This window comes from Odocoileus virginianus, chromosome 12, assembly GCF_023699985.2.
Source record: "Odocoileus virginianus isolate 20LAN1187 ecotype Illinois chromosome 12, Ovbor_1.2, whole genome shotgun sequence".
Taxonomy (NCBI): Eukaryota; Metazoa; Chordata; class Mammalia; order Artiodactyla; family Cervidae; genus Odocoileus; species Odocoileus virginianus.
Genome location: NC_069685.1, coordinates 60,492,312 through 60,635,454, shown reverse-complemented (window position 1 = coordinate 60,635,454; position 143,143 = coordinate 60,492,312). Strand labels below are relative to the sequence as shown.

The 143,143-nt window shown below is 49.7% G+C and overlaps 1 protein-coding gene across 4 annotated transcripts; it reads left to right on the top strand.

Annotated features, from left to right (window-relative positions):
- Nucleotides 1–29,621: 29,621 nt before the first annotated feature.
- Nucleotides 29,622–141,987, top strand: WSCD2 (WSC domain containing 2). 4 transcript variants are annotated; one of them, XM_070475457.1, is made up of 10 exons: nucleotides 29,628–30,509; nucleotides 84,726–84,935; nucleotides 88,233–89,165; nucleotides 102,032–102,146; nucleotides 106,651–106,835; nucleotides 121,783–121,904; nucleotides 125,270–125,444; nucleotides 130,508–130,672; nucleotides 132,969–133,169; nucleotides 139,992–141,987. In XM_070475457.1, the coding sequence occupies exons 3-10, from the start codon at nucleotides 88,787–88,789 to the stop codon at nucleotides 140,342–140,344; spliced, it is 1,695 nt and encodes a 564-aa protein (XP_070331558.1). In that variant the 5' UTR covers nucleotides 29,628–30,509; nucleotides 84,726–84,935; nucleotides 88,233–88,786; the 3' UTR covers nucleotides 140,345–141,987. The 4 variants fall into 4 exon arrangements, with proteins under 4 accessions (XP_070331560.1, XP_070331558.1, XP_070331557.1 ...); XM_070475456.1 differs by lacking the exon at nucleotides 84,726–84,935; XM_070475458.1 differs by lacking the exons at nucleotides 29,628–30,509; nucleotides 84,726–84,935 and adding an exon at nucleotides 32,342–32,547.
- Nucleotides 141,988–143,143: the final 1,156 nt, after the last annotated feature.

Below are 143,143 nucleotides of genomic sequence, written 5' to 3'. Positions count from 1 at the left end.
CACCTGCTCATCTCCTGAATCCAGTGCACTGTGAGGATACAGCAGATGCTCCCCGAGGATGCCTTCGCTGCCCCTGTTTGAGTGTCCACCGCCTGACACTCAATGGACACCACCACTGTCGCTGCCTCACAACTCTCCATTAAAGCATCCTCTCTTCCACCTGACTTTGACCTTCTAGTGACCTTTTCATCTCCATGTCCCCAGTGCCTGGCACTGGGAAGCCCTTCAGAAACAGAAAGGAAGGAAACAAAGAAAGAATGAAGCGGGAGAAAGGTTTTCTCTCCCATTCTGGCCACCCTTATTAATAGTGCCGGGGCTTGCCATGGGGCATAAGTGACTGAGCATGTTGACACTGTGTAATTTATTAGCCTGAACTATACAAATTATTTCTTCCCCCCAGGACTCACCCACGACGAGAAGCAGCTTTTCGTGAGTTTATCCTGGGGACCCAAATAAATAAGCAGTGAAACAAAAACCTCATGAATTTTTTAAAGAGCTTATCGGAACTGGGGGGAAAACCTGGTGCTCTGCATACAGAAGTATTCAATAGATCAGCCTTCTTTTCTCTTTACCCTCTTAAATCCTTTTTTAATCCTCTTGCTTGCCTGTGTCAATCTGGGCTTTCCCCCCCCACATTTCCCTCCACTTCGGATCGTCAGAAGAAAAATAGCCACCCATGAGCCTTCCACCTGCCTCTCCCACCACTCTGGGGGGTTGGGGTGCCCAGACCCCGGTGAAGGCTGGACTCTGGGCCCCAGAGGTGCCACGTGCCATCCTCCGCCTGCATCTGTTAGGAGGGGTTACAGGTGTGGGGTCGCCACGCTGAGGCCCAGAGTGTCCTCTTTAAAAGAAGTTCCTTGGCTGTAAACAACGCCTAAGCTTATCATTCCCCAAATGTCAGCCTTGCTGAAAGTTAAGCGGTTTACAAGGTCTTGCTGAGAAAGTCCATGTACTGGAAGCTAATAGAAGGTCAGCATTTTCCATTTCAATTTTTCCCTTCCTGCTGCCCAGGGTTTAGGTAATACTCCCTTTGGCATTTTGAAGACATTCTTACAGACTCTGGCAAGATAGCTGAGCAAGCACTTGATGTGATGAGTCCTCCCCAAAGCCTGTGAAATGAGGGTTGTTATGATTTCCATTTTATAAATGAGGAAACTGAGGCTTGAACAGAGAGGGAATCTGTTGCCCAGTCATACACAGCAAATGATGAGCTTGGTTCTGGACTCATGTCTATCTGCATCCAAAACCCAGACTTCGATGCATTATGACTTCTTTCTCCACTTGTGGAGTCAAGAATGTTCCCGTCATTGCTCCCAGATCTTCCTTTGCAGTGAGAAGCCTAAAATTCATTATACAGTCTGAGATCCAAGCTGAAGAACTGTAGCCCTGAACACATTCGGTGGACGTTCTCTCTCATTTTCGTAGGGCAGAGGTCAGCAAACTACAGCATACAGTCCAAATCTGGCCCACTGCTAGTTCGTGCAAATAAAGTTTTATTCGTATAAAACCACGCACACTCATTCGCATATTGTCTATGGCTGCTTTCACGTTACAAAAACACAGCTGAGTAATACAGCAGAGACCATGGCCCACGCGGGCTATAGTAGTTACTTTCTGGCCCTTAGAGAAAAGGTTTCTGACTCCTGGTCTCTGGAGTAATCATCATCTATTTCCCCAGAATCTAGGGTGAGAGCAACAGTCCTCTGACTAGATTGCGTTTCTTGGGTGCTGGGCAAGACCCAGGCGCTCTACTAGCTGCTTTCTGTGGACGATCTCCTGGAATCTTCCAACAATTCTATTAGGCAGGTGCTCAGAGAAGTGAGCGACTTCCCACAGTCACAGCGCAGCAAAGGATGGGGTCTAAGGCTCAGCCCTGGGGCTGACTGGCAAGCCCTTTATAAACTAAAAGTGCTTTATTACTTATAAGTCATGAACAATATTAAAAGCATAATCTCCAAATAGGTGGGAACCATCTCAGCACCTGGCATCATTCGGCATGCTGGGCTAGGAAGTGGTAGAAAAAGAGCAAATCTTTGTCCATGGGAAACTCGTGGGCTTTCGAGAAAGACAGACCTCTATCTAGATCAGCCATCAGGATAGGCTGCCATAGAAGACAAAGACCTGGAGACGGGAGTAGGGGAAGGGGCCACAGAGAAGGTGACCCCTGAGTTGGGTCTATAATGATGAACAGAAACTTGATAAATAAATGCTCCCTGGGAAGCAGGAACAACTTAAGCAAAGGCTTGGATTAAAGCAGTTTCCATGGGCCTGAGTCTAGGATGAGTGAAGTGTTGACGGGAGGGGAGGGTGCCCACAGATACAATAGGGTTTGTTTGAAGTCAGAGAAGAGTTTGGGATATGATGCTTAGGGCTTTGAAAATGTATTTCCTTCCTTTATCTAGAAAGATTCTCAGGATTTTCATGCCATCCCATTTCCATCTGATAGGCAGTAGGTGCTCAATAAATGTTTCCGAGAACTAAGTGCTGACCCCAGCCCTAGGAAGCAAGCCTGCTCTTAGCTGCCCCGCAGGGTGCTCATGTGGCAGCAAGACCTGTCCAGGTGATGATGCTGCATCCACCTGGAATGGCTCCAGACCTTCCACAGACTTTCAACTTTTGGGTCAGCTCCCGTGGGTCTCTGAAGAGGGCCTTTCCAAAACAAGGTGCCCATTTTCCCACCTGTGCTCAGATGGCAGAACAGTGGTCTTGTGCCCTGAAAGAACTACACTTGCCTGGTTGCTCATTCACTTAGGAGGGCAGAGAAGATGGGGAGAGTCTAGCCTTTGGGGTCATTCAAATCCCAGCTCTGCAGCTTTCTCGTTATGTGACCTTGGGCAAATTCCTTAAATTCTCAGAGCCTCAGTATTCTCATCTATAAAATGGGGATGATGATTCCTGTTGTTATTATGGCAAGTAAACTGTCATATAGTAAATGCTCAATGTCTATTACTGGCAACTATTTTTATTATTAATAATAATCATTTGTATATGAATCATCTTTTGCTGTAATAATGATGCAACAATGCCAACACATTGTGTGATTTATAAAGGAGTTAATTTTTTTTATTCTTACAGTTCCATAGATCAGATGGGGATGGCTCTTGGCTTTAAGCCTGCACCCTTTGTCTCTCATTTTGGGACCTGCTGGCCAGCCAGGACATGCCCTTCTAAAGGCAGGGAGCAGAAATTTCAAGAGGAGGATTTGAAAACACAGGCACCACTTAAGTCTTGAGCTCAGAACTGGCCATAGTTACTTCAACGTATCCCATTGGCCAAAGCACATCACCTGGTCCAGCCCAATAGTAAAGGCAGTAGGCAGGGGTAGGAAGAGACACTCCACCCACCATGAAGTATAGTGAGGGTGGAAAAGGGAAAAGGGTTTTGAGCAAATTGTACCACTCCCACAATTGCCAAAACTCATAGCAGGACTGTGGGCCATATGAGCCCGTAATCCACCTAGCATTGCCTCCTGTGTTTCTTAAGGTTGAGCCACGTCTTCCAAATTCTCAGCCTCACCGATGAAGAAGCTAAGGTTTAAGCTCTTCCTATAGTTGTCTCTGGTCAAAGAAGGTCCTAAGAAGGTCACTGAATGCCTTTTCCCAGTGGGGTTCTGATAGGCAGCCTCCAGCATGAATTCCCTGAGGAAGCCTGACTTACTACTGGAATGTGAACGCACTGTGCATCCAACATGAGAGAGAACAACAAAACAGCCTCCTTGTTACATGGTGACCACTGAAATTCCAATGATCAGTGGCCAACACTGCCCATTTGATTTCCTCTGGCTGAAATTTTTGGTTGTTCTACTGCCAGAACCAGGTTGGCTATTTATTCTGGACACCAATGTCTATTATTAATCATGTTCATAAACAAGGCTTCCAAAATGCCACCTCCACGCCGGGAAGAATTAATTTAAAACAATAGGAGCAACAATAAAAAGATCAAGTCAATATGGTGTCATATGGTGTCCACCCTAACTCAGGGGAGCCTGGTGATGAGTTGATGAATATTCCTGGATAAAGAAGACTTGGACTTGGCCCAGATCAACTCATTGCTTCAGTAGTGTCTTCCAGAGAGAGTTCAAATTATTTCCTAATCCAGTCCCAGTTGCACCATCTTTTGTAACTTCATTTATTTGGACATTAAGACCGTCAAGAGATAATCCAGTTGGGCAATGGGGAAAGCAGAGAGAGGAAAGCAATGCCTCATTCTTTCAGTCTCTCACTCACTCTTACACTCACTCACCAGGTGCTGAGTGTCTGCCGTGTCCAGAGGGCTGGGGGCATTAGCGTTGAAAGAAGCAGAAGATCTTCATTGTACACCAGCTCCTCATTTAAGGTATCTTTTTGAGGTCAGCAGTTGCTTTCCCATCGGGCACTGCACTGCAGATGACGGGTTTAAGCGAAACTCTATCGCCCTGTCACTAACTGCTCTGGGGTTAGCATGGGACCCAGGTCTGCCCAGTGAAAAATGAGAAAGTCTGTTTATGACTCTTGGAAAGCTTCCCCCTGCCCTTACTAAGAAGGAGCTGGCGGAAGGGATGGAACGCTCTTCTCTGTCACCTGTAATCTGCGCAGATGTGACGATGACAGTTTCACGGCTGTCTTGCCATGCTCCAGAAGACAGAAGATAAAGGCAACTCTGACAATGGGAGATGAGAGGAACTGCATCCTCGCTGACATCGTGAGCCACTAAGTCTCTAACCCCAAAGGCCACTCTACCCTTAGACTTTCTGTTCTGAGGATAAGCTCTTTCCTCAGTCTTTTCTCCACTGTAGGTAGAGGTTTCTGTTATCTGCATCCCAAAGCTTCCTAGTCAGTGTAGCATTATTATTATAGCACCTTGAGTTAGCTACTGTAGCACCTTGATTAGTCCCTGGTGGCTTAGACGGTAAGGCGTCTGCCTGCAATGCGGGAGACCTGGGTTCAATCCCTGGGTTGGGAAGATCCCCTGGAGAAGGAAATGGCAACCCACTCCAGTACTCTTGCCTGGAGAATCCCATGGACGGAGGAACCTGGTGGGCTACAGTCCATAGGGTCGCAGAGTCGGACACGACTGAGCGACTTCACTTTCACTCTGATTTAGCTATCAAGGAGCAGGCACAGAGAAGTGGGCTAACTTGTCTAGGGTCACACAGCTAGGAAATATCTGAATTAGACTGGGAACCTAAGGCTCTCTGACCTCAGCCTACTCTCCCCAAAGGTGACTTATAGCTGACCTCTGAGAATGAGTGGTCAGCAAACAGATGTTGAATATCCACTGTGTGCAGTGGTGGGTGCTGAGAGGGTAGGGAGCTGATACCCAAAGAAACAGAAGATGGTAAAGATTCTGCCGGAGGAGTATAACGTGATGGGAAGAGAGGGGATACCATCCATGTTGGTGGCAAGCTAAACCCGCCCTGCCCCCATCCCCCACACTCTCCATAGCCATCAATGGCTGGGACAGTCTGGCATGGTGGAAAGCCCTCCTGTTTTTAATTCAGAGAGGCCTGGGCTTAAATCTTGTCCCTGCCTCGTCCTCGCTACGTGACGTGGGGTATGACCTGTCTCAGTTACCTTGTGTTGGCTGTTGAGGAGTGGCCATGATGTACGCATATTGCTGACACTTAGGAGATGCTCAGAGAGTGGTAACTCTGAAGAAGGTGATGATGGCAGGATTGTTAAGAACTTTTGAGAGTCACATAGCTGAAAGAGCCCTGTTCTGATGGCAAGAAGACCCAGGTTCTAGTCCCAGCTCTGCCAGGACGAGTCGTGTGACCGCAAGCAATCCCTGCCCTCTCTGGACCATTCAAATGCCCCATCTGTACATTGGTGGGTCTGGGCTGGGACCAACTGTTTCCAGACTCTGCTCCATGGAGCTCTAGAGGTTCTGACTCTGAAATGAGAAAGGGACAGAATCAGGGACTGGAACCCTCGCCCCCAGCTCCGAGCATGGCAGCTGTTTTGTTATTTCTTTCATGGGATTGGGGTTTTCGGTAAGAAATTCTTGGAAGAGATGTTTCTGCTCCTTTAATTTAAAAAAAAAAAAGATGGCTTGAAAGCCTCTAGATTAGATCACTAAGTTCCTTCCATTTATTCATTGGTTGGTAGCATAAGCTTTGGGGCTCAGATACTCAGACTTTAATGATGACTCTGACATTAACGATCTTGGTTAAACCAGGGAAGCATATCACTTCCTGGACCAGTTTCTAGTCATGCACCAGCCATTCGTGAGAGTTCCCTTTCCCCTCATCTCTGCCAGCAGGAGGTGTTATAACTCTTTTAGATTTTTGCCAGTTCAGGGAACTAGTCAGTGAAAGCAACGCTTAATGGAGGGGTTCCAGGCACTGTGACAAGCAGTAGGAGAGACAAACCACATCACCCAAGGAAGTCTGCCTTGACCAGAGTGAGGATCCCGCCTTTTGGCCACAATTTGTCATCTGCCCCGATCACACGTGTGTGCACTCAGTCTCTCGTGTCCGACTCTCTGGGACTCCGTGGACTGTAGCCCACCAGGCTCCTCTGTCCATGGGGTTTCCCAGGCAAGAATACTGCAGTGAGCTCCATCTCCTACTCCAGCCGATCCTCCTGACCCAGGGATCAAACCCGAGTTTCCTGCATTGCCAGGTGGATTCTTTACCACTGCGCCACCTGCGAAGCCTCTGCCCAGGTATGGACCAAGTAACAATTCCCTGGGTTCTGGAACTTCCTAGCGGTGTGTCTTTGGGTGAGCGACTGCCTCTCAGAGCCTCAGTCAGCTCATCTGTAACATGGGACTCGCACCATCCGCATGGCAGGGCTGTTAAGAGGAACAAGGGGTTTGCACATACGAGACACCCGCTCTAGTTTTGAATTCACAGTAGGTCTTCCGCAAACATAGCCTCCCTTCCCGGTGAGATGAGGCGATCAGGGACTCACTGGGCTGTTTGGGAGGACGCCAGAGAGTCCCTGCAGAGAGAAGCAGCCACACCAGGTGTCTTGATGAATTAATTATGGAAAATTAGGGCAAGTCAGGTTTCCGCCTCCAGGAATCGCATATTAAGGTCTGGACGGGAGTGTGGGATTTTAATCATTCTCCAGGGGCCAGAGACAAGAAAGACTTCCTGCTGGGACAGATGAGAAGTAGGGGAGCCACTCACATTATGCATATACAGCTGAGGAAGAGGCGGACGCCTTGAGCGAGGGCCAGGGCCTTTCCTGGATGTTTGCTGGCTGGGGCACAGGCTGAGGGATTATTCGTAACTCCTGACTTCAGGGCTGTGCATCACAGATGGATGCCAAAACGACTGCATCTCTCTGCCCTTCCCTCTGTCCGCTCTCTTCCCAGTGTGACTTTGCAGCCGCTCCCTGAAAGCCCTTGAATCTGGGCTGGCCCTGTCTCTCATTTCAGCCTAGAGAATACAGTGGAGGTGACTGTGATGGTTTTCAACTTGGGGGTCAAGAGGACTGGACCACTTCTGCTCTCTGTATTGGAATCTTGCTCAGCCACCGTGAGCATGGAAATTCCACTGGTGAGAGAGATAACAAACGGAATGTACAAATCCATGATAAAGCCAGGAATGAAAATGAAAAGTGTCATGGGAGACGTGATGTCTAACAAGACGGGGAAGGAAGGTCTCTTGGAGGAGGCAGCATCTGAACAAAGACCTGGAAAAGATGAGTGTGAGTGTCAAGGGAATGTGTGGGGGAAGGTCGTCCAGACAGAATAAGAATTATGAATCCATTTCATGGGTGAAGAAAGGAACTTGAAGAGATTCAATTGCTTGCCTGTTAGATGACAATTAGGGCTTCCCAGGTGACTCAGTGGTAAAGAATCCGCCTGCCAACGTAGGAGATGTGGGTTCAGTCCCTGGGTTGGGAAGATCCCCTGGAGGAGGAAATGGCAGCCCCCTCCAGTATTCTTGCCGGGACAGAGGAGCCTGGTGGACCGCAGTCCATAGGATCACAGAGAGGCCGACAGGATTGAGCCGCTGAGCACACGCAGAGCAGAGCTGGAACCTGGGCCGGTTTTTTTGACTCAGGCGACCTGACCTCCGCACTGGCGCCCTGCACTACTTCGCAGATGGCCTCATGTGCCCTGACTCAGCCATCCATCTGGACATCTGCGCACCGATCCCGGGACCTCCATCCGGGGCCCTGAGCTGTATTGTCATCCGGATTTCAGCTGATGACAGTAGGAAGCCACTTTGGTCCCTAATGGATTCAGCACTCTTCAAATGCTCTGTCGTATTAGCTGTGGAAACGGACTTCGTCTCACCCAGGGAGTCATCTCTTGATGAAACGAGCAGGCACTCAACCTCCCTAAGCCAAAGGTGATTTAAAAATATTGCGAGAGCCAGCCTTGGATGAGGCTTATACAAACTGTCTCTTTGATTTGGCTGGGGGGTAAGGGGGTTTGTGGCCCTCCTGGGGACCTTGAGTTCCCGCTGCAAGCAGCCGGTGGAGAGCAAGCTCCCCGAGCTTGGGTGGTCATCGTCCACCACCCTTGAGCCTGCTTGGAAGCCAGGTTAACTTGGAGAACATGGACGGCATCCAGATGCTGTCTCCTGCCTCCCAGCAGAGGACAGGGCTCCAGACCCTTTTTTGGAGATGCTTGTATGTTCTGGAAGATTCCCTTCCTGTTTCTCATCTTCTTTCTCTCCCAGCCAGACCTGTTCATCACCAAGCATCAGACCTGTTCATCACCAAGCATCTGTGAGGTGGAAAAGTCTTAGCCTCACATGAGCGTTGTGCAGCACAGAAGCCCCAAATCACAAGACACTTGCATCTAAGGAGCATTTGAAATGTGGCAAGTCCACTTTGAGATGGTAGACATTAACCCATCTCAAAGTAGAAATTAACACAGCATTGCAAATCAACTATACATCAATAAAACAGACCTTTTTTTGAAAAGCGTCTGTAGACATTGCCAAATGTTTCCTGGGGGCAAAATCAGCCTGACTCAGGGAAAACCCTCAGGAAGTGAAACCTCCAGGTTTACGCTGAGAAGCTGTGTGCTGCGTGGAGATAATGACTGTGTGTGAATGTGAGCAGGGTGCTGTTAGCACCCATCCTGGAGGGCCCAAGGCTGTCTCCTCCCTGCCTCAAGGACGCATTCCTAGTGGAAAACAGCTCCGATCTCCAGAGAGGTACCCTGGAGGTCCCACATGGGTGGTATCCCCCCAAAGCAGCAAGAGAATGTGCTCTGGATTCACCCAAACCAGGATTTAAACGCCAGCTCTTGGGCTCACTGTCTTCTACCTCTCCCACCATAGAGGGTTTAATCTGAGCAAAGGGGGAGCTCAGAAGAGGCTGCAGCCTGCGTGGAAGGCTTGTGGGGGGCAGAGCCTGGTTATTCTTAGCAGTGAGTCTGGGGAGGAGGAAGTTCCTTTGAGCTGCAGGGCTGCACAGCACCTTCCAGAGGGAGCCGCTCAACCACAGCCCTTCCTGGCCTGCCAAGTTTGGTCGGAAATTCCTTCCACCCCAGGCGGTGGGGAATGTGGGGAATGCAGGGTGGGCCTACCCAGGGCCTTCAGAGCCCCCCAGCTGAAGTTTCTCATCTCTGCTGTCAGATCAGTGGGCTGGCGTAATGGGAGCTGTTCAGACAGCCAGGCCTGGCAAGCAGGACCCCTGCGTCTGGGCGCCTGGCCCCGACTGTAGTTTTCCTTTGCCTGCCCAAATGCTTTGATTCATGCAGGGCCCAGCCCAAGGAGGGTGAGAGGAGCTGAAAGGTGGTGTCCTCCACAGCAGGGCAGGAGAGACAAAACACTGCAGCAGCCTTGCTGAAGCTCTGGCTTTCAAAGGTTCAGGAAGGGCTAAACGCAACTGGGAAACTTGGCATTTTGATCCAAGTTGTCGCCATATGCCACTGAACAAAGACCCTTTTCTAGGATAACAGAGAGAGTAAGAACTCAGGCTCCGGACTTGGAGTCCTGGGTTCAAATCCTGACTCAGTCACTAACAAGCTGTGTGGGCACTGGAGAGATTATTTAACATTTCTGTGCCTCAGTTTCCTCAGCTGAGTTTTTCTCATCAGTAATCTGTTGCTCTGAGGTTGCTCTGAGGGTTAAATGAGTAGACACAGTTCTTAGGACAGAACTTAGCATACAGAAAGTGCTCAATAAATAGTGACCCATGGGCCTGACATACCGAAGGTATCCCATACATAAAGAGTGACCATCATGGATATGGGCTGATTTTCCTTCCGATAGGGACAGAGTAAAGGTCCAAAGTACATGATTAAATAGTTAATACCACGAGGCTTCCCTTGTAGCTCAGTCAGTAAAGAATCTGCCTGCAATGCAGGAGACCCGGATTTGATTGCTGGGTCGGGAAGATCCCCTGGAGAAGGAAATGGCAACCCACTCCAGTATTCCTGCCTGGAGAATCCCAGGGACAGAGGAGCCTGGAGGGCTGTAGTCCACGGGGTCGCAAGAGTCGGGCACGACTGAGTGACTAAACCACCAGCGCCAGGGGACAGTGAGTAGACAAAGCACGGGACACCCCGTAAGCTAAGGGTCACTCGAGAAAGCAGGTTTCTTGTTGCTCACTCGCTCAGTCGTGTCCACCTTTTTGCGACCCCATGGACTGCAGCACGCCAGGCTTCCCTCTCCATCACCAGCTCCTGGAGCTTGCTCAAACTCGTGTCCATCGAGTCGGTGATTCCATCCAACCATCTCATCCTCTGTCACCCCCTTCTCCTCCTACCCTCAATTTTCCCCAGCATCAGGGTCCTTTCCAACGAGCTGGCTCTTTGCATCAGGTGGACCTGCCAGGGGCCTTCAGAGCCCCTCATGCCAAAGTATTGGAGCTTCAGCTGCAGCATCTTGGGAGACCCCTGTAGGTTAAGGCTCATTCAGGAAAGTAGGTTTTCTGCACCACAGAACCAAGCAGGCTTGCTTAGCAACAAACTACAGGACAGAAGCAGGAGACATGCCCCAAATCAATGAGACAATGGTGGCATGAGACCCATATCCTGCCCAGGAAACTCAGTAAGTCAGGACATGCTCTCTACACACATGAAAAAAACAGCCATTTGTGGACCTAACTTGACTACGCAGAAACAAGAAAACTCCCCGGCTCATCCTGGAGGAAGAACTGATGATGGGAGCGTGACGCCTACTCAAGAAAGATAAAAGAAGTTCTCCCCTCCCCACTTTTCCTTTGATTATAAAACCGTAGCCCAGGAAGTTCTCAGGACGTGGCACTCCCTCACCTGCATGCATGCTTATAAGTCTCACAAGGATCCTATTCTGGTAAATCACTTCCTATCTACCACTTTGCGTCTCTCTGTATTTTTTCTGTGCTAAGACATGAAGGACTAGAGCTCTCCAGAACCCCTCCCCCACCCTCCTGAAACGTCACCTAAGGGTCTCACTGCCATTTGTCCTGTTTTAGACTGTGTGTCAGGATGCCAGATGTGAAGGAAGACACATCCGGCCTGGAATCTCTGATTCACTCCTTATCGCATGCATGCTCAGTTGCTTCCGTCGTGTCCAACTCCTTGTGACCCCGTGGACTGCAGCCCACCAGGCTCCTCTGTCCATGGGGTTCTCCAGGCAAGAATACTGGAGTGGGTTGCCATGCCCTTCTCCAGGGGATCTTCCGGACCCAAGGATGGAACCTAGGTCTCCATTCGCATTGGCAGGCAGATTCTTTACCATCTGAGCCACCAGGGAAGCCCTTAGGGTTAAATGAGTAAGTGCGTCACTCGCTGAATGATGCAATGCCAAGTATACCATTAGCACACAATGCTTATTTATTGTATTATTTGTTATTAATTTTTGCAAGAATTATTCATCAGTCATCAAACCATTCTGCTTCAGGCATCAGCTCTCAAAGAGGAATCAAATGCACTATTACTCTCAGGAGGTTAATTCTAACCTCTCGGGGAAGGGGGAATTGTTTCCAGAAGGAAGGGGAAAGAAGAAGAATGATGCTGATAAAATAATGTCCACTCTGACTTCTAAGTCTTTGGGTACAGTTGTAGGCAGGGTGGCAGGTAAGTTGGTACTTAAAATGGGTGTGCTAAGGACGCCAGAAGCAGAGCACACATGGTTTTCTTTCTGGCAAGGTGGCAGATTGAAGCAACCACACATGTTAGTAAGCGTGCATGCCTAGTCACGTCTGTCTCCTTGCGATCCCATGGACTGTAGCCAGCCAGGCTCCTCTGTCCGTGGAATTTTCCAGGCAAGAATACTGGAGTGGATTGCCGTTTTCTCCTCCCGAGCACCTTAGTAAGAGGCAGAGGCTATTTCCTGTTCTGTGAATCTGGGCCATGGTGAGTCTCTCAACCAATAGAATGTGGCAGACGTGATGTCCTGGGCCACCTGGGGCCTAGGTTGTAAGGAGCCTTGCTGAAGTAGTAACCAGAACAAGCAGCAGCTCTCAGGAGGGCTGTGGACCACTTTTTATGAGACTATCCTGGAAGATAGGTGCACTCTGATTAAACAAGCTTGGCCCAGTAGACCTGACTTCTCACCTCATATCAAAGGGAGTTCCCCACCATGCATGTTAGCATTGGATAGCCCTGCAAAGTCTTGCGTTAAAGAATCCTTTCATCTCCAATGGACCCAGAGTCACCTTGTGACACCTTCTAACATCCTCACTTGTAACTAACACTTTAGGGAATGCTAACCTAGACCCGTGGATTTAAGATCTTCAGGGCAGATTTACAGCCTGGAAAAAAGGCCCCCTGTTTCTCCCCCTGACACCCTACACACTCCTAGTCTTTTTAAAACCTCCATCCATCCATGAGTGGGTGGGGCCAAGTTTGGCAATCCAGCTTCTGCAGCTGGTTCAGCTCAACAGAATTCAATGGTGACATTACAGAGAAGGAGTCATGCTGCAGGCATCTTCAGATTACCTAGACTCTCAGGAGACACCAGCTGGAGGGGAGGCCCAGAAATTGAGGGAAATACAATGCATAGTAACAATCATTCCAAAAAAAAAATGGAGAAAATAACTTGGAGATTATTGAGTGCCTGAACCCCAAAGCTATAAACAGGATGTTTGAAACCCTTTCAAGCATAAAGGTCACAATCTGCAATTTAAATGGACAGCTTGTTGCCTTTTTTCTTGGTTATGGTTGGGTGCCACCAATTAGTTGAAGTGTGTGTTGGGGGGGGCACGCATGCATGTGCACGTGTAAAGGTTTTTCAAAGAGCGCATTGGGAATCAGGCTGGGTTGTTGACGGCCCCTAAGCCTGAGCCCACACAGGGGTGGGCAAATCCTTTGCTGCAGGAGAACATGCAGGACTCATACTTACACAGTGAGCGCTTTCTTACTCATGCTGGAAAAGGAAAAACATAACACAGCCTACACCCTGGATCACTCCAGCTCTCTGCAGGGGTTTTACCCTGAAGAATTAAATCATTGTAAAATCGTCTCTGGGGTGGTATTGCCGCCAAGGTCCAATCCAGCCCGATGGTAGTTATTAACTCGCACCCTATTTATCGACGCAGCAAGGGCGTTGTTGGGGGGGGCGCGGGGGGGGGGGCGCGGTGGAGTCTGTTCAGCTGAAGGTTGGCGCCAGTCCTTCGAGCCTTCGCTCTGTGGACAGACACGGATAGAGATCATTTCGTGGCTTGGGAAGAGGTCAGTGGGCTGACAGCCGGGAGAACCTACATGTCCTTCTCGAGGTTGGGACCCTTTCTGCCGTTCACAGGACGGGGCTGTGACAGAGCTGGGTGAAGTGGGGCTGAATTAGGAGGATCTGTCGGGACAGGGTCTCAAACTATCAGGTGCTTGGACGTTTTTGATGCTTAGGTGAACTACTAGGAGTATCACTGCCTCAACATCCACTCTGCGTGGCCAAGTGAGCTGCAGGGACACTGAACTCACGCTAGCCCCTTCAACAAGCGCGTGTCCTAGACAACAATCTCTAGGGTCATGAGTCAGTGTAAGTTTCTGACATGACTCCTCCAAAGGCCCTCGTGATGAACATTTTCCCCTGCCTCCCAGGACCATTGAGGTTCACCCAAACCTCACTCTTTCTGGTTTGAATTGACAAGTCTGGCTTTAGTCTGGGAACCCCAAAGCACTCTATCTGTGGTCCTTAATAAAGTCATGTGCCCCTTACACTCTGCCCTGACCTCCCCTCATCGCCCCTTGAGTGGCTGCCTGTGATCTCCAGGACCCATGAGAAACAAATGCCTCTTTCCCTAGTGGTCCTTTCTTTTTTTCCCCTAAACTGTGTCTCAACATCCAACCCCCCAGGGGTCTATGCAGAACAAAAGTTAACTTAATAAAGTCTTATTGAAATGCAGATTATGACTTAGTAGGTCTTGGATAGAACTTGAGATTCTGCATTTCCAAGGAGCCCCCGGTGAGGCTGATGCTGTTGGTTTTAGGAATAACACTTACCAGTAAAACTCTGGACCAGCACTGTGTGATAGAATGTTCTGGGCCAATGGCAATGTTTTCTGTCTGTGCTGTTCAATATGGTAGCCAACAGCCACCTGTGGCTACTGAGTATTTGAAATATTCAAAAAAATCAATTTTAAATTTTACTTAATTTTAATTATTTTAAATTTAAATAGTCACAGGTGACTAGTACAGTGAACTCTGTATCAGCAGGGACCATATTTTTATTTCACTTTTGTGTCCTCATCACTTAGGGGAATGCCTGGTCCACACTTTATATATATACTTATTGGCTACATTATTACATAAGTGGAGAAGGCATTTTTAGACCATGTTTGTTACAATATTATAGTTGTTCAGTGACAAAAACTCACCTTGAACTTGAACCTACTGAAGACTTTATTGGCTGTTATGACATAATGACTGATTTGGGGGAGGATTAGAGCCAGAAACTAATTTAACATCATATTTTTCTCTAGCCTTTTGTCTGCATGCTAGTTCACTCCTTCAAGCTAGTCATCCTCACTGGGCTCAAACCAATTTCACCGGTAGCTCTGGACCTCTAAAGTTAGAGCCTCTGACCACATGAAATAGAGTTATTTCCCATCAATATCAATTAGAAACTCCCAAGAAAGTTTTCTGATTGGCTGAGCTTGGGTCACATGTAAATTACTGGGCTAATCACTGTGGCCAGGGCAATGGGATTCTAAGACTGGCCCAGCTAGACTCAAAGATGCCCCTCCACATCCAGGAATGGTTTCTTCTAGACACATAAGGTTGGAGTGAGGAGAAGCAGTCCTGACAAAGATGGGGAATGGTCTTATGGGCAAAGTGTTGGTGTTAGTCACCTAGTTGTGTCTGACTCTTTGCGACCCCATGGACTATAGCCTGCCAGGCTTCTCTGTCCATGGAATTCTCCAGGCAAGAAGAATACTATTCCTTCTCCAGGGGATCTTCCTGACCCAGAGATGGAACCCAGGTCTACCGCGTTGCAGGAAATTCTTTACTGTCTGAGCTACTGAGGGAAGCCCCAATACCTACTCTTCGTGACCACATGGCCTATAACCCACCAGGCTCCTCTGTCCATGGAATTCTCTGGGCAAGAGTACTTACGGGGAAATAGAACAGTGAATGTGGGGAGAGGGGGTGGAGGAGGGGCTTGTACCTTCCGTAAATGGTTGTTGAAAGGTATTTCTTTGAGCTAGACTGAGGCAATGGAATTGCCTCCTTGGATTCTGGCAAAAGGCATAACGAGAATAATAAGATTCTGTTAGCCAAACTGGTGGCCCTCTGCTCTCCCTGACCATGCTACATAAGTGAGAAATGAAGGCATCGCAAGGAAAGGCACCATTTGAAATTGAAAGATACACAGAAGTTTGTTGGATGGAGAAGAGGAAGGAAGGAGATACGTTTTCAGGGAGGAGAAGCAGCACTTACAAAGGTGAAGCGGGGAATGAGCAGGGTTTTAGGGGGAGGGATGAAGAGTCTGCAGTGGAGGGTGGACGGAAGCAGAGGGAAGGGCTGGGGAAGTGGACCTGAGGCCATTCTGCCGGAGGCCTTGCGTGCTGGGTGAAGGAGTCTGGGCTCTCGGCTGTGGGAAACGGGGAGCTATTTGGAGGTCTTAAGCAGGGGAGTGGTGTAGTTAAGAGCCGTGTGTGGGATAAGATATTGCCATGGCTGGGTTTGGAAGATGGACAAGCTGGTGATGCAAGGCAGGGTGCCAAGGACGAGGCCATCCCAATACGTGTTTAAGGAACAGCTGCCTCAGAGGTGGGTGGCAGAACTCCAGGCTCCATCCTGCCTGCTGGCATTTCTTCTCCCCGTCTCATGCTCAGGCCTTGACCAGGCTGGATCCAGCCATGCCACTTCCCAGCTCTGTGATGTTGGGCAGCTTACCTTTTTCCTGAGCCTCAGTTTCCCCATTTGGAAAATGGGAATGGGAATACCCACCTTGTATGGTAGTTGAGAAGTTGCAGACTTGAAATGGATGTGATGGGGGACTTCCGTAGTGGTCTAGTGGTTAAGACTCCAGTGCAGGGGCCAGGGTTCGATCCCTGGTTCGGGGAACTAGATCCTACATGCTGCAATTAAAAGATCCCACGTGCTGCAAATAAGACCTGGCACAGCCAAATAAACAAATAAGAACAAAGTATTTTTTTAAATGAACGTGCTGGCCCCAGACCATTAGACCTCAGACCTGCACGTAGCAGGAGCCCTGCACATGTTGTCATTGTTATTAATGGATGGTTGTTCCTGAGTGTGTTTGCATGGGAAAAGTTCAAACAGTGAAGACATCAGGAGAAAAACAACCTTCAAATTATGGAAACTTCTTAGGGCAACTCTGTAACCAGGTCACACTGGCTTCTCCTGAACCCCAAGGTAAAAAAATCCACCAACCCACAAGCCCATGGCTCACTCTCTTCCCAGGAGACTCATGTGTCTAAACTGGAAGATGCCGGAGAGGCTGGCTTCCAAGAACACTTCCCTAGAGGCCAGGCTGGAGTCTCCGGGGACAGTGAGGGCATCGTACTGCCCTGTAGACTGCATCTCGGATTGACCTGTTTGCCAGGCTGACTGCCATGTGTCCCAGTGGAAAAACCCCAGTGTGGAGCCAGGCCATCCCAGGCCTGAAACCTGGAAGTTCTGCAAGTTTAGGAAAGTAGCTTTGCCTCCCTGGGACTCAAGTTTCCCTGTTTGGAAGATGGGAACAATACTGTCCACGGCCAGTGGGGATGCGACTGTTATGAGGATTAAATCAGCTGATATGGGTGGCGTGTGGTCCCATGGCTGTGCCTCCACATTGGAATCAAGAATGTGCATTTACTGAGTCTCTTTGATATATAAGCTCCTTGCCGAGTGTTGGCAATACACAGACAAGCAAGACATGGATCCTGCCTGCAAGAGCAGGCTTGAGATACAGATAAGTGAACAGATCACAAATGATGACAGTCTCTGTTTGGCACTGTTCCTCTCTATAAAAGATATGTCAGTGTATGATGAATATGATTTTCCGTGGAAATAATGATATCAGTCAGTTCAGTCTCTCAGCTGTGTCCGACCCTTTGCGACCCCGTGGACTGCAGCACACCAGGCTTCCCTGTCCATCACCAACTTTCGGAGCTTGCTCAAATTCATGTCAAATAATGATCTACTATGAGATAATATTCATGTCTTGGAAGCTGAGGCCCTCTAATTTATTTGAATAAGCATAGAGACTAAAAGTAACTGTCTATAAACATCTCCTTGGAGTAACGATAATGGTGAAAAATACTGTGATAGCAGTATCTCATTTAATCTTTTTAAAAATTTATTTTTAATTGGAGGATAATTGCTTTACAATACTGTGTTGGTTTCTGCCACACATCAACATGAATCAGCCATGGTATACACATGTCTCCTCCCTCGTGAACCTCCCTCCCACCTCCCATCCACCCCACCCGTCTAGGTTGTCGCAGAGCACCAGGTTTGAGCTCCCTGCAAATCCCTACTGGTTATCTATTCTACATATGATAACACATAAGTTTCAATGCTATTCCATCAATCTGTCCCACCCTCTATGTCCTCCCACTGTGTCCACAAGCCTGTCCTCCATGTCCGCATCTCATCTGTTGCCCTGCAAATAGGTTCATTGGTCCCATCTTTCTAGATTCCATATATATGTGCTAATATATGATATTTGTTTTTCTCTTTCTGACTTACTTCACTCTGTTTAACAGGTCTAAGTTCATCCACCTCATGAGAACTGATTCAAATACATTCCTTTTTATGACTGAGTAATATTCCATTGTATATATGTGCCACAACTTCTTTATCCATTCATTCTCATTTGATCTTTGAAACAGACAAATAATCTAGTGTGTATATATTATTTCCCCCACTCTATTGTTGAATAAATATAAGCTTAAAGAATGAAAAAGAAAGATGACTTGCCTAAGGTCATATAGATCAGAAGATCTGGCTCTAAAACTTAAACCCAGATCCAATCTCTTATCCCTCATCTTTATCACAAAATGCTGCGAGGACCACCCTCTGGAAACGTGTGGCAATCAACAGGCCCAGAGGAGCTAGTCAGAAGGGCCTGTCAGTCCACAGATATTAAGAGCATCTGTGACATGCCAGGCTTGCTCTCTGCACAGGATAATTCCTGCTCTTGTGGAGCTTACAGCCCAGTGGGTAAGACAGCCATGCAATAAATAGTACAATGGATGCTCTTAAGAGATTCTCTGTACTCCGGCTTATAACCAATACACTGAGTATAGCGATGCTTGTTCTGCCTTCTGCAGAATGTCCTGACTGACCCAAGGGTCTGCTGTCCTGAAGGCCTGAGACATCCCTACCCAGCCTGGACTCCACCAGTGGGTAGTCTTCGCTCTGGGCTCCTGTTGGCTGCCCCAGCCTTTCTCACAGTTATGCTGTGTCTGAGGTTCTTCCTGGACATCCCCTCTCCTTCCCTCTCTCCTTTCCTGGTGTCAAACTTGCATCACAGTCTGAAGCCTCTTTCTGCTTAATCCCATTCCCTCTCTCTTTAACCTCTGTGGAAGTTTCCTCCAGTAAATCCCGTGTATGTCCATTTCCATCTCCATACCTGCTCCGCAGAGGACTTGAACTCACTGACCATCCCGCCGAAGTGGGTTCTCCCTGAGGCCTGCTGCATGAGTGGCTAGAAGACGAGAGGCGGGGCAGAGCATCCTTGGAGGAAGGAATGGTGGGAGAAGGCATGGCTGGTGAGAGAATCAGTAAAAAAGAAAAAAAAGTGATTCTGTTCCTTTCTGGCGTTCGCTACGGGGTGACTCATTTCACCTCCCTATGCCTCAGTTTCATCCCTTGCAAACTGGAAATAATAATACGACTATTACCACCTTCCTAGGGCTGTCAGATTAAATGAGCTCATCCGTGCTCAGGGGCCCAGAGCTGTGTTCTGGGGAGGCCGTGGGAGAGCCTCAATGTAGGACCACAAATGGGGCCTGCCTGGAGCCCCACAAGGGTCCAGACTGCCTCAGCTTCCTGTGGCCTCTCAAACTTCAAGAGCCCCCATAACCCCTCTTGAAGAAATTAGACCCGGGCGGTGGGGGCGGGGTGGCACAGCACTCTGCCCACAGATATGGCCCCAGAGAAAGCATCCACCTTGTGGGTGTTTTGGCTGGGATGTGTGGTGTCACCCTGGCAGTCTGACCATTATTTGGGTCATTCGAGCCCAGGAAACTGCCAAATCAGATAATTTGGGTGGTTTGCCTGTCTCTCTGGATCGGGTGTCCTGAGTAATGGCCCTTGTCTCCACCTGGCCAGGTCTGAGGTAGACAATCCCCCCTTTCAGTGAGCCTGAAATGAAAGCTGGTTTCAGCTGGTATGATCAAGGTCAAGGCTTAAGAGAGGATGCTAATTTAGAGGCTGACGTTTATCCGCTTTATTGCGTGGCCTGATCCATGTCGGAACATAGTCTTCAGCAACTAATAAAGGTTGCAAGGATGGAACTGGCAAGTTTTTACAGTAAGGAGCATTTTAGTTGAAGTGTAATATATGTCCAGAAGTGTACAGGTATTAAGTGTACAGCTCACGGCTTTCACAAGGAAAACACCCATGTCACCAGCACCCAGCTCAACCAAAGGACTGATCACCCCCCAAAGCACCTCTCAGCCCACTTCCACCAACAGCCTCTCCCACCCAAGTGTAACCACTATTCTGACTTCTAGCAGCCTGGTTAGTTTTGCAGTTTTTGAACTTTATATAAATGGCGGCAGATGACATCCCTGGGTTCTGGCTTCTTCTGTTCACATTATGCTTGTAACATTCATCCGTGTGGCCGTAGCAACCATAGTTTGTTCATTCTCATTGCTGGATCGTATTCCTTTGAACGAAGACAACAATATTTGTCCATTCTTCATTGAGGGACATTTGACTTGTTTCCAGTTTAGGGCTGTTACAAACAGCTGATCTAGGTGCAGTTTTAAGTGTGTTTTTGTGGAGGGTGATACAAGCTTGTGTTAGGTATCCTATTTTGTACTGTTTTAAAAAACAGATATTAGAAAGGATGAGCTTGTAGACATTCTTCACAATCTGTTTCATGATGATATCAATATGCTTAGGGATTGGGAGAGGAAGGGGTGAAGCCACATTAGGAGGGGTCCTGCTGCCTCTGGGGTCTGTGTCTTAGTTTTAGCAGGTTTCCCCGTGTCATCATCATTGGTCCCTTGGAAGGAAGTGAGGGTTTCTACAGGTTTTGCAGGAAGAGCTTTGGAGCAGAGGCTGTATACCTACCCCAGAGGGGACCTTCCTCATACAGATGCTCCCCAGGTCCTCAAATCTGCCTCCCAAGCACCCCACCACTTCAGGTGACTGGCTCAGCCTCTCCAGTCTCAACCATCATATCTTCAAAGACAGGCTAGAAATGGGTGATCTTGTTAGATTCTTCCAGTTCTCAAATGATTTGAAATTGACTGCTGTTGACAATGATGATATGAACAGTTATTTGCTGAGTGCTTTACCCAGCTTTCAGTGGTTTATATACATTATCTCATGTAATACTCCCAAGAGGTATTATCCTCATTGTAATATTGAGGAAACTGAAGTCCAGAGAGGCTGCTGCCCCTACTCAAGACACACACCAAATATCAGAACAGAGGGTAGGAAGTAAACCAGTTCTAGTCTGGCCTTCACTTTCAACTGCTGCTTCAGTTTTTCTTTTTTTTCTTTTCTTTAAGGAAATATATCAGACACACCAAAAAATGCAGAGAACGATGTGACTTCTACACATGAACCAAGCAGTCTGAGCAATTTTAATAGAGCATTAAAAACACAATTAAAACACTCTGGAACCTCCCCTGCTCCACTCCCTCAGCAGTGGTAGCTTGTCTCTTGAATTAAAAAAAAAAAAAAAGATATCTAATGCAATTCTCTGTTCTATACAGTAAATCCTTATTTCTTATCCATTGTATTTGAGGTTTTTATTTTTGGGCCATGCCACAAGGCATTGGGATCTTAGTTCCCCAACCAGGGATTGAACACATGCCCCCTGCATTGGAAGCTCAGAGTCCTAACCCCTGGACCACTGGGGACATCCCCAACTCCTGGATTTGATGTTCATCACCCCACAGAGGTTTCTATGCTTTCACTATACATGAGTAAAAGCACAGAAATGTACTGTGCTTTTACTCTACATGTATGTACTCATAGAAATATTCTGGATTGTTTTATAGATTTTTGAACTTTATTAAATAGTATTATTCTGTCTGTGTCCTTTTGCAACTAGTTTTTTCTTTTTGCTCAGCACTAATTTTTGAAGTTTATCCGTGATGATACATAGAGTTCTAGTTCATTAATTTTTACTGCTGCACAGTCCCCCTGCTTCAAGAATATACCAGAATCGATCCATCCATTCTCCTGCTAATGGGCATTCAGATTCTTTCCACTGCTCTGACATTGAAAGGTGCCCCAGTATCCACCCCTCTACATTTATGCCCCTTTCCCTCTTTTACTAAAATATTAATATTATGAAATATTAAATAATAATAGAAATATTAATATTGTGAAATATTAAATAATAATAGAAATATTAATATTATGAAATATTAATGGGCGAATTCTCTTAATCATACCAGGTTTTCTTGTAATCAGTATATATTTGTGGAAATACTGGACAGTTTTATTCAGTCATCTACTTTTTCCTGAGCACCTATACTATAGATTGAAAATGTTTTTGTTGCTCCAGAATTGATGTGTTGAAAGCTAATCTCCAGTGTAATAGTATCAAGAGGTAGGACCCTTTGCAAAGTGACTCGGTTATGAGAATTGAGCCCTCATGAATGAGATTAGTGCACTTAACAAATAGATCCCCCCTCCCCCCAAAAAAACCCTTGCCCCCTCCCATCATGTGAGGACACAGCAAGAAGATAGCATCTATAAACCAGGACATGAGCTCTCATTAGACACTGAATCTGCCAGTGCCTTGATATTGGACTTCCCAACCTCCAGAACTGTGACAAATTTCTGTTGTTGATAAGCTACCCAGTCTATATTTTTACTGTAAAGGCCCCGATGACTAAGATAGCTACCGTGTGCCAAGCACCGTGTTGGGTGCTAGGCAAAAAGAAGTAGTTAAATGACACAGCTCTTGATCTCTGGGAGTTTTCATGGTTGAGCAAGCACCAACTGCTATCAGATGGGAGAGGAGAGGCTGGGGACTCACAGTAGGGCTCTGAATGGAGGGCCCAGGGAGTGGAGAGAGATTCCACACAGGAAGCAGAAATGTACAGTGCTCAATGTTTATAGCGGCACTGTTTGTAATAGCTAGGGCATGGAAGCAACCTAGATGTCCATAGCCAGATAAATGAAAAAAGCAGCTGTGATACCAATACGCATGGGAATATTACTCAGCCATAAAAAGGAACACATTCGAGTCACCTCTGTTGAGTTGGATGAACCAAGAGCCTGTTATACAGAGTGAAGTAAGTGAGAAAGAGAAAAACAAATATTGTATATTAATGGGTGTATACGGAGTCTAGAAAAACGACACTGATGAACCTGTTTTCAGGGCAGGAATAGAGACACAGACATAGAGAGCAGACTTTGGACACAGCAGGGGAAAGAGAGGGAGGGACAAATTGAGAGAGCAGCACTGACATATATATACGTGTGTGTGTGCGTGTGTACGTGTATGCGTGTGCGTGTGTGTGTGTGTGTGCGTGTGCGTGTGTGTGCGTGTGTGTGCTGCTAAATCATGTCTGACTCTTTGTGACCCCATGGACTGTAGCCCACCAGACTCATCTGTCCATGGAATTCTCCAGGCAAGAACACTGGAGTGGATAGCCATTCCCTTCTCCAGGGGGTCTTCCCAACCCGGGGCCTGAACCCAGGTCTCCTGCGCTGCAGGCAGATTCTTCCCCATCTGAGGCCCCAGGGAAGCCCCACATACGCACACTGCCAGGTGTGAAATGGATAGGCGGTGGGAATCCACTGCATAGCACCTACAGGGTTGGGATGGGGCAGGGGATGGGGGAGAGGTTCAGGAGGAAGAAGACACATGTGTACTTGTTGTGGCTGATTCACGTTGTTGTATGGCAGAATATTGTAAAGCAGTTATCCTCCAATTCAAAAGAAACTTAAGAAATAAGTAAAAATCTTTTAAAAAAAGAAAGAAATGCTAGAGGGAGTGGCCAGTCCACCCCGGGCATCCTGCCCCCAATCCCTGCAGTTAGAAGACCTCCTCTATTGCGTGTCTGCACCAGGACAAAGTCACAGCGACCTTTGCAATCCCCTCTTCTCAACCTTAGTCTTTTTTCTGCACATTAACAGTGATGTGTGAGTCAGTTGCTTAATGTCCGAGAGAAAAAAAAAATCTGACTCTGGGAAACCCACACGTGCTTAAATTCTGGGATTGGAATTCTGTTCAGAGCCCTAAATGAATGGCATCCTCACGTTGCCTTCGATTTGTCCTCTCCATCTGGAATCATTGTAATAATGGCTCACAGCGCATGTGTGTAATGCATGTACTGTGGGAAACAGTCTATATACGCCCATCATTTAATCCACACAAAATCCTCAGTCTCTGTTTTTTAAAAGAGGAAGCCCAGAGATGTTAATTAACTTACCTAAGGCCACCCAGCTGGGAGGTGGCAGAGTCAGGGCTCCACCCCAGGTCAGGCTAACTCCCACATCCTTCATCCTAACCCTCTGACCTCTGCCAGGATTTGCCTAGCATTTCTGGAGGCAAGCTCTCCTCCTCTCGGCTTTAGAAAAATGCCATCAAGTGGGGGAGTTACTTGTCACCTGACTCAGCCCACTCACCACTCTCACATTCTCTCTATTTGCATCAGCTACTCAGGAAATTAGAGCAAATCCTATTTTTAGATGCTGGGGTTCAAATGACAGTGATGTATGGGTTAGTGGCTCATTTTTATGAAAGTAGCTCAGAGGTGTTACCTGATCTGATGCTCGGAAACTCTCTTACATCACCGTTTTGATCTTTAATAGAGTTTATTTCAAAGGTCGCTTTGTTTCTTGCCGCTCCTCTGTGAGTCCTGCAACAGACTTTGGCCAGAAACAATAACACTCTGAGCTGAAGTAGATGGCGTGGAGAGAGGATGAGGCTTTTCTCAGAGACCTGGAGCGCAAAGAATGGCAGGGATAAGCGGAGCTCAGGGCAAGTCCTCAAAGTCGGCTTGGCCCAATGGCTGAGCCTACAGGCAGCAGACAGGCCCTTCCTGCCAAGACTGACCGTGTGTGCATGTTAGACAGAAACTCTACAGCTTCACTGCTTACTTTTTGCAGCTAATCGCACTCTCTTAGTTTTGAAGATTCCACCAGCAGGGAGGCTGTACTATGTTTGTGGGGCACTCTGGCAACCCTAAGACTTAGGCAAGGGAAGAAAAGTACAGGAGAGGGATGGAGATGATGGCAAGGGAAAGGAACAAATACAAAGTGTTTGATATATCCCAGGAGAAAATCTGATTTAATCAGCTGCATCTTCTTGTCAGTACTGGAAAAGGCCTTTATTCCCATTTTATAGGTTAGGCAACTTGAGGCCAGAGTGGTCAAGCAACTTATGACTTGCAGGGCACATGGCTGATGACTATGAGGTTAGGATGGCAAGATGTGGAAAAGAAAAATACAGGACACCCAGTTGAATCTGAATTCCAGATAAACAATTTTATTTTATTTTTTTTTTCCATTTATTTTTATTAGTTGGAGGCTAATTACTTTACATCATTGCAGTGGTTTTTGTCATACATTGAAATGAATTAGCCATGGATTTACATGTATTCCCCATCCCAGTCCCCCCTCCCACCTCCCTCTCCACCCGATCCCTCTGGGTCTTCCCAGTGCATCAGGCCCGAGCACTTGTCTCATGCACCCAACCTGGGCTGGTGATCTGTTTCACCCTAGATAATATACATGTTTCGATGCTGTTCTCTTGAAACATCCCACCCTCGCCTTCTCCCACAGAGTCCACAAGTCTGTTCTATACATCTGAGTCTCTTTTTCTGTTTTGCATATAGGGTTATCGTTACCATCTTTCTAAATTCCATATATATGTGTTAGTATACAGATAAACAATTTTAAAAGATTTAGTTTAAGTTTGTCTCATGTAAAATTACAGACTTATCTTAAAAATTTAACTGGACATCCTGTCTTTTATTAATACCTCGCAACCGTTGCTGAGATTCAAACAGTTCTGTCCATTATTTCTCAGATACGCCTTTACTTTATATATAACACTTCATGTATATTATACTTTTATATATAATACAGCAGAAGATAAGTGATTATGACCATCAGCCGATGCCAAAGCAGTGCTTTGCCCCTCCTATTTCACTTGAAACCCTATCATCCTCACACCACCCCATCCAACAGGTGCAATTACTGTTTCCATATTCTGGATGAGGAAACTAAGTCTCAGTGAGATGCAATAACTTGACCACAGTCCACGGCCAGAAAGTACCAGAGCTCAGATTTGAAATTGTTACTGTCTTGCCTGAGAATAGTCACTTAAGAAACAGCCTTTTCAAAAGTTGAGTTAATACACATGTGGAAAAGGGCTCAATATAGAAACATAAGTTTCAATGACATGTTGCAAACACCTGTGTAGATACCAACCAGGTCCAGGAAGAAAAGATGTCCAGCACTTCAGAAGTCCCATGTGCTCCCTCCCAGTTGCAATGCTCATCCTCCTCCTCAGAGATTCTGTCACTCTGGCCTCCAGCCTCCAGCTGAGTTTGCCTGCCTCCTAACGTGATGTAAGGGAAATCTTTACAGCAAGTTCCCCCTGGTGTTTCACTTCTATTGTTCAACAGCGTGCTTGTTGGATTTACCCTGTGGTGGTGTGTATCTGGAATCTGGTCCTTTTCATTGCTGTATAGTGTTTCACCAGCTGATTATACATAGTGAACCCATGCTATTGTTGGTAAATTTTACGTTGTTTGAGATTAGTTTAAAATGTGATTTTTTTTTTGTATTGAAGTACAGTCCATTTACAATGCTGTTATTTTCTGATGTATAGCAAAATAGTTCAGTTATGCATATATAATATATATATATATTCTTTTTCATATTTTTTCCATTATAATTTATCACAGGATATTGAACATAGTTCTCCGTGCTGTCCAATAGGACCTTGCTGTTTATCCATTCTATTTATAATAGTTTGCATCTGCTAATCCCAAACTCTCAACCCTTCCCTCCCCACAGCTGCCTTGGCAACTACAAGTCTGTTCTCTATGTCTGTGAGTCTGTTTGTGTTTTGTAGGTATGTTCATTGGTGTAGTTAAAATGTGCTGTTATAAGCAACAAGAATGTCTGCTGTGAACATTCTCATGCACGCCTCTTGGTGGACACAAACATTCATTTCTGTTGGATATGTACCTAAAAGAGGAAATCCTAGCCAGAAAGGGATGTATATTCAGATTGCGTAGATATACCACACAGTTTTTCAAAATGCTTATACCAATTTACACTCCTGACAGCAGCACATTCAATTTTCAGTTGCTCCACATTCTCACCAGCACTTGGGATTGTCAATTTTTGTAATTTTGGTGTAATGGTATCTCCTTGCAGTTTTAATAGGCATGCCCCTGATTTCTAATTAGGTTGAGCACCTTTTAATGAGTTTATTGGCTCTCTGAACATTTTCTTTTGTGAAGCCTCTGTCCCAGTTTCTTGAGCATTTGATTTGGCTGTCTGTCTTTTACTTATTGATTTGTGGGAAGATTTTTAATAAGTTCTAGATAGGAGCCCATAGTTCTGGGTGTTGGAAATATCTGTTCCCATTCTATGCCTTGACTCACGCACTTAAATGGTGTTTATTAGTGGAGTTCTTATGATTTTAATATATGAAATGTATCAGTATTTTCCTTTTTGAATAGTGCTTCTTAAAGAAGATTTCTTAAACAAGAAGTCTTCTCCTACCCCCAAGGTTATAAAGGTTGCTATAGGCTTCTGGAAGCTTTGTTATTTTGCCTTTCACACTTAGATCTACAGCTCAGCTGGCATTTATTTCTGCATATGGTGTGAGGTAGACAGATTGGAAAAGTCAACACTGTGATGATGGCAAATCTCTTCAGATTGATCTGTAGACTCTATGTCATCTCAGTTCAAACCCAGCAAGTATTTGTCACTGTCGTATGAGAGACCTGATAAACTAATTCTAAAATTGATAGGTAAATTCAAAAGGCCAAGAATATCCAAGATGATATTGCAGAGATAATGATAAAAGAATGTGTTTTATTGATATCAAGATTATTATAAAGCGATAGTAACTGAGACCATGCAATACTGACATAAACACAACCAAATTGACCAATGGAACCAAATGAAAAGCCCTGAACCGGCCTACACGCATGTGGGGAACATATGTTTTGCGACTCTGGACCCACAGGGCAGTGAGGGAAAGACAGTTCTTTCAATACATTGTGAGGGGTTATCCATATGGGGAAAAACACACTTGTCTCCAGGGCTCCCACTTTTCAACACTGCACAAGGCCAGGGGACTCTGTTCTTATATGCTTGTATGATGATGGCAGTGACGGTTGTAACATCACCGTTATATATTACAATTTTGCCACTCTTAAAGTGCTTCCAATCTGTTATTTTCCCCAAACCCCAAGAAGCCGGCAGGGAAGACATTATTAGTCCTTTATGGATGATGAGGCGGTGACTCCAAGGGACGAGTGACCAACCCAAGGACACTTGCCTAACCCTTGAGCTTTGCCTGCGGCTCCTTCCACTTTGTGAGAAGCCCAATGCTCCTTCCCGAGGGGCATGACAAGGGGCAGGGAGAAGTGGGCTTTGGTGGAGGTGGACTGGAAATGGCTAGAGGTCAGTCGCACACTTCTCAGACCCTGCAGTGGGCTCCTTGACCAGGTGGCAGTCCCCGGATCGCTCCCTGGAGGACAGTTGTCCCCGGGAGAGAGCAAGAGGGCTGTGAGTTGTGTTGGGAAGAGGGTGGCCTGGGAAAGGCATGGAGGGTCTGTCATTTGTAATCATGCTGGAGACTGGGGTGGGGTGGGCGGATGAGCTGGGGTTCTAATTCCAGCTCTGCCATGAATTTGCTGTGTGCCTCTGAACAACTGACCTCACGTTTCTGGGCCTCAGTTTTCTGAGTCTCCATTGTTAAATGAACCATCTTTCCAGTCTTTCATCTTTAAATGAACCAACTCCAAGATGTATCCCTTAAGGTGATTGTAAAGAATTAACAGAAATGGTGCCTACTGCTTAGTAAGGACTCAGTGATTCTCAGCAATCGGTGTTGGTGTTATTCAGATCACTTCTTTCTAATAAAAAGCAGCAGCCGCCACTGATCGAGCATTTACATGTCTTTTTCTCTTGTGAAACTGGGGGCTCAGCCTTAGCAAAGGATTTATGAGTTGCATTTGCCAAGCCCTTCCCCATCTCCTGATACAGAATGGATGATTCTACATGCTTTTACATGTAGGTATAGAAAAAAGACTGGAAGGAACTACATCACGATGTTAAAAATCATCATCTCTGGGTGATAAGAATGGTATTGATTTGCTTTTTTTCTTCTTAATTAGTATTTTCTGAATTACGTACATTAGATGAGAATTAATTTTATAGTTGGGAAAACAATTGCTCTGATATAGATGAAATGCAGATATGAATTCTTCTTGTTAGTTTAAATGAAGAAGAGTCTGCAAAGGGCCACTTTAAAGCCTCTCCTTGAGTTCCAAGCTTAAACAGACAATGGTTTTGGAGTCAGAAATTCCAGGGTACCAACCCCCAGCTCTGCTCCTTTCTAGCTGTGCTAAGCTAGCTGAGTCTCTTAACCTCTATTGGCCCCAGTTCTCTCATCTGAAAAATGAAAATGAAACTAGCAGCCTTTGAGGCTTGTTTTCAAGGACTTGATAAGATATGTTTGAAACTACATGGCCACGCTTCTGGCACTTAGGAGGCACTCACTCAGTGGTGACCCTTCCATTAGGAGGGCTCCTTTCCCAGAGTTTCACTGGAGATCCTTTGAAGATGGGCATTACCTACCATCTCACTTTACGGAGGAGGATACAGAGGTTCAGGGTGGAAACTTGTCCAAGGTCACAGAGCTGTGAAGGGAAATTCTGAAACAGGCTCAGAGAGGGTGAGTGATCAGACAAAGGTCGCACAGCTTAAACTTGCTGCCTGCGTAGTTTGTAAAACAACAAACTAAACACCCTCCCCCACCCCCCAAAACCCCAGAGTGCCCTTTATTGGGGGGTTACCATTACTGAGGCACCGTGGCAAGCCTCCTGAACAAAACCAGCGGCAGCAACAACAAATCCGCTGCCATTTATCAGTGCTTACGCAATGCCAGGGATCTTGGCACTCCCCACAATCATCTCAGTTAATTCTCCAGAGAATTCTATGACGTGCGTCTTTCGAGCCCATTTTACGGATGGGGAAACTGAGGCTTAGAGGCCGAGGCCCTTCCCCAGGGCTCCAGCAGGCCTGGCACCGGGTCCGCCCGGCTCCCCGGCAGGCTGCGGGAGGGCCAGGTGGCATGCAAGGAGTTAAGCGGTAGGCAGTGCTGTGGCTCCGCGCGAGGAGCGCGCCGGGCTGAGGCGTGCTGCTGGCGGCGGCGGCGGCGGCGGCGGCGCTGGGAGCTCGGGCTCCAGAGACGTGAAGTCCGGGGAGCGAGCAAGGCAGGAAGGGAGGCAGCGAGAGAGAGGGAGGCGAGGCGGCCGGAGCCCGCGCCCAGCCGCAGCCCGCGCCCGGCGCGCAGCGGGCCTGGGCATCCCGGGGCGGGTGCCTGCGCGGGGCCTCGCCGTGGCGCGGGGCACCCGCAGTGCCGCCCGCCCGCCGGCCCGCCCGAGCGCCAGGCTCGCAGGAGCCCGGTTTGCACTTCCTCTCGCCTCCGCCCGCCTCTCCGGCTCACCGGCTGGCGTCGCCACCGCCTCCTTGTCCCCGGCCACCGCTGTCGCCGCTGCTGCAATCCAGGACGCACACTCTTCCACTTTCCCGCTGGAGGTGCGGAGGATGCCCCTTGCACCAGACCCGGAGAAATAGCCCCCCGGGCCCGCCGGGAGGAGACTGGGCGGAGAGAAAGAAAATCCAGTCTCCCTTTCCTGGATGCCACTGCAGCAGCTGGCAGCTGGGAAGGCGCCCACAGAGCGGGTGCGCCAAGCTGGGACGCCAGAGTCGCAGAGAGGGAGACCCCGGGCGCTGGCTGGGCACCGCTGGCAGAGTTTGCAAGTGACTGAGACCCTCAGGTAAGGGCTAAGGGGCCTGGTCCTGCTAGCAGGGGGGGGCCTTAGGGAGAGGGCGCAGAGCTGCTGCAAAGGACAGCTGTCCCCCAGCTGGGCTGCCGACTCCAGATGCTGCCTGGAGCCTGGGGTTCAGTGTCCAGAGCCAGGTGAGTAAAGAACCCCGAGTGGTGACAGCCCGGTTCTGGGTGGATGACAAACTTTCTCTCCTCCCGCAGAGGGGTGGACGTGCCGGCTTATCCCGCGTCCTTCCTCCAGCCATCCCCTGGGGTTCCCAAGGCAGGACGTCCAGGGCTTCTCAGATGACCTGGGCCGGGGGAAAGGCAGTGGGCCCCTTTCATTTGATTCATGAATCACCCCTCTTCTTGGCCAGTTAGAGTTCTGAGGGAAGAGGAGCTGGACGTATTTTCAAGTTGACTTTACAGGGTTCTTGTTGGGGGTGATACTCTGGTAAACGAGATTCCCCATCATCTGGAGAAGCCAGGGCTGCCCCAGTGATGGATTCTGTGTAGAGTGCTTTGCAGTCTTGCTTATGTCTGTTCTGGTGCGTGCGTGCGTGCGTGCGTGCGTGTGTGTGTGTGTGTGTGTGTGTAGAGGGAAGCAGGGGGACCCTTCCAGCCAGATCGCCCCTATCCAAGCCCTTCCAGCAGCCCCAAGTGTCATCGCCAGAGCCGAATCACCTCACTGGCAGAGACGCTAGAAACAGTGGGGATTAGCTCCTGTCCCTTGCAGCTCCTTAGATGAGCTAAAGATTTGGGAGAAGTTTCCTGAGCTGCTTAGTGAGACCATTCAGATTGGAGCCTGGTGAGGTGCAAACTTCAGTAGAAAAGAGGTTGGAATGGACATTTGGATGGGGACTCTTGGCACTGTCATCCTCAGCTCTGAGGCTGTGGGTGGTCTGTCACACCCTAGGCCCCTCGAGGCTCTGCAGAGCCCAGCATGTAGCTCATGAGTTTGGCCAGATCATTTTTTTCCTCTTAAGGAAAAACATGCTCCAAAGAGGCCACCTGGTCTCCAGGAGTCATTTTGGAGCCATCCCTGTTGTCACAGCCCCAAAATGGAGTCTTGCTTCCCTCCCTGGGGTTCCAGCCTAGGGCCAGGGTCATCTCCATGAACTAGTTGGTCTGTGAGGCAGGCAGTGGAGGTGCTTCTGTTCGTGACCTAACGGATGTATTCCTCTGGCCCTGTGGTCAGACCTGGTGTCTGCCTCTAGGGAACGACATTGCTGCATGGTTCCTGGACAGTGCTTGAGATACGAGGTGGGAGTCTGAGAACCTCCTGCCGTTGCTTGGGATTCTGACCTGGGGCCAGGCAGGCTCCGAGCTGTTTCTCTAGGCTGCCAGGACCCGGGGATGCTTTGAGGGTGTCAGAGGCTGGCATTTGATGTCCTGGGGAAACCTCGTCTTCAGGTCAAGAGGTTGAATGTCAAGTTGGCTGTCAATTTGCTGTGTGAGTTTGGGCAAATCACTCAGCCTCTCTGAGCTCCAGTTGCTGCTTCTGTAAAAAGGAAGAGATTTCCTGTATCCTCAGAGGTCCCCGTTCAGACATTCTTATAGCCCTGAGTAATTGTCAGAGATGAAATCCTCCAAATCCCAGGAGGCGGTGTAACATAGTGTGTAAGAGGTCTAGGACTGAGACACATCTGAGTCTGACCAGTCACTTCACCCTCTGAACCTCGGTCCCTCCACAGTCAAATGAGGAGCTGATAACGGAGATGGTGCGTGGGAAGTGCTTGGTGTACCTGGTGAGGCTGGAGCTGCCCGAATGCAGCAGCAGGGCTGTCTGTTTTGAGTCTTGTGCATGGGCATCAGGGTGCTGTTGTCCCCGGGGAGGCTGGCCCTGAGCACCAGGTGATTGCTCCTTGGCTGGGGAGCAGGGCCCTTGTTCTCTCAGATCATCTGACACCTGCAGTTCCTCTCCCCGCCCCTCGCTCCTTCCTCATAAAAGCACTTCTGGACCAGCAGCTCCTAGTGGGGAGCCCCAGGCGGTCTGGGAGCACTGGATGCATCCAGCTGCTGCGTCGCCATGACAACAGGAGGTAGAGGTAAGCTGTCTCCATGGCTTCAACTTTGCAGCTGTGGAGGGATCCAGGGCAGAGAAGTTCAGTATGTCTGGGCAGCCTTCCATCTGCTGAGGCTGTCTGATCAGGCAAGGGTGCTGTTCCCTACAGGAACAGCCACGCCGGGAAAGTGTCTTGCATGTGTGTGTGTGTGTGTGTGTGTGTGCGGGCAGGTGGCTGAGATTGTGGAGGAAGGCTGCCGATTAGTCAGTCTTATTTCTTTCTGAATGGTTCCAAGGCTTGGGATATCTACATCCTTCTCTGTACTAGGTAACCCCTGTGCTCTGCTTAGTCGCTCAGTCCTGTCCGACCCCCTGGACTGCAGCCCGCCAGGCTTCTGTCCATGGGGATTCTCCAGGCAAGTATACTGGAGTGGGTTGCCATGCCCTCCTCCAGAAGGTCTCCCCAACCTAGGGATCGACCCGTACTGCAGGCGGATTCTTCATTGTCTGAGCCACTGGGAAGCCCTGGGTTCATGCTAAAACCTCCACGGGGAAGACAGACCTCATCTTGGCCAACACGGAGTGAGTTAACAGGCATGCAGTCGGGCCTGGAGTGGGAGCAGCTCCACCGTGTGTTAGCTCTTATCTGCGGGCTCCACTTTCAGGATTCAGAAAACGAACAGTTTGCTTTCCTGGTGGAATAGGATGTGTGTGTCTGTGTAGACACATGTGTGTGAATGTGTGCCTATGTATACATTCTCATGTAGGATGCGTACGTGTGCTCATGTGAGTATGAGTTACATAAAACCCTGAAGTGTGTGTGGGCACATGTGAGACTAGTGTCAGTATGAGTGTGTACTCATGAGACTGCCTGTCCACGGACTTAGGCATATGTGTGTGTGCACGTGCCTGTGTGAGGCAGTGTGAGTGTGGGTATGCATAAGCAATTGTAGTGTTAAGCAGTGGTGTGTGTGTGATCAGATGCACACGTGTGTCGTGACGGTCTGTGTGCCGATCTCTGTGTTTGAGGAGCTATGCGGGGTGGCCAGGGCACATGTGTGTGTTGCCTGTGTGGGCCTCTGTGGGTGCCTGCGTATGTGTGCAGGTACGCACCTGTGTGCAGTGATACGAGCGTAAACTTACAGTTGTATCTATTACATGTTTTTCAATGAAGCTTTGTGTCTCTGCGCGCTTGTGTGTGTACAGCGCTGCACACGGCTCATCCTTTGTGTGCATTTGCCTGCTTGCTGTGGTCCACCTCCGTGTCTCTATGTGTGTGTGTGAGGTTCTGAACGTGTGTGTCTGTGCGTGAGAGAGGGTACATTTGGCTGTGTCTCTGTGGATGTGTGTGTGTCTATGGATGTGTGCCTGTGTGTTTTGCAGTGTAAACTTAGTCGCCTGTGTGTGTACACGTGTGTTTCTGAGCGTGTGCACCTGTGTGAAGCATTGCATGCCTGGTTGTATCTCTGTGTATAGGTATGTGTTTCCTGGTGTTGCTGTTGGGTCTGTTGGTTGCTGTGTCCATTTGAGTGTGTCTCGGTGTGCACGTGAGGTGTTTCTGGATGTTGCAGTGTGACATTTGTGCATGTCTCCTGTGTGTGCGTGAGTTTCCGGATGCGTGTACCGAGGATGGGGCCTTGCATCTTTTTGCGTGTCCCTGGGTGTATGATGTGTGTTTCGTGTGTTTGCCTGTCTGTGGGGCAAAGTAACTTCTGTGTGTGCCGCCTGTGTATGTGTGTGTTTCTGAGCACATGCATCTGCGCGGGTGTGATGAGGTGTTGGCGGGTGGGGGGGCTGTAAACACTGCTGAGAGCGTCCAAACAGAACACATTTCTGAACCTTTAAAAGCTCCTCTTCTGTCTGCTCTGCACGTCTGCGCTGTGCTCGTGTGTGTACCTTCCGAGTGTTGACTCAGCGATCGCTGGTGCCAGCTCTGAGCAGAGTGTTGGGGTGTCGGATGTTCATTTTCCCGAGTGCCTTTGCTCTGAAGCCTTGTCTTCCTCTGCCCCCCCCGGCTCCCTCAGCCCCACAACAACCCACGTCTTCCCCGCCAGAAGCCTGCACTTAGGCCAGTCACTGAACAGACTCACAGATGTTCAGAGCACAGGTATAATTTTAGGCAGAAGGTCTGAACATAGGCAGCCTAGGATGCACTGAACATTTCGACAGCAGTGTTTCTAATTAAGAGCAACTTGTTTTCCTTAAATAAACAAATCAAGTGAGGAAAGAAATTGCCCGAGATTAATGGCTCCCCGGAGCAGGCCCAGATGTTGGGAAGGTGAGGATGGGGGTCCCCACAGACTGCCAGTGTGGCTGCTGGAATCTTCCAGATTTTGACCAGGAGTTGACGAGGCAGCGGCTGCAGAAACTGGTGAGGTGAGCAGGCCAGGGCAGCGGGAGAACCCTTTCTAAGGTTGGCCTAGTGTTTGGTTGTTGGGGGAAACACATCACTGGCCCCAGTTCCTCCCTGGATCCACGCCCTTAGCCATGAGACGTGGCTGTTCTTCCCACTCAAGAGGCAGGCAGGGTCTGTGCTCCGCATCCTTCACTTTGGGTTTGGCCTTGGGTCTTCCTCTGGCCATTGGTGGAAGTGATGGTGTGTCCTTTCCAAGCCTGGGTGTCCAGGGGCCTTGCATGTTTCTGCCAAGGCTGGGAGAAGGGCTCCACCAAGGTAACTGCCCCCCTCCCCCCAGCCTGGCCCCGGGAACAAACACATGTTGAACAACCCTTAGCCCAGACCTCAGTGAAGAGTCTAGCTCAGCCACACTCCAGCTGGCCACAAACAGGTCAGGTAATTAAATGCTCCTATTACATGTTACTGGGGCTTTGTGGTTGGTTGTTACGTACCATTATCATGATTGTAGCTAACTGATGCAGTTACCAATGGTCTGTATTTTCTGCTCCTGTGGGACTCCTAGTACTCATCCAGAGATGTACCATGTACTTCTCACCACGGATACCCCATTCCTACCTGGATCTCTGCTCATCCCAACATCAGCAGCTTTAATAATAATAATAGTTAATACTTATGGAGCATTTATATACATACTTACCATACTCACAACTACTCTCTGAGATATTTCTATTTTGACTTCTGTTTTAACCTGTGAGGCTCAGAGAGATGAATTGACAACTCAGGAGAGGCATCACTGGGATTTGCACTCAGATCACCAGATGTCAGAGACCATGCCTTTAACCACAATGTCATCTTGCCTCCCCAGTGCTAGCAGGCATGTTTGCCATTCTTGGGAAGCAAGCGCACTTTTGACCTTCACGTGGGCTCACCTGGAGGTCAGGTAGGCAGGAATGAACCAGGTCAAAGTGTCTCTTTGGTTGAGGGGAGATTTCTTCATTCTCTCATTCACGTATTCGTTCTATATTAAAAGTCAGGATTTGCTGATGCTCAGCATTTGCTCAGAGTCTTCTAAGAGTCATCCTTTGTCCCGGGCCCTGATGATACAGAAATAGCAGACCCCAATTCTGTCCTTGAGGACCTTACAGTTTGGGGAGGAAGCAGGAGACCCTGGGCTCTGGAGGCAGATTAGGAGTGGAGTCCAGCCCAGCTTCCCTATTACTATCTGAGCCCCACATTTCTTGAGTCTCAGGGTGAGGACAGAAGCTTCAGTTTACCGCCTTAGGAAATAACAGAAGGAAGGCTTGCGCCTCCGTTTGCTCATCTGTAACATGGCAGTGATAATGACAGTGCCTTCTCGCAGAATTGTTAGGCATGTTTACTAAGTCAGCTCAGCCCGTCAGCCCTGCCACCCATCCCCTGGGCATTGTGAGAGGGGACTTTGGCCGAGGGTGCAGAGGGCTGGTGACAGAGCTGAGGTTAGAACCTGGGCCTTCTGCATCCTGAATGGCGACAGGTCCGCAGTCTCTTAGATCCCACGCTGCTCTCACATGTGAGTGTATTAGTTTCTTGCTGCTATAACAAATGACCACAAGTACAGGACTTAGAACAATGTAAACTTATTCTCATTGCTAGGGATTAAAAATCTAGACTGGGTCAGCAGAGCTCTGTTCCTACTGAACTCTCAAGAGGAGGATCAATTCCATGCCTTTTCTATGGCCTGGAGGCTGCCCACATGCCGAGGCTGGTAGCCCCACGTCACTCTGACCTCCGCCTCCACGGTCATATCTCCACCTCTGACTTCTGAATTCCCTGCTTCCCTTATTAGATGGGCTTCCCTTGTAGCTCAGTCAGTAAAGAATCTGCCTGCAATGCAGGAGACCCGGGTTTGATTCCTGGGTCAGGAAGTTACCCTGGAGAAGGAAATAGCAACCCACTCCAGTGTTCTTGCCTGGAAAATCCCATAGACAGAGGAGCCTGGCAGGCTACAGTCCATGCGATCTCAAGAGTAGGACACGACTTAGCGGCTAAACCACCACTACCACCTTACTAGATGGCATTGGGCCCCCTCAGATAATCCAAGATAATCTCCCCATCTCAAGATCTTTAACTTACTCGTATCTGCAAAGCCTCTTTTAGTATGTGGGGTGACGTCACCATAGGTTCAGGGAATTAGGACACGGATATCTTTGGAGAGTAGTTATTTGGCTACCCGGCCTCCCTGATGGCTGAGATGGTAGAGAATCTGCGTGGTTCGATCCCTGGGTCAGGAAGATCCCCTGGAGAAGGGCATGGCAACCCACTCCAGCCTTCCTGCCTGGAGAATCCCACGGACAGAGGAGCCTGGCAGGCTACAGTCCACGGGGTCGAAGAGTCAGCCACAACTGAGCAACCAACATTTTCACTTCTTTTTCTTTATCTGGCTACCACGGTGGAAAAAAAACAAATGAATCATTCCACATGCATTGATTCAACACGCATTTATTGAGTACACGGGGCTTGAGTATTTCCTGGGCGCCTACCATGCACCTAGGTCTGCCTAGGTCCTGAAGATGAAGTGTTGAGCAGACAGACGGAGGCCCTGCTGTCCTGGGGGGTGATTCCAGGAATGCGAGTCCGAACAGAAATGCATAAATAAGTAACTGAACAGCTTAAATGTAAATAGTGATGAGTTCAGTGAGGAAAGCACAGCAGGTGATGGAGGTGGCGTCTTCTAACCGCCCCTGTCGGGATCCTCTGCGTCGAGGACGCTTCCTCCCGCGCCCCTCTGGTCTGGGGGTGGGCATGGTCCTCCCTAGCTGCCAGGCCATGGGTGCGGCACTTCCCACGCCTAGTTGTAACTTCCCACTCTGCCCTCCGTTGTGACTGTCCTTGGTCACCCCACTGGGGTGGGCTGTCTGCCACCGCTGGTCCCTGACCGAGATGGGTGCTTTCGACGTGCCAGGAAATGTGCCCTGCTCTTCTTGTGTTTTCACTCACTGATCCTTACAACGTCCCTCCAAGGAAGATGCTCTTTTACCCCCTTTCTCAGGTAAGGAGGATAGCCATGTTCACAACACCTTTATTCACCATGGCGGACAAGTGGAAGCCACCCAAGTGTCCATCGACTTGGGATAAAGTATGCTCCATCCATGCCGTGGAATAGTATTTAGCTTAGAGAGGAGCAAAAGTCTAACACACGCTACAAGGATGAACCTCAAGGATGTTTGGCTAAGTGAAATAAGCCAGACACAACAGGACAAATACTGTATCGTTCCACTTTGACTTTCTTAAAGTAGTCAGATTCGTAGAGACAGGAAATAGAATGGTGGTCTCCGGGGGCTGGGGGAGGGGGAAATGGGGAGTTAGTGTTTAACGGAATCGAGTTTCCGTTTGGGAACATGACTGTTCTAGAGATGGACAGTGGTGATGGCTGCACGACGATGTGAATGTACTTAACACCACTAAACTGTACGCTTAAAAATGGTTAATGTAGGAAATTTTATGTTGTGTATGACTTCACCGACTTAATGGTTATGAATCTGAGCAAACTCCGGGAGATGGTGAAGGACAGGGAAGCCTGGCGTGCTGCAGTCTGTGGGGTAGCTAAGAGTCAGACACAACTGAGCAACTGAACAACAACAGATTTTGGCAGGATGAAAACAAAGTGAATAAGTTAAAAGTCTAGACAGGACTTCCCTGGTGGTCCAATGGTTAGGAATCCACCTGCCGATGCAGGGGACACGGGTTCAGTCCCTGGTCTGGAAAGATTCCTCATGCAGGAGGGCAGTTAAGCCCATGGGCCACAGCTACTGAGTCCATGCACTCTAAAGCCCATGCTTCACAGCAGGAGAAGCCACTGCAAAGAGCAGTCTGCGCCCTGAGACTCCAGGAGGCCTGTGCGTAGCAGTGAAGACCCAGTGCAGCCAAAAATGAATAAATAAATTCTTAAAAAATTATTTTTCCTAAAGTCTGGAGAGGCTAAGATTGAAACCAAGATCTGACCCTAGAGCCCATGTTCTCTTCCCCATACAACATGGTCTCACCCTCTGAGCACTCTGCACTCCCAGCAGTGCGTGTGCAAGCAGATTGTGAAAACAAGCTGGGAGAATGTGGACTGGGGCTTTGGACGCAGCAGAGGGAAGAAGACCTGAGGCGTTGAGGAACCCATGGCATGCTGGCACCATGCACTGCCTTTCATCAGGGTTCACCCACTGGTCTAGTCAACAGATTTTTATTGAGCACCTACTATATGCCAGACCCTGTGGAGAAAGTGAAGAGAAAAACAAGACCCCAATCTGCATATAATTACAACTTGAAGTAACTGCCAGAATTTAGGGCCTCTGAAATGAAGACTTCCTTGAGAGAGGAAAAAAAAAAGAGCCTGGCTCTGAATGATGAAGAGGATTGACCAGGTGAAAAAGGCTGGGAAGATAGCAGAACCAGCATGTGCAAAGGCCCTGAGGTGAGGAAAGTGGCATGAATCAAAGACACGGACACACTTCCAGAGTGGGGAAGAGCTGGTACAAAGTGGACAATTCTCAGGGCCTCACCAGCCCCGTGAGTGCTTAGCCCTTTATCCTTCCAGCAGTGGGAGGCCTCATACAGATTTTCAGTACAAGGAGTGAAATGATGCTATTAAACCCCAGCCAGAGCAGTAAGAAGAAACTGCACCCCCATGTGAGGTGGGAGCCCATTGAAATGCCCACAAAGAGGGAGCTGGGCGGACTGCAGCGATTTCAGGATTTCAGCTTCATTATGCAAAACACACAGCTTTCCAGGGGAGAGGTAGGCTTGGCAAAAAAGACTCAACAAATTAGTTTTTAAATCTGCTTTAAGTTGCTAAAACGCCCTGTCTCCCTTCCATTGTCACCTGATGGCCTGTGGGCTATTTTCACTTTTATCAGAGAATTTTTTTTTTTTAATTAAAGGAGTTTTTCCTTTTGAAAAACAAATCCCAGCTGTGTTCTGATAAGATAGAATTAAAAACGGGCATTGGGGGTGGGGGGAATGCCACAGAAAGCTCTGACTTTTCTCCTTCTGTATCTGAACTGATTTAAATAATAATTATGTTTCATTTTGATGCAGCCTCTCCTCAGCCCTTCCTGGTCTCCCCCAAATCACCAGGGTATACCAGCAGCTCCAAACATAGGATGCTTCTAAAATTCCCAACTCTTGGCCCCTAGAGAGAGAGGGAGAGACAGCCCTATAAAAGACGGAGCTGCTGCTGCTGCTAAGTCACTTCAGTCGTGTCCGACTCTGTGTGACCCCACAGGCTACAGCCCACCAGGCTCCCCCGTCCCTGGGATTCTCCAGGCAAGAACACTGGAGTGGGCTGCCATTTCCTTCTCCAATGCATGAAAGTGAAAAATGAAAGTGAAGTCGCTCAGTCGTGTCCGACTCTTTGCGACCCCATAGACTGCAGCCTACCAGGCTCCTCCGTCCCTGGAATTTTCCAGGCAAGAATACTGGAGTGGGTTCCCTTTGCCTTCTCAGGATAAAAGACCGAGAGTTCTGACCTAACAGCTTCAGGTTCAGGGCAAAAGTTGCTGGAATCCAAGTGCTGCCAATTCACAGCTGTGTGACCTCAGGTAATTTATTTTAATCCCCTTAGCTTCTAACTGCATGCATGCATTCTAAGTAGCTTCAGTCGTGTCTGATTCTGGGACCCGTTAGACTGTAGCCCACCAGGCTCCTCTGTCCATAGGATTCTCCAGGCAAGAATACTGAAGTGGGTCGCCATGCCCTCCTCCAGGGGATCTTCCTGACCCAGGGACTGAACCTGTGTTCTTATGACTACTGCACTGGAAGGTAGATTCTTTACCATTAGCACCACCTGGGAAGCCCTAGCTTCCCACTACTCATATGTAAAATGGAAATAATGATAGTATTTATATTCGTTGGATCCTTCTGGTTGTAACTGGCAGAAAGTCCAACTTAAATATCATTACACTCTTTTATTCTCAGGCTAATAAGCACTGTGTAGGTTCATGTAACAGGCAAGTAGCTTCAGGTTCGGTTGATTCAGGAGTTTGATGGTGTCACAGGACGTTCTCTCACTTTCTCTCTCTCCCTCGCTCCCAGTGTGTCTCTTTATTTTTCCCTCCCAATCCCTTGACTCTCCTTTTCCTCGGTGGTGGGCTTTCCTTCATCAGTGGGCTCTGGCTATCTTCATCTCTGCACAAATGCCTACCAGTAACCCCATTATTACATAGTGTCAGCCGCCAGCCCTCCTCCCACTAGTACTGGAATTGAGAGTTTGTAGGCGATGGCAACGGCAGCCCACTCCAGCACTCTTGCCTGGAAAATCCCATGGACAGAGGAGCCTGGTAGGCTGCAGTCCATGGGGTCGCTAAGAGTCGGGCACGACTGAGCGACTTCACTTTCACTTTTCACTTTCATGCATTGGAGAAGGAAATGGCAGCCCACTCCAGTGTTCTTGCCTGGAGAATCCCAGGGACGGGGGAGCCTGGTGGGCTGCCGTCTATGGGGTCGCAGAGAGTCGGACACGACTGAAGTGACTTAGCAGCGGCAGGTTTCCTGAAATCAGAGAAATAGACTGTACTGTTCAGTCGGATTGAGGTCATGTGGACGCCTTGGTCCCTCCTCGGGTGGGGAGAGTGTGAATCAGCTCTTGTGGTTTCCTGAATCACAAAGACCCAAAGCGGAAGCGGATCCCTGAGGGAAAATCGGGACCCAGTTAACCTGAGCAGCAGAAGTAAATGCTGGTCACACTGAAATGACCTTTCTACTGTCGTCACCTCAGAGGGTTGCTGTGAGGCGAAGATCAAATGGTATTGATCATGCAAGATGCTTAGCGCTGAGCCCAGCATGCAGTGTACACAGTGAGCTGTTCCTACTACTTCTATGCTATCATCGATCTGTGATAATATGGGCCGGGGAGGGGTCCTGTGAGTACTGAGGGTGATGGGAGACGCCCATGACCAGATGGCTCAGCCTGGGCACCCCGCTGGCCCCTGAGAGTCTTGGATCTGTCCATGCCCCTCCAGTTTTGGTTGCCAAAAGCCATCATTCCCTAACAAACCACATCTCATGGATCGCTTCACCAGCTAAAAGCTGGTGATGGCTCAAAGGATGCAGGGGGCGGGTGACAGATGCTGCTAGGGGCAGGCGGGTCCCCTAGGAGGGGCAGTGATGAACCAGAAACCTGGGGAGCCAGCTATAGGGAGCACCCACCCCCACCCAGCTGTCTCCCCACATCTCTCAATGGTCTTTAAGGTGTTATGCATAACCTCTACCTGGTTGTAAATGTTGGTCCCCAGTTCAGGCAATTTTGAAACACAAGACGGAGCAAACAGGCGTGTCTGTGGGCCCAGCTGGACCTTTGCTGTAGATCCAGGTCTCCCCGACACGGGAGACACAGAGCCTGTTCTGTCTGAACCACAGAGAGCGGGCGTTGGGGATGCCCTCGGAAGACGCGCCAGCCCGTTGTTCCAGAATCGGGCCGTGTGCCGCCTGCCTTCAGTGTCCCCCTGGATGTCCCCACAGGAGTTCCTTTTCATTCTGAGCCGCACCATTTGTAACAGCCTCCGTGGATGGCTTCAGTGCGGACGGCCGCTTAGAAGCAGTTCATTTTGCTGCCTGAGATTATTAATGTTCTCTCTGATTTCCTGCTTCACTCTATTGATTTCCCGGGATAAAACTTTCTCTGCAGAGGCTGTGAAGGTAATTCAGCCGCCATCCCTCCATGTGAGGGAGGGCTGGATCCTGGCTCTCCCATCCCACTTCCTGCTGTGTGACAGAGGGCAAATCACTTCACCTGTCTGAGCTTTGATTTTCTCTTCTGCAGCCTGGGGGGGTCCTCAGAGCTCCCGCGTCCTAAGGAGGTGTCGGTCACACGGCAGGTACTCACCAACCTCAGCTCCTCCTGTGAAACTCCAGCCCCAGTGACCCGGGGAAAGGGAGAGACCTGCTCATGCTTCTTGTATAGATTTAACACCGTCTCTATGGAAGGCTCTTTCCAAGCCTTGGTTCAGTTACTCAGTCGTGTCACTCTTTGCGACCCCATGGACTGCAGCACATCAGGCTTCCCTGTGCTTCACTATCTCCCTGAGTTTGCTCAAACTAATGTCCGTTGAGTTGGTGATGCCACCCAACCATCTCATCCTCAGTTGCCCCCTTCTCCTCCTGCCTTCCGTCTTTCCCAGCATCAGGGTCTTTTCCAGTGAGTCGGCTCTTTGCATCATGTGGCCCAAGTATTGGAGCTTCAGCTGCAGCATCAGTCCTTCCAATGAATATTCAGGGTTGATTTCCTTTAGGATGGACTGGTTTGATCTCCTTGCTGTGTCCAAGGGACTCTCAAGAGTCTTCTCCAGCAGCACAGTCTGAAAGCATCAGTTCTTTGGCACTCAGCCTTCTTTCTGGTACAACTGTTACATTCGTACTGGAAAATGGAAATTTTCTACTGGAAAAATGATAGCTTTGACTGTATGGACCTTTTTGGCTCACAGCAGCCCTGAAGCTTGTGGCCTTATATCATTCTCCTTATTTACAAATGAGGAAACTGAGGCTCTGAGAGGAGAAGGGATCTGCCCAAGGTCACGCAGCCAGAGCTGAGACTTGAACTCTAGCGTGCCTGCATCTGGCAGCCCTGGCTCTTGAGAGGGGTGCTACCTTCTAAGGGAATCAGCTGCACTCACAGAAACCCCTAGGCGTCAAGGACCCCTCAGCAACGGGCTCTAGTTAGCTCTGCTGCTAACTTGCTGTGCCACCTCAGGAGAGTTTCTGGATCTCTCTGGGCCTTTGTTTTCTCAGCTCCTTAGGCTCATGTTCCTCCCCTCCAACCTCAGGGCCTTTGCACATGCTGTGCTATCTGCCCGGCATGGGCCCCTCTCCACCTCCACCCTTCTCTAGCTGGTTAACTGCAACTCCATCTTCAGGTCTTGGGTGAAACATGGCTTCTGAGAATTCCCGTGGAGCTCCCCTGGACCAGATCAGACCTCCCCTACTGTGTGCTTCCCCAGATTTGTCTCTTTCCTTCAGGGTTTGTGATTCCAGTGCTGTGTGATGATTTAACTAACCTGTGTCACCTCTGCCAGAATCGCCCACTTGAGGGGGACTGGGGTGTCAGTTAGAACTCTTCCCCCACCCACACTCCAGGCCTGCCACATATTTACAGTGAAAGGCTGTGGTTATTAACTGAAACTTAAAAAGAGCTCTTAGAGCCCTCAGATGCTGCTGGTAGGAGTATGAATTAGTACAACTGCTTTGAAAAACTTCTGGACTGTATTTACTTACATGGCATAATACATCCTCTAATCTGCTATTCTACTTTGGGATATAGACTCAATAGAAATGAGAATATATGTTCTTTTTATACATGTAGTAGTCGTAAGCATGAGAAATCAGAAACTACCCAAGTGTCCATTATGGTAGAACAGACAAGTAAAATGAGGTCCCGTCATAGCATGGAACAGTGCACAGCAGTGAAAATGGATTGGCTACAGCTTCATGCCACAAATAATGCCTAGCAAAAAAATCCAGACACAAAAGGGCATATGTGTGTATGTGCCTGCCAAGTTGCTCAGTCATGTCCGACTGTTCATGACCCCTATGGACTGCAGCCTGCAAGGCTCCTCTGTCCATGGGATATACCAGGCAAGAACACTGGAGTGGGTTGCCATGCCCTCCTCCAGGGAATCTTCCCAACCCAGGCATTGAACTCACTTCGTTTACATCTCCTGCATTGGCAGGCAGATTCTTTACCACTTGCCCCACCTGGGAAGCCCAAAAGGGCATATACTATACAATATTAATTACACAAAGCTCAAAATAGAAGCTAAGCTATAGAGTTTAGGAATGCATGCATGCTTAGGTGAAAACATTATAAAGAAAGTAAGGAAGAAGTCGTCAGGACGGTCATGACCTTGGGTGAGGAAGGGGGAAGGGGTGATTAGAAAGGCGCACAGAGGGGGCTTTGGGGAACTGGCTTTGGTTTCTGGCCCTGGAAGGTGGTTACATGGGTGTGTGTTCACTTTGCAATAACTCATCAAATTGTATACCTTTGTTTTGTGTTTTCATTTGTCTGTGGGTCACAGGTCTCATGGAAAGACCCCCTATACCCACCGCAGATAATTACCTCTCGGGGGGGAAAATGCCACCTAGGCCACACTGCCTTGGTTCATATACAGAGAACATCTCTGTCGTCCTGTTTAAGCAAAGGTTCCTCTACTTTCAGTGGCGTGGGGTGTGCCTCTCTATCCTATAAGCCCCCAGGACTCCAAATTTACATGTGTAAAAACAACCCAGTAGCTTTCTGTTTTGGCACGGAGGCCACCTGGCCAGAGAACACAATTATCCCCTTTTTCTCAGACCATGATAAGCACGGGGTGAGGGTTTATAGCCCCAGAAGGAAAAAAAAAAAAGAAACTAGGAAAGAAAGAGAAAAACAAAACCTGAGAAGCATTTTCAAGTTTCTAGTTTTGCAGGCCACTGAAAGACAGGGAGTCAGCTGTCCTGGCTGGAGGGTCAGATAACACAGCTGGGGCAGGGCTCAGAGTGAGGACCGGGGCTCCGAGGTGGGGCAGTGAGTGCCCGGCCCCTGGCGGAGGGGGGCAGGTTGGCCCCCTGTCCAGGAGAACCAGGTCAGTGGACTTACTGCCCCAGATCTTTTCCGGCCACCCTGACCTCCGTTTCTGTGCAGATAGGAGGGGGGCCCTGGGCCCTGCTCTTGAACCTGAACCTTAGCTGGAGAGCAGAAATACTGTGATTTGTGTTTATCCTTGGAGCTTGAGGGGGCTCCCCTGGTGGCTGAGATGGTAAAGATCCCACCTGCAATGCAGGAGACCCCAGCTCAATCTCTGGTTTGGGAAGATCCCCTAGAGAAGGGAATGGCAACCCACTCCAGCACTCTTGTCTGGAAGATTCCACGGACAGAGGAGTCTGGGTGGGCTACAGTCCATGCAGTCATAAAGAGTCGGACATGACTGAGTGACTTTCCCTTTTAGAGCTCAACACAGGATGTATCAGGTCTTCCAGATGCTTCCAGAAGCCTGGCTGATGGTTTGGGGTTATTAACTCCCTTGATGATGAACTTCATCCATCCATTTAGAAAACATTCATGAATCTCCTACTTACCATTCATTCAGCAAACATGAATTGCTCTTACCTTGGTCTGGACTCTGCTAAGCATCAGGGATACGATGAGAGTGACTAGCTGGTTTTGGTTTGCCAGGGATTTTCCCAGTTTAAGCACTTAACATCTAAGTGTCTCGGGAACCCCTCAGTCCCCTGCAAACCTAGACGGTTGACCCATGGTGAGCAGGATGCTTCTGATGACCAGCCTCGTAGAGCTCTCAGTCCAGTGGAGGAGGCAGGCAAATACAAACCAGTGCATCAGGGTTTCAGTGGAGGAGGCGTGGGCTCCAAAGGAGGTCTTTCGTACCAGTGGAGGGTTTCCAGGAAGGCTTCCTGCAGGAGGTGGCATCTGAACCAAGTCATTCAAGAGGAGTAGGGCCAAGCAGGGCTGGAGAGTGGGTGAGGGAGAAAGACAGTATTCCTGACGGGAAAGAGAGCTAGAGGCTTGTTTTCAGAGGTGGATCAGGTGGACTGTGGCTGATGGTAGAGAAGAGTAGGGTTGGGGAGAGGGCCAAGGGAGGGGTAGGTCATGGATGACCTTTTGAGTTGGGGGGCACTCACCTGGCATTTGGGAAACCTGGGTGGGAAGGGAAGGGAGAAGGGAAATGAGAGAAGGGAAGTGAAGGCTCCAAATTTCTATTTCAAGATTGCCTGGGCTGCTGTATAAAGCGTGGAGGGGGAATTGACTGTGGAGGTGGGGATGGGAAAGGGTTGAGAATGGCTGAAAAGAGACTATTGGGCAGGGCTCTTCATTAAAGCGTCCACATGCTCAGGCCAAGAGCCTCAGAGTCATGTTGGACTCGCGCGCTTCATTGGCCTCCCCGCAGGCGACTCTGAGTAAATCCAGCCCCTTCTCGCCACTGCCACCCCCCGTTCCTGGCATCCCACACCCTTTTCCTCCACAGCTCTTATCGTCTTCTAATCTACCACGTGATTGGCATGTTTATTTTGTTTACTCTCTGCTTCTTCCCTCAAGAACAAGGTTTCCTCAACCTCGAAGCTATTGACATTTTGGACCACGTAATTGTTTGTTGCTGGGAGCTGTCCTGGGCGTTCTGGGATGTTTCAGCAGCATCCCCAGCCTCTCCACCCACTAGATGCCAGTCGTACCCCCTTCCTGGGAGGAGACGACCTAGAAAAAACCTCTCCAGACCTTGACCAATGTCCCTGGCAGGGCGAGGGGGCCACATCGCCCCTGAGTCAAGACCTATCGCACAAGGATTTACGTTCTGTGAGGACTGAGATTTTTGTGTCTTTGACCGTTGTTCCTCCGGCACCTACAGTGTGAAGCTGGACTCACTCATAGTGCTGCTCACTGAATGTTTGTTGAATGAATGAGTGTGAAATGATAGGGTCGGGGACGGGCTTGGAAAATTGTGAGGGGTTTGGGAGACAGTAAAGTGATTGGATCAATAAGTAGAACTACCTTTATATTTATTATGGTGGTGATTGCAGCCTTCTTCATTACCCTTTCTGGGACTCATGGTCCTTTCATCATATGACAGAGGAGGGTCAGAGAGGTTAAGTGATGTGAGGGAGAAAAAAAAAAAAAACATAGGAAATGAGTAGTGGAATCAAGCTTGAACCCAGATCTTCAGGAACCAAGTTGAAGGTCTTTTCAGGTGTCAGGTACTGTCATATAATAACAACTATTTATTGAGCTCTTGTTACACACCAGGTTCTGTGCTTTGGATAGATCGCCTCGTTAAAGCCTCTGACAACATTGTGAGATTACTGCTGTCGTCCCGTTTTTACAAGTGGAGACTGTGAGGATCAGAGAGATGAAGAGAGTTGCCCAGAGTCACACAGCCAGGAGTGGAACAGAGCTGTCTGCCTCAGGAATCTGAGGCTGACTCCCCTTCCCCCTATTAGTAATGACTTCACCCCAGAGTGCTTTTCCTTTCCCTCTAGTCTGCAAAGGAGAAATGATCAAAGGATTCCCACTGACATGTTAATTTTCAAGGCTGCATTTTGAAGTGTCCTGCAAGGAGATTCTGTAAATTTCACAAGGCCCCCTGGCCATGGAAAACCTCTTCCTTTCACTGATGCGGAAGGCTGTTGCTCTTAACCACTCTGCTCTCCTTCCGCTCCCATCAGACAGATCTTAAATAAGTAATTTCAGGGATGTGTCTTGAGCTTATCCAAGGGGAAAGACTGGCACATTGTGGGAACCTACAGGAAGGAGACTCAGTTTATTTCAGGAGGTCAAGAGGGGCTCTCCAAGGAAGGGATGTGGAGACAGGGATGAGAAGGATGGGTGGGAATTGACCGAGCAAAGGAACGGGATAGAGAATATTTGCGGGCCAGGGGGAGCTCAGCTCGGGGAGATGGCATGTTGCAGAGGTGCATCGTGCATTTGTCCAGCTGCGGCTCAGAAGCAGAAGAGGGAGGAGGTGCTGCAGAGAGAGATGGGCGGACTCCAGATGCCGTAGTGCATGCTTGGGAGTGTGTCCCGGTCCTCAGTTTGGCCTTCCCTTTGGCGGGCTCTCTGCCAATCCTGTCCTGACCCTGGATCCAGAAGCAACACAGACAGCCCCCTCTCGGAAGTCAGGCCCCAAGCCCGCTGTGGCTCGCCGTGGCCAGGTGGAGCAGACACGCTGGGCAGACCTCCGTGAGAGGCTCTTAAAAAAAAGAGCCTATTGTTGGAGCCATGGACCAGCCTCCCTCTGCAGCCAGTGGTCTGGCCCTGGGTCTCTGCCTCATAAAGCCTCCTCTGACCTGAGTCTGTCTCCCGAGATGGGGCTCCGGGCCCCTCTGTGGCTGCCTGTCCTCCCCACCCCGTCCCCGGGGCTCAGCCTCTGCCCTGTGGGGGCCCGGTGTTGTCACGCTTCGAGGCTCCTCGGACTGTTCCTCACCCTGTCACACGCTGTCTTCTAGGGTTCTTGCTCCGATGAGGTCCTGCTGATTGGTTTACTGGCCTAGCTACTGACGTGCCATCTACAGCAGGAGCGTTTGGGGCTGGACAACTCTTGGTTGTGGGGGGCTGTCCTGTGTGTCTTTAGGATGTTGAGCTGCGTCCAATGCCAGGAACACCACCCCCTTCCCTTGTGACAACCACAAATGTCTCTGGGCATTGCCACATGCCCCCTGGGGGACAAAATCGCCTCCAGTTAAGACCACTGGTTTAGATCAATGATAACACGTTCCTTGAGAATTGGCAAATCGCTACCTCCTTCCAAAGACAGGGGTTCTGTTATCCAGGTAGAGGGAAGGATATATACACACAAGATGTGTAATAGTGTGTGCCAGGCTTATTGCTGCAGAGAGTTTTTCCTTTTCCTTCCTTCCTCCCTTTGCCCCTCTGTCCCTCCCTTCCTCTGTCTTTTTCTTCCTTCTTTCTTCCTCCTTCCTTTTTCTTTCTTATTCCAACAGAACGTCCTGTATATTATTTACAAACACAGGCAGCCGGATCTGGCATTTGACCCTTTGGATATAGTTTACAGACGCTTGGAATTTATTTTAAAATGATGACAACCACAAGAGGAAACCAAAAGCCTCTCTTCCTTGAGGGAAAGTGGCCCCTCGTAAGGCAGGCACTGCCGCATCACCACCTTCTTTGTAGAGTGTGATCCGTGCAACAGACAGTAAATCCATTCTTTTAAAATTGTTTACCCTTTCCTCCCAATTTTGAAATCGCAGTAGAATAGACATAAGATCTGCCGTCTTAACACTTGGTGTATTCAGTACGCTCATACCTTTGGGCTACCCTCACTGTCGTCCAGCTTCAGCATCTTTGGAGAAATTCTCAAGTCGCTTGGCCAGAGGTGGAAGAGCCAGGATCGCCTGGACACACCCTCTCAGTTTATTTCTGGGGAAATTGACACCCGGGGCGAGGAAGGGACTTGCCAGGAGACGTCGCCAGTCAGAATCAAAGTCACAATTAGAACCTAGGGCTCACTCTGCCCAGGGTCCCCTTTCATGTGGCCGCCTCCCCCACCCCCCACCCCCAGGCAGGGGGGACCAGAATGCCTCGCACACAAAGACGCCACATAAATATTTAGTGGCGGGGGCCTCTACTGAGGTGCTCCCTGGGGCTAATTCAGTTCCCTCTCTAATCTTGAGAGGTTGGGAGATGAAAACCTACTCCAGAGGCTAATGGCCAATTAATTACTTTCTTTGGCCAGGTAACACATCTCATCTTTTTTTCTAGAAATTCCTTCCACCCTCGCCCCACACCACCACCAAGGTCTGATCCCTTCTTTGCATCAGCTCTCTTTGCTCTCTCTGCACCCTCCCCTGTCCACACTGGGACACCAGACGTCGGGACGGCTGCTCTGCGATAAGAGAGCCATCGATCCCCTTTCCGCCCTCTTGGACGGGTCTCAGGGTGTCTGGGGAGCTTCAGTTACCCTCACAACAACGGCAGTTAGCCAGACCCTCCTCCTCCGGGATGCGCAGAGGCAGAAACTGCAGGGAGAGTAAGAGAAAGGGGGGAAACAAAACCCAGCAAGACTGCCCATTCCGAAGGTGATGCAGTGGGAGAAGGAGGCCTGGCCAGCTCTGATTTCTGAGTTGGTTTTTTTTGTTTGTTTTTTTTTTTTTAGAAAGTGCCTCTGCATGGCTTCTTTTCTCCACTGGCAGGCTGATAGGGGACAGTGCCCAAGGCAGGACCAAGTTAGAGGCTCCGTTCAGACAAGCGAGGCAAGGGTCCAACCTGTGCTGGGAAGGGCAGGGGCCAGGAGAACAAGGGCTCCGTGTGTTCATGGGCACAGGGATGGGAACCACAGGCCCCAGCCAGGTGCCGGATGCCCTAAGAAATTTGCGAGGCTTGAGAAATACTGGGTTGGGTGGCATCGGTGCGGGGTAATCGAGATAGCCATGAGCAGAGCTTTTTTAAGTGAGCTGCATTTGGGATGATGACAGATCCCCCCTCTTGGTGGCCAAGTCTGCTAGGGATGAAGATGGGACTCACAGGAATAAGCTAAGCCCACCAGGAGACTGAGGGGAGGGCTGGATCTTCCTGCCCTGGAAACATCGAAGAGCCCAGGGAAGGAGTGGCAAGCTCAGATGTCCTCGGGGGCCAGGCAGGTGGCCTGACGCAGGCCCCATGGGGCTCCGTTTACCATGGTTGATCACTGAGCTAGGTTCAGCTCCCACTCTTCGGCTTGCTTAGCTGAGTCACCTCGGACCAGTGATTTTAATCTTCATGCCTCAGTTTACCCATATAGGAAATTGAGTCAGTGCTAGTACTTACCTCATTGAGGTCATTGCAAGGGTGACATACCACACAAAAGCACTTAGAACCAGCAATGCTGGTTTATCTTTCAAGAGAAGCAGGACCTCTGGGCTTGCACTCCAGAGCACCAAATCATTAACTGTTGGCCATGAACTCAAATTGGAAAATGAACAAGTACAGCCTGTCCTCTGGCTCTCTGCGGCCCACAGCCCACGGGCTGCCCTGGCACCCTCTAGCCAGGGGTTTTGGACAGACCTGGGCTCCAGTGCTGTCTCTCCCACTGCCTGGTTCTTGACCCTGGACAAGTGGCTTTACTTGTCTGTGTCATGTTTGCAACATCTATGGTATCAGTAGGAGCCTGGAGGAGGCGATGACTCATTCAGATTGGGCAGCAGACGAGAGTCTATGAAGGGGGACGGTGTGTGAAGTGGGGAAACCATAGTGGATGGTGCGGCACTCCAGGGTTAGTGCCCGAGAGGAGCTGTTACCGCCTCTAGTCCTGAAAAGGCAAAGTGCAAGAGAGGTGGCAGAAGCCCAGAGCAAAGTGTGTGGACAGGGATCGGGTCTTTGGTGGAGGGGCTCAGCCAACCCTGGTGACTCCACAGAGAGAGAGGGACTGGGGGAAGGAATGCTCTGCCCATTTTATACCCACCTTCTCCCCGCCTGCCCTCACATTGGCCAAACTCAATGTGGAAGCCAGAGAACCAGAGAGCCTGTGGGTGTGGTCCATGAAGACCACCCTAACTAAGGCAGAGAATGGGGTGGAGAAGCGGAGGAGACGACATGGGGGTGGGGGCAAGTGAATGACAGGTGATGCTACCACCCTCCTGGATTCTGGAAGGGTTTCCTTAGCCAGCTAAAAGGTGATGCTAACACACAGTTGTAGTGACAGGCTGAAGGTATTCTCATTGTTTTCGCAGGAGGGAAGGCAGGGGCGCTGGAAGGGAGGGTGGAGAGTCCTTCTGTGTATCCTCGGAGTATGTGATCGGCTCCTTAGACATGATAAAGGGTGTGTGTGCTTCCTATTGCTGTTGTAACAACACCAACTCAATGGCTTAAAACAGCACACATTTATTCTCTTATGGTTCTGAAGCTCAGATATCCAAAATAGGTCTCCTTAGGATAAAACCAAGATATGGGCAGTGCTGTGTTCCTTCCGGGGGCACTAGAAGAATTGTTTCCTTGCCTTTTCCAGCTTCTAGAGGTTGCTCACAGTCCTTGGCTCATGAACCCTTTCTGTTGTCAAAGCCAGCAATCATATCACTCTGATCTCAACTTCTGATGTTGCATTTCCTTGTCTGACTTCTGACCTCTTGCCTCCCTCTACTAAAGACCCACATGATAGTGTTGTGCCCACTGGATAATCCCCATCTCACGACCCTTAACTGCCAAGTTGGTTTTGCATGTAGAGTAACAGGTTGTAGGTTCCGGCGATTAGGATATGGACATCTTTGGGAGGCTCTTCATTGTGCCCATGACAAAAGGGTTCTAGGAAGCTTCTCGGAGGGGAGGTATGTTCCCACCCCCACGCCCAGGAATTCAAAATCCCCTCCATTAACGTATCTTTTTTAGAGGAATGATGTCCCCAAACTCCAGCACTTCTCGATCTACCTTCCGAGAACTCCCCAGAGCTGCATGTTCCTCTTTAAGTGGCTCTTCTATCAACTCACTATTTTATTCAGCTTCATCCTAAGTGATAATACATGTAAAATCAAGGTTCGATGTGCACTTATAAATTTTCTAAGTATTCCCATTTAAATAATTACATAACTATTGACATTTTAGGGGAAGTTGATGTGTGAAGCACCTAAAAGTGCCTCGTGGAATACTACGAGCGTGTGTATACCACACGGCAGAGGACTCTGGATTGCCACAGGAAAAGGCGACTAGGTCTCCTCGATGGAAATGTGCCCCGATTCCCAGCCTGCTACCTGCAGCGTCCTTGCATTAGTCAAGGTTCTCCAGAGAAACAGAACCGAAGAGAGAGACAGATGTATTATAAGAGATCGACTTAATTCAGCAGCTTTGAATCTCAAGGTCTGCAGTCAGCGAGCTGGACACCCAAGGCAGCTGGTGGTATACGGTCCAGTCTGAGGCTGAAGGCAGGAGACAGGCATGGTGTCCTAGCTGGAAGACAGTCAGACAGAGAGTGACTTCTCCCTTAGGCCACCTTCTCATGTCACATCGCCTTCTCTGACTCTGACCCTCCCACCTCCCTCTTCTAAGGACCTTTGTGATAATGTTGTGCCCACTAGCTAACCCCAGGTAATCTCCCCACGCCCAGACCTCTAACTTAATCATATCTGCACAGTCCCTTTTGCCTGTAAGGTGACAGAGTCACTGGTTCTAGGGATTAGAATGTGGGCATCTTTAGGGGATCTTCATTCTGCCCACGACAACGTGGTTCTAGAAAGCTTCTCAGAAGGAAAGTATCTTCCCATTGCCATGCCCAAGACTGAGGGCCACAAGTATTGAGGAGCGCAATCTGCTTTCCTCAGCTATGGGTTCATATGTTAATCTCATCCAGAGACACCCTTTCAGGTACACCCAGAGTCACGTTTGACCAAATGTGTGGGCACCCAGTCACTGTCAAGTGGACACATAAAATCAGCCATCACACTGATGTTGTGAAAAGAAGGCTGAGAGGAGAGTGAAGAGACCCAGGTTTTGGTTCTGGACCTGCTGTGTGACGTTAGCCAAGACTCATTCTTTCCTGGGGCCTCAGTTTCCAAATCTGTGTGATGCGGATGATCCCCAAGGTTCCCTCTCACTCAGACATGATGTGGTTTTGCTCTTAGCCCACTGGTGTGTTAATGATCAGACACTGGAAGATGAGACAGGCTAGTTTTGACAGGGATGCCGGAGTATGCGGTACAGTAGGAGGCATCAGAGGACTCTGTCCAACCCCAGGACTAGCATGACTCATTCTTCCTGGACCTCACCTGGCACCGTATGCACACATAGATTATGGCTGTTAGTAGGGAGATTGTTTTATTTGGGCTCGTAGCCATCTCACCAGGCCTAGAATAAGGACTCGGTATATTATCTGGCTGCTGAAGACTAATTGACTGGTAGAAGAAAAGTCAGCATGATGAGTGAGATGATGCCAAGAAGTCAACATACCCTGAAAGGTCCTTCATAGGACTGGAAACCCTCATAAATGAGTGGTGAGTATACAGACCTGGGTAAATCCTAGAGCCGCTGCATAGGAGGAGCTCCACGACCTTGAGCAAGGTACAGCCCCTGTCTGAGCCTCAGCATTCTCATCCATGCAATGGGGATGACAATAGAACTGAATCATAAGTTTGAAAGGAAATTCCCTGGTGTCTCAGTGGTAAAGAGTCCACCTGCCAATGTAGGAGACTCAGGAGATACAGGATCAATTCCTGGGTCAGGAAGATCCCCTGGAGAAGGAAACGGCAACCTCCAGTATCCTTGCCTGAGAAATCCCACGGACAGAGGAGCCCAGCAGGCTCCAATTCATCAAGTCACAAGAGCTGGACATCACTTAGTGGCTGAACAACAACAATCTATGCAAAAGGCACAGCCCAGTGCCTGGCACATAGTTAGTGCTCTATAAATATTAGCAACAACTGGTTTATTTTTTTATTTTATATTGGAGTCTAGCCGATTAACAATGTTATGAGTTTCAGGTGAACAGAAGGGACTCAGCCCTACATATACATGGATACATTCTCCCCCAAACCCTGCCTCCCACCCAGGCTTCCATGTAACATTAAGAGTTCCACCGTACTATACAATAGATCCTTGTTGGTTATCCATTTTAAATATAGCAGTGTGTCTAAATAAAAACGATACAAATGAACGTACAAAACAGAAAGAGACTCACAGACATATAAAACAAACTTACGACTGCCCAGGGAAGGGATAGTCAGGGAGTTTGGGATGGTCATGTACGACTGTTCTTATTGCTCTCATTCTGCCTCCCGTGCTGGTTGTCTGGGGGAAGATGTAGATGATCCAGTAAAAGCCCATACCTTTCCTGGGCCATTCAGGGGATGTAGGGAACTGTTGTTGACCCCATGTACAAGGAGGCATGTTAGGTTCTTTGAAATCGACATTGAGCACCCTCCCCGATGCAGCATTCCCTTCCCCATCATTCTGCATCAGCAAGCCATCTGTGCCGTTCAAATATTGTTCAAATGTAATATTTCTGAAACTATTTTTAAGATGCTTCCTAAATGCTTGCCAAAACTCTTCACGGTCCCACGTGAACAAAAAATAAAATCGTTCTTCAGCTTTGCATTGTGGAAATAGACTGTCAGATGGAAAGAATATGAAGGCAGTTGATTCAGTGCGCCCCAAAGAGGAGGTGGAGGTGCTGGGTGCACACCTGACTGTCCCTGGTCGCCCAGGTAGCCTCAGAAGTTCCCTCGGCATCTCAGAGATGCTTCCTCCCCTGAGCGATGCATTATTCACAGATTAACCAATCGGGACCGCTCAGCGCCTATGAATGGCAGCTGTTAAAACTGTCTGAAAGGATACCTGTGAAATGGCCTTCCCAGAGGTTAGTTTTCCCGTAAGCTGGACTCAGTAGTAGAGGCACCAGTGGGTGAATTTTGGATGGATTTGAGCAGAGCCTTTCTAAGAATGGGTTGAAATCCAGCCCTGTCTGTCTATTTGAGGAGCCAGCGCATTTAAGAATCTGGTTCAACAGATTGCTGAATTCCTTTGAAGCGGGCAGCTGTGGGCGGTGGGTATCAAGGAATCTATTTAAGGCCACAAATTCAGGTGTACCAGAAGCATCCACTTTCTTATATCTCTTTGAGTGAACTCAGATTAGACTTGGAGTCTCTACTGGGTTGCAGAAGACTTAATTTTCATCATCACTGGGTCTACCTAGTCACCATCAAAATCCATTCATTGATCTTGTCTGTCTCCTCCAAGTCTGCAAATGTGCTGCTTCTGGGCCAAGCTAGGAATGTGTGCCTAGGTCAGTATTTCTGGCATGAAGAATCCACTCACTCCTCTTGGGCCTCTGCCAAGTCCTGTTTTCCATCTCTGGTCTGGTTCCCTGTCACAGAAAAATTGTTTCCGCTCCCCCAACCTCCTCTCCAAGACCCCCCTGCAGGCCCATCAATGAGCTTTCAACCGGGTTTGCTAATAAGCAGTTCTAAGATTGAACGAGGCTCCCAGATGTTTCACTCTGGCTTGCTATATTTGTTTATTTAATTAATAGGCTTAATTGGGGGAGCATTTTTATTTACTTGGCTGTACTGGGTCTTAGTTTCGGCATGTGGGATCCTTAGCTGGGGCAGGTGGGGTCAAGTTCCCTGACCAGGGGTGGAACCCGGGCCCCCTGCACCCGGGAGCATGGAGTCCCAGCCACTGAGCCCCCCAGGAAAGTCTCTGGGCGGGGAGCACTTTTAAACTTACAGAAAGATTGAACAGAAAGTACAAACAGTTTCTATACACCCTTTCAACACACCCCACACCCCCTCCGCTCAGTTGCCCTGGTGAGGGCACTAACATCTTGTGTTAGTGGGGTTTATTTGTACAACTGGTGAGCCCATACTGGTACGTTATTATGACCTAAAATCCATAGCTCACGCCAGAGTTCACTAGGTGTTGTGCATCCTGTGGCTTTTGACAAACGTATAATGACATGTAGTTACCATTACTGAATCACGCCGAATAACGTCACTGCCCTAGAAAACCCCCTCTGCTCCATCCCTCTCTCCCTCCAACCCCTGGCTAACCACTGACCTTCTTACAGTGTCCATAATTTTGACTTTTCTGTGTTTTTCAAATGAATAATTTAGCTTCCAAGATTTAAAAAGTGGAATATTTTGTATAAAAATCCGGATGTCCGATGCATGCTTAGTCACACGGTCGTATCTGACTCTTTGCGACCCCATGGACTGTAGCCCGCCAGGCTCCTCTGTCCATGGGATTTTTCAGGTGAGAATACTGGAAGAGTCAGACTTCCCTGTAGCTCAAATGGTTAAGAATCCACCTGCAATGAAGGAGATCAGGGTTCGATCCCTGGGTCTGGAAGATCCTCTGGAGAAGGGGATGGCAACCCTCTCCAGTATTCTTGCCTGGAGAATCCCATGGACAGAGAAGCCTGGCGGGCTACAGTCCATGGGGTCGCAAAGAATCGGACATTACTGAGTGACTAGCGCACCCAGACTGGAACAGGTTGCCATTTCCTCCTCCAGGGGATCTTCCTGACCAGGGGATGGAGCCCACATCTGTGTCTCCTGCACTGCAGGTGGATTCTTTACCCACTGAGCCATTCAGGAAGCCACTAGATGCCTAGTATCTCTGAGAAAATTGGTAATGCCCAAGTGCAGGTTCAGTCCCTGAGTCAGAAAGATCTCCTGGAGAAGGAAATGGTAACCCACTCCAGTGTTCTTGCCTGGAAAACCCCATGGACAGAGGAGCCTGGTGGGCTACAGTCTAAAAGGTCACAAAGAGTCGGGCAGGGCTGAGTGAGTAAGCACACAAAAACAGGTAACCGTGGCCTGGAGCTGAGCACCCAGAGCTGCCCTCTCCGAGGCCTCTGGTGCCTCTTATTCTTGTTTCTACACCAACTTATATGTGGCCCCCGACTCCCTTCCTTGGCCCCTGTGGGCATTTGAGTTTGCAGCCCCGCTGTGGCTTCCTACAAACATCAGAACAGCCTTTGACTCGTGGGCTGCTTCTATTTCCCGCCCTGCAAATATATCCCAGAGACCAGGTGTCACAACAAGACCAGATACCTGCATGAGGTGGGGAAGAGAGAACCATGTTAGGGAAATCATGCCCAAATTAAATCCTCTGAAAACTGTCCTGTCGCCTGTGGGAGGCTCATCCGAGATCCGCAGACACCCAGCTGGAGGCATGTCTGAGGTTGGAACGGGGTCAGCCAACATCCTACACTTGGCAGATTTCTTCTGCCTTCTCCGCACAGCCTGAACGTCCCAGTGATCTGAGGCTGGGGGCCCCGGCGTGGGTTACGTACAATGTCCTTCAGTGGCCGCCACGGCGCTGGGTCAATAATTTATGCTAATGCTGCAATTCACCCTACTGACCTCCTTCCTGGAGCGTGTCAGGGAACTGGACACCCAGAGATTAAATTGCGCCTGGAGGCGGAGGGGTGGGGGTGCGGGCGGATGGAGTAGGTGGTGACAAGTGCAGAGAGAGACAGGAGGAGGTTCAAGGCCAGAGAATCACTTGCCAAGACACAGGCAGAAATGAAGGCAGCCTTTTAACTTGACTTCAGGGTCTCTCTTTAGGGAAGGACCTGAGTCTCTAAGCCGGGAAATGCGAACCAGATTGATGTGAGAGTGCCTCCTCCCTTCTGCCTACAGCAAGCCCTTGAACGGTCCTTCCGATTAGGGCATCTGGGACAGACTGAGGAGTGGTCAAGAGAGCAATAGAAGCAGACTCCAGTAGCTCCCCTTCCGTGCCGAGCAATCTTGGGCAACTTGCTTTGTCTTCTGAGTCTTCATTTCCATCTCTGGCATGGAGACTCACATACACAATGAAGGTGGTAATAATGCTTATCTCTCGGGAGAATAAATGGGCCCATAGGGTCCTCTGTAGCTCCTCCCCACACAGCACCAATATCTGTCATCTGCCCAAGTCATCATACACGAGTCCTTCCTCTCTTTCACCCTCTCTATATTTATTCAGTCCACAGCAGTTCATTTCCTTTTGTTTCATTTTCACCCACTGTCCAGTTGAAGGACACGTGAGTTGTTTCTCCAGCTTGGGGCCATAGGGAACAGAGCTGCTAGGAACATCCTCGTACAAGTCTCTCAGTAGACAGAACACTCATTGCTTTTAGGCGTGCGCCTGGGATTGGAATTGCAGGGTCATGGGCTAGGTGGATGCTAAGCTTTAACAGACCCTACTGGTCCTCCCACCTGGAGCTCATCTTAGAAACACCTTCCCTGCCCACATAAGCTTTCTCTCCAGAAGATCCATCTTCCAGCTCCACACTGCACGGGTAACAGGAATTATGAGACAGCCTGGCTCAGGACACCTAACCTTCTGACTCGGAGGTTTGAGACAGGCGGGACATGGAGAGGATGGAGAGGAAAGGGGGACCCGCTCTCCTTTTCACTCAGGCCTCGTTCTTTATCTGTTGGATTCTCCCATTTGCTAAGTTAATGAGACAAAACTTTGGGGTTCATTTGAGGGGGTGGGGGAGACATCTCCCAGACTTAACTCATCAGCATACCACCTTTGTGATTTTTGCCACATTTGCTTATTTTTCTTTGACTTGAATTGCTTTTTTTTTTTAAAAAAATGAAAACCGTTTACTTAAGGTAACTTACCTGAGACTCTGAGTCAATATGTGCCATGTGCTCAGTCGTGTCCAACTTTGCAACCCCATGGACTGTGGCCCACCAGACTCCTCTTTCCATGGGATTCTCCAGGCAAGAATACTGGAGTGGGTTGCCATTTCCTCCTCCAGGGGATCTTCCCCACCCAGAGGTCAAACCTGAATCTCTTGTGTCCCCTGCGCTGACTGGCAGGCGGATTCTTCACCCTCTAAGCCATTGTAAGCCTCTGAAACCAATACGACTCTCCCTAAAGAGAGGTTGATGACTATAAATACTAAAAAAAAACAAACCAAAGTTGATCAGTTCCAGCCAAATACAGTTAATGTCCAGGGACTATGAGCCTGAGCCTCCTTCCATGCCTGTAAGGTACCCATTCCACGATTCTGGTCTTGGTATTATGGCGATGGGGACATCTCATGAATCTTATGGGTGGTACCCACAGGGACATTCCTGCATTGTGATTCTGCTCGAGCTTCCACTCCTAAGTGAAGTCATCTGTTAGGTTCAGCAAAGTCCTCAGGCTTTCTGGGGAAGTGTTTATTGCCCTTGGGATCCTGCCAAGGTTAAGTGGAGAAAATGGTCCTGGTGAAATTCACTCGCTGTGTCATTTGCTTCCAGGCACTGATGTGAAACCCTGTCTCCCGGAGGGTAAGCAGGCTCTCCCCAGGGCAGCTGCTGTTAGGGAGGTGGTGATGTGTTGGGATCGGGGGTTTCCACGGCGGACCCACCTGGGTTCCAAGCTCAGCTCTCCACTCACTGTGTGCCTCGAGTGTCCGACTTCTCCTCTTTGGGTCTCAATTTGCTCGATTGTAAATAGGAGTCCTCACTCCGACCTCCTTAGGTGGTGAGATTGATCAGAATAGATAATGCACGAAATACAATAGGTAGATATTTAATAGACAAAAAGCATTATTGTGGTTCTTCTTTCTTGAGGAAGCCATGGGCCGCATTTAAATTTCTGCAGAGTGGATTGTTCCTCTCAGAGACTTACAAGCATCTCAAATCTTCATCTCAGAAAGAAGCCCTTTCACTGTCCAACTTCAGTTCCATCCCAGATATCTGCTTTCCCCACAGTCCAGACCATAGGTGTTCACAAACCTGGATGGGAATCCTGCAATAGCTCTAACACAGGTAAAACTTTTTTAAATTTAAAGTTGTTGTTGTTTAGTTGTTAAGTCATGCCTTATTCCTTGCGACCCCAGGGACTGTAGCCCACCAGGCTCCTCTGTCCATGGGATTTCCCAGGCAAGAATACTGGAGTGGGTTGCATTTCCTTCTCCAGGGGATCTTCCCGACCTCAGGATCAAACCTGCGTGTCCTGCTTGGCAGAAGGACTCTACCACTGAGCCATCTGGGGAATTGGAAGTGGCAACAGCCTAACTCAAATGGACTTTCAAAAAAAAGAATCTTTTATTTTGGCTCACAGCCATCTAAATCTGCAAGCACTTGCTTCAGTTGTGGTTTGATCCAGGCTGAAACAAAAAGCATCAGACCTTAGTTTCTCTGCATCTCTGCCTTACCCTGTCTTTGGCTGCCTGACGTTACTAAGACTTCCCCAAGAGCCCAGTCTCATTTCTCCTACTTGTCCTAATCCACAAGAAACCAGGACCTCCCTCTCCCAGCCAGTCTCGTTGCTTCTCATTAGATTGTCTGCCTGCTCCTGAACCAGTCACTGTGGTGGGCGAGGGAGACAGCTATGCTGATCAGCTTAGTCTAGTGAGGGCTGGTCTTTGGAGCTGAATGTGGGGTTAACCCTACTCACACCACACTGGCTGGAGGAGATGTGGGTTCTGCAGGGTGTTGAAGCCAGAGGAAGTGGGCAGGGGTCAAAGGATGCTGTAGTTGCATGGACCAATGTCTTAAAAACTTTCTTCAAGAAACAACAGATTTTCCATTAGAAACCTGGTGATATAACAGAACTGTAGGAGTCTCCTTCTCTCCCCGTCTCGCTCTCTCTAACTTGTTCCTAGTGCCGTGTTGCCTGAAAATAACAAGGTTGGAGTCAGAGTGATGAATGGGGCAGGATTGACTCGGCACTAATTTCGCCTGGAAGCCGTAGCTATTTTGGGCCCCTGCTGAGCCCTGGTTTAGCTTAGCTGGTTAGAGAGCAGGGCTCCTGAGGTCAAGGGTATAAAAAGGAACAGAAACAGAGGCCTGGATGCAGAAGTCCTGGGGCCAGACCAGGCTCTACCGCTTTCGACCCGGAATCTTCAAGTAGGTCACTCACCCTGCCACAGGCTGCTGTCTCCCCATCCCCCACGAGGCGTCCTTTCCTCCTGCCCTCATCTTCTTCACCAGGCACCCCCTACACATCTCTCAGGTCGCAGCCTGATTTCTCACTTCAAAACTAGGTTGTGAGTCTCTCCATGTACTTCGGTAGCCCTGTGAATGACTTGGGCCAAGTTTGTCAGCCCCACTGCACCTCAGTTTTGTCACTAGTCAAATGGGGATGATGTGAATAGTGCCTGTCTCATGGGGTTGTTGTGGTAATTACCTGGGGTAATTTTTGCAAGAGGCTTCCCTGGTGGCTCAGTGGTAAAGAATCCACCTGGTCAATGCAGGAAACACAGGCTCGATCCTTGATCCAGGAAGATCCCCTGGAGAAAGAAATGCCAATCCACTCCAGTGTTCTTGCCTGGAAATCCACATGGACAGAGGGGCCTGGTGGGGTACAGTCCATGGGGTCACAGAATCGGATACAACTTGGCAACTGAGCAACAACAATTTTTGTAAGCATTTAACACATGGCCAGCCTCCGTAAACGCTAGCTTAAAGAATGATGGTTCTGAAAATCACACAGAATATCAAGCTAGCAAAATCAAGCTTCTGCTCCCCATCATTTAAAATACACAGAACCAGAGTTTCATTTCATCCTCTCCTCTACCTCACCATCTAGAAGTGTGCCTGGCTTAAGTCAGATGCTCAATAGACTATGTTGAATAAATGTCCCAGTTCAGTGTGTTCTGGGGAATTCCCCTAGTTCTGTTGAGAGCCCAGAATTGCACAATTAAGTTATCCACAGGTCTCAAGAGAAATGTCAAGTTTGCAAGGCCAGTGTGAACTGGGAGTGGAAGGCTTCCTTGTGCAACAGTTTGAGCAGTGCTAAAAATTACTTCCCTTCTTTGAAATTCCATTTTCTCCTCTCTCCAGTTCCCACCCACCCAGAGCCTTGAAATTCCGGAAGACCCTCCACTAACATGCAAATATGTGTGCATAAATTCATTATCACCCTGGTGTCACTGGCTTTGAAGAATTAATTAGAAGAGCAGTCTGGGGAGGGAAGCTAGACAGTGGGCTGATAGACTTTGTGGAGTCGGGGATGAAGGAATGGAAAAGCTGTCAAGAGGCAACCTCCCTGGGCGAGAGGAGAGTCAGCCCAGACCTTAGGTTCTGCCGAGACCTTGACCTGTAGCAACTCTGTACAAACTGGGTTGGCAGCAGTGCCAGCAGTAAATAAATAAAATGCCCCAAAACAAGACCCCTTCTGTTTGAGTGGCCCATCAAAGACCCGAGGGGGTTGTTTCACTTGGCAGCTTCCCCCGTGGGTGGCCAAGAAGCCAAACATGGAGGCTGTTCTCCTTGAGCCTTCTTGTGCTAGGAGGAGAGAATAAATTCCACAGGATCTGTGGTGGGTGACTTACTTTTCTCTCCCCAAAGACATTCTCAAAGTTGTGTGGTACAGCATTCTTTGGCCAAAGAAAATGTCCTGGGGGGGGGTGGGGGGGCGGGGTGTGTGTGTGTGTGTGCGCGCACGCGCTTAACCTGGTTAAAAAACTTGCTCAGGAAAAAAAAAAGAAATTTGCTCAGGGTAGGCCTGGCAAGTCTGAGCCCAACACTGTGCTCTGTGCTCATAACACACATGGGGAGGCAGAAGATGAGGCTGATGGTGATAACATAGACGATATGATAATGACAGAGATGATGGCCGCCGTGATGATGATGGTGTAAATGTTGATGATGATGACCATGATGGTGATGATGATGGTGATGGTGATGGGAGCAAAAAGTCTGTGTACCCAGCCCTCTTTGAAGTGCTTTCATTTATTTTACTAAGTCAGGCCATCCTCACAACCTCCTTATGAGAAAGGGTCTATAATCATTGAATCCATCATCACTGGCTAGTTGTGTGATGCTGGGCAAGGTTTTCATCTTTCAGAGCCTCAGTTTCTGCATCTGTAAAATGGGGAGAAAAATAGCATTTCTCTGTAATGTAGTCAATGTAGTTTGACATAAGTAGATAGGAGATAAAAAGTGACTCTTATAGTTCCTCATTTTGAAACCACTGGGTGTCATTTTGAGGGACTCTGAAGAACTCTGGTACCACAGTCCTTCATGTCCCGGTGCAGAAAGAATTCAGCGAGAGGCAAAGTGATAGATAAGAAGTGATTTATTAGAATAGGACACTTGTGAGGCTTACAAGCAGGTGGGTGATGGGGTGCTGTGCCCCAAGAACTTACTGGGCTATGGTTTTGTAGTCAAAGGAAAAGTGGGGAGGAAGAGAAGAGCTTCTTTATCTTTCTTGAGCAGACGTCATGCTTCCATCATCAGTTCCTCTTCCAGGTTGAGGAGGTGAGTTTCCTTGTCCCTACCATGGCTATCTAATTATTGTTTTTTATGTGTGTCCTGAGGGGTTTCCCAGGTGGCACAGTGGTAAAGAATCGGCCTGCCAATGCAGGAGATGCCAGAGACACGGGTTCGATCCCTGGGTTGGGAAGATCCCCTGGAGGAGGCGATGGCAACCCACTCTAGTATTCTTGCCTGGAGAATCCCATGGACAGAGAAACCTGGCAGGCTACAGTCCATGGGGTCACAAGAGTCAGACACAACTTAGCAACTCAGCAACAGCCGATATGTGCAGAGAGCGTGTCCTAACTTACTGAGCTCACTGGGAGGATGTGGGTCTCATGCCACCGTTGTTTTATCGTCTGGAGGCACGTCTCGGGCTTCTCAAGGTTTTGTCACTCAGCAAGCCTGCTTGGCTTTGCAGTTAAGCAAACCTGTTTTCCTGAGTAATCATTAACTCACAGGGGTCTCCCATGTTTTTTTCTACTTACAACCCCCTAGTGAGATTAACTATTTAATCACCTATTCTGTCCCTTTACTCTCTCTGTATCAATTTGACCCTCCTGCCAACTCTGTGAAGAAGGAGCTATTAGGATGACACCAGCGTTACAGTGGGCAACTTCTCCCAGTTAGGAGTGGCTGATCTGGGGTTCAAAGCCAAGCATAGACTCTCAGTCCCGTTGGCCTGCAGAAGCTGTTTTAGTTGCTTCTGCAGGGCCGCTTATGATCCACCAGATTCCCGGGCATAGGCTGGGCTCGGGGGCCCACAGGAGCCCAGATTGCCTCCAGAACAAGCCGGGCTCAGTCAGCTCCCAGTGAGGCCACAGTTGGGGTGGCCTGGGACTGCCCACAGAGTGGGGATCGTATGAAGAGGCTGGAGCTCTCGGGTCCATGGAATGAGTCGTCTGGTACCTACACTAGTCTGGATGCCAGAGGAACAAACTGTTCACCTCTCTTCCCTCCCACACGAGGAGGCCACCGAACTGCAGTGGTGATGCTTCTTGGTTTGGAAACGGATGAATCTCGATATTTTTCCAGCTCTGCAAATCCACAGCAGATATTCAGCTCTCCTGAGCTACACCATCGGCTATGGTGGCCACCGAACTGAGATGTGCTGTATGTGCAAAATGCACACCAGATTTTGAAGTCTTCGTGTGAAAAAAACCCCAAAAAACCAGAATATAAAATATCTCATTGATAAATTATTTTATACTTATTTTATACTGTATATATATTGTATATTTTATACAATATACAATATAAAATAAAATTTTTTATACAATATTTTAGACATATTGGGTTAAATTAAGTATTCTGTTGAACTAATTTCACCTGTTTCTCTTTACCTTTTTTATTGTGGTTTCTAGGACATTTTAAGTTACGCATACGGCTCACATTGTATTTCTCTGCTCTAGAGCCTGTAGTCCACCAGGACTACTTAACAGCTCGGCTAAGAGCTTCAGCCCTCGAGTCAAAGAGACCTGAATTCAACTCCCACTTAGCCTCTGAGCAGCTGTGTGACCTTGAGCAAGTCACTGCCCCTCTCTGGGCCTCAGTTTCCTCACCTGTAAAGTTAATCAGAGTCCCTGCCTCATAGGGTTGTTGTGTGGGTAAATGTGAGGTGATGTGGACAACGGTGAATAAAATGCCTGGTATGAAGTGAGTATTTCATAACTAAGAGCTGTTGACATTGTTCGCTTTAGCTGGTGTCAGCTAACCCCGTGGAGCCCAGACCTCCCCAGACCCAGGAACTATGTTGTTATTTGTGTCTGTGTTTCGTTTCTTGAACAAGCTTCACAATTTTAAATAATTTTTTCACTAAAAGTAAGTATTAGAGCAATAATTGTTGATGAAAACTTCTACTTGTCTTGAGAATGAATGGACTCTGAGATTGAGTCAATCCAATTCCAGTCAAAACAAAAAGCACAGAGTTGTACCATTTTTTGTGGATTAAAGTATAATTTGGGGGCTTTGGAAATCCTAAGCAATCCCATGGACCCCTGTAGTGCCTTTGGGGAGCTTTAAGAACTTTGAGAGGGAGGGAAGGACCATAGTATCCTTCAATCTCCTCACCCTTATGGACAGGGGGACAGATGATCAGAGAGTTTAGGCAACCTGTTCAGTGTCACACAGCAAGTAGGTAGCAGGTCATCTGGCTCCAGGGTCTGTGCCTGGAGCTGCTTGCTTTACGCATCAATAATCACAATAATCCTGTCATTATTCCTTTTTAAAGATGAGGAAAGAGGACCAGAGAGGTTAAGTCACTTGTCTACCATCATGCAGCTGCAAGTGGCAGAAGTGAAATTCAATACCTGCTAAGTTGAACAGTGTCCTCCCCCAAATTCACCTCCATCTAGAACCTCAGGACCTTATTTGGAAATGTGTCATTGATTAAGATGAGGCCACACTGGATTCAAGTGGGGCCCTAATTTGATAACCAATGTCCTTAAAAAAGAGAAAACTGGGCTTCCCTGAGTGGCTCCGTGGTAAAGAATCTGCCTGCCAATGCAAGAGACACGGGTTCGATCCCTGATCCAGGAAGATCCCACATGCCGTGGAGCAACTAAGCCCGTGCACCGCAGTGGTGCACCAACAGCTCTGAGTCTGCACTCGAGCTCTCAGGAGCCGCAACTGTGGAGCCCGCGTGCCGAGAGCCCACCACGCTCAGCAGCAAAGAAGCCACCGCCATGAGAAGCTCTTGCACCGTAACTGGAGAGTAGTCCCCGCTCACCCCATCCAGAGAAAAACCCGTACAGCAGCGAAGACCCAGCACAGCCAAAAATAAAAAAGTAAAATAATAATAATTAAAAAAAAAAAAAGAAGAAAATACAGACACACACAGAAAGAATGAATGCATTTCAAGATGGCAACAGAGATTGGAGTATTGCCTCTACCATATAAAGAATGCCAGAGAGGGCCAGCAATCACCAGGAGCTAGGAGAAAGGCATGGAACTCATTCTTCCTCAGAACCTCCACCAGGAACTAAGCCTGCCTCCTGCTGGCTCCTTGATTTGGACCGTCTGGTCTCCAGAACTCTGAGAGCCTAAATTCCTATTGTTTTAAGCACCCCCCACCCCAGTTTTGGCAATTTGTTATAGCCGCCCTCGGAAACAAACGCACCAGCCATGACATGCTTGTTGCCCCTTGGCTGTGAAAACCCTGGCTTGTCCTGGGGAGCCGTGGAGACGGGCCCTTCTCCTTGTCCCCAGACCCTCCCACCGGCCCGCAGGGCTGCGGCTCCTCCAAGTGGCTCCACAGGCTCTGGGCTGTGAGAAAGGCTGGCTGCGCTGCAACTGTGCTCTTCCGTCTGCTCCTTGCATCGTGAGCTCTTGCAAATGACTGTTTTCAGTCGAAAAGAGGCTCCAGAGAGCTCTTCAGCCGCTCAGCAGGAGCCGTGGATGCTCTTGAATTAACACGGAGGAGCAGAACCTTCTATGGCTGATGGCCCGGAGCCCCCCTTCGTCCTGTCCTGCGGTCAGACCTGGGAGGGACCGTGGTGCCTCTCGGTAGCTCCCACAAGGGCAGTCACAGTCGAGGTCAGGTCAGAGTTGCCTGCGTTCAGCACGTCTGCTGAGAAAGGGGTCAAGGGATGCTGAATTAGGCTCCAGTTTCCAGGGGTCAGCAGCCTCCTGACTCCTGTGGTCCAGAGACCTGCAGGGGCCTCTTACCCAACCGGGCAGCCTGTCACTGGCCAGCACACGCACAGTGGACCTCGGTTTGGTCCAATCAGAAGGGCAGGAGGCCGTTGAGGAGTAGCCAGCTGTGTCTCACTCTATGTGTGTGTGTGTGTGTGTGATGGGGACTCTCTGGGATTCAAACACGCTTGCCTTGCTGGGTGATTTGATGTAAAGTCACCTCTCCTGATTTACACCTTATCTGGGGCTGTTCTCCCCAAAACCTATTGAATGTATCTATCCAACCAATATTTATTGAGCTCGGGCTATTTTCTATGGACTTCCCAGGTGAAGCTAGTGGTAAAGAATCTGCCTGCCAATTCAGGAGGCGCAGGACACTTGGGTTCGATCCCTGGGTCCAGAAGATCCCCTGGAGGGATCTCAAATGGCAGCCCACTCCAGTATTCTTGCCTGGAAAATCCCATGGACAGAGGAGCCTGGCGAGCTGCAGTCCCTGGAGTCCCTAAGAGCTGGACATGACTGAGCACATGCGGGATAGCAAGCGCTTTAGAGCATTACCTCATTTAACCTTTACAAAGATCCTGTCCTGTATTATTGTCATGGTTCCCATTTGCCACTTGCCTGGGTTCACAGAGCTGGTAAGTGGCCAAACAGGATTTGGATGTTGGTAGGTCCTGCACCTAAATCCACACTCCTTACCATGTTAATCCTGGCTGACTTAATGCTTTTCAACCACATTCCCTTCCCCATGTGTGTAGATACATGTGTCTGGATCTATTGTTAAAGAAAAATCAGAGCTGGAGAGTAGCTGGAGTGGAAAAAGCAGATTTTATTCAGGGCTATTGCAATAGGAGAAAAGAGGCCTCTGGAAAGAACTAGCAATTCCAAATATAGCGTGGGCAAGTGGGCATATACAATTAAGCAAGAAGGTTGGCCAGACATAGGGAGATGGTCAATGGATGGAAAATTACAAGATTATAGAAAGGAAAAGAATTGGGGAGGATTCTGACTGAGCCAACCTAACAGGATTGGTGCTGAAGGCAGGTCAGGTGATCTGCTATTACCTGGGGAATGGTGGAGGGTGAGAAACCCAATTAGAGCAGATATGGAGGATGGGAATTCTGCCAAACTGACTTTGCAGGAGTCTCACTAAAACTGGTCAATGCAGAGATACCTCCCCTTCGTGGGTCACGGGGTGATCAGCCTCCATGGATCAAATGTGGTCCACTGGAGAAGGAAATGCAACCCACTCCAGTACTCTTGCCTGGAGAACCCCACGGACAGTGTGAAAAGGCAAAAAGATGTGACAGCAGAAGATGAGCTCCCCCTGGGTTGGAAGGTGTCCAGTGTGCTCCTGGGGAAGAGCAGACGGCAACTGCTAGTAGCTCCTGTAAGAATGAAGCGGCTGGGCCAAAGCAGAAATGATGTTCAGCTGTGGATGTGTCTGGTGGTGAGAGGAAAGTCTGATGTTGTAAAGAACAATACTGCTTAGGAACCTGGAATGTTTGGTCCATAAATCAAGGTAAATTGGATGGATGTGAAAGTTGGTCCAGAAAGAAGACTGAACACTGAAGAACTGATGCTTTTGAACTGTGGTGCTGGAGAAGACTCTTGAGAGTCCCTTGTGCTACAAGATCAAATCAGTCCATCCTAAGGGAAATCAACCCTGAATATTCACTGGAAGAGCTGTTGCTGAAGCTGAAGCTCCAATACTTCAGCCACCTGATGCAAAAAGCCAACTCACTGGAAAAGTCCCTGACGCTGGGGAAAGATTGAAGGCAAAAGGAGAAGGGGGTGGCAGAGGATGAGATGGTTAGATAGCATCGCCAACTCACTGGATATGAATTTGAGCAAACTCCCCGAGATAGCAGAGAACAGAGGAGCCTGGCGTGCTGCAGTCCATGGAGTCACAAAGTCAGACACGAATTAGCGACTAAACAACAATAATAAGAGACATCTACGTGGAAAAGAGTTCAGGGGAGCCTGTGCAGAGTTTGGTTAAGGAGAGAATCATTATCACTATTCCCCATCCCATCCTTAAAGAATATTTAAGGCTGCAAGTGCCTTAAATGGAGTGTGATAATTAAGAGAGTGGGGCCTGGCAACAGACATTTCTAGGCTTAAATCCCAGCTCAGCGTGCATGCGTGCTTTGTTGCTCAGTAACGTCCTACTCCTTGCAATCTCATGGACTGTAGCCTGCCAGGCTCCTCTGTCCATGGGGTTCTCCAGGCAAGAATACTGGAATGGGTAGTCATTTCCTTCTCCAGGGAATCTTCTCGATCCAGGGATCAAACCTGGGTCTCTTGCATTGCAGGTGGATTCTTTACAGACTGAGCCACCAGGGAAGCCCATAATTCCTAGTTCTAGCACACGCTAGCCAAGTGTTTTAGTTTCCTTACATGGAGAATGGAGACAGTCATGGACCCCGATCTCTGGGCCATGAGGTGATGTGGGAACAGCCTGACACATGGTGCAAACCCGCATGGTCGCCAGAGCCCGATTGCCGGACAGTGTCCTCCGAGCCACGGAAGTCGGTGGCCGTCGGTATCAATTGTGCTGCCGTGGTTTGCTCATCCCACAAAACGCCTTTGAGCCTCTCACACATTGCATGCCAGGCGCTGGGGAAAGCGCCAGGGATGCAGAGGTGCGGGAGACAGCGTCAGCGCTCATTTTAGGTGGGTGTTGAAAGGCAGAGAGTTCCTGAGCGGAGCTTGCGTGTGGATCTTCGTGTGTGTGTGCCGGTGGTTCTCAAGCGGGGGCGGTTTTGCCCTGCAGGAGACATTTGGCAAGCTCCGGGAGCTGGTGATGGACAGGGAAGCCTGGCGTGCTGCAGTCCATGGGGTCGCAAAGACATGACTGAGCGGCTGAACTGGAGGTGTTTTTGATCATCTCGACTGGTGGAAGGATGCTGGTAGGCAGAAGCCAGGGATGCTTCTGAACATTCTGCGATGTACAGAGCAGCCCCCCTCAACAACAAATCACCCAGCCCCAAATGTCAGTAGGGCTGAGGTTGAGAAATGCCGGGCGCATGCACAAGTGAGTTCAGTGAGCCCTTTTATCACCTCTGCGCAGAGACCCAGGGCTCCCTGGGACAGGGAGGAAATGCAGGCCTAGAGCATCCTCCTTCAGCCTGCCCTCTCCCATCAGCTGCTTCCAGCCAGATCATCAGGCCTCCCTACATTTAATAGACTCCAGGCCTCTGAGGCAAATGTAAAAACAAAACCCTGTGCAAATGTGTTTTTATGTAAACACAGCAGGGGGTGGCAGCTGCCTGCAGAGAAAGTACCCTGTGGCTGGTACTTCTCAGAGCAAAAATAACCCCGAATGTTCTTGCTCTCAGAGCAGAGCAGGCAATGGGATGAGGGTCACATGTGAGCCCAGGTGCTCATGGGAGCTGTCCTGCCCTGACTGAGCTATCCCTTCCCTCCAGGTGAGCATCCCAGGGGCCCAGGATGAGCAGTGAGCAGGTGTTGATTCTCTGGGAAGCATCTCTTCCCTTCAGAGCTCAACTGGCATTGCAGGAAAAAGCTCAGTGGGTTGGGTTTTTTTTCCCCCTAATGTCTCTTATTGAGTATCTTTTGCCTACAGTTAACTTCACCCATTGTAGTTTGTAGCTCTGGGACTTTTTAACAAATGCATTCAAGGGCTTGCCTAGAGATCCAGGGGTTAAGACTCTGTGCTTCCGCTGCAGGAGGCCTGGGTTCAATCCCTGGTTGGGGAACTAAGATCTCATATGCCACTCGGTGAGGCAAAAAAAACCCAAATGAAACAAAAACAAACAAACAAACATGCAAATGCATTCAGCAATGCAGCCACCGGCAGAGTCAAGATATACACGTTTCTGTTACCCTCAAAAATTCCTCTGTGCCCCTTTGTAGTCATTTCCTTCCCTGATTCTAGCCCTTGGCCACCACCAATGTGTTTTCCCTTGTCCTTTTCTAGAATGCCATGTATATGAACCATATATCCTTTTGAGTCTGGCTTCTTGCTCTCAGCATAATGTCTGGGAGAGTCATCAGTACCGTCCCAAACGTCTTTTGTCCCTCTTTATGACTGAGTAGTACTCCGTTGTATAAATGTGCCAGACTGGAGCTGGGGGAGAATCCTGGGCTCCTGTGGATCAGAGCAATGTTGTTTTGAGGTGAGGAAGGAGACATTTCCCCCAGAGATGATGCATTTGTGAAGTTTTTGTGGGATAAACCCACCCCATGGATAGATCTGCTGATTTGGACAGATCCGTGTGGCAAACCTTGGTTTGGCAGGTGGTTGGCATGCAGCGAATGTTTGTTGAATGAATGCATGAATGAATGAGTTTGTTGTAGTACGAATGGCCAGGGGAAAGGGTTGGGGGAACACTAAGTGGAGCCAGAGAAAATTTAAGTCCATTTTTGTTTTTGTGTTTTACAAAGGAGAAACTGAAGGCGCAGAGAGGGTAAGCCACTTGCCCTGGGCCACACAGTCATAGAATGAGCTTGGAAGATGGAGCAGGAAGATGAAGGGAAGGGAGAGACCAGGCCTGCATCTCCACCAGTGCCCTGCACTGGGCTAGGAATTTCAGTCATGCGTCTCCTTCAACAACCACCCCAAATCAGCGACATACTTTGCAGAGAGCCCAGTACAAAATGAAAATGTCCCTTGTTCAAAATTATTACGAAATTCAAGACAGTGACAGCAGACAGTTAAACCTGGTGCAGAGCCCTGCGGGGCCACACAGGCCACCTGCCCTTGAAGACAACCCCACAACAATTTCATTTACAGATGAGGAAACTCCAGCTCAGAGAGGCTGCCCATCTCACCCAGGGCACCCAGCCTGCCTGCAGGGATGTCCAGATTCAAGCCCACAGACCATAGTGGCTAACTAGTCCACCCCTTCCTTCCCTGGCCCGGCCTTGCTGGTGGGCCCCATGAGGTGAGCATCCGAGCACCCTGACCTCCCATCCAGCACTCGGGGCAGGGAGGAGGGGAGCTTCCCTACCCCGAGACCCTGGCTGCTGCAGCCTCCGGCATCAAACTGCCTCCCTCTTCCTCCTGTAATGAGGAAGGTCTGTAGTGAGACAGACCTTCCTCTCTCCCACCCTGGCAGACTTATTCCTGGGGGTGTGTGGGTGGATGCGTGTTTGTGTGTGTGGGGGGGTGTTCTAAATTTAAAGACATCATGACAGCAGCGACCTATTAATGTTGGGGCTGGTGGGGTGGAGGGGAGGCTGTGCTGTAGAAGAACCAGAAATAAGTTGAGAGATAAGATGCCGCCTCCAGTTCCAGCTTCTGCCCCAGTCCCACCCTGCCTGGCTCTGTCCCACTCCGCCAGCCCTCCAGAATGGGGCATTAATAGCCGGGCATGCCTGTTGGCACCAGATGCCTGAGAGAGACCTTGAGAAGTGGCATGTTTCTGTCCATGTTATACATCAGGAAAAGAAACATGTAAAGAGGGCTCGGAGAGGGGATGTGCCCTCCCCGGGACAGAGCAGAACTACTAACATAGTGCAGAACCCACGTGCCTTCTGCCATGCCGTAGCTGCCTGGGCTGGGTCAAAAATGAAGTTAGCAGTCATTGTGATTGTGTTGGGCTTCCCTTGTGGCTCCGCTGGTAACGAATCTGCCTGCAATATGGGAGACCTCAGTTTGATCCACCCTCAGGTGCACCTGACCCCCAGCTAGGTGTTTTACATGCATCATGTGAACTAACCCCCTAAACAACTCCAGTAGTGGATAGCGTCATCCTCATCCCATTTTATGAGTGAGGAACCCACAGCTTAGAAAAGGTAAGTGGCTTCCTCACCTTCTCAGTGCTAGTAAGTGATGAAGCCAAGATTCCAGCCCGTCTGTGTGTGTGTGTGTGTGTGTGTGTGTGTGTGTGTGACTCAGTCATGTCCAATTCTTTGCAATGCCATGGACTGTAGCCAGCCAAGCCCCTCTGTCCATGGGATTTACCGAAATCAAAGCGCATGCATTCTCCATCTCTTTCTCTGAACCCCAACCGACCATGGAGAAAGAAAATACAGATAAACAAAATGAAGAAAACAAAACCAAACCACTCCTCAGCCTACCCTGTGAGAGGTAACGTCTTTATGTTCATTGGTGAGTTTCCACCCAGCTGTTTTTCCTCTGCTGAAGGGGAGGTTCTTGCTCCGGGCACATGACCCTTGGTGGTCTGTAATTGCCAAGCAATTAAGGGATGACAGGAAATATATAATTCATGGGCGCATCTTTCATCCTGGTCTCTGGAAGGCAGTGAGGCATGGCTGTCTCCCAGGGAGAGTTTCAGCCTTGACACGGGAGGAGACAGGATCTCAGGGGCTTAGAAAAGAATTTCAGAATCAGAGAACCTGCCAGCGTTGAATCTGACCCTGGAATCCCAGCACAGAATGCTGGAGGTCAGGGATCCTAGCATGGGGCCTTCTCTATAGAGTCTTATGAAAGAGCACTAGGATAAAATCTAGAATTAAGCCTTAGAAGTGGAGACGACAACTTTGTGAAGCTGGAGTCAGATGGGTCTAAGGGTGGTGTTCTGATCCACACTTCTCTTTACTCCCACGGGCGAAGTCTAGAACACCGTCTCGAGACATTCTCCATTGTCATAACTTGGGGGGCAGGGCGGGGTGGAGCTGTTGGGGGGACAATGCTGGCATCTAATGGGTGGAGGCCAGAGACACCAACACCCTACAATACACAGGATGACTTCCATCCTGTGGAAGGAATTGTCTACAATGTCGGTGGTGCTGAACTTGAGAAACTCTGGCTTAGACTTTTGAAGACATGTGCTGGTTTATGCTCTTGACCATCCCAGGGGCTAAGAAACTGTCTTTGGGCTAAATGGGAAGCTTCTGTTTCTTGTTTTACCTGCAACACTGAACCCAGTTCTTGGGCAAGTAACTGAGCGCCCTCTGGGTCTCACTTGGGAAGCGGGTTGAAGGATGCCTGGCCTGTGCTGTGGATGAGGATGGGCCGACAGGGATGGGCACCTGTGTGTACATGCTGGGGCGGGGTGGGGGGCGCGCCGTGGGGAATGCACATGTTCACGCATGGGCACGTCTGTATTGGCGCTTGCACATGTATGGCCGTGTGCCATCTTCTCAGAGGTGGAAAGAAGATTTCAAGAGGCTGAAGTATTGGTCAGTTTCAGGCAGTGGTTTTCTGCGTGGGACGCCAGAACTCCTTGGGCACTGAAGGATGTGGTGAAGATACCCCCGGGGGCTGGGGACACCTGGGCCTCCTGAAAGGGGCTCCCTTCCCTCATTCCCAGCTGAGCAGCCTCAGGAAGGGTTGCCAGGTGACTGAGCAGACTCCCTGGAGAAAGGCCCTTGGGCAGTGAGGGCTTCCGAATCAAGCCACTCTCCCTGCCGGGGGCAGAGGCGGGCCCTGCTGCAGGAAGTTATGATTGACATGCCAGAGTGGGGCGGGCTGGGGTTCGAGTCTCACACTGCCGCTCCCCCGCTCTGCCTTCTGAAGAGGGGGCTGACCCTCCCCACCTCGACTGCCTCATCTGTAGTGAGAATAAAGCCAACCTGCCGAGCAGAGCCCCTAGAGAGAGTCAATGATGCGGTTTAGATGGAGGGGCCTGCAATAAATAGTAGTCTACCCACTTTCCTTCCTTCCCAGGGAAGGTGCCAAGGCTTAAGGTCTGGGTCTGGGTAAGTCACTGGATGACTCTGGGGAGTCCCTCCGCTTTCCCTCTGAGCTTCAGTTTCCCCATCTGTCAATAAGGAAGCCGGCCTGGGGCTTGTGAAGGGTCCTCCCTCCAGCTCTGATGGACTCTGAGCCCACCTATTAATCCTGCTCTGAGCCAGCTGCAGGCGCCGCTGGTCCCTCCAAGAGCACGGAGTGGAAGAGAACTTGAACCCATACAGGTGGGCCGTGGGCAGAGACCCGTCACTCCAACACACACACACACACACACACACACCCCTGCACACCGGCTTAGACAGAAAAACTAGGCTTGCTTGACTGGAGGGTGGGGATGGTGGTTCTTGCCGGGGAAACCCCTGGCAGAAAATTCCCCTGAGAAGAGCTGCTAGTGGGAGCCATCATTGTTTCTAAATTAGAGCTTAAACCTCCATGGCCAGCATGGAGCCTGCAAACATCAAGTCACTAGTCATGGCCTGGCAGGGGGTGATGGGGACTGGCAGGGAGCAGCGTGGGCACACGGGGAAGAAACTGGAGCCAACACAGCCCTGGCCTGGCCGTGTGACTCTGGGCAGCCCTTTCAGCCTCCCTGAGCCACAGAGACATGGCCATCCCCCACTGGGGCAGGGAGGGTCCTTAGGGGACTCCTTCACCTCCACCCCCATGTTGTAAACCAGAGGAAACAGGGATGGGTCACACTGCAGTTCGGAAACAGTCCTGAGCAGAATCCACGGCCCCTGCAGGATGGAGGCTTGCCGCCCAGTGCCTGCTCTCTCCACGCTGACCTGCCCCAGTGCAGGTCCCTGGGTGTTCAGGGCCCCTTCCCACCTCTGTTTCACCACTTGCTCTCTGTCTGGGAGAGCCTTGCCCTAGATCGTCTATGGCTGCCTCCTCATTTTCCAGGTCTCAGCTCAAATGCCTTCTGCTCAGTAGATTCTTCTGCAACCACTCTACCCAAAGAAGCTCTCCCTAGCTATTCTCCTTCAAATGATTTTTATGAACCTACAGGGAGAAATGCATTTTGCCTTAGGAGCCAGTATTCACACACACATACACAAAAACTAAAGCAAAAGATTCACAGAATCCTACCCCTTACTGCACCTGAGTCGGTGATAATTCCCTCAGTTCACTCCCTTCCATCCCATCCCGCCCCTCCCCTTCCTCTCAGTTCTCTGCCACCCCCTGGAGGTCGGCCCCTCTGGGTAAACATTCTGCCCAGAACGGGCAGAGCCATCTATTTTCTCCCCTAGACAATTAGCAGCCTATTAAGGACCTCTATGCAAATGCGCACTAATTGACCCACCACACAGCAGCTCCTGGAGGGAGAAGGATGACTCCAGATGGCTTAATGATAGGGATTTGGGCCTTTCTTTCGAAGTCCCTCTTGGCGAAGAAAGTGATCTGGGCTCAGAGAAGAGCTGCCAGCCGCCTGACAGGGAAGACCGTAGGACTGGGTGGCACTTCATCTAAGCACTGGGAAAGGGGAACTGTCATCTTATATACATATGTATTATTGATTGATTGATTGACCATGCTGGGTCTTTGTTGCGATGCAGGCTTCTCTCTAGTTGCGGCGAGCAGGGTCTACTTTCTAGTTGCGGTGCACGAGCTTCTCACCGCGGCTTCTCTTGTGGAACGAAGCCGGAGCAGGGGCTCCAGGGTCCCGGGCTGCAGTAATCACAGGGCTTGGGCTCAGCAGTTGTGATGCATGAGCTTAGTTGTCCTGTGGCATGTGGCATCCTTCCGGATCCAGAATCGAACCTGTGTCTCTTGCATTGGCCGAGGATTCTTCACCACTGAGCCACCAGGGGCGCCCAGAACTGTCATTTCATCATGACCTTTATCTCCCCACCACACCTTTGTCCCTTCCTGCAACTCTTTCCCTTCTCCCCAGCTCAGAGTTTAAATGGTTCGCTGACATCTACTCCAATGGGTCCATGCCTTTTCAAGCATGTGACTACCTCCCCCTTAAAAAAAAAAAAAATTGACTTTTGCTTTTTACAGAAGTTGTACTTTTACAGCAAGATTGGGCAGAAAACTGGGAGATTTCCTGTGTATCCCCTGCCCCCCACCTCAGACAGTCTCCCCCACCAAGGACATCCCCCAGAAGAGTGGGACATTGGTTATAATCGATTAACCTGCCTTGACACATTGTTTTTGCCCAAAGTTGATAGTTTACCTTAGGGTTCATTACTGGAGTTGCACATTCTGTAGATTTTGGCAAATGTGTAATGTGTATCTACCATTGTATTAGGCTTCCTTAGCGGCTCAGATGGTAAATAATCTGCCTGCAATGCAGGAGACCCGAGCTTGATCCCTGGGTCGGGAAGATTCCCTGGAGAAGGGCTTGGCAACCTACTCCAGTATTCCTGCTTGGAGAATCCCAGGGACAGAGGAGCCCGGTGGGCTATAGTCCATGGGATCGCAAAGAGTCGGACACGACTGAGCAACTAACAATTACTTACTAACCCTTACCATTGTAGCATCATATAGAAGAGCATCCTCACCCTGAAAATCATCAGCTCACCTATGCATCCATCCCCTCCTAACCCCTGGCGACCACTGATCTTTTTGCTGTCTCCATAGTTCTGCTTTTCTAGAATGTCATATATTGATAGTTGGAATCACACAGTGTGTAGCCTTTCCAGATTGACTTCTTCTACTTAGGAATATACATTGATGTTTTCATCATGTCTTTTCAGGGCTTGATAGCTCATTTCCTTTTAACACTGAACCTCAATTTTCTCATCTGCAAAATGAGGCTAACACATGAGAGCTGTCATATAGGATTGCTGGAAGGATTAAACAAGCTGATACATAGAACAGTGCCTTGCACATGCGTGCGTGCCTGTGTGCTAAGTCATGTCCGACTCTGTGATGTAGTAGGTGCTCAATAAATATTAGCACATGTATGTATGCATACACACATACATGTGCCATGTATTTTATTTTTTAATTTATTTTTGGCTGTGCTGGGTCTTCGATGCTGCATGCAGCCTTTCTCTAGCTGTGGCAAGTGGGAGGTAGGGGCTACTCTCTAGTTGCGGTATGCAGGCTTCTCATTGCAGTGGCTTCTTTTGTTGGCAGAGCACGGGCTCTAGGGCACACAGGCTTCAGCAGTTTCGGCTCTCTGGGTCTAGAGGGCCGGCTCAGTAGTTGTGGCTCACAGGCTTAGTTGTATCACGGCACGTGGGCTCTTCCTGGATCAGGATCGAACCAGCGTCCCCTGCATTTCAAGGCGGATTCTCAACTACTGGACCGCCAGGGAAGCCCTGCTATTTATTTTAAACTCATTAGCTTCTGTCACCCTTATGCTTTCCCAATGAGGCAGAGTGGATTGTTCCTATTTTACAGATGAGGAAACTGAGTCTCACACCACTTGTTGAGGTCACACAGCCACCCTGTGGCTGAGACAGATTCAAGCCAGAAACATCTGACAACTAGGTCTTAGCCCAGATCTGACACCATTCCACACGTTTCTCACTATGGCTCAGCCCGATTCCCTGTCACAAGCGACGATGGCCATAAAGTTCGCCTGTGGAGCAAGAGACGCCGGAGTCGTTAGCCGGGGAAACAAAATTTTAATATTTATTTATAACGGGCACCATATGTTCCCTCTGATTTTTTTATTTAATTACATCATGGCAGATGGCTGGGTGTTAAAGGCCATTAAGCTAATGGCACTTTGCCTTCTCATTTATTTTCTTGAGTTTTGGGAAGGATGAATGAAAGGGGACATTGATGGTGAGCTGTGAGCTCTGGGCGGTGGTGGGTGAGTCTCTGTCCTGGAAACTGAGGGAGTGGGGAGTTGGGGTTCTGGAGACTCTTCCTGGGAGGTGGGTGACCTGGCAGCGCAACCTGTGTGCACATGCTCGAATATGCGGAATCTTGGATGAAAGCAACCCCATTTTTTGGACCCAGGAAGTAAATCTGTATATACAGAAGTGCGCATTGCAGCTTCACACAGTGGCCAGAAACTGGAGAAAAGAATACAGCAGACCCAGCCTGGGCACTGTGTGTTCATTACACTCTAGCTCATCTGTGAGAGAGAAGAGTGTGTCCCAGAGTGGGCGTCCACACACCAGGTGAGGGTGTAAAATTCTTCCCCAGGGTTAGCTGGGTGAGTAAAACTCTCCATTCCTGAAGACTGTGAGTGAAAGCCACAAGACTGGGATTTATAATGGCCATTTCTCAGGCTATTTCATTACCTCTTTCACCGGTCCAGTGAGTAGTCCAGGAGCAGGAAGGATGAGAGGAACTTTGATTAAAGGAGCCCGGGGTCCATCTAGCTGGAGAAGAAGTGTCTGAGGGATGTCTCCAAGCTCAGGAAGGATCCTTCCTTTGAGGCTGGAGTTCAACTGAGAGATGCAAAGTGTGAGAAAGAGGGCTGGCTCTCCTGGTGGTTTGCTGCATGCCTGCTGTTACATCCTGACATTGAGACTAAGTTCTGCACTTGAATTCATGCCCCACTTCTTGCTAGCTGTATGCATGGGCAAGCTACTTAATCTGTGAGCCTTAGCTTGCTCATCTGTAAGATGGGTGTAATCGTGCCCACACTTCACATTCATGAGAGGTCATGTATTGCTTTCCAGGAATCTGGGTGAAGATCTACATTCAGGAGGTGTAGCATAGCACTATTTATGTACAAGGAAGGAAAACGAAATATTTTACACATCTAACGATAAGGAAAAGATTGGATAAGTCGGGGTATGGATACCCCGAGTAATGGATACCATGGGTAAGTAGTTTATTTAGGTGAAGAGCACGCTAATCCTTTTCCTTCCCTGGTGAAAGTTGCTCAGTCCTGTCCGACTCTTTGCGACCCCATGGACTATACAGTCCATGAAATTCTCCAGGCCAGAACACTGGAGTGGGTAGCCTTTCCCTTCTCCAGGGGAACTTCCCAACCCAGGGATCGAATCCAGGTCTCCTGAATTGCAGGTGGCTTCTTTACCAGCTGAGCCACATCCCGAGTGGGGAAGAAAAACAGGGAAGGAAAAAATGCCAACACAAGGTGGTCTTGTCAGTCAGCTACCACTGAGGGCAGCTGAGGCTGGGGAAACTCAGGGAGCCGGTACAAAAACAGCCGGAGTTATTCCATCAGTGGGGTGAGGGAGCTGGGCTTTTATACACCGACTCCCATCCATCATCGATTGAGTCTGCTTCCAAATTGTATTTGGAAGTCAGTTCTATAGGTAGGGCACAGACCTCCTCTAGTACAGATTTACCAGACTGGCAGAAACAAAAGGGTGACAGCATTAAGTGTTGATGGGATTTGTAGCCATAGGCATGCTCATCATACGTTACTGGGGAAGGTGGTGATGGGGGATTGTCACTACAGCCATTTTCGAGAACAGATCATCACTTCCTGGGATAGTCATAAGATGCTCTCACAGTAGGACCCAGCAGTTGCACTCCTAGATATATACACACCCTCTGTTATCTTGGACACACGTATCAGGAAACAGAGATAATAGCGTTTGCAGCAACCGAGGAGGAGATTCCATTCTGCCCAAGCCACATGAGCTGAGACATGATGAGGAGGAGGCCCTGTGAAGGCAAATGAGATCCTTGGAACAGGAAAGAGGGGCACTGAGAAGCAAAACCACATATATTCTCTGTAAGTCATAGTAAGAGGGAACACTGACACTTGCACATATTGATTCAATTTAATATTTAGTCCTTACACCAGTGCTATGAGAGAAGTACTGTTATTTCCCCCATTTTACAGACAGGGAAACCGAGGCATACAGGGGTTAATAACCACCTCAAACCATTCTCGGGAGGGTCGAATGGTGCAATGGCAATAAGATGCTTAACACAGTGCCTGGGTATTTCATTTCAGTTCAGTTCAGTCGCTCTGTCATGTCTGACTCTTTGCAACCCCGTGGACTGCAGCATGCCAGGCCTCTCTGTCCATCACCAACTCCCAGAGTTTACTCAAACTAATGTCCATTGAGTCAGTGATGCCATCCAACTGTCTCATCCTCTGTTGTCCCCTTCTCCTCTTGCCTTCCATCTTTTCCAGCATCACGGTCTTTTTCAATGAGTCAGCTCTTCGCATCAGGTGGCCAAAGTATTGGAGTTTCAGCTTCAGCATCAGTCCTTCCAATGAACACCCAGGACTGATCTCTTTTAGGATGGACTGGTTGGACCTCCTTGCAGTCCAAGGGACTCTCAAGAGTCTTCTCCAACACTACAGTTCAAAAGCATCAATTCTGCGCTCAGCTTTCTTTATAGTCCAACTCTCACATCCGTACATGACTATTGGAAACACCATAGCCTTGGCTAGATGGACCTTTGTTGCAAAGTAATGTCTTTGCTTTTTAATATGCTGTCTAGGTTGGTCATAACTTTCCTTCCACGGAGTAAGCATCTTTTAATTTTGTGGCTGCAGTCACCATCTGCAATGATTCTGGAGCCCAAACATATAAAGTCTCTCACTGTTTCCACTGTTTCCCCATCTATTTGCCTTGAAGTGATGGGACCAGATCCCATGATCTTAGTTTTCTGAGTGTTGAGCTATAGTAGTCAACTTTTCCACTCCCCTCTTTCACTTTCATCAAGAGGCTCTTTAGTTCTTCTTCGATTTCTGCCATAAGGGTTGTACCATCTGCATATCTGAGATTATTGATAGTTCTCCCAGCAATATTGATTCCAGCTTGTGCTTCCTCCAGCCCAGCATTTCTCATGATGTATTGTGCATATAAGTTAAATAAGCAGGGTGACAATATACAGCCTTGACATACTCCTTTTCCTATTTGGAACCAGTCTGTTTTTCCTTGTCCAGTTCTAACTGTCGCTTCCTGACCTGCATACAGATTTCTTAAGAGGCAGGTCAGGTGATCTGGTATTCCCACCTCTTCCAGAATTTTCCAGTTTGTTGTCATCCACACAGTCAAAGGCTTTGGCATAGTCAATAAAGCAGATGTATATGATTTTCCTGGAACTCTCTTACTTTTTCAATGATCCAGCAGATGCTGGCAATTTGATCTCTGGTTCCTCTGCCTTTTCTAAAACCAGCTTGAACCTCTGGAAGTTCATGGTTCACATATTGCTGAAGCCTGGCTTGGAGAATTTTGAGCATCACTTTACTAGGGTGTGAGATGAGTGCAGTTGTGCGGTAGTTTGATCATTCTCTGGGATTGCCTTTCTTAGGGATCAGAATGAAAACTGATCTTTTCAGTTTTCAAAACTCAGCCACTGCTGAGTTTTCCAAATTTACTGGTATATTGAGTGCAACACTTTCACAGCATCATCTCTTAGGATTTGAAATAGCTCACTCAACTGGAATTCCTGTGTATTTGGTTTTAGCAAATGCCAGTGGTTTCTGATATTGTTACTATTCAGCCAAGACCAAAAGGTAACCAGTGACCTGGGCTCCCAGTTTCTTGGAGTCCCCAAGGGGGATCTCCTACCCAGAACAGTGAAGAAGTTGAACTTTCACAAACCTGATTTCTCAGCATCTTTTTCTTGGCAAGTTTAGATGGTCAGGGAATCAGCTGGTGTCTGGGCTTGTGCCCTGAGGTCAAGTTCAGAGAGCTGTGGAAAGAGAGCCAGGCCCCTGCCCAGCCTTAGGGGCTTCCAGCCAGACATACCTGCTCCCCAGGATCTGGAGGGGGAAGCGTGACGCCCGCCCCCGGGGAGGGAGCCGCGGGACAGGCCGTACCTCCTGTTCTCCCTTCCCTCAGGGCAGCTCTGCCCTGCCCATCATATTCGTGGCAGCTCAGAACCCGAGGTTCATTCCGGTGCTAAAAATAGGCTGTGTTTAGACACTCTGGGGCTCAGGCTGGAAACACGAACTGCAGTAACCAAGCGCTGTCATTCCTGCAAAGGGGGCCTCTCGGCCTCCCTTTCACGGCAACTCACGCCAGCCCAGGGAGGGAGGCAGGATAGTGGCTTTGTGCCACTTTCAGCAGATGGGGAAACCGATGCTCAGAGCGGGTCTTTTGTGAAATGCAAAGGGATGAAGCAGTGACGGCCAGCTTTTAGGAAACGCCATCTCTGCCCCTGTGGGTGATCTCATCAAGTCCTCCCCAAGACCCTGCGAGGGAAACTTCTAGGGCCTACCCGCTTTGCTGAGAGAAAATAGCAGCTCAGAGAGGTGAAGACACCTTTTGAGTCTTGTTAATGAGATTCTGGCTTCCAGCTTGTAATGAACAACTGGAAACAGAGAAGAAGGGGCAGCTGGAGGCCAAAGCATGCCCCTGGCCCAGGTTGGAACGTGCATAAGCTACGGAGTCTGGGGCACCAATCACACCTACTTTGCAGGTTGCCGGGAGGGAGGAGTTGGTGAGAGGTTTGTAAAACCTTCAAACACAGTGTTCAGTCTTTGGTAGGCATGCAGCCAGTGGCAGTTAGTTCAGTTCCCCAGTTCTGTCTGGAGAGACATAGACAAAGAGAGATCCAGAGAGACTTGGAAAGAAGAGAGAGAAGGGAGAGGAAGGATGATGGATGGACAGGAGAGACAGAAGTTTCCCTGGGGGAAGTGGGATTGGCTCAGCGGGGGCCCCTGCACCCCAGGACCACCCAAAGCTGTGAAACGCAAGATGCTGCTGCAAGGAGCCCTGCGTTTATGACTCCCTTTGGCTGTCGCTCAGGGATTTGGCACACGGCAGGGACCGTGGTGGAGGTTTAAGTCCTCTGATTCTTCTCCCTATTTTCTGCACCCATGTTCCCTGGGGACTTACCGTGTGCCAGAGGATGGGGCTGGCATAGTGAGAGCACAGACAGGGTCCTGCTTACACGGGGCTCAGATTCCAGGGCGATCTTCCAGGTGACCTCCTCCCCCTCCCAGCACTGGCAGTTTGGTGTGGGCGACTCGAGTCAGCATCCACCTTCCGCAGGAGGAGCCCCCTTCCTTATAATCCGCACCCCCCTCTCCCCCAACCTCACGTCCGACATCACCGCTGCCTCAGTCTCTTTCTGTTCCCTGCCAGCTTCTAATGAGCTCATTATCCTCTTGAAACCCATTTGGCACCCACTTAGAGAAAAGATGTGTTGAAATATAAAAGAACGGGAAGGGAACAACAAAAAGGAACTAAACCCAGAAATATCCTCAGAGAGACAGAGTCACAGGGAACACAACAGCAGAAATCTTTGCTGTCTCCATACCCACAGCAGATGTGCTCCTTGCTGTTGGCAAGGGGCTCTGAAGGCGGCTCACGTGTGCTCACGGGAGGGGCAGGGGCTGAGGGCTTTTCTTGAGCCCCTACTATGTGCCAGATGCACATAGTACAATTTTTTTTTTTTTAATTGGGGTATAGTTGCTTTACAATGCTGTGTTGGTTTTCTAGTATACACTGAAGTGAATCAGCTATATGTACACATATCCCCTCTGTCTTGGGCTTCCCTCCCACCCTACACGCCCATCCCACCCATCGAGGTCACCACAGAGCCCAAAGCTGAGCCCCTGTGTCTTCCTGCAGTTTTTAAGGCAATCCTCCAAGCAATGTATTTTGGGGGAAGTGTCAAGCTTCTTATATCCACTTCACAGGTCAGGAGCCTCAGTCGCTGAGAAGTGTCTTGCCCCAGTCACACAGGTGGTGGATGGAAGAGGTGGGATTTGAGCCCAGGTCCGTCTGCCTGCAGAGTCCATGCTCTTGCCTTCATGCCTCTGGAAGGGCCGGTGTCCCGCCCACCGCCTATTCCCATGAGGGCTGCTGGTCTTTCTTCATCCTGGCCCAGCTGCGGAAATCTCTGCCATGTGAGTGATTCATGTGGAATACCAGGGGACACCCATCACTGCCTGGAGGTTTTTAAGCTGATAAGAGGCTGGTTTTTCCAAAGTGTCAGTGTGACCATGAAACTTCAGTTAGAGCATAGTCCAGACTTCTGAGCTTGGCATTCAAGGCTCCCCAGGGTCTGACCCCAACCCCCCGCTTCACTGCCTTCCTACCATGCCCTAAGCTCCTCTAGTGGCTCAGAGGGTAAAGCATCTGCCTGCAATGCAGGAGACCCAGGTTTGATCCCTGGGTTTGGAAGATCCCCTGGAGAAGGAAATGGCAACCCATTCCACTATTCCTGCCTGGAGAATCCCATGGACGGAGGAGCCTGGTGGGCTATATATAGTCCTTGGGGTCACAAAGAGTCAGACATGACTGAGCAGCCTCACCACTCACTGAGCTCCTCGGCTTCCTCCACCCCCGTGCCCTGCCCTGAGTATGTACTGTTCCTCCTCCCTCCGGTGTCCTTCTGCTGTTTCCTCACCCAGAAAGCTGACGCCTCCTGCAAGACCTGCCAGCTCAAAGAGCCGTTCCAGAGGAAGCCCTCTCTGATTCCCCTCAGGGCAGCTTCAGACCCTCACTTCCCGGGGCTCCCACATTCCGGGGCTTCTTACCCCAGGGTGCAGAAACCCCTTGACATTGTAAGCCAACATCTAGGAACTTTTGTGCAAGCGCTCTTCTCTGGGCATATGCCTGTAGTTTTTTTTTGCCATATTCTCAAAGGAATACAAGACTAGAATAGATGCGTGGTTAGGAACACAAGCTGTGAAGTCAGATGAGCCTGGGTTCACAAGCCAGCTGCCACTTACCAGCTGTGTGGCCCTGGACAAGTTACTTTATCGTCCTGTGCCTCATTGCTCTCCTCTTTGAAATGGATCTAGATCTGCCTCGTTGGACTGATATGAGGATTAAATCAGAGCATTATGTTTGTCGAGCAGTATCTGGCATATAATACGTGCTTGATAAACATTAGCTGTTAATATTAATTGGTATTCTATATCTTATATATACATCTACTATTGGATTTATCATTGTCTCTCTAGTATAGTGATTTAATGTAGTGATTGTTTAAATTGCTCTCTCCCTCAGTAAACTCTGAATTCTTTGAAAGCAGCAACTCCAAATTACTTTTTTTCAAATTCTTTATTTATGCATTCCAAGCACACGCACGGTAGGCAAATAACACATGTTGCTAAATGAATGGAGGAATGGGTGGATAAGTGGGTGGGTGGAGAGCTGGATGAATGAGTGGGCTGCTACAATTCAGATGAATAGATAGATGAATGAATGGGTGATGGATGGATGGGTGGATGGATTAATGAACAGATTAATGATGAATAGTTGGAGGGGAAGGGGAATTGATGGATAGATTAAAGAATGAATGATGGATAGGTGAATAGATTGTGACTTAATGGATGGATGGATGGGTAGGTGGACTGCTGAATAGATTAAAGAATGATGGATGGATGAACAGATAGTTTGACCCCACAAGAGTGTGCATTTAGGGCTGTCTTGCTCATTGAATAGTTCCAAGTGCTTACAACGACAGCTAGTGCGTGTAGGTGCTCAGTACTTATTTCTTGAATGAATAGGATGGCATATGGAGGAACACTGGACTCTACCTTGAACCAGAGTTAAACTCTCCTGCTCCTGTCTGGATCGGTAGGGGCTGTCACCATTCAAATCACCCATTGGATGACAATTGAATCCTTTGCAGTGGCCAAGATTGTCATGAGGCCCCCTGCTGGTGGTGATATGAAACCACATAAGCCAAATGGAGTTTGGTTTTTTTTTTCCATTTTCTAATTTACAGTCTATTTTCTTCCAGACTGCTGATTCTGAGTGTTTACTGAAAAAACCGTGGTTGTCAAACCTTTGTGCTCATGGCCATCACCTGGGAGCAGCTGGTTACACCTGTAGGTTTCCTCCTCACCCAGAAATTCCGGTTGGAGAGATTAGGAATCTTCATGGGCAGCCAGGCTCCCAAGGGATGCTGAATCAGATGCTCCTCGGACCACACTCTGAGGGGCCCTCGTAGAATGAGCTGCCACTGGTCACTGGGAGCAGGTGGAGATGGGCTGCTGCTTCGGGGGCTGTCTCGGAACTCCCAAGCGATGCCCAGGCCATGTGGGAGAAAGAGTCAAAAAGCCGCGGGTTCGGAGCTGTGCTTTTGTGTTCGGACCATCTTAGGTTCCAATCCCACCTCCACCACTTACCAGCTGTGTGTCCTCAGTTTCCTCATTTGTAAAATGGGAAATAGTCACTTCCCATGGGAACACGGGGAAGAGTAATTAATATACATAGAAGGCTCAGTACAGAGCAGGGCGTGCCATACACGCCATACAATAAATACTGAGTGAATGCGTATGTTGCTAAACAATTCTGCTTTCCTTCCTTCTCCTTTTCTTCCTTGGATAGAAGAGAGGGGCTCTGGATTTGAACTCTTCCATTAACAACATGATCCCGGTGAGAGAAGGAACTGTGTCTCTTGGGTTCACAGCTTTATTTCCAGCACCTAGAACAGAGCCTGGAGGAGGGCATGGCAACCCACTCCAGTATTCCTGCCTGAAAAATCCCATGGACAGAGGAGCCTGGCGGGCTACAGTCTACATGGGGTCCCAAAGAGTCAGACAGACTGAAGCAACTTAGCATGCATGCAGGACAGTGCCTGCCACACAGGTCTTCTATAAATATGTGTTTGGGGGGGGGGGAATGAACAAATTTGATCTAGTTCAGTATCAGCCAGGTCCAGCAGACAGTCTGGCAAAGGCCTAGGAAGTACATTTGGACTTAAAGTAACCCCCATGAATCAGCATATATTTGACAAATATGCAGACTATTGGGCTTAAGAAAGGCTTCCCCCATGGCTCAGCAGTAAAGAATCCGCCTGCAATGCAGGAGATGCAAGAGGTGCAGGTTCCATCCCTGGGTAGGGAAGATCCCTTGGAGAAGGGAATGGCAACCCACTCCAGTATTTGTGCGTGAAAGATCCCATGGACAGAGGAACCTGGTGGGCTACAGTCCAAAGGATCGCAGAGAGTCAAACATGATTGAGTTCTGAGCAATGGGGCTTAAGAACCTGAGTCCGTCCAAGATACAGCTTGTCCCGAGACGAGGCCCAGTAGGAGTCGCTTTCACCCAGCACTGCTGGGTTCTTTGGGCCACTGGTTTCCTCCCTCTCTGGACTCTGCATCCCCCCTCCCTTGAGAATGTGCAGGAAAGCGTCACGTTCTGGCCTCTGCCAGGTTTCTAATGTCTGTACCTGTGCTCTTTTGCAGGTGGCAGCCCTGAGCCCTAATGCTTCACCAGATGAAAGCGTGCCCGCTTCTGTTTCCACCAGGGGGACAGGCCGAGCTTTGTCCCCAACCGGGGAAGAGGCCCGCGGTGAATTAATCCAGCTCCCATAGGCCTGAGCATCCGAGAAGGGGCAAGCGAACTCCAGCTGCCTGTGAACCCTCAAAAAATCCTCCTCCAATTGCTATTTTCCAAGTTCTTTGGGAATTCTGAGGCAAAGAACAAGATGTAGGAAAATGGGACCAACTCCTGAGTGCCCCGAGCCTCCGAACCCCTTTCATGGCCCAAAGAAGCTCACCTTGACCTCTGGAGGATTGGTGAACCCTGTCCTGTCTTCTCTTGGCATCAGCCAAGCATTGGACCTGCCCTCCTGCCCCGGACTGGGCAGTCACCTTCACAGCGGGGTTAAGACTGAAGACCCCCAAGGGCTCCATCCCTAAGAGAAGCTTGAGAAATAAAGCCCCCACCCATTCTCTCCCTGGACCACAGCCCCAACCCCCAGCTGAGCCCCAGCGATCCAGTCCGGAATGATCCCACTATGGCCAAGCTCTGGTTCAAATTCCAGCGGTACTTCCGCAGGAAACCCGTACGCTTCTTTACCTTCCTGGTGCTCTACCTGACGGCTGGGAGCCTTGTCTTCCTTCACTCTGGTTTTGTGGGCCAGCCTGCCGTCTCCCAGAACCAGGCCAACCCCGCTGCGGGGGCCCCAGCGGAGGGCGCTGAGCTGACCTTCCTGGGTGACTTAAATCTGGGCAGAGGCTTCCGGGACACAGGTGAAGTCTCAAGCATCGCCCGCAGGTACGGACCCTGGCTCAAGGGCAAGGACGGGAATGAGAGAGCCAAGCTGGGGGACTACGGGGGAGCCTGGAGCCGGGCCCTCAAGGGGAGGGTCGTCCGGGAGAAGGAGGAGGAGCGAGGTAAGAGGGGTGAGCTCTGGGCTGGAGGGCGGCGGAGGACAAGGGAAGGGAGTGATGATATTAATAATATCATAGTAGCAGCTGCCAGGGTTCAGTGTTTCATAGAGCCAGCCACTATATATGCAGGAGGTTTCACAGAGGAGAAAATTGAAGCTCGGAGGCATTAGGTAGCTTGCCTAGGGTCACACAGCTTATAAACATCCACGCTTAGAGCTGAACCCTGAATCTGTCAGAGTTCAACATCTGACCCTCCCATGCAGCCCTTTATAGCCCTTGTTACATGCACCTGAAAATCAAAACCCCGAGCATCTACTGAGCACTTCCTAAGGGCCAGGTACTTTCCCAAGCACTTGACAGGCATCAAATTACAGCCACAACTCCATGTCATAGGTGCTATCATTCCCATTTTAAAGATGAGGAAACTGAGGCCCTGGGAGCCTAAGGTCACACAGCTAGCTAGTGGCAGAGCTTCTGATCCCTGCAGTCTGCCTCTCCGTCCACTTAGCTGGATCCCTCAGTGAGGGCGCTTAGGGGACTTCGTTTCATTGCCTTTTCTTAGCTTGTCAAAGTCAACGTGGGCTTTTCTTCCTAAGTACATCACCTCACTTGATTTTCACTACACTCCATGGACTTAAGGAATGTGATCCTATGCCCAGTTAACACACATGGAAACAGGCTTGGAGAAGTGAAAACTTTCCCCAAGGCCACGTAGCTGGTCAGTGCCGAGTTCTAAGCAGACACATCTGGCCTGGATGCTGGCTCTGTGACTGCTTCCCAGGGTCAGCTGATGTCCCCTCATCAGCGCAGTGTTCTGGGGAGGACCCCACAACTCCTGCAATTCATGAGATTAACACGAATGGACATTTCCGGAATCGCAGCCAGATGGTTTGGGAGGATCTACCACCAATCAGGACAGAAGAAAAACCTCCACAGCCCTTGAGTTCCCTGACACATGTCACACTTCCGCTGTGATTCAACTTGTGAAAAACCCCTTCTCCCACCGTGGAAGGAAGCAGGGCTATTGGAGGGGACTTATCCTGGGCAGCATGTTTCCCTGCTTCAGTCCCAACCTGCTTCTGGCTCAGGAGCCATCCAGAAGACCCCATCATCTTATCCTCAGGAGTTTCCTAGAATTCCACTTCCTTAAAAAATTCACAGGGCAGTAAAGGAGAAGGTGAGAAGTAGCAGAATGGCTTAGGGGACTTGGATTCATAGTCCAACTCCACTCCAACCAGTCATGCAGTCCAAGCAAGTGGCTTGACCTTTTCATGCCTCAGTTTTATCATCTGTAAAATGGGAACAATGGCCTCCTTCCTGCCAGGCTTCTCCTGAGAGTTTGATGAGACATGATTATGGAAACACCTAGCATGATGCCTGCACAGAGTAGAGTCTTAGGGTGATCAGGAAGGTCTTGTGGATCCACCTAGGTCAGGGACCCCATCTTGTAGGCATAGATGAGGTGTGTGGTGCTACTTTGATGGAGAAATTCCCTCGCCACCTTCTCCAGTCACCAAGCTTCATCTCACTCCTGCTGCTTTGCAAGCCCCATCAAACTTAGGATAAATTCCAGAGCCCCCAGCATGGCCCACCATGTAACACTTCCCACCCACTTCACCACACTTCTCTCTCCACTTTGCTCTTTGCTACTCATGAAACACACCAATCCTGATCCTACCTCAGGGTCTTTTTATAGTTTGTCCCTTCCATCTGGGATACTCTTCCCATATCGTTGCACGGCTCCCTTCCTCCCTTCCATCAGATCTCCAGTCAAACCGTGCCACCCCGTAGAGGTCTTCCTGGAATGCCCTAAAGTAGCCCCATTTTATGCCTGGTCAGGACCACATTTCCTAATTCTATTTTTGTCACAGTACTTATCACCATCTGAAAATATCTTGCTTTTGTTTGCTTCCTTAGTTTTTTATCTTTTGAAATTTTATTTACGTATTTTATTTCTGGCTGCCCTTGGTCTTGGCTGCTGCGTGGGCTTTCTCTAGTTGTGAGAAGCAGGGGCTGGTCTCTAGTTGCAGTGCACAGGCTTCTCATTGCTGTGGCTTCTCTTGTTGTGGAACACAGGCTCTAGGCATGCGGGCTTCAGTAGTTGCAGCAGGCAGACTCAGTAGTTGTGATACACAGGCTTAGTTGCCCCACAGCCTGTGAGATCTTCCTGGACCAGGGATCGAACCAGTGTCCCTGACATTGCAAGGTGGATTCTTAACCACTGGACCACCAGGGAAACACCTTGCTTCCTTATAGTCTGTCTCTACTACTAGACTGTCAGCTCCATGAAGGCAGAGATGGTACCTGTCCCGATTGCTTCATTCTATCAGCACCTTGGACAGCACCAGAAACAAAGCTGGTCATTGGTGGACAAATGAAGGCGTGGCCAGCCTGCTGCCTGGGGCGTCTGCACAGGGTTAGTCCTACTCTTCCTCCAGGTCTCAGCTTAGCTCACCTCCAGAAAATCGTCCTGACCCCCCTCTAGGCTTGACCAAATGTTCCTTCTCTGTACTCCCTGTCATGGCCCTTATGTGAATGGTGATTTCCTGTGTTTGCTGAGGTCCTCTGACAGAATACGATTCCGTAATGGTACAATTGATACACCCAACAAAATAGAAACACCCACCCCCGTTTATTATGAGAATGAAATTCCACTGCCACTGTTACGAGTAATTATTACCATTTCTTGAGCACCTACTTCATGCCAGCCACTGTTCTATTTGCTTTTCATATGTTATTTGAATGAAATGATATATGTAAAATGCTTATCAGATCTCTTGGTTTCTAATAATAGGTCACTTAATAGTTGCTGCCACTAGTATTAATAGTAGTAGAAATAGTAGCTAAATATATATTGAATGGTTATTATAGGCTAGACCGTCATTGCCTTATATAATTATCACAACAACTCAATAAGCTAAAGACTATTATTATCTTATTTTGCAAATGGGAAAATTTAAAGCTCAGAAGTCACTTACCCCAGGTTAACCCGGTGGTGAGTAGAAAACCTGAGGTTTGAAGCAAGGTTCATTTAATTCCAAAGCTTGTGAGCCTCCTTGTCCATGATGCTACCCCACCCCTTGCTTCTGGAAATCTTAGATATTTTAGAAAATAGAGAGAGAGAAGGAAGAGAAAATAAGAAAGAAGCCTGGAGCACAGAGCTCTCAGCAGGCAGCTTTGAAATCAGGCAGTCTTATTAAGAAAACACAAATTCAGACTGTCCTTGATTAACTTATTCAGAGTTCAGCAAGGAAAGACAACATATTAGATTAGCGCTAATAAAAACGAGACGCTTCCTTGACCTGATGCTAAACACATTTGGTTTTTATCTGAAGTTGGCAAGGGCTCTGCTTGATGCAGCGATGCAAGACTTAAGCTGTAAGGGACTCAGAGCCCATCACGGGCAGGAGGGGAGGGTGGAAATGCTGCCTGGCTGGGCTGGGGCTGGGCAGGAAGTCTGACTTCCTGGGTGGAGCTGGCACCTGCAATGTGCCAGTCACCTTGCTAGGCTTTCGAGATCCTGTGCTCTGAGCAGCCACCTGAGGGTTCAAATCCCAGTTCTGCGGAGGCTTGTGCAGCTCTGGGCAGGTCACCTCAGTTTCCTTTGGGAGGTAAAAGGTACTTAACATCAGATGTCTGTTGTGATGATTATATAAGATAAATCGATGGCATGCTCTCTAAATGCCAGGCACTCTTGCAGCACACTTTGCAGCCGTTACATCCCATAGTCTTCTTGGCAGCCCAGCTAAATAGACACTGCCATTAACTCCCCCTTCCAGGGAGGAAACAGAGGCACAGAGAGGTTAGGTAACCTGCCCGAGGTTAACCAGCAGGAGGAGAGGATAAATCAACCTTTGAACCCAGGAGGTTTGGATCTTACACTTGAACCCTCAGCGCTACATCATCTCAGTTCTCGGTGCACAGACAGTGTTCAGCACAGACCCTGGAAACCAGTAAGCACTTAGTGTGTGCCGGTTGTTATTATTAATATTGTAATTCTGTAGGAGAGAACAGAGGTGCTGTGACTTGCCTTAGGCGACCCCGTTGTCAGGAGCACAACCAGGAGCCGACTCCAGTTTGATTGCAAAGTCTGTGCTGTTTCTGTTTCCCCCACCCCAGATTACAGAGGGTGTTGGGCTGGGCGTGAAGAAGGACACAGGAGATTTAGTCAGCATTTTTGGAAGCGACCACAGGGCTCCCACTCCCCACCTCCTCCAGCAGAAGATGCAATCTCTGCAGGTTATGGAGAGTCAGTTCTGGGTCAGACTGTGTCATACTCAGCCTCACGTCTGTAGGAGTATTAAACTCTTTTTCATAGATGAAGAAACGGAAGCTCAGAGAGGTTAAAGGACTTGTCCCATGTCACACAGCTGCCAACTGGCAGAGCAGACTCCAACCCGACTCTTGTTTACACCCAAAGCTCTTCTTCTTTTTTTAAAAAAGTAATTTTGTTTATTTGTTTTTGGTTGTGCTGGGTCTTTGTTGCTGCCTGGGCTTTCCTCCAGTTGCAGCTAGCGGGAGCGACTCTCTAGTAAGGGCGCATGGGCTTCTCATTGCAGTGGCTTCTCGTTGCAGAGCACAGGCTCGAGGACAAGCAGGCTTCAACGGTGTGGGCTTTGTGGTGCGCAGACTAGCTGCTCTGTGGCATGTGGGGTCTTCCTGGAGCAGGGGTCAAACCATGATTCCTGCATCGGCAGGTGGATTCTTTACCACTGAGCCACGAGTTCAGTTCAGTTCAGTCGCTCAGTCGTGTTTGACCCTTTGCGACCCCATGGACTGCAGCACGCCAGGCCTCCCTGTCCATCACCAACTCCTGGAGTTTACTCAAACTCATGTCCATAGCATCGATGATGACATCCAACCATCTCATCCTCTGTCTTCCCCTTCTCCTCCTGCCTTCAATCTTTCCCACCATCAGGGTCTTTTCCAAAGAGTCAGCTCTTTGCATCAGATGGCCAAAGTATTGGAGTTTCATCTTCAGCATCAGCCCTTCCAATGAACACCCAGGACTGATCTCCTTTAGGATGGACTGGTTGGATCTCTTTGCAGTCCAAGGGACTCTCAAGAGTCTTCTCTAACACCAAAGTTCAAAAGCATCAATTCTTCGGTTCTCAGCTTTCCATAGTCCAACTCTCACATCCATACATGACCACTGGAAAAACCACAGCCTTGACTAGACAGACCTTTGTTGGCAAAGTAATGTCTCTACTTTTTAATATGCTGTCTAGGTTGGTCATAGCTTTTCTTCCAAGGAGCAAATGTCTTTTAATTTTGTGGCTGCAGTCACCATCTACAGTGATTCTGGAGCCCCAAAAAATAAAGTCTCTCACTGTTTCCATTGTTTCCCCATCTATTTGCCATGAAGTGATGGGACTGGATGCCATGATCTTAGTTTTCTGAATGTTGAGCTTTAAGCCAACTTTTCACTCTCCTCTTTCACTTTCATCAAGAGGCTCTTCAGTTCTTCTTTGCTTTCTGCGTAAGTGTGGCATCATCTGCATATTTGAGATTATTGATATTTCTCTTGGCAATCTTGATTCCAGCTTGTGCTTCATCCAGCTTGGCATTTCTCATGATGTAACTGCATATAAGTTAAATAAACACAGTGACAATGTACAGCCTTGACGTACTCCTTTCCCAATTTGCAACCAGTCTGTTGTTCCATGTCCAGTTCTCACTGTTGCTTAAAAAAGATCCAGAGCCACCAGGGAAGTCCCCAAACCTCTTATTCTTAACCACTGAGCTATGTTGTTCGTTGTTCAGTCACTCAGTCATATCCGACTCTTAATAGAATCCCAACTCCATTCATTCATTCATTCATTCTGTATTTAATGTATGTTTGTTTGCCTGGCCCTGTGCTGGGAGGTGGAGATGCAAGAATGATTCAAGCACACTTTCCTTTTCTTTTTTGTCTGAGGAATAGTCACACCCACCGGGGAAAAGAAAGATGAGTGCAAAGATGAATTATATTTTAAAATATAACTTTTTTCTTGATTATCAAAGTCACACATGCTTATTGTAGAAAAATTAGAACACATAGCAAAAAGAGATAAAAGTTAAAATAGCCCAGAGTCCCCCCATCCAACAGTCACAATCAACGCTGTTGAGGTACCGCCTTTGTCGTCCTGTTTCCTCCCTTAGGGGTTTATTTGTAAGGAACTGTTGTTCAGTCACTGAGTCCTGTCTGACTCTTGGCAATCTTCTGGACTGCAGTACTCGAGGCTTCCCTGTGCGTCACCATCTCACACGGTTGAATAGGTGACTCCTAAACAATAGAATGCTGTACATAATTAGCATCAGGTTGTCCCTTCCCCCACTATAGCACTTTTCCATTTTGTTAAAAATCCACAGTGGGCCTAAATTCTTCATAATCTGAAAAAATAATGCTCAATTCTTGGAAAGTTGTTTAGTCAAGTGTTAAGGTGGGGTAAACCAGCGGGCTCTGGGATCCCAAGGGAAGGATCCAGTTGGGTCATGGGGCTCTATCATGCCTTCCTGGGGGAGGAGACAGTTGAGCTGAGCCTGTAGGATCCTTGGGCCCTGACCAAACTGAAAAATGCATCCCTTCTACCCCAAGGGAGCCTGGGTGTGAGCAGGAATCCCAGGAATGGAATTTCCTGCACAAGGAAGCCCAGAAGCACGAGTGATCCTCCTAAAGGACAACTTTCCAAGATAGTGAAGAATCCCCAGCGGGAAAGTAACCTTTTCTTTTCCAAATCTCTTATAAGATTGATAAGAGATCAGTCTTATAGTCAAATTTTTTCCTTACAGTCAATTTAAAAGATACCCCTGTAGGGACTTCCCTAGTGGTCCAGTGGCTGAAACTCTATGCTCCCAATGCAGGGGGCCAGGTCTGATCCCTGGTGGGAGAACTAGATCCCGCTGCAACTAAGAGTTAACCTGCCTCAACTTAAAGATGGGCTTCCCTGGTGGCTCAGTGGTAAAGAATCTGCCTGCCAATGCAGGAGACACGGGGTCAATCCCTGGTCCAGGAAGAGCCCACTTGCCATGGCGCAGCTAAGGCTGTGTGCCACAGCTACTGAGCCTGCGCTCTAGAGCCCGGAAGCCACAACTACTGAAGCCCAAGCAGCCTGGAGACCACGCGTCACAAGAGAAGCTACCGCGATGCGAAGCCCGAGTACTGCAACTAGAAAGAAAGCCCGCCCAACAACAAAGACCGATCACAGCCAAAAATAAAGCAAATAAATAAATAAATGTCTTTCAAAAAAAAAAAAACAAAAAGGTCTCATGTGCTGCAACTAAAGACCCAGAGCAGCCAAATGAATAAATATTTTTTAAAAATACCTCCACATTGGTATTCAAGGGCTGCTATAGCAAAGTACCATGAACTGGGTGGCTTGAAATAACAGAGGTGTATTGCCTTGCAGTTCAGGAGGCTAAAAGTCCAACATCAAGACGGGCTCTCAAAGCCCCTCAGAGGGGATCTCTTGCAAGCCTTTCCCCCAGCTTCCGGCATCAGCAGGAACCCTTGGCCTTCCTTGCAGCTGTAAAACATCAGCTGTTGCCTCTGTTTTCACACGGTCTTCTCCTTGTGTCTCTGGGACTTCAGAGAGCCGCTTGCCGCTTTCTTATAAGGACACCAGTCATGTTGGATGGGGAGCCACCTACTCCAGTATCACCTCATAATTAATTACATCAGAAGTGACCCTATTTCCAAAGAAGGTCACATTCCGAGGTACTGGGCTTAGGACTTCAACTGATCTTTTTTTATGAGGGGCACAGTTCAACCCAAAACAACCTCATATTGGTTTTTTTTTTTTCTTCAATTTTTATTTCATTTATTTGACTGTCTGGTCTTGGCTGTGGCCCGCGGGATCTTCACTACCTCATGTGGGATCTTTGGTCAGGGCACACGGACTCTCTAGTTATGCCATGGGTTCAGTGGTCGCAGCAAGCAAGAACTTGGTTGCTCCGAGGCACGTGGGATCTTATTTCCCCAACCAGAGATTGAACTTGCGTCCCCTACACTGCAAAGAGAATTCTTAACCCCTGGACCACTAGGGAAATCCCACTCCCTTATGTTTTATTTCCACTTTTCAGGCAGGACCTTGAGTAATACTGCCCAGGCTACTTGCAGTGTCAGGGTTAGAACCCAGATCTGGTAGACTCCGAAACTGGTCCTTGAGGACACTGTAACACCTCCTGTCTGCAAATCTACTCACAAACAATAAATAAGAGGAATACAAATTAGCACATGTTTAGCTATCCTCTTAACAAATTACCTTTACTGAAGAGAGCAAATTTGCTTGAAAAGGAAGATTAATTGAAGCAAAAGAGGGTGGGGGGAAAGGAAAAGAAAAGGGGAAAAAACACAGTCAGGAGAGCTCTTTTCCAGATGCTTGTGCTCTCCTGGGCTCACCCCTCGCCGGTTTCTGCGCCTGAGATAAATAGCCAGGCTGGGACAGCACTTTGCCGTTTCAGCGATATTCGGATGGCTGCTCCGATGAGCTGATAGATTGTATGAACTCAGCCATTAATTCACCCTCGAGTGGCCTGTGAATTTCGTCCCTGTTTTACATACCCAACCTCCCCCTCGTCTTTGGGAGATTCTGCCAGTACAGCAGAACTTGAGGAAAATCGGAAGTGGGTTGGATGGTAGCCCACCCCCCCACAAGCTTAGCGCTAACTAGGTGATAGAGCTCCAGCGACAGGGTTGCCGGTTGTGTTGGCCTCGGCCCGCACTGAAGGGTCAGGAGGGAAGGAGTCACCAGCCCTTCCTGGCCCAGGGCAAGGAGGAAACAGATTCAGTATCCGTTTCCTGACCCAAAGAGCTCAGCCCATCCATCAGGTCACAGTATATAGCATGCCCACGCTTCTCCAGAGCATCTGAGAAGGGGACCCTGAGTCTCTTTGAGCGGCTGTTGTGTGGGTCATCTCAACCTGATGCCTGGTCTGGTGGGAGGCTTAGGGAAGGGGTGGTACAGCATTTAAAAGCCCAGACTTTGGGGCAGATGGACCTATGGTCAAGTATTAACTCCTCTTCCGAAAGACCCTCCGTCTCCCATCACCCCTCCAGGAAGGTCTCTCTGGCAGGATGGAGACGCCTTCCTCCCAAGCCAAGACTAAGTGTGGTGTACAAGAAAGGGCGGCCTAAACAGGGACACAGTCTAGACTCTCCCAGCTGGGTGGACTCAGGCAGCTTAGCTTGGCAGTCAGCATATTAGTCAGTGCTCCTTTGATGGCAGGGACCAAAAAACCCATCTTGAATCAGCTTAAGCCAAAGAAGAAAATGTAGTGTGTCTCGTCACCAAACTACCGAAGGGGCTAGGTTGTCAAATGAATGAATTGTTCCATTCTCTTCCTAACTCTCATCTCTGCTTGCTTCTGACTTAGCTTGGTTCTCCTGCACAGACTGACTTTGTGCCAGGGGTCTTGGCTGTTGGTGGCTCTGGACTTAAAGAATACCAGTGTCACAACCCAAGGGAGACAAATCTCTTTCTCCCAGCTTTAATCTATAAGAATCCAAAGAATAGGTCACGTGTCCTTCCCCGGAGCCATCAATCACTGGCTGGTGGCAGGTACAATATGATTGGCTTTTCCAGGGTCAGTGTCTCCCCAAGATCAGAGCTGGTAAGGGCTTCCCAGGTGGCACTAGTGGTACAAATCTGCCTACCAATGAAGGAGGCGCAGGTTCTATCTCTGGCTCAGGAAGGTCCCCTGGACAAGGAAATGGCAACACACTCCAGTAGTCTTGCCTGGTAAATCCCATGGACAGAGGAGCCTGGCAGGCGGGCTACAGTCCACGGGGGCTGCAAAGAGTGGGACGTGACTGAGCATGCACAGAAAAATACGAGGGTAGGCTGCTCTGAAGGCTCAAAGAGTACCATGACAGTCCACCCACTCACCCTACAGTGGATGTGTGTGGACATGTGCTCACACTCCTATTAATCTGATTGCAAAACTCTCATCTAACACAATCCACAATCCCCCCTATAGTAGAATGCACCTACCCTCACCCTCTGGCGAGACCACCCATGGTCATAGTACATCCAGCTCCAAGCCCAGCATTTCTGGGTCATGAGCACTCCTCTCTGTCAGGACCCAGTGTGGTACCTTGTGATCCTGAAGCCTGTGGGCCACATGGAAGCAAAGCCTCCCCAAATGTACAACGGCTGGAGGACAGATCTGAGCTTAAATTTTAAGATTTGGAGATGTTTCGAAGCACTGGGCACACAGGCAGATTGTATAGTTTCGAATTCTACTTAGAAACAGGTAAGATGTAGTAACATGAGTGGGGACCAGTCAGAAAGCATATACCGTAGGCCAAATACAAAGATTCACTTCTAAGACAGACAGATACAACAGTCATTAGGATCAGTCTCTTCATCTATAAGATGGGTTAATAAGAAGGGTGTGAGGACTGAATTTTTTTAAATGAGGCATGGTGCATAGTAGGTACTCAATGCACATTCTCTGTCTTTCACACATACAGCTTTTAATCTGATGACACTGACCTCATTCTGCCAAAATAAACAACAGTTCCCTCACTTTCCCTTTCCTTTCCTCTCCTTCGTCCTTTTTTTTTTTTTCTCCTCCTGCCCATCCTTAGACACTCTGTCCTCTAGTGAACTACTGAACTAAGGTTACTTGCCAACAATGGCCCATGGAAGTTCTCTCTCCCAGCCCAGATGTAAACGTCACACACACACACGCACACACCTCCCCGGGCCATGTTTCCTTCTGTGACACAGGAGAGTCATCCATTGTTGAACAAGCACAGTGACAAGATGCCGGCTTTCCCAGAGCTGTCACCATCTGATGTCCCTGCTCCAGGGAGGCGATGTTTCTTTTAAAGATGGACTGTTCTTAGTCGACCAAATCACCTCTGTCTTATGAAAGAAATTCAAGGTGATCAGGGTTGAGACACATCTCCAGCGAGGCTGACAAATTCTGCACTTCCCAGGGCGGCATTGAGGGGACACAATTGCTCCTTAACAAGCCAGTATCCTCTGCTAGACCCTGTTCTCCACCACGAGTGGGGGGGGGGGCGAGGAGCCCACAGTTTAAATCGACAGCAGCCTAGGCCTGAACGAGATCAGGTGGCATGTAGCATTTTCCTCAATCATTCTCCAGGAGGGCCGTTTAATTCCAAGGGCTGGCTGGGTCCTCAGGTTCACCTCCAGTGACTCCCAAATGCAAGAGCACTGGTTTGGGGTCCCATAGACCTAAATTTAAATCTTTATTCTACCATCAATTAGTTTCAGGTCTGGGACAGCTTGCTTCACCTTTCTGGGCCCCTGTTCAATCACCTAAGAACAGAGTTTCAGCATGCCAAGAGCCACTGCACCTGGGTCATTGCAAAGGTCCCCAGATCCAAAGAGAAGCAAGAGGGACTTCCCTGGGGGTGGTTAAGATCTAGCCTTCAAGTGCGAGGCACGCAGGTTTGATCCCCAGTCGGGGACAGAAGCTGTAAAATCCCACATGCCTCCCAGTCAGAAACCAAAACATAAAACAGAATCAATATTGTCACAAATTCAATGAAGACTTTAAAATGGTCCACAGCAGAAAAAAAACTTAAAAAAAAAAAAGCAAAGAGTTCAGAACATGGGTTCTGCAGCCAGACTGCTGTGTCCAAACCCAGCCCCACCGGTATAAGCTGTGTGTCCTTGGGCAGGTGACTCAGCCTCTCTGGGCCTCAGTTTCCTCTTATACATTGACTGGGAATATTAATACTTCCCTCACAGGCTCATTCTAAGGATTCATGAGGCAGTATGTGTAAGGCAATTAGCAAAGTGCATGTCCAAGTTAATAATGATTGTACGAACACATGGGAAAAGACTTGATAAACTGTAAAGTACCATCTTCATGTACTATTTGCCAACAAGTATAGGAACACATGTACTAATCTGAGAAAACTAAGTGAATGGTATATCATTGGATGCTTGTTTCACATAATTTAAAAATTTCTTTTTGGGGCCTCCCATGGTGGTCTAGTGGTTAAGACTTCACCTTCTAACGCAGTGGGTGTGAATTCAATCCCTGGTTGGAAGCTAAGATCCCACGTGCCTCACAGCCAAAAACCCAAAACATAAAACAGAAGCCATGTTGTAACAAATTCAATAAAGACTTTAAAAATGATCCACATCAAACAGAATCTTTAAAAAAAAAAAATTCCTTCTGGATGAAAGCATTTACCTTGGCCCACAAGGTGGGAAAACTGTGAAGAACTTAAAACAGCACAGTGAATGGCTCGTTTCTTATTCCACTCACCTTAAGTTTGTGCCTATTATATGCAAGACCCTGTGGAAGAAATGTTTATACAAATAAGTCCATTTTAACCTCATTGGGCTGATATTTTCATCCCCACAATGAAGGAAACTGGGCCTCAGAGAGATTAACTGGCCTAAATGCACTGGAATGTCACCAAAGTGAGATGGTGACTTGGATCTTAAGATGTCCAAGTCCAGTGTTCCTTCCAAGAAAAAATAAATAAAACCTTAAGTCATCTTGCAGAAATGACAGCAGGCTGTCAACTTGTCAAGCTCTTCAGAGCTGTCGTAATAAGAGTCTTGGGGCTTAGGGAGTGAGGTGAGCTTGGGTTGCTGGGTGCCCAGTTGTCATCAGTAGGGCCCAGGGGTGTGACCTTACCCCTGGCTGTGGAAGGTCGCGTCCTCCCCTCTGTCGACCTCCAGGGCCCACAGCCTTACCCACGGGACTGCACTGCCCCGTGGACCAAGCTCTGCCAATGCACACGAGTGTCAGTCTCTCTTGTTTCCACTTGACTGCTCAGAGGAAGGAATTGGAACCAAGAGGTCATAGCCAGAGGCAGACTCGTCACTTCTGAAACCCTTTCAGCTCTGTCCCCCTCCCCCACCACCCCAGATCTGACTTTTCTCATCTTCCCAAAGCTAAGTACATCGGCTGCTACCTGGATGACACCCAGAGCCGGGCCCTCCGAGGCGTGTCCTTTTTCGACTACAAAAAGATGACCGTCTTCCGTTGCCAGGACAACTGTGCAGAACGGTAGGGCCCCAGCGTCCCAGGCTCCCTGCATCCAGACCCCTTCCTTCGCAGCTTCCTACCTGTGGTGGTCTTTTGTTTTCCCGTGGGAGGGCATGAGGAAGGATGGACATATCACTGTAAGGGAAGGTGATGCAAGAGGGTGTGTGTGTGTGAGTGTGTGTGTGAGCGTGTGTGTGAGAGAGTGTGTGTGTGAGTGTGTGTGTGTGAGTGTGTGAGTGCATGTGTGTGCACATTCTCTTGCCTGAAAAATCCCATGGACAGAGGAGCCTGTCTCATGGACACTGGAGATCAAGAGTAGGGAGTTGGTCTGTTGGAATCTGTGACTGTGCAGTTGTGTGAGGCTGTGCCTAGGTGTGAGTTTACAGTGTACAGTCTGCAGGGTGACATGTGTGTGAGCTTAATGCCAACACTGAATTAAATAATAGTGGCTGTGAGTGCTGGAGTCGGTGTGGATATGTTGGCATGGGTCCAGAATTGTGGGAAAAGCACAAGTGAGTGTTTACGTGAGTGCACAAGTAGATGTTTACGTGCAGGCAAGTGTGAGTCTGTGAGCATGAGGCTTGTGAGATGCCTGTGGGAAAGCTGAGGTGGGAGCCTGCAATCAGGGATATTTAGTGCTTGCCCAGCGCAGAAACTATTCGATCCTGGCCCAGGGAGAAACACTCACCTGTCCAGGCAATGTTTTCCAATCTAAGGAAAAAATGATGTTCTCTTGAGAACAGGCCCTAAGGGGAGGGAGCTGACTTTTCAAGAGTAGACAGGCCCCAGAGGACTGGTGCGTGGGGACCCTGGGGCCAGGCCTGGGAACCAGCACTCTGCCCGGGAGGCTCGGAGCAGTGAGCGGACCTGCTCCTCCCCCGTGCCCTGGGTCCCGGACCCATGGTGGTTTGCGGGAGGCCTCTGACATGCTGACCTTCAGACTCGAGCCTGCTGCCTCTGGAGGTCACGAGCTCTGAAAGAGCTCAGCTGCATGGCTGGAGTGGAAATGGGCAAGTGGGTGGCCAAGGGACCCTTCCTTCTCTCCCTGATTAGGAAACACTGTCTGCTTTATAATCAGCTTCCAGAACAGTCCACCATCAATCCTGAACTCAGGACCACCTCCAGCTTAGGAGAGACTTCCAGCTCTCTAGGATATTGATTGATTAAGTTATCTATTGGACTGTGGGGAGACAGAGGTAAATCGCAGGGGCCATGCCCTCAGAGGGGTCTTGTGGGGGTTGAAGAGTTAGTATTTGCAAAGCAAATGTTTAAGAACAGCACCTGGCAGAGAGCAAGTGTAAGCTCTTGCTATTCTGTGGCCCAAGCCTGCTGATGCTTCTGTCTCCCCGACTAGCTGGGGAGCCCCTTGGGGGCAGGGCCTTGGCTGACTCACCTCTGGCTCTATCTGGAAGCACATGTGGGCAGCCAACAAACACATGCGGAACCAAACTGAACTACGCAAGTTGATCTGACTCATCTTCTGAAGCTCAATCTTGGCTGTCGCCTCCTGAGAAGTCTCTCCTGACACCCCAGGCATGTTGGGCGCCTCCTGCATTTCCACCATCTGCGATTTATTCCATCTCACCCTCATCTCACTGTGCAGCCCTTTTCTAGTTACGTGCTTGTCTCTGCATCCAAGCTGTGAGCTCCAGGACACGCATGTCAGCATCAACTGGGATGTGAAAGTCGCTGTCATGTCCAACATTTGTGACCCCATGGACTATATAGTCCATGGGATTCTCTAGGCCAGAATACTGGAGTGGGTAGCCTTTCCCTTGTCCAGGGAATCCTCCCAACCCAGGGATCGCACCCAGGTCTCCCACATTGCAGGCAGGTTCTTTACCAGCTGAGCCACAAGGGAAGCCCAAGAATCCCTTCTCCAGGGGATCTTCCTGACCCTTGAATCGAACCGGGGTCTCCTGCATTGCAGGTGGATTCTTTACCAACTGAGCTATCAGGGAAGCTCACTTGGGATCTTTTAAAACAAATTGCTGGGCCCCACCCCACCCCCAATTTTCGATTTGTTGGGTTTGAGGTGGAGTCCAAGAATTTTTAACAAGTTCCCAGATGATACTGCATGCTGCTGGTCCCGGGACCATGGTTGGAGAACTGCTGCTCTGACTTTCACATCCAGCTGGGAAACCTTAAAAGCTCCTACTATCCAGTAGTGGTCCTTCCATCAGTGGGTCCAGTTATATGTGACGGGCCCCAGGGACACCTGAGAACCAAGGCTTCGGAGAGACAGAGAGGTGGAAGAAGGAGGCTGACCCAGCCCCAAGATGCCCAGATAGTTTAAGCTGCTCCTACTGCATCTGCAATTTATCTGGGGGCTCCAAAATCACAGCAGATGGTGACTGAAGCCATGAAATTAAAAGACGCCTGCTCCTTGGAAGAAAAGCTATGACCAACTTAGACAGCATATTAAAAAGCAGAGACATTATTTGACAACAAAAGTCCATTTTGTCAAAGCTATGGTTTTTCCAGGAGTCATGTATGGATGTGAGAGTTGGACTATAAAGAAAGCTGAGTGCCGAAGAATTAATGCTTTTGAACTGTGGTGTTGGAGAAGACTCTAGAAAGTCCCTTGGACTGCAAGGAAATCCAGCCAGTCTATCCTAAAGGAAATCAGTCCTGAATATTCATGGAAAGGACTGATGCTGAAGCTGAAGTTCCAATACTTTGGCCACCTGATGCGAAGAGCTGACTCATTGGGAAAGACCCTGATTCTGGGAAAGATTGAAGGCAGGAGGAGATGGGGATGACAGAGGATGAGATGGTTGGATGGCATCATTGACTCAATGGACATGAATTTGAGCAAGCTCCAGGAGTTGGTGAAGGACAGGGAAGCCTCGTGTGTTGTAGTCCATGGGATCACAAAGAGTCGGACACAACTGAGCAACTCACCTGAACTGAACTGTGTCTGCAAGGAGATCAAACCAGGCAGTCCTAAAGGAAATCAACCCTGAGTATTCATTGGGAGGACTAATGCTGAAGCTCCAATAGTTTGGCCATCTGATTTGAAGAGCTGACTCATTGGAAAAGACCCTGATGCTGCGAAAGATTGAAGGCAGGAGGAGAAGGGGATGATAGAGGATGAGATGGCTGGATGGCATGACTCAATGGACATGAGTTTGAGCAAACTCCAGGAGACAGTGATGGACAGGGAAGCCTGGCATGCTGCAGTCCATGGGGTTGCAGAAAGTCAGACATGACTGAACAACTGAACAACAATTGCATCTGCCCCGGTGACCTATGATTGCACGCCACCCCGAGTAGTTGGGGTGTTCGGAGACATGAATCTGGGTGGGTCTGTGTCTCCAACTAGCCCCCGGAAGTCATGAAGTGACACCTCCGATAAGTCCCGTCTTGCAGGACCAGTATTTTGCAGGCTGCTCCCAGCCCCCAGGAACCTTTCTCAATTCTGGAAAGTGCCTCAGAAAATGCAGTGGGCAAGAGGGCTGAGCAGGCGTAGTCCTACTCCCCTCCCCCCCCACCCCCACCACTTCATACCCACCCCTGGAGCCAGAACAAGCAATTGTCTTTTCATCTGTTTACAGACGGATCCTTACCAAGAGTCCTTTTTAGGAAATGATTCCATAGCTGTGAAAAAAAAAAGAAAAGAAAAAAAAATCTTGCGGTGCCTGGCTTTCTGTTTTGTTTTAAGGAAAGGAGTTTTTTTTACTTGGCTGGATATGTGACCCTGGTTTTCCAGAGAGATGTGAGAGTCCCCTGCCCCTTCTCCTGGGCCAGACTTCTCTCAGGGGAACTAGAGGTACCATCCCTGGGTGGTGTTGCCAGAATAAAGGGGCTAGATGCTGCACATGTGATTGGCTCCTGGCTGTGGACAGGGAAGACAGGGAGGGCAGAGGGACCACAGGGCCAGAAGGGTGTGGTGTGTGTCTAAGGTGCTGAAGGTGTATGTGGGTGGGTGTGACTGTGACGTGGTGTGTCTGTGCGGCCAAGTGTAGAGGGGGTGTGAGACCTCAGGCAGGGATGGACGCCAGTGGTCTCCCTGGGGTCTCGTTTCCTCCGGAGTCTCCCTGCCTGCCCCCCTCCAGGAACTCCCTGTAATCCTTCTTGGCTTCTTGCCCATTGCACCTGCGAGACTTTCAGACTCCTCAGCCTCCACGACCTTCTCAGGGTCTCCTTAGTCTCGATCTCGATGTCCCTTGGAGCATCCCTGTCCCCCAGATCTCCTTAGGTCTCCCTGACCCCACAGCCTTCCTCGTTTTCCCCCCTCCACCCCAGTTTCCTCCTTTCCTTAGGGTCTCCCCATCTCCTGAAGCCTCTTGTCTACCCGCTCTCCACTGTGGATGGGTCTCCTATCCACTAAGGTCTCCTCTCTCCCCACTGGGAGTCTCTCTGTCATCCCACCTTCAGCATCTGCATCCCCGTCTCCCTCCGGGACCTCCTAGTCCCCAGAGCTGACCCATCACCTGGGGCCTCCTCACTGGCCATGGCTCCCTGCCCTCCTTGGGGGTCTCCATGGTGGCAGGCACCCTGGCCTGACAGCAGCCTCCCCCAGGGGTTACCTGTACGCTGGGCTGGAGTTCGGCGCCGAGTGCTACTGCGGCCACAAGATCCAGGCGGCAAACGTGAGCGAGGCGGAGTGTGACATGGACTGCAAGGGCGAGCGGGGCAGCGTGTGCGGGGGAGCCAACCGCCTGTCCGTCTACCGGCTGCAGCTGGCCCAAGAGTCCGCCCGCAGGTGTACGTGAGTCGGCCCCTCCCCTCCCCGCCCCTCGCCCGCCTGCGCCCCCCACCCCTCCTGAACCCTCGGGCTTCCTCCCACCCTGCCCCAGCCTCGCCGCCAGCCTCGCCGCCAGCCGAAGCCCTCGTCTCAGACACCGAGAGCCTGACCTGGCCTGTCCTCCCTGATTGGCTGAAAGCAGGCTGTCCCTAACGATGGTGACGATGACAGTAACAACAGCAAACGCTCCGTCGTTTTCAAAGTGCCTTCTTTGGAAGAGCACACCTGATCCTCGCCGTGACCCCTGAAATCGCAGTTATTCACCCACTGCCACTTTACGGATGAGGAGACTGAGGCTTGGTGTCACCCAAGCAGCAGAAGATTTAAACCAGCTCTAGAGCTTATCTGTTAATTTTTCTCTTTTGGCTGTGCCATGTAGCACGTGGGATTTTCGTTCCCTGACTGGGGATTGAACCCAGGCCGCCTGTCCTGAAGCGTGGGGTTAACCACTGGACTGCCAGGGAAGTCCCATAGCTTATGCCTTTAATGCTCCCATAGAGACAATTTCCAGATTGCACTAGTGGTAAAGAACTGGCCTGCCAATGCAGGAAATGTAAGAGGCAAGGGTTCGATCCCTGGGTCAGGAAGATCCCCTGGAGGAGGGCATGGCAACCCACTCCAGTGTTCTTGCCTGGAGAATCCTGTGGACAGAGGAGCCTGGTGGGCTACAGTCCACGTGGTCGCAAAGAGTTGAACACAACTGAAGCGACTTAGCACGCATGCATGCAGAGACAGTTTATCCCTCACTTGCCAATGTTTTGGTCGTATTAGAAAAACTCTCCAGTTTTCAGACTGAGGGAGGGAAGGGTGTGATTAGGTGAGGACAGTAGCCACCCCCTCTGCTGTGGATATTGTCCCACTGATCTTTCTTTGGCTGTTTAGTAGCGGTTAATATTTGTTTCTCAAGCATCGGCTGTGCTAAGTCCATTGCAAGCCTGATTTTGTTTCCTTTCCCTACAGACTTTTCAGGCAGTTGCCATGGTTAATCATCTCCATTTTACAGTGAGGAAACTGGGGCTTAATGAATTTAAGTAAGCCTGCCCAAGATCACACAGCCTTGTGACCTCAGAGCTGATGTTCAGACCTGTAAGCAGGGCTAATGACCTTGAGGAAAGACAGAGGGATGAGGTTTGTCCTGGGTACTCTTCTGATGAGGTCCTGCGTTGGGAACAGGAATCCAGAACTACAAATCTCAAATTTGAACGTGCCGGGGAATCCCAGGGAGATCTTGTTAAAATGCAGACTCTGATTCAGCAGGTGAGATTCTGCATTTCCAAGGAGGTCCTAGGTGATGGTAGGCTGCTGGTCCATGGACCATACCTTGAGTAATAAGGTCTTAGACCTCAGTGAAGCTGACAAGGTCCGCCCAGAATGTAGGCCTGCGCACTCAGGTGGACCTGGCAGAAATTAACACCTGTGTGCACGCAGCGAAAGGCCTCTTCCGTGTGAATGTCATTGTTGATAAGTTTCATTGCTGGTTTGCTCAGTAATGTGTTCTGTTTTCCAAGCCCCATGTTTTTGAAGCTCTGTGCACACTTTGCTCTGCAGCGGGGTCAAGTGAGCCGCCAATTTGCAAAGCAGCTGATTTCTAGAAACGGAGGTACCATCTCCCTCTCCATCATTGCCTCAGTTCACCCAGGTCTGAGGGCCTGGCTGGCAGAGGACACGGAGGGTGTGTGAAATCCAGGCTGGATAGTGTCTGCACAGCGAGTTTCTGGTTTGACCATTAGGATAGTGAGGTTTTGATTTGATGGCAGATTTATCATCCCCAATACTGACTTCTTTCATTTCATTTATGTGTTTATTTTTGGCTGTGCTGGGTCTTCCTTGCCACACGCGGATTTTCTCCAGCTGCGGTGAGCGGCAGCTGCTCTCTGTTGCAGTGCATGGATTTCTCACCGCCGTGGCCACTCTTGTTTCGGAGCACAGATTCTAGGGCACACAGCCTCAGTAGTGGTGGCTCGAAGGCTCCAGAAGGAGAGCTCAGGCGTTGTGACACACGGGCTTAGTTGCTCCGTGGCATGTGGAATCTTCCCGCAGGCCAAGGATCGAACCCATGTCCCCTACATTGGCAGGCAGATTCTTTACCACTGGACCACCAGGGGAATCCACTACTGATTCTCTTTATGCCAGTATTTACGTTATTTGGATGGCGACTCTGACCATAAGAAGAGATGACCTTAAAGTGATGTGTATTTAGAAGGAAAGCTGCAGCTACTGGAACATTCTGGTGAATGATGCTGAGCTAGATAACAAGAATTGGACTGTGTATGTCAGCAGCCGCTCTCAGCCAGACCTCCTTTTGGTTAATGTTCAGAGGGCTGGGTAATATGAACATTGTCCTGTCTCTCTGTCTCTGTCTCTTGCTCTCCCCCCCACCCACACACACGCAGACACACACACTGTTAAGATCACCTGGTGTGACAGCAGTCTCACGCACGGGTGCTTAGTCTCTCGGTCATGTCTGGCTCTTTGTAACCCCATGGGCTGTAGCCCGCCAGGCTCCTCTGTCCATGGAATTCTCCATGCAAGAATACTGGAGTGGGTTGCCATTTCCTTCTCCAGGGGATCTTCCCAACCCAGGGATTGAGCCCAACATTCGTGCATCTCCTGCCTTGGCAGGCGGATTCCTCTAACCACTGAGCCAGTTAAGAAGCCCAATCAATAGCAGTCTCATGGACCATCAGAGGTTTTTTGTTTCCATTACCTGAAATGTAAAAGCCTCAACACACACAGACCATGAGATTCTCTTACAGTTGGGTGTGTTTTGCCCTGGTAGCAGTGGGGAGGCTGACTGGGTGGTTGCTGGGGAGAGACCCCTGAGGCTGCTGGGATGCTGCTGTGCCCCTCGGCTTGCCCACCTCCGCTGTGGGACTCTGTTCCATCTGCTCCATTTACATTCAAGATGGGGAACCCATTCATTTCTACCGAGAGAGGAGTCCTGGAGTCTAAGTCCACCCCAGTTGCTCTGAATGGTCGCTGTGCAAGGTTGGAAGCTTGGGCGCCCCCATCGGGAGACTACAGAAGGGAATCTAAGCCTTGCTAACCTCAAGGCTACTGTGTCTGAGATGAGCATGGAGGTGGCTTGGATAAGGAGACAGATGGTTGGTCAAGTTGGAATTCCTCGCGGGCTCCCAGTTGGCAACACGGTATTGGGAGAGAGCATGAGGATTGTTCGTTGAACCACAACCTTTGGTGAGCTCCTCTGTGGCTTAGGCTTGGAGAGGAGAATGGGGAGCCAAGCGTAGTCCTGCTCTCAAGGAGGTCACTGTCCAGTGGATGGGCAGACCCAAGACCGGTGGGGTCTGCTCAAGTGGGTGAGGCGGTGATGACGTATATATGGGAGCCCAGAGAGCAACGTTTGAGCCGAGTCTCATTCTAATATTTCCAGGTGAAAGGAAGAGTCACATATCCAGCTGAGAGCAAAAATCCGGGATCAGCAATGGTTATTTTTGAATGACCCATTAGAAGCACCTTCCTTGCTGATGTTCCATTTTGCAGCTTTAGAAACTGAGGCCTAAATAGCACAAGTGGCCAGATTGAACAGCCCTGGGGGCGGCTCCACAGAAGAAGGCTGACTGGTTAGGGCCTTGAAAGATGCACAGGATTTTGCCTGGTGTGAAAGAGGAGGATATTCAGACTCGAGACACATTGCCAAAGGGTGGGGGAGAAATCGGGGCAGAAGGAACAGAGTGCAAAAGCCAAGAGTTAATTTTAGTGGACAATGGGCAGGCCTGATGTTTTCAAGGCCACAGTGCTTGTTAGGGGCTGAACTTAGGCTGGAACCCAGCTCTCTGACTCCTAGTTTGGGTGCCAATGCGATATAGTGCTACAAGCACCCTGACCTCTTGTGTTGGATTCTGGACCCCGTTGCCCCTCCCTTGGGAGGAGTGCTCCTCGGTCTGACCTACCTCCTTTCTCCCCTGACCCCTAATCTCTCCTTCTGCCCTGCGTCCTGTCTCTACACAGCACAGAATATCCAGGGTGTTTGCTATGGCTCAGTGACATGCTCGGTTTCCCATTCCTGAGATCTGATTTATGCACAAATAAGTTAGGAAGGGAGGCCTTCCACCAGCACATGACATGGCATGTATTACTTTAGGCAGGGCAATGAGCAAACGCTCCAGGAAACAGGTTTGGTGGAAACCAGATTCCATTTGTAGAGTCATTAGTTTGTATTAACACTATGTCCTAATTGTGTTTCCCTGGGCAGTGGCACAGAACTCTTAATGATTGTGAAGATCCAAAGGAGGCTTACTGTCTCCTGAGCACCCCTCTGGTGGGGTGTTGGCCTTGCATGGGGTGTCAGCCTTGTGTGGGGAGCCAGCCTCATGTGGGGAGCCAGCCTCTGTGTCTCCGAGGTGATGGAATGCTCCTACAGTAGCGAGAGCATTAAAAGGTTGGCAGAGCAAATGTCTGCAGGAACCCTGCTATTCTTCCTTGACACAGACTTTTGGGCACGGGGACTCTTTGCCCTTGTTACAAAAGGACCGAGAAATGGACTTCCTTCTTGGTTGGATTACATTTTTCACAGAGGTGTGCTGAATGTGTCAGCAAGTGCAGCTTCTCCTCCCAGGGGCAGAGACCTGCTGGTGATTTGAGAATATTATGACTTTATAGGATGTTGCAAGAAATTCCATTTGCCTGAAAAACATTCTTGTAAGACTCGCTTTGCAAGGTTCACTAGAATCACAGAATGCATTTATATGTGTGTGTGTTGGGGGGGGGGGGGGCATGGGTGGCTGTCCATGGTGCTGACCATCCTTCGGCGCTGCCTAAAACCCCCGTGGGCTTTATGGTGGCTCAGTGGTCAAGAATCCACCTGCCAATGCAGGCTTGATCCCTGGGTAGGGAAGATCCCCTGGAGAAGGAAATGGCAACCCCCTCCAGCATACTTGCCTGGGGAATCTCATGAACAGAGGAGCCTGGCACGCTATAGTCCTTGGGGTCACAAAACATTCAGACACAATTTACTGACTAGATAACAACAAAGCTCCCATGACTGCAGACCAGCCTCTCCCAGGACTCAGCCCTTTTCCCTATTTTTTTTTTTCTATCTTTTATGAAAGTATTATGAAGCTTACATTGTGTGTGCATGCTAAGTTGCTTCAGTCACATCCGACTCTTTGTGACTACTGATTCTCTTTATGCCGGTACATCTGACTCTTTGTGACTACTGATTCTCTTTATGCCGGTACTTACATTATTTGGATGGTGACTTTGACCATAAGAAGAGATGACCTTAAAGTTATGTGTATTTAGAGGGAAAGCTGCAGCCATTAGAACATTCTGGTGAGTGATGCTGAGCTAGATAACAAGAATTGGGCTGCGTATGTCATCAGCCACTATTAGCCAGACCTCCTTTTGGTTAATGTTCAGAGTGGCTGGGTAATATGAACATTGTCCTGTCCCTGTTGTCTCTGTCTCTCTGTCTCTGTCTCTTGCTCTCCTCCCCCCCCCCACCCCCCCTGCCACACACACAGACACACACACTGTTAAGATCACCTGGTGTAATAAGAGTCTCATGCCTGGGTGCTTAGTCTTTCAATCATGTCTGACTCTTTGCGGCTCCATGGACTGTAGCCCGCCAGAGCCCTCTGTCCATGGAATTCTCCAGGCAAGAACACTGGAATGGGTTGCCATGCCCTCCTCCAGGGAATCTTTCTGACCCAGGGATCAAACCCACATCTCCTGTGGCTCCTGCGTTGCAGGCGGATTCTTTACCACTGAGCCATGGGGAAAGCTCTGTGAAGCTTATGTTATCACTGAAAAAATAGATCTTGACTTATGGTTTGCAATTTACATGGTATAAATTGTATACTGTTCTTGTGTACTGTTCTTAATTCTAGCAATTTTTTTTATTGTGTTCTTTTTTTTTCTATTTATTTTTATTTGTTGGAGGCTAATTACTTTACAGTATTATAGTGGTTTTTGCCATACATTGACATGAATCAGCCATGGGTTTACATGTATTCCCATCCCAATCCCCCTCCCCACCTCCCTCTCCATCCCATCCCTCTGGGTCTTCCCAGTGCACCAGCCCTGAGCACCCATCTCATGCATCCAACCTGGGCTGGTGATCTGTTTCACCCTTGATAGTATACTTGTTTCAATGCTGTTCTCTCTGAACATCCCACCCTCGCCTTCTCCCACAGAGTCTAAAAGTCTGTTCTGTACATCTGTGTCTCTTTTTCTGTTTTGCATATAGGGTTATCGTTACCATCTTTCTAAATTCCATATATATGTGTTAGTATACTGTATTGGTCTTTATCTTTCTGGCTTACTTCACTCTGTATAATGGGCTCCAGTTTCATCCATCTCATTAGAACTGATTCAAATGAATTCTTTTTAATGACTGAGTAATATTCCATGGTGTATATGTATCACAGCTTCCTTATCCATTTGTCTGCTGATGGGCATCTAGGTTGCTTCCGTGTCCTGGCAATTATAAACAGTGCTGCGATGAACATTGGGGTGCACGTGTCTCTTTCAGATCTGGTTTCCTCGGTGTGTATGCCCAGGAGTGGGATTGCTGGGTCATATGGCAGTTCTATTTCCAGTCTTTTAAGGAATCTCCACACTGTTCTCCATAGTGGCTGTACTAGTTTGCATTCCCACCAACAGTGTAAGAGCGTTCCCTTTTCTCCACACCCTCTCCAGCTTAGTTCTAGCGATTTTTTGTCTCTGAAATGATAGAAGGGAAATTCGGTGCAATGCCTGTCCTTTATCTCACTATACTCTTTTTAGCTACTTCTCCATCTAGCCTCAGATGACCATGGAAAGTCACACTGGATGAAGGGAGGGACTATGTCTAGCTCCTTCTTTGCCAGGTCTGGGGGCCTCTCCTTTCCCTTGATATACGCCGGGGATCCCTGAATTTTATAATTCAAATGGGTCTTCATGAGTTCTGCCATGTACAGTCAAGGCATGATAGCTAGAAAATTGTTCTCCTTCTGTATCGTGGTGGGGGAAGTGTAGTTTACACTCCTCCTGAAACCAAACTCCAGGAAGGCAATGGGAGCAATGGACATAGGGTCTTTTGCATTTATCTACTTGGCTGTGCTAGGTCTTAGCTGCAGCATTCAGGATCTACTTCCCCATCCAGGGATTGAACCTGGGCCCCCTGCATTGGGAACATGGAGTCTTAGCCACTGGACCACCACAGAAGACTCTGGATGTAGGTTTCAAGATCAGGCACACATTGTTTCTATCCCGGCTCTTTCACTGACTTGCTATTTTGACTTTGGCCATGCCACTCATTCTCTCTGAGCCCCATGTGCCTCATCTGTAAAATGGGCACAGTTCCAACCCTGAAAGATTGCTTGCTATGTCAGCCACGTGAGATAGAATCGAGAAAACACACTGCCGGTTTGGAGTAGTGGTGATGCACCTTCCTTCCTAAAATAAAAACTCCTCAATTCACTCCGAGCAGCACCCAGCTCAAGTTATTTGAATTTCCAACAGCTCACAGGAGCCTTTGGTGATGCCTAAAAATAGCTGGTTTTGAATTCTCTTCGGACAGTTAGGCTCTTTGTGTAATTCAATCTCCCTCTGATTATAGGTAGCCATTTACAGCTCCCAGCTCACTGCCTTTCCTCCTCGCCAGCATCTTTAATGCAGTAGAGCTTGGCCTAATTACCCTGGGGGGGTGGTGGCCTCTTTCAAACCAAGGAGAACTCTTCCTCGTCTGCCTTTAAGCTGATGCCTGGTGGCATTTCGCTCATTTTTGTGAAGCCCCAGAACAAAGAGATGATGGACTTCAGAGAGACTTGCGCTGTCCCCAGTCAAGAGAGCTGATGAACAGTTGCTCTGCTCGCCTCTTGCTAGTAAAAAAACCCCAAGCTGCCGAGGTCACGCACCATCCCAGCTGGCTTGGCAAAGGAGAGCTGACATTATCAGAATGTGGGGCACAGGCTTTTTATGATCCTTGGACCCCTCCTGTGGAGCCTGAGAGGGTTTCTGGGAAATTCAGGTGGCTGGCACGGGGTCTCTGGAGCCCAACCAGGTTGGAATTTGACAGGCTTCCTGCAGAATAGCAGAGAGGTGGGAACCTAGGATGTGACGTCAAGTAAGACTGGAGCCAGATCCCAACCCTGTGCCCCACTAGCTGTGTGAGCGGCAATACCCGTCAAATCTTGTTACGTCACAGGATCTCCAGCTGCAAAACAGGATAATAGCATCATCTACTGCGTAGGTTGTTTGGAGGATTAACTGAGGTAACATGAGCAACACTGGGGCTTCCCTGGCGGCTTGGACGGTAAAGAATCTGCCTGCGATGCAGGAGACCTCGGTTCGATCCCTGCGTCAGGAAGATTCCCTGGAGAAGGGAAGAACTACGCACTCCAGTATTCTTGCCTGCAGAATCTCACGGACAGAGGAGCCTGGTGGGCTGCAGTCTGTGGGGTTGCAAGCAGTCGGACATGACCGAGCAATACACACACACACACACACATGTGTGACATACTTGGCATCAACGACATGCAGTGAACAGCTGTTATTATTTTCCTTTGTTGCTTTCCTTCAGCAAGGTTGCTCATTAGGAAGACATTACTCAGGGCTGCTGCTACTGTCCAGGAACTGCACTGCACAACTCCAGGGGGCGCCATTCTCACAGATTCCAGGCTGTGAAGAGCAGCAGCTCTGAACTTCCTGCAGGATTCCCCTTGGGAATTAAGAATGCACAGAGATCCAAAATACTTTAAGTTGGATTCCCCGAGACAAGGCTTATTTGAACAATGACCCCACAATGGACCTCCAGGGGAGTGAAGACATAAGACAGGGAAGGGAAGGAGTCAACACAGACCCTTTACAAAGCAGGTCACTACTGAGGAAGTAGTGTTAGGAAGGCAGTGGAGAGAGTTCTTCAAAGATGTCCCATCAGAGGGGCAGGAAGCTGCAGTTAAATACTGCATCCTCCAAATAAATATCCTCCAAAGTTCGCCCATCATCAGCTGAGGGTGGCTCCGAGGGAGATTAACTCCCTGGAAGCGTAGTCCATTCTTCACACACCCTAGGTGTGTGACGTCACTGGACGTCACTGGCAGCCTGTATGGTGAGTGGGATGGGAGTTCCAGGACTGTATTAATGGGGCACTGATAGCGTCCCCTGTGTAGGGTCTGGCCACCTTTTAATCATGATCAAGTGATGGAGAAGGAGCAGGAAGAGACATTGCGTTAATCCTGGTAGGTCTCAGGCCCTGTAGATGCCACTGTATCCACCTCCATCCCAACTGTGCAGGAGAGATAATGGTTCCTGAGTACAGATGAGGAAACCAAGGCTCAAGCCAAGGACACACAGCTAAGTAAGGTACTGACCCAGGTCTGTCTGAGTTTAAAACCAGTACCCTTTCTGCTGGGCATGAGAGACCTTTTGCAAACAGGAAGGCATCCACCTAGTGCTGTGGAAGTCCAAAATTCTTTATATCATCAGAGAGTGTTAGGAAATTTAAGGGATCCAGGCTGGTCACTTCTCTTGTGTTTTCAGATATAAGAGACAAGAGAGCCTCTTGCCAGCAGTAGGGAGAACCAGTGACCCGTTCTGAATGTGTTAGTCACTCAGTTGTGTCCGACTCGTCATGACCCCATGGACTGTAGCCTGCCAGGCTCCTGTATCCATGGATTCTCCAGGCAAGAATACTGGAGCAGGTAGCCATTCCCTTTCCCAGGGGATCTTCCCAACCCAGGAATCAAACATGGGTCTCCTACATTCTAGGCTGATTCTTTACCATTTGATCCACCAGGGAAGCCCTGACCCATTATACAGATGGAAGAAATGAGGCTAGAAGGACGATTCAGCCTCTTGGCCACCTTGCATAGTTTCAGTGTTCTGATCACCAAGCCATAATGGAGAGCAACCTGCAGAGAGAGGTGCCCTCCAAAGAGTTCCCCAGACTCCTGGGATTCCAGCCTTCCCACAGGACATCACAAGGTTCTCTGTGAATCCACATGGCTTCCCTCTAAAAGCAGAATGGGCAGGACTGTAGGAACACCCCCACATCCGGCAAGCTAACAGCTCCTAGAACTAACCTCCCAAAACTGTGCACCTCCCCACCCCCACCCCAGTGGACACCTTGACCAGAGAGACCCGCAACAGCAGCTGCTGATCCCTCTCTGGCCCTTGAAGGCCTCAGAAAACTTCACCTCACTTGGTATTCAGGGCATTCAGTTCAGCTCCGCTTTCTAAGCTGGAAGGTTCAGGACTCATTAGCAGATGCTTAAATGTCAAAGGGAGACCTGTCTGGGCTGTGCTGGGCTTACAGAGTCTTCCTTCTTCCCAGCTTGCAGTCTGGCCTCCCTGCATCCAGGAAGGCAGGAAAGGACCACCTGGGAGATGCCAGGGTAGGAATTCTACTTCCTCTAAGGAGATAGATTCACAGACTTTTGCCTGCCTCTTCCTTGGGGGCTCAGGTGGTAAAGAATCTGCCTGCAATGCAGGAGACCTGAGTTTGATCCCTGGGTCAGGAAGATCCCCTAGAGAAGGGAATAGCTACCTACTCCAGTATTTTTTTTTTTAACTCCAGTATTCTTGCCTGGAGAATCCCATGGACAGAGGAGCCTGATGGGCTACAGTCCGTGGAGGTCGAAAAGAGTTGGACATGACTGAGCAACTAACACTTTTACTTTTCACAAAGAATCAAACTCCAATGTCAAGAGACCCCAGAGTGACAGCCTTGACTTTGTGAATGGTTAGAGGTCAAAGGGGAGTGAATATACGTCACAGTGTTTTGGAAATGTTCAAACAGGGTCTGGGGCTGGTTTCTTAGAGCGGGAGAGCTCAGAGTGTAGGGACTCAGAGCTCAGATGTTCCCAGACTGGTATCCAGATACGTGTCAGCTGTGTGGCCTTAGGGAATCACTTGCCCCTCTGAGCCTGTTTCCCCTTCTGTTTAATGGGGAGAGTGAGACCTGCTTTGTCATTAGGAGGATAAAGTGTATCGAGTGTTTACACAGTGCCTGGTACATGAAGAGTATTTGATAAGACCATCAAAAGTGGAAAGATCTCAGACTTAGATGCCAGTCTTAGCTCTGCTCATAATCTGGGTGACTTGTATCAATTGGTTTCAGTCCTCTGAGACTTGAGTTTCCCTGTCTTAAAAATGGGGCTCCTTATACTTCCAGGGCGATGCAAGTGTTCAACGAGGTCACATGTATTCAGCCTGCTGCTGCTGCTAAGTCGATTCAGTCGTGTCCGACTCTGTGCAACCCCATAGACGGCCGCCCACCAGGCTCCGCGGTCCCTGGGATTTTCCAGGCAAGAGTACTGAAGTGGGTTGCCATTGCCTTTTCCATATTCAGCCTAGTTCCCAGCTAATAGCATGTTGGTGTGACTATAACTATCTAAAGGGGCTTCCCAGGTGGCACAAGGGTAAAGAATCCACCTTCCAATGCAGGAGACCCAGGAAATGCAAGTTCAATCCCTGGGCCAGGAAGATCCCCTGGGGAAGAAATGGCAACCCACTGCAGTCTTCTTGCCTGGAAGATTCCATGGACAGAGGGGCCTGGTGGGCTACAGTCCATGAGGTCACAAAAGAGTCAGACATGACTGAGAGAGCAAGCATCAGCATCTAAGCATCATAGTAGCGTTATTATTATTGGAAGAAGCATAGAATTGGGAGACCGAGCAACCTGGCTTTGATTTCACTCTGTCCTTAGCAATTTTGGGATCCTGGAAGCCAGAGTGCCTCCTTGAACCAGCCATAGCAGCTACTGCTCGTGGCTACTGTGAAGATTCAATGGATCCAAAGCGCCCAGCCAGGAGCCTGGCATCTGTGGAGGCTCAGTAAACACCAGTAGAGTCTAAAGAGAGAAGGGGAGCCCCCTTATTTCTGAGAGCAAGGCCAGCATCTCTTTGTCCTGGCACCTGAGCTGGCATCCAGCTGAGTTGTTTGGTTAAATGAAGGTTTGCGCACACCACTTCTGGCCTCCCATCTCATTGCTGTAAAGCTTCAGCTCAAACGGGCTTCCCTTGTGGCTCAGCTGGTTAAGAATCTGCCCGCAACGCGGGAGACCTGGGTTTGATCCCTGGGTTGGGAAGATCCCCTGGAGAAGGGAAAGGCTACCCACTCCAGTATTCTGGCCTGGAGAATTCCATGGACTTTCACTTTCACTTTTGCTCAAACACCTGACTCTCCTGCCCATCCTTGTCTTGTATGGCACATTCTCTGAGCGTCATTAAAACTTCCTTGGGGTGACTGATGAAATGGGGCTTCACCTCTGTGCACCCCGGGCCATGGGATGGGAGACCATGGACACCAGTGGCTTTTGGGGGTGTGATGATTCTTCATTTGGAGGGTGGAGGGCCATCCTGTACAGAAGAGAATCTGCATAGTCTAACCTCCTCCTTATCATTTATATGTGGGGAAACGGAGGCCCGGACCACAACACCCACCACCATCGCTTCTCCCCAGCCCAGAGTGAGAGGTGGGGAAGTGGAGGAGATGGCGCTGGATAGCAGAAGTCTGCAGCATGCTCCGGATAATAGTCATTTAACCCAATTCCAGATGTCGTCTCAGCTTGCTAGATTTCCCTCCACCATGAACAACTTCAGGCTCCAGGGTGCCAGGTGGTAGGGATAATCACTAGGGTGCCTTTGACAGCTGAGATTTAAAATTTTCATTCCTAGACTTCCTCCCCCTCCTCCACCATCCTTCTGCCCGAGGAGTAATTTCATATCTTTTTCTCTGCACTTAAATATAGGTATGCTAAAAAAAAAAAAAAAAAAAAAGGCGGGGGTTGGTGGTAGTTGGGGGGTTGCTTACCAGTAGATAGACCCAGATACAGACATAGAGGGAGATATACAATTTTTGCAGCTTGCTTCACTTGCCCCAAGGGTTAGCATCATGTTTCTGAGATAATCCTCAGCATGTTTTTGCTGACAGTGGGTCTTCAATACTGTCATACAACCTCCCTTTCTAAGTCCTGTCTCTCTCATTTGTCACATGAGAGTTTGCTATGGGCCCTGCAGAGGTCTCAGGAAGGTAGGATGAGATGGCATTTGCAAAGTTCCCGGAAGGGTGGATGACACATCGTAGTCACCTGCACAAAGCAGACACTCACCAGCAGGCTCCTACTGCTGCCCCGGGCTTTGGTTCACTCGTCCACAGTCTCCTTTGTTTTCTGTGAAAGCTGTGCTTCTAGAAAAATGTATTCAAATTTGAGAACCATGGAACCCAATTTAAAATGGGCATCCATAAGCCTTTCGATAAATTTGACAGGGGCCACTTTTAGTTGTTAAAATTTGTCTTTATTATATTAAAAAATAAATGTGCACTGTCAAAAGGTTGGGAAAGAGGTTTACAGAAAAAAAAGGTGAAAACAAAAATTGTCTATAATCCAATCCTGTCAGTCAGAGTTCTCCAGAGAAACAGAACCAGCAGGATATGTGGAAATGTATAAATTAAGAGATTGACTTAAGGAAGTGGTTCATGAAATTGTGGAGGTTGGCAGGCCTGACATCCAGAAGCTGAATTACTTCTTTTGGAAGACCTCTTTTTTTCTCTCTCTCTCTCATTCTTTCAACTGAATGGATGCAGCTCACCACATTTCAGAGGGAAAGTGTCCTTAAAGTCAGCTAACTATAGATATTAATCCATCTATGAAAAACTTTCTCAACAACACCTAGAACAGTGTCTGACCAAACAACTGGGCGCCATAGCCTCACAAGTTGACACAAAACTTAACCATCACACCTAGCATTCAGAGATAACCCTCTAGAGATTTATATTGAGAGATAATTTGTGTACACAATTGACATTTTATAATAGGTGGAATGTCATCTTTTCAGTTTTTATTTGGCATCCTATCTTGAATACATCTTTAGAGAGATGAAACTCTCTATAAAGTAGCCTTTAACCTCATTATTTTGTATGGGGCATAGAATCCCACTGTGTCATCATTCCATACATTATTTGTCCAAAACTTCATTGTTGGACACTGAGGTTGTTTTCACCTTTCATGTGTTAATTTAAATCATTTCTGCAATGAGCATCCTTACTGATAAATCTTTATGTACATCTGTAGTGGATGCAAAAGGTATTCACCCAAATCCTGTTTACCACCAGTGGCTCACATCTGTCCCCTTGCCTGAAAAATGATCCTTGACCCAACAGCTTCCCAAATGACAGACATTGAGGAGGGGTGGGCAGACAAGGCCAGGGTCACACCCTTTTCCTTAAAGTGGAACCAACCCTGTGATTCCTCTGAAGGTGGTACCCAGCCAAGGTCACATGCTTACTTAGCTCCTCTCCTCTGCCCGCTTCCCTCCCACCATTCTCCTGAGAGCACGCCCTCAATAAAACACTGTCTCAGGATGTGCTTCAGGTAAAACCCAGCTGAACATAACAGCTGAGTATTGTTTTGAGGATGACTTTCATTAAAGAAGTAGCAATGGCCTCCAAATATTCTACTGTGTAGCTGGGATGCTTCCAGATTAGGGAATTAAAGGGAATCTCTCCGGTAAATCAGCCTCTTGTAGCACTGCATGGGGCAGACACTCTTGAGGTGCGGAGTGTCTCCCCTAAAGCCCAGGATGAGGGGGCGAAGCACCCCGTTGCTGGAAGAAGGAGCAGGAGAACCCTGGACCCTTTGGCTTCCCTCCATCTCAAATGCCTAACGCTCTCCTGAGATCACGAAAATCCTCCATGGCATCTAAGTTGCCACCACCAAGGATGCAAAAGTGAGATGTAGGAATGGTGGCAAAGAAAACGGGATTGTATGGCCCAGCAAGAACATCTCAGCAACCTGGGTGGTGGACAGAGATGCTAGGGTTGAAGACATTCTTGGAATTTTCTAGCTCACGAATCTCCACCATGTGTCCTTGCCTCCGCTGGGCGTCAGTTCATCAGTGCGTCCTTCAGAAGGTGGTTCTCCCAGCCTGCATCTGACTGTTCCTTTTCCCCTTGGCTCTCCAGACGGAAGTGCAGTCTTCCGAGGCTGCTTCCGCAGGCCTGACAACCTCTCCCTGGCCTTGCCTGTGACGGCTGCCATGCCCAACATGTCCGTGGACAAGTGTGTGGACCTCTGCACAGAGAAGGTGAGCCTGCTTCCGCGCACGGAATTCCAGGGAGGGCGGTGCGGGGCAGCTGGAGAAGTGAGATGCTTGGCTGGGGGAGCAGCCACCTGACAGCTCTGAGGAAGGTTATGACTGTGACGTGTGACGCAGGAGGGAACTTGGATCCAAAGGCTGGGAGCCATGCAGGGTCCGTTTCTTTCCCTCCAAGGAAGTGTGTTTGTTCTATTAGTGAGGATTGCTCAGGAGTGAAGGTAGCATGTGAACTGGGCCTAGAAGCAGGCATCGAGGATTGCCAGGTAAAGCCCAGGACAATCCCACTTTGGACAAAAGTGAGTTCCCCATCACTGGAGGTATGCAAACAGAGGCAGGGCAGGTGTGGCATCCAGAACTTCGGGTACTGGATAGCAGTTGGACTGGATGATCCAACTGGATGGTCCTTTCTCAGCCTGAGATCCCTGATGGGTGGCTGACTGTTTATCCTTCTTCCCAAATCAGACAGGGAACTCCACAAGAGTAGAGGCTATGCCTGAAACATTTTGTGACCACTCTTGATACCCAGCACAGAGCTAAGCTCATCACTGGCATCCAGTGATATCTGAGAAACTCCCTCCTTCATTCAAGGTGAGTTAATTATACGAGGGTCAACAGGAGAAACCCCCGTTCCCCACTACAAGAAAGTGGTTACCCATCTCATTCATCCTCTCAGCTAATATTTGATGAGAACCTCCTTTGTGCCAGGCCCTTGTGCTCAATGCTGGGAGTGCAAATTCAACAAGATGTGGTCTTTATCTTCAGTGATGCTGGCACTGGCTGGGGGCTGCTTTGTGGCTCCTCCTGGGTGCTCAGCCCACACCCCAACTCCTGAATGCTCCCACCTGTTCTGAGTCATCCTGCTTGGCTGTTTCTTTCATTAAGGCTCCTAATTCATGAAGCACCTTTCTGAAAGATCAAGAGGCAGCAACATCGTAGAGACCGCACTTACTGAGCCCCTCCATGCACCCCTCTGTCCCGTGGGTCACACAGTTTACCTCCCACAACAAGGCTAGGAACTGGGAATTTTCATTCCCATTTCACAGATGATAAAACCAAGGCTCAGACAGGTCAGAAGTCACTTCCCAAGCTCACAGCATAAGCAAGTGGCAGAATGGGTTCTGACACCAAATCTATGGTCTTGACTTCTGAGCTCCCCTGGAGACTCCATGGGCTTCCTAGGTGCGCTAGTGGTAAAGAACCCACCTGCCAATGCAGGAGACATAAGAGATGCAGGTTCAGTCCTTGAGTTGGGAAGATCCCCTGGAGGAGGGTTTGGCAACCCACTCCAGTATTCTTGCCTGGAGAATCCCATGAACAGAGGAGCCTGGCGGGCTATGGTCCATAGGGTCACAAAGAGTCAGACACTACTGAAACGACTTAGCATGCACGCAAGTCAGAGACCCCCAGAGAGAGGCTTGCAGGAACTCTTCAAGGTCCAGGAGCCATTCAGGGCAGCCAGGTAACTTCAGGTCACCAAGCATTTCCTGAGTGCTTGCTCTGCTCCCTGGAGGCATCCTGGAAGGTCAGGGGTGCTGTTCATAAGATTAAAGAAGGTTTGACCATCTTTTGGTCCCGCTTTCTTTCTTGGGCAGGAATCCCCCTCCCATGGCCTCCCCTCCAGGTGGACACCCATCTGTCCTGAGGGCCCGAGGGGAACTACAGATCAGCTGGAGGTGAGGGACGAACAGGAGACGGTGAGGTCACAAGGCAAACCAGTGTGGAGAGCGTCCTGCTGACAGAACTGTAGGGAAGGGAAGGCGTGGGCAGGTTGTGGGGTCTGTGGGGTACAGGAAGGCCCTGCTGCAAGCCTCCCTCTTCTATTTTCCCCTCATCTCCTTAGAGGGGCCACAGGAGAAAACTGGAGGGGATTAGGTGGACAGGGGTCCAAAGCCGCTTGTGCCAAGTGGTGACGGGTCTGAGACTTAGCGGGTCAGAGGAGGCTTCAGTATGTGTCACAGGCTAGAAAACAGCCTCCATCACGGCCCAGGCTCAGCCACCTGCCCCCAGCAGCATCTCTCTGATCTTAGGCTAGGTGCTGTAGCTCAGATTCAGTATCTGAGAAAGAAACCAAACCTACCATGGCCAAGCTCACCAGATCCAGGCCCAGAGGCGTGACCCTGGTTTGTTAGCAGATTATTCCTGGACCAGCTACCAGGGAGAATTCGGCTCCGTGGGTCTGAGCAAATTGGACAAAGGACAGTCCGTTGCCCTCTAAATCTCAGGTCCAGCCTGCTCCACTTAGCTCTTCCAAAGAGCAATTAAAGCAATTAGCAGCCTCTCACCAAGGGGTCAGACTCGACTTAGCGACTGAACCACAACTCCCAGCAAGACGGTGGTTACACATGGGTAACGACATCCTCTTTGGCTTAAAAGAACAGTTTCAGACAGCTTTTCCCAAAGCATGGGCTTCATACCATGGTCAGACCCGGAGGATTGACTGGAGTGTAATGCATGGCCATGAGAAAATTTTTCCTTTTTCAGTTTTCTTTCAGGTCCTCCAGGAGAAAGCGGCTTCTCAGGGCTGCAGTGGCTTCAACAGCCCTCTCCACTACACTAATCTCCCTTTTGCAGGAAAAACGGAGTTGACCCCAGGTTCGAGTTCTTGGCAGGCAGAGTGCCTAGTTAGAATTTAATCACATGGTTTTGTTTTATAGTATTAGGGTCTACAGCATGAAAAGGTATGAAAATGCTACTTCTCAACCAGTGCTACTTTTGGGGGTGATAAAAAAAAGTTCCCCTTGAAATCTGAGTCTCAAAGGGTGACTTGAAGTTTGTGTTTCAAAAGGAAACAAATAAATACTGCCTGTGCGTGCTCGTGCACACGTGTTCAGTCATGTCCGACTCTTCGCGGCCCTGTGGACTGCAGCCCTCGGGGCTCCTCTGTCCATGGGATTTTTTCAGGGGAGAATATTGGAGCAGCTTGCCATTTCCTCCTCTAGGGGACCTTCGCAACCCAGGGATCGAACCCACGTCTGCTCCTGCGTTGGCAGGAGGATTCTTTACCACTCGCACCAGCTGGGAAAACAAAAAGTAAATCTATGTGAGGTGATGGGTGTGTTAATTAGCTTCGTTGTGGCGATTATTTCACAATGTAGGCATATATCAAAACATCAAGTCATACACCTTAAATAAATGCAATTTTTATCTGTCAGTTATAGCTCAAAAGAGCTAGAAAATATAACAGTACAAGAGACAGACAGGACAGAATCTTCCCAGTGAAGCTTGGGCACCCTCGAGCCAGGGAGAGTGATGGAGAAGGTGGTGGTTGGAGTGCAAATCCTGTTTGCATCCGGAGTCCAGGCTGCCCGGGGAGTCAGTGACTTTCTTCCCTTCCTCTCTCACGTCATCCCCAGGAGTACCCGCTGGCAGCTCTTGCGGGCACCGCCTGCCACTGTGGCTTCCCCACCACACGGTTTCCCCTCCACGAGAGAGAGGACGAGCAGCTCTGTGCCCAGAAGTGCAGCGCGGAGGAGTTCGAGAGCTGCGGGACCCCCAGCTACTTCATCGTGTACCAGACGCAGGTCCAAGGTGAGCCCGCCCCCGCCCCACGCAGCAGGCCCCCAGAAGCTCTCCCAGGGGCTGCCTCCCACCCAGAGGTGCTCCAGCCAGCCTGTCAGCAAGAGAGCCATACAGGCTAGGGGACAGAGGGCAGAGGCAGGGCTAGCGAGCGTGGCCAGGCTTCAGGCTTAGAGATCCTGGAGGGGCAGCATAGGGAGCCGCCCTCGGCAAGGGGGATGGTTCTGGAGACCTTCCTCTCCAGCCCTCACACTGAGGAACCCCTTGGTGCCTCTTCCTGTAAAGGGGGCAGAGAGATTGAGCGAGAAGGCATCTGAGCTGGGAGTGGGAGACTTGGGTCTTCAACACAGACCTCCAACTAGATTACTCACATGATCCTGGGCAAGTCATTTCCCCTTTCTGGGCCTCAATTTCTCCATCTGTAAAATGAAGCTGTAGATTGCTGGCCTTCCAGTTCTAGGAGTCTGCAAATGTGTAACTTTTTGTTCTCTTTCTCCATCTTACTCATCCTTTCTACTTTCATCTGCCTCCCTTTGCCAGTGGAACCCACAACTTGATGTTTATCTCTTCTTCCATCTCTTGGGGGTACCAGACTGTGATGATGATGGTGATGATGATGGTGATGGGGATGATGGGGATGGGGATAATGGGGATGGAGATGGGTATGATGATTGGGATGGTGATGATGGTGGTGGTGATGATGATTGTGATGTGATGATGATGGTGATGGTCATGATAGTGATGGTGATGATATTATGGTGATGGTGATGATGATGGTGATAATGATGGTGATGATGCTGATGCTGATGCTGATGATGGTGAGGGTGATGGTGAGGATGATGATGGTGATGGTGATGATGATGGTGATGGGGGATGATGGTGATGGGGATGATGATGGTGGTAATGGTCGTGGCACTTAGGGACTTTCCTTGTTCCAGACTCAGTGTTGAGTCCTTGGTGTGCATTTTCTTATTGATTCCCCTCAGCTTTCCTGTGACTCGGGAACAGTCATTATGCCTACTTTACAGGTAGAGAAACTGAGACACAGAACAGGACTTGCCTGAGATCATGGGGCTTACAAAATTTCTAGATGAAAATCTTTTCTCCTGCTGGAGGCATGAAGAAGGGTGGATGGCACATGGAAAGGTAACTTGCTGGGATGCTCAGCCCAAAGAAAGCCTGTGAAGGAGTACTCCAACTTCTGAAAACACTCTCCACCTATATGTGTCAGTCCTGTGCCAAGCCTCATCTCATTTAATCATAGAAAGCCCACAGTAAGCCTGTGATCAGGGCAGTATCATCCCCATTTTACAGATGAGAGAACCAAGACTCAGAGGGGTTGAGAAATGGCCATAATCACACATCTGCAAAAGTGGTTTGCTTTCAGGTTTCTAACTCCAAAGGCCATGCTAGAAACCTCTGACCACAGTGTGAAGGACACTCCCCACACCCTCTGAAGCCTGGAGAACTAACAAAACACCACTGGGCTAGACTTCCCCTTCCTCTCCCAGGGCCCTAACCTCGTGTGGTTGGGCAGATTGAGCAGTGCACAGGCACAGCCTGAAGGAAGAGAGATGCTTGAGAGCCAGCCCGTGCTCTGCCTGTTGTGCTGTGCCCTCTGGACGACAGTGCATCTGCTCAGGGGAAGCGGAGGCTACCTTTATCTGATTTGCACAAAGGTCTGTAAGAGCTAGTGACAGCCCCACCAGTAGCCTGCCCCTGTGTGGCCTGATGTGGGGTAGTGGCGGCCAACTGCGGCTTCCTCCCTGGCAGCTGAATCCCGCTAAGAGCTCAGTGATCAGGAATGTGTTTAGCCAGGGTGGCCTCTGGCTTTATTTACACTCCAGTGAGGAAGGATGAGTGTTTGTTAGTTTCCAGGAAGCGTTGGTTTGTCTGTACAGAACTGTGTAGCTACAGGTTGGGGGAAGGGTCACACTCAGCTTAATTATCCCACGACCAAGAGCAGCCCTGATGCGAACGGGACACCGGAGCCTATTCAGTAGCCCCCGATTGATGGGTTTGCTCATTCCCAGGCCACGACTGCTCTCCAGCTTCCCATGTTGGACTTGCAGGCCCCGAACCCTGGGGAGGCTTGAGAGTCACGTGGCTCATGAGGCCACCAAGAGCATGGTCCACGATGACTGCCATTTATTGAGCACCTACTGTGTGCCAGGTACTATCTGAGCTCTTTAGACTGAATTAACTCATCTAATCCTCACCACAGTCCAATGACATAGGTACTGCAATTATTACCATTTTATAAACATGGCAACTCGCAGAGAGAGGTTGAATAGCTCGGCCAGAGTCGCACAGCTAGGACGGAGCAGAGCTGGGATTCAGACCGAGGCAATCTGGGTCCTGGGCCTGCACTCCTAATCTCAGCTTCTCGACATATACTGCGTATACTTCCCGTGCATTGTCCATCTGATCCTGTAAGGTTTGTTAGCCCCACTTTAGAAGTGAGGAAACTGAGGCTCAGGGAGGTAAAAGGCCTTGTTCAACATAGCACAACTAGGCCATGATCATCCTGGACTGAAGCCAGGTCTGTCTGATTCCAACTATGTACTACACTGCCTCCAGCATTTGTTTTGATTTGTGGAGCTTAAGAACCAAATAAACTTCCTTTTTAATGCTGAAAATAAGCACCTTTATTTTGCCTCCCAGACAGTAGTTAAATGGAGAATTCTGTTTTCAGGGGAAATTGAAGGACCTGGTTCTTTCTCTCTCCCAACATTTTATTATGAAAAAAAAGTCAAACCTCCAGAAAAAAAATGGGATGAGTTACACAGTGAACATGCTACACTTATCCTACAGATTTTACATTTCTCAGCATTATGGTGTGTTTACTTTCTCATGCATCTCTTCATTTCTCCATCCCTCAATTTTTCTTCCTGGATGCATTTCAAAGTAGTTGCAACATGATTACATTTCAGTCCTCATATCACTAAATGTAATTCAATATTTGCTTATGGTTTTTCAAAGTAACATTTACATAGAGCAAAATGCACAAATTTTGAGTGTACTGTTTAATGCCAACTGGGTCCTATCAAATCCACACCCCTGTCAAAATTAGAAAACATAACCGCGCTCCAGAAAGTTTTGAATCTAAGGTCCTTTTTTGCAGTGTGTTTCCATGAAAACTATTCCCAGACACCTGCTTGGCTTGATAAAGATGCTTTTCCGTTTGTTTGTTTTCCCGAAGTCTGCTCTCCTCTGAACAAACAGATTAAATGTGCATGGCAGGGGAACAGAGCTGGTCTCTGGCTAGTAGCATCACTACTAAGAGCTCACAGTGTGTGAGCCCTGTGTTCACACTCAACACCCGTTCTCTCTTCTGACCTTCCTGAGAACCCCAGGATGTCATCATTATCAGCGTCCCATGTTACAGGTGAGAAAACTGAGGTTTATTCAGATCCATCAATTTTCCAAGGTTACCTACCCAGCAAGGAGGTGGCAGAATTGGAATTTAAGTTTAGGACTTCAGACTTTCCCCTTGAAGGGCTCTTTTGAGAAAGCAGTGTGACTCATGGTGAGACTTCAATAATGGCAGCTAATACAGAACAGAAAAGACCAGGGTACCATCTTGGAAGGATTCTAAGGGCAGGATGATGGGAGTTAGCAGATGCTGCCAAGTTAACAAAGTGAGGGGAGGCTGGATTGAATGCTGGGTGGTAATTGGTGACTAGCAGAAGCTGATTCTGTGCAGTGAGCAGGCAGAGCCTGGAGGAGCCCTGGGAAATGGTGGAAGGAGGAAAAGGGATAGGGGTGTGGACAACTCTGCTAAAAGTGAGACTGAATGGGGTATGGAGTGAAAGTGTTAGTTGCCCAGTCGTGTCCAACTCTTTGAGACCCCATGGTCTGTAGCCCACCAGGCTCCTCTGTCCATGGGATTCTCCAGGCAAGAACACTGGAGTGGGTTGACATGCCCTCCTCCAGGGGATCTTCCTGACCCAGGGATCGAACGCAGGTGTCCCGCGTTGCAGGCAGATTCTTTACCGTTTGAGCCACCCAGGAAGCCACAGGGGTGCAGAGAGAGAGCGCTTACTGGAGCGGCACTTTTATTTTTAATGATGGAGTTGTTTGTTTGTGTTTGAATGCTAATGATTAAGTCAGCTAAGAGGGAGAGAGGAAAGACAGGGGAAATAGATGGAGTTATGAGCTGGCGGGGGGAGAAAGGAGATGGAACAGAGACACTAGAGCAGGGGTCACTCCCTTCTTCCCAGAAAGTGGGGGCATAGGGCAGGAGAGAGGGTGAGAGAGCAGTCTTGGGGCTCAAGGGGCAGGAAAGCCAGGGCAGGGGAGGGAGGGAGGCTTGCCTGCCATGACCTCATGGTGAGGACTGAGGTCATCGGTCCAGACTGAGGAAGCAGTGGTAGGACCAAAAATCCAGGATTCTTTCCTCTTCCTTTTCCACTGCCGAATCTCCTTTGCTGGGCCATCACCTGTATGTGTAGAGAGGAAAAAAAAAAATCACCACTGTGACCTCTTAGCGACCAGGAGGGGTTGCAGAGGGAGATGCCGAGACCTAACACTTTCCATCAGCTCTGATGGTCATGGCTGAGGGACCAGCGCCCCTGACACTGCCCAGGCAGGAGCAGAGCACAGATGGACGCGGTGCTGGCAGGTGCAAAGGTTGGAAGGGAGAACGGGGGAGGGGGGGGGTGGCATGAGCCTAGCAGGATGCAAGGGCCAGGCCGCACAGAGCTTGGAGGTCCAGATGAAAACCTTGGCCTGGGCCCCATGCCGATGGCTGCCATTTGTGGGTCTTAACCTGGAGGAAAGTGTAGGGCTGATAAGACAGAGCCTCACTGTTCAGCTGAGAAACTGAGGTTGGAGAGAAGGCTCGTTCCTCCTGGCTGGCTTTTGTTGAATCCCTACCGTGTGTGCATCCTTCTCTCATATATTATCTCATAACCCTGTTCCCATTTCCAGATAAGGAGACTGCAGGCTCGGGAAGCACCAGCTCTCACAGCTGGGAAGCGGCAGGGTTGAGACTCACACCCTAGTCCCTTCCGGCCAGGCCCCTTCTGATCGGCCCCTGACCCTGACTCCTGTCTGTGCCCTGCCCTCTGCAGACAACCGCTGCATGGACAGACGGTTCCTCCCAGCCAAGTCCAAGCAGCTCATTGCTCTGGCCAGCTTCCCGGGAGCCGGCAACACGTGGGCTCGCCACCTCATCGAGCTGGCCACAGGCTTCTACACTGGCAGCTACTACTTCGATGGTTCTCTGTACAACAAAGGTGAGGAGGCACAGGCAAATGGGGCCCGGACCCCCTGGAAGGACGTGGGAGTACCCCTTCCTGAGCACCTACTGCGTGCCGCTCAGCTCTCCCGGGCCTGTTGATTGAGAACTACTATGCTTAGTGAGCTTCCCTGATGGTTCAGATGGTAAAGAATCTGCCTGCAATGCTGGAGACCCAGGATCGGTCCTTGGGTCAGGAAGATCCCCTGGAGAAGAGAATGGCTACCCACTCCAGTGTTCTTGCTTGGAGAAAGCAAGATATGGATAAAGGAGCCTGGCGGGCTATAGTCCATGGGGTTGCAAAGAGTCAGACACAACTGAGCAACTGACACTTCCACATGCTTAGTACCTTCCCTTCGCTTTACATCCCATGAACATTTCCTGAGTATCATGTCATTGGTATCTCACCTGCATCCGTTTATCGAGCACCTACTATGTGTCTGGAACCTTCCCTCCTTTTAAGTCATTCCTTGAGCTCTTACTGTATGCTGGGCACCTCATGTGGAAAACTGAGGCCCAAAAGGCAACAGGATGTCCCAGATCACTCACTGAGTTGGAAACACAGCTAGCATCTTGAAAGCCTAGTACATTAGCATTCTAATTGGCTTTGAAGAGATCACCCAAATGCCCTGGCTCTCACGGGCATGAGAGGCTGACATGGTGAAGAGCATAGTCTTGGGTGGCATCATGGTTTGGGTTTGAAACCTTACCTCTGCCTCTTGCCAGCTCTGTAACTTGGACAAGTTATTTCATGTCTCTGGGACTCAATTTCCTCATCAATCAAATAAAACCCTCATAGGATTATTGACAGGATCAAGTTGTCCCCGACATGTAAAGGACTTAGAGCAGTGTCCGGCACAGAGTCGGTGCTCTAGAAGCAACCACCAGCTACCCAGAGCTTCTTTCAGTTCCTCAGCATTTGAAACGAAAACCTGAGCAGGTCCCTCCTTCCTTTTGCTTTCATCCTTCCAAGGACCGTGCGGTCTTTCTGGTCCAGCAGTGGCGCTGGTGGTAACGAACCATCCTGCCAGTGCAGGAGGCAGAAGAGAAGCAGGTTCCATCCCTGGGTCGGGAAGATCCTCTGGAGGAGGGCATGGCAGCTCACCCCAGTATTCGTGCCTGGAGAATCCCATGGACAGAGGAGCCTGGCGGGCTAGGGCTACAGTCCACGGGGTTGCAAAGAGTCGGACATGGCTGAAGCGACTCTGCACAGACTTAACTCGTCATTACAACCCCTACAACCCTCTCTGGCCTCGTGCTCCTCTCTCGCCCTCTGCTGTCCTGTACCAATGGCTCATGTGAGACACATTTCTTCCCATCCACCACAGGACCTTTGCACTGGCTCTTCTCACCTGGGATGGTAAACTCTTCCCCGTCCTTCAGTTCTGAGCCTAAGTACCTTCCTGCCTCGGGAAGCCTTTCTGGATGCTGCCTGACTGGGTCAGTGATCTTGGCCAGGCTGGCTGGGCCGCTCAGCTCCAGACTGCAGGTTGGACCCATGTCTATCCCATGGGTCTCTCACCCTCTGGGACCAACAGCTTTCCAGGGCATGTCCTTCTCACAGTGACAGCAGAAACACACGTGTGTGCTGTGCGCAGCGTGCTTGATTGTTGTCTGACCCCTGCGACCCCATGGACTGCAGCCCTGCGGGCTCCTCTGTCCATGGGATTCTCCAGGCGAGATACTGGAGCGGGTTGCCGTTTCTTTCTACAGGGAAGCTTCCCGACCCAGGGATGGAACCTGTGTGTCTTGCATCTCCTGCCTTGGCAGGGGGATTCTTTACCACTGAGCCACCCGGGACACCCCCAAAACACACACAAGTGAACAGAAACATGCTGGGTCCTGAGATGTTGGCCGAGACCCAGTTTCGCCCCCAGTCCATTGGCCAAAGCGATCCGTGTGGCCATTCCCAGCATCAGTGGGGTGGAAATGTGGACTTTGCCCTAAGGGGAACCCTGAGGCACATCACGTCAGGCCCCCCATCACAGCACCTGGGCGTGACTTCTCCTCTCCTGCAGTCCTAACCAGGGCAGTGACTTTACATTCGTGTCACTATTTGAATTGTCTGGCTTTCAAAAACTGTGACCCATGAGTGTTTTTGCAAGTCATTTTCTCCCCAGCTCCCTGCGCAGTACCTGGCACATAGGAGGTGCTCAATAAACATGCAAGTGACTGAATGAGTGGACAAGTGAATGTCTGAGGATCCCGGGGGTGGCCCAGACAGGGTGGGGCAGGCCTCCTGTCTCCCCCAGCTCACTCCTATTTCCCCCGGCCCCCTCCCCGGCTGCGGGAAGGGTTCAAAGGTGAGCGGGATCACTGGCGCAGCGGGAGGACCATCTGCATCAAGACGCACGAGAGCGGCCAGAAGGAGATCGAGGCCTTCGACGCGGCCATCCTGCTCATCCGCAACCCCTACAAGGCCCTCATGGCGGAGTTCAACCGCAAGTATGGCGGACACATCGGCTTCGCTGCCCACGCCCACTGGAAGGGCAAAGGTACCCCTTGGGAGTGGGGGCCGGGTCCCGGGGAGCCGAGGGCGGTGCGAGAGGCCAGAGCTGGCTCCTGCCAGGGATCAGGAGGGCACCCTTGAGGGTGTGTGTGTGTGAGGTTCCAGGTCGCACTTAGAGCTGAGAATGTATGCCTCCCACATGCCACCCAGCCCACGAGCATCACCCTCTGTGAGCCAGGCTGTTATCATGACACAGTGGTTAGGGGTTGGGCTCTGGAGCAAGACTTCCTGAGTTCAAATTCCAACTCCACCACTTCCAGGAAAAGCTCCTTCGCCTCCATGAACTTGGATTGTCCAGTTTATAAAGTGGAGGTAATAAAACTCAGGAAGTCAACCCTTTAGAAGCACTCAATAGACCCTCATGTAATTGATAATGGGATCTATTGGAGAAGGGAATGGTAACCTGCTCCAACAGTCTTGCCTGGAGAATCCCTCAGACAGAGAAGCCTGGGAGGCCCCAGTCCATGAGGTTGCAAAGAGTCAGACACAACTGAGCCACTTTCATTTTTTCCCACACTGATTCAAAGCAGGTTCCAAACCCTTTCCTGGGAATCAAGAGACCTGAACCCAGGTCTATGGCAGAGTGGCCATGAGGTCATCTGTGAGCTCCTATGAGCATCATTCCAATAAACCCTCCCAGCAGAGACTCGGAGAGGTTAAGTGACTTGCCCCAGGTCACAGCTGGGAAGTCACACCATCAGTCTCCAAGCACCGAACTCCATTAAGATGACCTGAGTTTGGTGTTCATCTCTGGTGCTCAGTAGATTCCAGAATGGGAGAATATCTCGGTGAAGAGCGGTGGCCCCACCATAGTGGGGGAGAGCTCCAAAATCAAAACCCCTCAAGCCCCCGTATCAGTCATCACCCATGTCTCCATTACTGTAATGACAGCCACCTCCGTGAGTGTTTGTAAAAACCCACAGTTAACCCTGTGTTGTGGATGGGGTGACCTAAGTTCAGGGAGGTTGAAGGTGCTGTTCCTGGAAGTGGTGGAGCAGGGATTTGAACCCAGGGACCACTGAGCTACAATAATGAATTGATCAGGACGCCCGTGGCTACAGATCCTCCGACGCAGAGCCCCTGATGCCAAGCAGGTGCTCTGTAAACGTGAGCCCTCCTCGCCTCATTCAGCCTCGAGGAACCAGGCTGCTGCAGCCTCTAGCCCTGAGGGTGTTTCCCACTCCCTCCAAACCTTCCCCTTGCCCCCCGGCCCCTGACAGCTGCTCCACATTCCAGCCCCTCCCCAGAGAAAACCAGAGCAGACAGGATGACATTAACCCAGCCAATCACACCCAGCACTGATGTCATCGATGAAAACCCTTGGGCCTGCCTGACCAACTGTGTGTGCCCTGGCTTCCCAGTTTGCCCAGGAGGTTTGTCTATCCTTTCCCCTGCTGACCCCCTCCCTCAGTGGGTGACATTAGTACCCAGAGGGTAAAGAGGTCTCTGAATTATTTATTTGTAGAACAATCAAAAATGAAAATTATTTGTGGCCAGGCTGAGAAGCCTGCAGGCGCCAATGGCAGGATCCTGCTCCAACAGCAGATGCTCCGTCGAGCAGGAAAGGACCCAGGAGGTCACTGTACCCAAGGGTCCTCATCCCTGCCAGCACATCTGAATCCCAGGAGGAGTGTGGGAAAATCCCGGGGCTCAGACCGCACACTGGACCGCTACAGGGGTGGAGCCTGGACACGGGTATTTTTTAATTCGCAGGCAGGTGAATTGATTCATTCTCTGTTAATGGGGAAGATGAGGCCCAAAGAGAGACAGGGGCCTGCCAGGGTCACTCAGGCACATGATAGCAAAACTAGACCCAGCTCTCCACCTCCCAGTAATCCTGAAAGTGAAAAAAATTAGTTGCTCAGTCTTGTCCGACTCTTTTGCAACCCCATGGACTGTAGCCCGCCAGGCTCCTCTGTCCGTGGAATTCTCCAGGCAAGAACACTAGACTGGGTTGCCATTCCCTTCTCCAGGGGATCTCCCTGACCCAGGGATTGAACCTGGGTTTCCTGCACTGCAGGCAGATTCTTTACCATCTGAGCCACCAGGGAAGCCGACTGCTCCAAATAAAAAGCAGGGGACTCACTTGGGAAGCTCACATGTGACCAGGCACTTAGCAGTCATTACCTCATTTGAGTCTTCTGATTCCCTGGGGAGGTAAGAAGGGCCACCACCACCACTGGTAGCAGAAAACCATCCCAGGAAGGGAGTGAGTCACATGTCTCAGGCGCCAGGAGTTGACTGAGCTGAGATTCAAATCCATGCATTAGCTGCCAGGCCCTGTCTTACCCTGGGGTATCTCTGACCTGGTGCATTCAAAGGTTCTGCTCTTTTGGCATAACCCCTCCTCTCAGGTTCAGGCAATTTCCTAATTCCCAGGAGCCATCTTGCCTCTTCTTCCCCATGCAAGACGACTGGGAACTTTAAAACCAAAGATAAGGGGGACATCAGGAGAGGCTGAGCCCAAAGACTGTAGGGGATGGGAAGTGTGGGGACACACATCTCGCACTGCGGGCCTGGGGCCCCCGCATTAGTCTGGGATGGTGCTCCCTTCCAGACCTCACCCAGGCCTTCACGTGCTCTGGCTGAGAACCTCCCCAAAGGGCCCCCTCCTCACAGTCCTCCCAGTTTCATTAACATCTGACTCCTGGAGGCACTTGAGTTTGAGACCCTTGCTTTAGGGTCCTTGCTTCAGCAGCGTCAGTATCACTTGGGAATTAGGAACATAGATTTTCAGATTCCACCTCAGGCTTCCTGGATCAGAACTCGCATTTCCACGAGATTCCTTCCAGAAGCTTCACGGCCACTTTAGAGTTTGAGAATCGTTGTTTCAGGACACCATCGGCCTAGAATGTGAGGGTCACTCCCAGCTAAGAGCAGAGGTCAGCCACCTGCCGAGCGCGTCCACCCTACCCTGCCCGTGTCCCCCTCCCAGTTACAGCTGGGGCGAGGTTCCTGTCACCCCCTGCCTGCCCACCCCCAGCTTTTGGTTCCATAACGTTAATTTTACGATCTCCCTGGAGTGAGTCCAAAGCAAAGTTTTATGTGATACGATTACACAAGGTGAATTGTCCTGGATCTGTTTAATGAAACAGAGACCGTGTTTAATGATTCCGTGGGGAATTAGATACAGTTAAGGTATTAATCAGGCCCCGGTTCCTCCCGTCGACAAGATGAAGCAGAGAGTGGTCAGCCCGTGTCCTGCCAGGCCCACGTGGGGAGCAGTTCCGGCAGAACCAGCACTCATTACCGGTGGTCCATGGCGTAGCGTGCCTTTATTACCCAATTTGAAGGCAGCTATCAATTACCGGGAATCCTGAGCTAATTGAGGGCTTTTGTTTTTCATTTTTGTTCCTCTTTCCTGAAGTCATTCAGAAGCTTCAAGTGAGGCATCTCTGCTGTAGGAAGCGGCATGCAGGGAGCAAATATCTGCTGCCCGTAAAGGACTGGCCACGTATGGCATCTCAGAGATGTCGGGTACCAACATCAGGAATATTGTAGCCATGGGGCTTCCCTGGCAGTCCAGTGGTTAAGGCTTCACACTTTCACTGCAGGGGGTTGAGTTTGATCCCTGGTCAGGGAATCTAGGATTCCACATGCCATGCCATGAGGCCAAAAAAGATAACAATAATTGTGGCCAACATTTATCCAGCACTTCCTGTGTCTCAGGCCTGGTGGTAGGGTCTGCAAGCCCTATTCCAGTTCTGCTTGTAGAGTGGGAAGGTTTTAGCAAGGCTTCCATTGTGAAGATGGGTAAACTGAGGCTCAAGGACAGTGCTTGGTGTTCCCAAGGTCACACAGCCAATATAAAGAGGGGCTGGGTTTTGAACCCTGGCAATCTGAGTCGAAAGTCATCTGTGAACAGACCCCGTATCTTAGACGATACCTGAAGGTGAGGTAAAGCAATCGTAGACTAGGATCTGGGGCGAGAAGAATGCTGGAGATGGGCAGGTCAGGTGCTCTTAAAGGGTTTGCCCGGAGGGCAGGGATAGATGCAAGTTCAGATCCTGCCATGGACGCCCACTGTGTGGCCTCGAGCAGGTGGCTTCATGTCTCTGAGCCTCCTTTGTTCTCGTGCGTAAAAAGGAGCTGGTAATTCCTCCTCTCCAGGCTTCGTGTGTGCACTGTCTGAGACAGTGCCTGTAAAGTGCCTGGCACAGTCCCCCGGCTCACAGTAGGTGTTCAAGCAATGTACATTCCCACCCCAGGGAGGTTTGGAATCCACAGAGATGCCATGTCATCTCCCTCCCACCTGCATCCAAAGCCAGAGCCATCCTCTGGGGGACCCAGACCATCATGCAGATGGACCCTTCCTTTTCCTAAGGACCACTCTCCAGGGACCTCTTGAGATGGTCACAAGCCTGGAAGTCCAGATAAGTGAGTTACTGAGTGACCGATCGTCATCCCCATCCACCTGGGCTTCAACCATGGGAGCAGCAGTTGTCCTGAATCCCCAGGGATGCTGTGAGATGACTCAGGAGCGGGGAAATGCTTCCGCAAAATAAGGAAAGCAGACTATACACATGCTAGATTTTTTCCTAATCACACAGATACATCTGGTTTTAACCCATTATAACAGTAAGGGCCCAATTAGCTAGATACATTGTAAATAATCTATTTGAAGGCTAAAAAAAAAACCTCTGTTATCAGCATAAATATTTTCCAAGCAGCCCTGGTGTTCCAGGGAGGCGCTGGGGGAGCAGGAGCCTCGCCAGATTCTGATGTGCTCTGCAAAGAAAGAGGAGCCCTTAATCACATCGCCACTTGGCTGCTGGGAATTTCAATTTAGTTCAACAACCATTTATTAAGCCCCTGCTGGGTGCAAGGCAGTGGGAGGGAGTTGGGGGTGAGGCTGCTGGTTCCTGGGAAAGATGGGGACCTGGAATCAGGCAGGCCTGGTCTGGATGGTGCTTCCTGGCTGTGTGACCTTGGGCAAATTACTTCACCTCTCTGAGCCTCCGTTTCCTCACTGGTGACAAATGAACAGTAGTCTTTTCCTTTCCGGGTAGTTACTATGATTAAATGAGATAAAGGGTGTCCATCATCCAACAGGGGTGAGAATTTAGTTATGAAGGACCAGCTGGGCTCCCCAGCCCAGCTTGGGAAACTTGCTGACTCTCATTCAATAAAGAGATTCCTCTGGGAGGTGCCAGGTGGCACTGCCCCTGTGAGAAGTCATGGGTTCCTGAGGGTTCCTTTCTGGGTTCCTAAGGACCAGTCCTGTGACTACTGTCCAGCTGGGGCTTAGAATTGAGGCTGCAAATCCCCTTCTCTGTTCCCAGCATCCTTCATGACCCCCCTCTTGGGTTCCCCTTGATCAAAGTTTCAGCAGCCCCAGGGGCTGGCTGGCTGTCTCTTTGAGGTCTTCTCCAGGGAATTTCCTACATTCTGTTGTAGCCTGTCTTTGGAGCCAGGACATCCCAAACAAACGTTCCCACTTTTGGTGACAACCATCCTGTGCTTTTCCCATGGCCAGGAAATGAACAGCACAGAGGAACAGTGTGTGATGCTTCAATAAAGAGCAAAGAGAGAAAGAGTTGGATAGAAAGGTGTCAAGATGACAATGTAAACTTGTTGTTGTTCAGTCACTAAGTTGTGTCTGACTCTGTGAACCCATGGACTGCAGCCCGCCAGGCTTGCCTGTCCTTCACTGTCTCCCTGAGTTTGCTCAAACCCGTGCCCTTTGAGTCGGTGATGCCATCCAACCATCTCATCCTCTGTCGCCACCTTCTCCTCCTGCCCTCAATCTTTCCCAGCATCAGGGTCTTTTCCAATGAGTCAACTCTTCGTATCAGGTGGCCAAAGGATTGGAGCTTCAGCCTCAGCACCAGTCCTTCCAATGAATATTTAGGGCTGACGCTGTAAATAATCCACCTTAAATCATGCCCTCAGCACAGAGGAGGCACCTGCCTGAGCCTGGGGAGTCAGGGAAGATGACATCTCATCTGAGAACAGAATAATCATAGTGGTAATGATAACCAACGTTTACTGAGCATCTACAGGGTACGGGGAGCCATGCTAAAAAGTTTGTATGCTTTTTCCAGCTCTCTATACAAAGGCCCTGTTACTATCCCGTGAGAAGAATTGTTACTACACAGGATTTCTATTCCTACATGGGGTAACTTGGTAGATAAAAGCCCAGACTTTGAAACCAGACTACTTGGGTTTCAAATCCCGGCTCAGCCAGTTTTTTGCTGTGTGACCTTGAGCAAGTTCCCCTAACCTCTCTGTGCCTCAGTTCCTCCTGTTAAACGAAGATAACGAGGATGCCTGCCTCACAGGGTTGTTGTGAGGAATATGTGAATCGATAGCTATAGTAATATATTTATCTCATTATATATTAAGATCACTGCATGTTAAAATACCGGGTTCCCAGGTGGCTCAGTGGTGAAGAATGTGCCTGCCGATGCAGGAGATGCAGGTTCAATCCCTGGGTGAGGAAGATTCACTGGAGAAGGAAATGGCACCCCACTGCAGTATTCTTGCCTTGGAAATCTTGGGGACAGAAGAGCCTGGTGGGCTACAGTCCACAGGGTCGCAAAAAGAGTCGGACACAACTGAGCGACTGAGCAGGCGTGCCTGTTAAAATATAAAAATAGAGTAGCAAAGATTTATATATAAGCCTGTGCCTGGCGTGGAGTAAGCAGGAGACAGGTGTCTTGGGTCTCGGCAAAGAGCAGGAAGGACCAAGACTGTTCCAGGCAGAAGCGGGAGGCGGGAGGCGGGAGGCGGGGGCGAGTCCGGCCTTCTCGGGGCGCGGCGTGCAGCGCGCGCACGGTCGACCAGCCTCCCCTCTCTGTCCGCGCAGAATGGCCGGAGTTCGTGAGGAACTACGCCCCGTGGTGGGCCACGCACACGCTGGACTGGCTCCGGTTCGGCAAGAAGGTGCTGGTGGTGCACTTCGAGGACCTGAAGCGCGACCTCTTCGTCCAGCTGGGCCGCATGGTGGGCCTGCTGGGTGTGGCCGCCAGGGAGGACCGGCTGCTGTGCGTGGAGAGCCAGAAGGACGGCAACTTCAAGCGCTCGGGGCTCCGCAAGCTGGAGTACGACCCCTACACGGCGGACATGCAGAGGACCATCTCTGCCTACATCAAGACGGTGGACGCGGCGCTCCGAGGGAGGAACCTCACGGGCGTGCCCGACGACTACTACCCCAGATGATGGATGATCAGACCGGGGCAGGGGGCGGGCCGTCCAGACCGAGCAGGCCCTGGGCGCTCCGGGCCCCTGGGGAGCCCCACCCGCCAGTCCGCTCTCCCGTGTAGGGACCATCCCCTTGGCCTAGCGTTGGCCTCCGATGAGTTTCCTGCATGACGAAGGAGGCTCAAGGGGAGAGATGGTGCAGGCACCTCCCACCGACTCGCAGCCTCCCCGCCTTGGAGATGGGGGGTGGCCGGTTTGGGGAGTTCCTGCCGCCTGGACCCTGCTCGGCCTCCCGTGTCCCTGCCCCCCCGCACCTGTGGGAAGGAGGGCTCCTGGGCGTCCCGGAGATCAGGGTTCCCCGCCGCGGCTGTGGAGGACCCTGGCGCAAGAGCTAAAGGGAACGGCGTAGAGCAGAGTGGCCCCAGACTCGCCCCTGTGCTGGGCTGAGCGCTCATAGCCGCCCCTTCCCTTCCCCACCCAGGAAGCTCCGCTGACAGTTTGTCCCGGCCGCCTCTGTCTGCAGGAAGATTGCTGGGAGGTTTCTCCGTGGCCTTAGGTTTCTGACATTCTGATGGGTCAGAGAGGCCGTGGTGCTCAGAGTAGGTTAACTGGGGCCACCAGGTGGGGTCACTGGCATCCTGACCCCCCACGTGGCGTGTCCACCTCGGGACCTGGGATTCTGCCCTTTCCTCCCCCGCTGTATCCAGGAGGTGACTCGCTTCCAGGGGTGACACCTCTCTCCACCGTGGGGTCCCACGCATTGATCTGACACTGCCCTTCCGACCCCTACCAGGGGGTCCTCCCCTGTCCAGGAGGGAGAACAAGTGTGCACTAAATCAGGTGGACCCATGACCAAAAGAGATACCCACAACCTTCCTAGACCAGCGACCCCCGCTTTGGTCATAGTCCGGGGGGGCCCTTTAAGGAAAGGGGTGAATGGGATGGTTCTTCATGTGCGTACAGACACTGTTCTTTCGATGCTGAGACGTCCATCCAAAGGACTCGGTGGCTGATTATCTGTCTTAGAAAGCATCAAGTTCCAGGATTCCCGCTCTCCCCTCACCTTGGGTACCCGTGGTTTCGCATCCGGCCCACACGTGCGCACCTGCGCCCCCCCCCCCCCCACCATGTAGATGGAAAAGCCATAGGTCACAGCTCCTCCGCTGTTCTGTCTGGAACAGCCCCCCAAGCGGCCCCCTCTGAAGCCTTGGGGTGCAGGTAAATGCTCATTCCCAAACAGCCAAGAGACTATGGAGAAGGCGAGTGTAAAGAGATATATTTTTCTAAGAGGAATATGACTCATACATTCCATCCCCTTGGAACCCAGCCACGCAAAGAGAAGGGCTGGGGGATCGGACCTGTTGTCCTTGTCCCTGAGCCCCTCATCTTTAGGATTCGGGCCACCCCAGGGCCCAGCCAGGGGGCTCTGAATGTATTTTGTACCGTGTTTCTTTCCCCCAGGCAAATTTCTAGTCTTCTTTCTCAAAGCATCAGAGGGCTTGGCCTCCCCGCCCTCTAAGAGGTCAGCTCTCTCTCTGGGAGACTCTGGGTCCAAGACCTGGGCCATTTCTTTGCCGGTGGTCTCTTCAGGCCACCAGCCTCTGTCTGAAGACTCCTCAGGTCAACACCATCATTAAAAGCAAGTTTTGTTGATAATTCTACCACGTGATGGAGTGTCGTGTAAGGCAAGGTTACAAAGGGGATGTTTTTCTGCTGTGTGTGTGTGTGTGAGACAGGAATGTTCTGGGTGCGTCATTGCTTTGTGTCTGTGCGGCTCTAACTGCCTGTGAAGAACTGTGTGTCTTGGTGTGCAGAACTGTCTCTGCCTCCGTGTTCAGCCGCCCTTCTGTGTGGGGACACTGCACCCCCCTCCAGCTGGCGTGATGACCGCCCCATGTCTGGTGTGTCTGTGTGCCCCTCCTCCAAACCCCGGCCTTTGAGGAGGAAGGAGAGCTCGGTGATCCAGCGGTCCCCAGGGCCTGGGACACGCCTGGCCTGCAAGCCAGGACCCCCAGACTCCCATCCCGCTGTCTCCCCCAGCATGTTGTGACTCCAGAGCCAAGGAGAATCATTAAGGCCTGCATCTGCTGACAGCGGGGACTGCCTCCTGATTTCTCCAGGATCCCTGAGGCTGCCACAAACATCCCTGGTAGACAGTGTGGGCAGGAGGAAAGGATGGGGAGGCGGAGGGGCTGCCGGGGGCAAGGCCCTTCAGGAACCAGCTCCTCCTTCCTTCCCCCGTCTCTCTCGCACTGGTGTTTCTCCCCATCCCTACCCCCCTCACCGCTTTTCCTTATTACACTTGCCTCCTGCTCTCAATTTCTCTCTTTGGGGTCTCTTTTATTTCCTCGAGATGCACATTAAACCTCTTTTCTTTCTTGTCTTTCTCCTCTCTGTCTCTTCCTCCCCGCCCCCATCCCTGAACCAATCTCACTGACTGCGTCCTCTCTTTCTTGATTTCTGCTTCTCTTTGTCCATGTGTCTCTCCATGCCTCTCTCTATCTCTGTCTCTGTCTTTGCCTGTCTCTTGCTCGCTCGCTCTCTCCCTCTCCACCTCTGTTGTCCTCTCCTCCCTCCTCCCCCTCATCTTCCTGGAGAGTAGGGGCGACTCACTGGGATCCAGACACAGTGAGACAAATGCTACCCGGCCCGGTAACCAAGGAAGTGGTTTCCTTAGCAACAGAATCTGCAGGCACGCGTTCCACTGCCCCGTCCCTTAGCTATGACATTAAGTACCAAGAGGGTGGGGGACAAGCCTGGAGATGAGGAAGTCAGTAAAGACACTGCTGTATGGATCCTCTTGCGGGGGGACAGTGG

Bases quoted from the DNA above. Each gene is read 5' to 3' on its own strand.
- WSCD2 (XM_070475456.1), top strand. From the start codon at position 88,787: ATGGCCAAGCTCTGGTTCAAATTCCAGCGGTACTTCCGCAGGAAACCC. The intron at 102,147-106,650 runs GTAGGGCCCCAG...AGCCTCCCCCAG, and splicing joins CAGGACAACTGTGCAGAACG to GGGTTACCTGTACGCTGGGC. The intron at 106,836-121,782 runs GTACGTGAGTCG...TTGGCTCTCCAG, and splicing joins CCAAGAGTCCGCCCGCAGGT to ACGGAAGTGCAGTCTTCCGA.